The 124501-nt window shown below is 42.2% G+C and overlaps 15 protein-coding genes across 15 annotated transcripts; 10 read left to right on the plus strand and 5 right to left on the minus strand.

The window, feature by feature from the left end:
- Positions 1–14738: 14738 nt before the first annotated feature.
- Positions 14739–15383, plus strand: GGS23DRAFT_601545 (TFIID-18kDa-domain-containing protein; the record flags this gene model as incomplete). The annotated part of the gene is made up of 2 exons (XM_051519208.1): positions 14739–14799; positions 14941–15383. The coding sequence occupies 2 exons, from the start codon at positions 14739–14741 to the stop codon at positions 15381–15383; spliced, it is 504 nt and encodes a 167-aa protein (XP_051367092.1).
- A 992-nt stretch (positions 15384–16375) lies between these two features.
- GGS23DRAFT_472361 (uncharacterized protein) lies at positions 16376–18513 on the plus strand. The gene has a single exon (XM_051514241.1). The coding sequence runs from the start codon at positions 16640–16642 to the stop codon at positions 18083–18085; it is 1446 nt and encodes a 481-aa protein (XP_051367093.1). The 5' UTR covers positions 16376–16639; the 3' UTR covers positions 18086–18513.
- Positions 18335–20629, plus strand: GGS23DRAFT_472439 (TBP-interacting protein). Its single transcript, XM_051514242.1, has 4 exons — positions 18335–18872; positions 18958–19725; positions 19801–20132; positions 20199–20629. The coding sequence occupies exons 1-4, from the start codon at positions 18729–18731 to the stop codon at positions 20329–20331; spliced, it is 1377 nt and encodes a 458-aa protein (XP_051367094.1). The 5' UTR covers positions 18335–18728; the 3' UTR covers positions 20332–20629.
- A 1880-nt stretch (positions 20630–22509) lies between these two features.
- GGS23DRAFT_608268 (uncharacterized protein) lies at positions 22510–25200 on the plus strand (the record flags this gene model as incomplete). The annotated part of the gene is made up of 2 exons (XM_051520178.1): positions 22510–22816; positions 23198–25200. 2 exons carry the CDS (start codon positions 22510–22512, stop codon positions 25198–25200), a joined length of 2310 nt encoding a protein of 769 aa, XP_051367095.1.
- A 999-nt stretch (positions 25201–26199) lies between these two features.
- GGS23DRAFT_590434 (CAP-Gly domain-containing protein) lies at positions 26200–30432 on the plus strand. The gene is made up of 2 exons (XM_051517693.1): positions 26200–26731; positions 26796–30432. The coding sequence occupies exons 1-2, from the start codon at positions 26330–26332 to the stop codon at positions 30405–30407; spliced, it is 4014 nt and encodes a 1337-aa protein (XP_051367096.1). The 5' UTR covers positions 26200–26329; the 3' UTR covers positions 30408–30432.
- On the minus strand, positions 30433–31949 carry GGS23DRAFT_590436 (signal recognition particle, SRP19 subunit). Its single transcript, XM_051517694.1, has one exon. The coding sequence runs from the start codon at positions 31654–31656 to the stop codon at positions 30763–30765; it is 894 nt and encodes a 297-aa protein (XP_051367097.1). The 5' UTR covers positions 31657–31949; the 3' UTR covers positions 30433–30762.
- Positions 31950–33180: 1231 nt separating this feature from the next.
- Positions 33181–35277, plus strand: GGS23DRAFT_472712 (benzoate 4-monooxygenase cytochrome P450). The gene is made up of 3 exons (XM_051514245.1): positions 33181–33429; positions 33486–34742; positions 34853–35277. Exons 1-3 carry the CDS (start codon positions 33301–33303, stop codon positions 35045–35047), a joined length of 1581 nt encoding a protein of 526 aa, XP_051367098.1. The 5' UTR covers positions 33181–33300; the 3' UTR covers positions 35048–35277.
- Positions 35278–36665: 1388 nt separating this feature from the next.
- Positions 36666–38066, minus strand: GGS23DRAFT_472604 (CDP-alcohol phosphatidyltransferase-domain-containing protein). Its single transcript, XM_051514244.1, has 3 exons — positions 37722–38066; positions 37270–37646; positions 36666–37197 (listed from the first exon to the last, which is right to left on the minus strand). Exons 1-3 carry the CDS (start codon positions 37927–37929, stop codon positions 36805–36807), a joined length of 978 nt encoding a protein of 325 aa, XP_051367099.1. The 5' UTR covers positions 37930–38066; the 3' UTR covers positions 36666–36804.
- A 4872-nt stretch (positions 38067–42938) lies between these two features.
- GGS23DRAFT_608273 (Orotidine 5'-phosphate decarboxylase) lies at positions 42939–47362 on the plus strand (the record flags this gene model as incomplete). The annotated part of the gene is made up of 5 exons (XM_051520179.1): positions 42939–44077; positions 44116–44117; positions 44644–44645; positions 45112–45849; positions 45911–47362. 5 exons carry the CDS (start codon positions 42939–42941, stop codon positions 47360–47362), a joined length of 3333 nt encoding a protein of 1110 aa, XP_051367100.1.
- Positions 47363–48686: 1324 nt separating this feature from the next.
- GGS23DRAFT_472795 (carbohydrate esterase family 1 protein) lies at positions 48687–49957 on the plus strand. The gene is made up of 2 exons (XM_051514246.1): positions 48687–48991; positions 49063–49957. The coding sequence occupies exons 1-2, from the start codon at positions 48882–48884 to the stop codon at positions 49832–49834; spliced, it is 882 nt and encodes a 293-aa protein (XP_051367101.1). The 5' UTR covers positions 48687–48881; the 3' UTR covers positions 49835–49957.
- A 262-nt stretch (positions 49958–50219) lies between these two features.
- Positions 50220–51918, minus strand: GGS23DRAFT_608276 (uncharacterized protein; the record flags this gene model as incomplete). The annotated part of the gene is made up of 3 exons (XM_051520180.1): positions 50220–50707; positions 50844–51705; positions 51781–51918. 3 exons carry the CDS (start codon positions 51916–51918, stop codon positions 50220–50222), a joined length of 1488 nt encoding a protein of 495 aa, XP_051367102.1.
- A 617-nt stretch (positions 51919–52535) lies between these two features.
- Positions 52536–54570, plus strand: GGS23DRAFT_473201 (origin recognition complex subunit 5 C-terminus-domain-containing protein). Its single transcript, XM_051514248.1, has 2 exons — positions 52536–53261; positions 53328–54570. The coding sequence occupies exons 1-2, from the start codon at positions 52743–52745 to the stop codon at positions 54375–54377; spliced, it is 1569 nt and encodes a 522-aa protein (XP_051367103.1). The 5' UTR covers positions 52536–52742; the 3' UTR covers positions 54378–54570.
- Positions 54283–58003, minus strand: GGS23DRAFT_590458 (glycoside hydrolase superfamily). The gene is made up of 7 exons (XM_051517695.1): positions 57200–58003; positions 57009–57133; positions 56831–56930; positions 56658–56770; positions 55911–56602; positions 55520–55855; positions 54283–55462 (listed from the first exon to the last, which is right to left on the minus strand). Exons 1-7 carry the CDS (start codon positions 57273–57275, stop codon positions 54763–54765), a joined length of 2142 nt encoding a protein of 713 aa, XP_051367104.1. The 5' UTR covers positions 57276–58003; the 3' UTR covers positions 54283–54762.
- A 56065-nt stretch (positions 58004–114068) lies between these two features.
- GGS23DRAFT_601561 (P-loop containing nucleoside triphosphate hydrolase protein) lies at positions 114069–115900 on the plus strand (the record flags this gene model as incomplete). Its single annotated transcript, XM_051519209.1, has 2 exons — positions 114069–114703; positions 114760–115900. The coding sequence occupies 2 exons, from the start codon at positions 114069–114071 to the stop codon at positions 115898–115900; spliced, it is 1776 nt and encodes a 591-aa protein (XP_051367105.1).
- Positions 115901–116689: 789 nt separating this feature from the next.
- GGS23DRAFT_608280 (cytochrome c oxidase polypeptide V) lies at positions 116690–117484 on the minus strand (the record flags this gene model as incomplete). The annotated part of the gene is made up of 3 exons (XM_051520181.1): positions 116690–116773; positions 116852–117045; positions 117253–117484. 3 exons carry the CDS (start codon positions 117482–117484, stop codon positions 116690–116692), a joined length of 510 nt encoding a protein of 169 aa, XP_051367106.1.
- Positions 117485–124501: the final 7017 nt, after the last annotated feature.

Below are 124501 nucleotides of genomic sequence, written 5' to 3' on the forward strand. Positions count from 1 at the left end.
GCTAAATTAACTCGTTAGGCTATTTCGTAGGCTAGGTTAGGCTTCGCGCCGCCTTTATTTAATTTAGGCTTATAGCCGAACGCTATTAAACGCCGACGGCGGTTCTAGAAAGCTAGGAAGTACTAGCATTACCGTTTTTTAGATCGAAACCCGGAGGTTAGGCCTTAAGGCTAAGATCGTCGATTATTAGCGGATTAAGGGCGCTACGGCGGTAAATATTAACCTCTTTTTCGACCGATTAAAAGCTCTTAAATTATTAGCCATCCCTCCGAGCGCTTTTTAACGCCGACGAAATAGGTATCGTATAAGGCGTTACCGGTAACTACTAGGTAATTCCTAAAGCTAATACCTATATAGTACTTAAGAAAGGCGTCGAAAAAGGGTAATGGATTACTACTTTAAGTAGGCTTCGGCGGAAAGCCTTTCCTTCCTTAGTACTTTTTAAGGATATCGACGTATAGGCTTAGTAGTTTCCTAACGATTCTTACGACCTTTAGGAGAATTAACGGTTCTAGGCGTTACTAAAGATAAACTAATAATAATATCGCGTTAATTAGCTCTAAGGTATCTTTATTCCTTATATTCGGGCCCGTTTCGGTAATAAATAAGTCGTTTTAATTTACGACGGCTATAAATCGCATACCTACGACGCCTTTCTTACGTATTATCTTTAAAATAAAATATAGCTCGTCTTTTATTAGCCTTTTATAGTTACGTCGTATAGGTTTTAAATGTCGGGATATTCGGGTTATTAAAAAAACGGCTTAAAAGCCTCCTTAGGAAAAGCTAAAGTACGAATCTAAACCTATGCCTTATTAAGATCGATATATTAAAGGCATACCGATAGCTAAGGTCGATATAATAACTTCTCGAACTTAAAGAAGCTTATAAAACCTTTAGGATTTATCCTAGAAACCGCGAGAAGCCGTTATCGTCGAGATTCGTGTTATAAAGGACGAGGGTATTCCTAGATCTCGGCCGAGACGGTCGGAGGTATCGGAAGCTATCGAAAGGCCGAAAATACCTAATTTCTTAACGTTATTAGCTCTAAAGTACGTTAATATACCCTTAAACGGCTAGCGTTACGAAATATTACTTAACGGTTTATCCTTATTAGTTCTAAGGCTAGGGCCGTATCTTAGCGGTTATTTATTCGGAAAACTAGCGATGCCTTCGACCGGTAGGCTAATAGGATCGCGACTCTCGAAATATAGCTTTAATATAAGATCGCTAAAAACGATAGGGCCATTATTAAACGCGTAAGAAGGTATACGTAGCGCTAGGGAAGCGCTTCGTCCGTATAGCGGATATACGGCGGGTAAAAAGGTCGTTAAAAGGTAGGATAGTATATAAGGACGAGGCAAGCGACGAGAGGTACTAAGAGGCTAAAACGGCGCTAGGAACGCCTAAAAACGAGTATCGTAAGCGAGGATTATATCGAGGTTATAACGCCGGAATTAAAGGGTTTTAATTAATTTTAATAATATAAATAGCTTTAATTATTAACGTAATAATTACTAGGTAATGCTTAATTTAAGGTAAGGGATAGCTCGTAAAAGGATAGCCTAACTTAGCCGTCGGGTAATATTACGTATTAATATAAGTAAATACGTACCGGTACGGGAGTTATAAACTATATAAATTAAATTATATAGCCGTATTAATCCGTCGTATTAATACGGTATTCCGATTATATTAGCTAGGTCGTATTAATACGAAGCCCGTACTAGTACTAAAGGATCTCGTACCGGTACGACCTCGGATTAGTTCGGACCGGGATTAATACGGGCTTAGACTATAAACTAGTACGATATACGGATAATACGGGTTTAAACCGTAAATTAATACGATATTCGAATTAATACGACCTTAGATTAATATAGGCTTAGATTAATACGACCTTAAATTAATATAGGCTTAAATTAATACGAGATTCCTTTAGTATTAATACGGGCTTCGTATTAATACGACCCTAGGCTAATATAAGCTTAGACTACGGATTAATACGATACGGATTAGTATAAACTAAGTACTAGTACGGTAATCGACGAGGAAGAGGCGATGCTATCGTAATAATTAGGCGTCGTACGTAATAGCGTATTATTTATTACGGAACTAAAGAGGTTATATAACGGAAAGTATCTACGAATATACGTAAGGTTACGAGAAATAATTAAAATTAACTATGGATTTTAATTCGAATACGGCTTTCTATCGATTTCTTATCTTACCTAACGTTAATTTATCTACTTATTTTAATTATCGTATAAACGAAAACGCACTATAAACCTTAACGACGCTACGTTTCTACGGGCGCGAAAATACTAAACCAGTAAGATACTACTATATTAAACTAGTTAGCTACTAAAAGACGGAAAGATATAATACTAAGCTCGAGCCTAAGCCCGAGCTCTACCGACGTGATATTAATTATATAATCTAATTCTTAATACGCTTACGAATATATAATTAATCTTTTAATTAATGTAGTTAAAACTTAGTACGAAGGATTATATACTCTCGCGGATTTTAGCTTTATTCTAAGGACGGCCTAGGTATTTTAAACTAGGTATTAATCCTTACCGAGGATAAGAATAAGTAATTATAATTTACCCTAACTATATAAGCGTAAATTAAGCTACGAAAAGTTATTATTTACGGTACCGGTAGTAACGTATGGAATAGGTCGATAAAGTAAGATATAATATTAACGAAGGAATAAGATATTAATTAACTCCTATCTAAAGAAATATTACCGGGTAATTATATACTATATATACCCTTATATATTCCTAGCATAAGATATTAAACCATCCTCCCTAATATAGTTATATAAAAGCACCATAGTATAATATATATTATAATATTATAATAATATTAGTAGCACTATAAAGCATATAGAAATAGATATATAAATAATATAATACTTATAAGCGAGACTTATATATTACGTATCTATTAATTCGTTAATAGTTATTTAATATAGAAGAAGCCGACCCGAGGAACTAATTCGCGCTTAAAAGAACTAGTACGACGGAATACGTTAATCCGAGTATTAGATATATTAAACTAAGACTTTACCGTTCCTAGGTATTATAAGCCGCGTTTCTTTCCGACCCCTTACCGTTATTTCTTAACTATAATTTACTAGGGGATACCTTAAATATATCCGCCGCGATAAGCTAACGAATAAGACCTAATATATAAAATATTACCTTATATTTTAAGAGGGAATAACGTAAGTTTTTAACGGGATATAATAAGATAAGCCATAAGGTAAACGCTATTTATCTCCTAGGACTCTCCGTAGGATTATTACCTTAAGGTCCGCTAACGGACGTACTAATTAAACTAATATACTAAAGATTAATAAGTAGAAATATTACGAGGTATAAGAAAAGCATTATCGATTACCGATTATATTATTTATCCTTACTTTATTTATCGTATACTTTCCGTTTCTTATAACCCTAGCGTTAAACGATAATTAAGACCTTAAAATCTAGGCGACTTAGTACTTTAGATTATAATATTAACTTCTTTATTTACCGTAGCTTCTAAAGATAGTTACTAAGCTTAAGCTTTACTTCGCCTTTTATTAATTCTAGCCTTAACCTCGTAACTACTAATATATAATATACGGGGATTCTATTCGGATTAATTACTTAAGCTTCCGTTTAACTCGGCTAGGGGGTCTTACGATATTATTTCTAGCAGGAGGAAAATTCTTATCTAGCTTAGGCTAAAATATCTCGTAGTTCCTATTCGTTTTATCTTAATAACTAAAGTAATATTTAGGTTAAATAAGTAGGCGTATTCGATAATCTTACTTTATAATAATCTAGTTCGTCGTTTACGTATAACCTTAAGTCGATTACTTATCTTAACTTCGCGTTCTAGTACTCTTAATTTTTAAAAAGTAGGAGGCTAGGTAATAAACGGAAGTATAAAATATACCGGATAGTTTTTAAACGGCGGCTTTATAGAATCTTTATTACGATATTATATATTTAATACGACGTATATATAAAGATATACGCGCGTATAGGCTTACTTTTATATACGCGCCGTATTTCTTATATCTAACCTAATATACTTATATCGGCGCTTAGTTAGCCGCCGCGTCTTAAAAAGGCCGTTTCTAGTAATAATGTCCTAAAAAAGAAAGGGTATAAACTCCGGCTCGCTCTTTACTTATTATATTTATAATTATACTTAGCCCCGTAAAGAGGTAACTAAAGTAACGTAAACGCTTTCTTCTCGAGGTAAGCTAACTAATTAAAAGGGAGGGATACTTCTAACTTAACGTACCTTATATATTCCGTATCCGAAAGCTAAGCGTTAGTAAATCTCGGCGTTCGGTATTATAAAACTTATAGATATATTATTTATCTTCTTACCTAAAATACGAACTAATAATAACTTCTATCTTTTTAGTATAACCTACGAGGTCTAGCGAGGCTACGAAAGTATTATATATAGTAATAACCTAAATCCATAAGAAAAATCTTAATATAATTATTACTATTCTTCTTAATTTAAAGTACGCTTTAATTACCTTTATTATTATATCGAATATAAACTAACCTACCGAAACTACCGTAGCTCCCGAGTTCCTCTCGTTTTAAAGAACGGATTATATCGACTTAAATAATTTAGATCTTTTTTTCTTTTAAGGTATCTAATACGATATGGATTTCTAATTACTACTTAATTTCTTCCTTAGCGCCTTTAGTATAGAAATATTAACTTTAACTAAGGATTATCTATCGAATATATTTAACCCGTTTAACCCGTCCGATCCTAACCTCGTATTAGATTTATCGCTTTTAAGTAATCCGTTAATCGATACTTCCGATTATTTAGCCCTATAGCTCTTAAATTATTACGTTTAATTCCTCGATACCTAAGTCCGATCCTTAAATACCCGTATCTAAGCCCTCGAGGTATTATATCGATAGGCTTATAATATAATAAAAGAATTTATAAAGTAGTTTAAGAAGATAGAAAAGCATTACTAGGAAATAAGTAAAGCTATAGCGAAACTATTTAGAATAATTTATACTATCCTAGAAAATAATAAAACGATAAACGGACCGACGGAACGGAAATAAATATAGGTCTTATAAGGTAACGGATTTTATTTCGAAAGGTACGGTATTATATTATTATATTATTCCTTAATACGATACCTAAATACGCTTAGCCCTTACTTTCTTTCCGTCGAAGGTTTAAAGGATAAAAGATATAATTCGGAATACTTTCTTAGCTTTATTAAGTAAAGTTAAGGTTATTAATAGTTTTTTTCTAGTAATTCGTATATCTTATCGTAAGATTTACGACTCCGCTTCGAGATCGTATAATTAAATTACGTCTTCGGTATATTATATATCTTCGAGTCGGAATAAAATATCGTAGATTAAGGAGTCCGTATTTACTATAACGAATAAATACGTTAAAAGCGGGTAAGGTTTAGAAAAAGAGAGGTCTTATTTACGATTAAACGAGGATAGAATAATGGTTTTAAGTCGGTTAAGGAATAATATAGTAAAGATAATATATAAAGCCTTAAGCCTATTTATAACTATAATAAAAAGAAGTAATTATAAATAAAATAGCTATAAACGTCTTAAGGCGAAATAAATACTGCGTTTATTTTCGTTCCGGAAGTAAGAAAATAATAATAATAAACCTAAACGTTAATAAAACTAATACTATATAAAGGAACTAACCGTATTAAATAACCGCTCTCGAGCTCTCGAGCGCCTACCTATCGTAAATATAATAAGATTAAGACTATAACCTCCGCTAAAACCGAGGGAACGGAAGTATATAGGCCTCGCGTTTAGTTTAGAAAACCCGTATTCCGTAATACCGGGATTTTCTTAGAGCTAGTTTAAAATAAGGACTAGCTTAGAAATACCGTAGGAAAACTTTAAGGCTATATTACGAAAATAAACCTCGCCGCGGGTCGCGTTTTTTAGTTCCTTTTATAAATATTCGGATCTCTCGTAAGCTAGCTATAAATTTTTACCGAAACTTAATCGTAGTTAAACTTCGGCGTTTAATCGTAGCTATAAAACCCGAAGTTATTCGGAAAGGTAGTCGTTCTAGGCCTAGAGCTCGTTAATCTACGACGTAAAGCTCCTAGGTTCGGGATAAACGAAGCCTTACTACCGATTAATAAAAATAAACGAATTAAATACGGGATATACCTACGAATATATTCTAACTAAAAAAGTTTTAAGGCGATTCCGGTATATTCCGAACTATTTCGAAGGTAACGTTAATATTATCGTATAGGTCTTTATACGTTCGGATAAAATAATCGCTAAGATTTTTAAAAAAGAGATATTATATTTCCGGTAGTACCTTTTACGAATATTTATCTTCGCGAGTCGTATATAATCTTACTTACGACGGATTAAGGCGGAAACCGAGCTTTGTTTTTAGTTATCGTATTAATATTTTATAAAGCTCGAGCGGAAATAAGGCTTTAATTACCGATATATTAAGAGAATATTATCCGATATTTAATACGTTACCTACCGCGCTTTATATTACTTAGCTTCTTTAATATTACTATAATTTTCATAGGAATTAATAATATAATTTTATTAGTTATTAGATTATTTTAAAGCGTTTTTTCTATCGTCGTTTTACTTTTTTATTACTAGCGGTAATTATTTATTATTTAGTATCTAATATTTAGTATTTAATATTTAGTTTCGGACGCTAGCCGGAATTAGATATAGATATCGTTCGATTATTATTTCTTTCGGACCGCTTATACGGCTATTTTAATATAATACTCGAAGATAAATTAGGTTTTTTTATCCCGGCTTTTTATTTTTATCTTCCTTATAAGGCTACTGCTTTCGAACTCGGCGCTTACTACTTTCTTAAGTCTTTTCTCGGTTACCTTAAAAAGCCTTAACGGAATACGATATATATTATATATATAATAATTAAACGAATATACGTTAAGTAATTCGCTATAACGTTTATTTAGATATCGTATTAGTTAAGTTATACTATAAAAGCGGACGTACTTTTTCTATCCGTCCGGGGAATAAAATTAATATAGGCGCCTCGTAGTAGCGAGACGCGAGTTCTATAGATAGAAGGGGTAGTATCCCGGTAAGAACGTACCTTCGATTCTTTCTTATATTAACTCTACGGGATAAGGATCTTATTTTAAGTAACGGCGGTAATATTACTCCTAGGCTACGGGATCCGAAAATTATTCGTTATAAAAGAAATAAAACTCGGTAAACGGAAAGTTCTTCTTCTTATATTCGTATACGTACGATTATAACCTAAACTTTTAATAATATAACGTAATAAACCGGACGCGTAGACTTACGGCTTAAATATCCGGTAGGAGTAATAGCTCGGACCGAGCTTTAAGCGGTTTACTTCGGTCTTACTATCGTAAAGATCGATTAAGGCGTTAAGCGCCGCTTTCTCGGTCGGGCTTCGAATAAGCGTATCCGTAAGTAAAAGGTAAGCTAATCGTCGACGGAACGATAGGATCGGCCGTAAGTAAGAAAACGGATAATTTATTTTCTTATAAGCGTATATCTAGGATCCGACTTAGGCTTACGTAAATATTTCCTTCTAGTACTTACTTAAGGCCTTCCGCTTTATCGCTTTTAAGTTTTTCCTTAGCTTACGGGTTAGGTAAGCGAGGATATCGTTAGATTCGTTCGAAAATAATTCTTTCTCTTCCGACTTACGGCCGCGTTTAATAGCTAATAACGCCGAGATCCGAGCTACGGCCTTTCGGTATTCCTTCGTTTAGCTTAGCTCCTATTACTTCGTAGCCGGTAAAGATTACTATAACGCCGGCTCCTATTTAACTTCGAAATTACGGAAGAGCTTACCGATATTAACGCCTCGAGCCTATATACTTAGATACGCCGCTTAGTTATTAATTCTAAGGTTTTTATTTAAATAATATTATTAATAAATCTAGTTATTCTCGTAACCCGCGAGCCTTTACTTTTAAATATCCGAGTATATAGGGTTTAAATCTAGGTTAATAAACGCGATAATTCCTCCCGCGAGTCCGAATTATCCTCGTTATAAAAGAAAATATACTAACGTTAATAAGGCCTTTTACCCGATAATAATAAAGGCTTAGTAGATCTAAAAAGCCGGCTTTAATCTCGGCCGATCTTAGCTTCTTATCGAAGGTATTCGCCGTTAAAATCTTTCCGCTAGGATTTAAAAAGATCGGTTAGTATAGGACGTTCCGGTATTAATAAATAAGGATCTAAGACTAACCGGGGCCGACTTTTAAGTCTAGGAGTTAGGAAAGGCCCTCGGTTCCGCGGTAGTTTCGTAAGGCCTCCTTCGAATAAAAGATAACCAGGAAGAATAATATAGGGTTTATATAAAACGGTTACCGTATAAAAATACTACCTTCGTAGATATTTAGGGTTAGTTTAGATAAATAATTAACGTCGATACGATACGTTTAAATAATTTAAAGGCTACTTTATATATAGTTTACTAGATAAGGGATAATATTCTTTTAAGAACTTAATCGATTATAACGAAAATTCCGATTTACTAAGTTCGTTTTAAAAGAGAATAAAAGTAGCGTTTTAATCGGCTTATAAGCTTTATTTTACGAGTAGTTTAATACCGGGATACGTATCTTATAATAAAAACCGACTTCGCTCCTATCCCGGACGGAAGACTCGAGATAGTTTAAAACGCGGGCGGCGGTATATACGGTAAAGGAAAGATACCTCTATATATTTACGCGTAGGTACGGCCGAGCGAAGATCTTTTAATCGAAGCTTTAAAGATATTCTTCTACCTAGATAAACGCGGCTATTATCGCGTATTTCCTCGGCTCCTTATCCGGTATAATATTAAAAGCCTTCCCTATCTCCCCTCTTAATATTATTAGCTACGAGAAGGAAGTTAGTAGCGGTATTATCGGCCGGAGTTATATAAGAGTATAAATATATATAATTATTTTAATATATCCTAACGGTATCGTACCTCGTTTTCTTTAATATCTAGCGGTAAACTTCTTTTAATACGATTTAATTCCTTACTACGAAAGGGATTTATCGGATTCCTTTCCTAACCTTATAACGTACCTTAAACGTAAAATAAACTCTTTTAAATCTTAAAGGTTTTCGATTATTCGCGGTCCGAACTCGCGAATACTAGATATAGTTAAAATAAAGTAAGAGATACGGCTTATTTTAAAAACTTATAAATTATCTTAATTCTAAAGCTAACGAGCGTAGTCCTTCTTTATATATAGCTCTACGTTCTTAAGGATTAATTTATTATTTATTATACTAAGGTCGATCGTTAAACCTCCTTACTTTTTCATATAATTTCTCTTCTACGGCCCTCGTTTATGTTTTATTTTCGTAGAATTTATCATAAGAAAACCGTTTCTCCGCATAGCCTAAAATTTAAAATTAAAGTATAAAGGTAAAGGTAAAGGTAAAAGAGTTAAAGAATAAGTCGTTTAATAAGAGCTAAAGCGAGGTCCCGTTTATATCCTAACCGACTTTTTTAGCCTTCTATTTATAGCACTATCTTATTAATTAATTACGTAAGTATAACGCCTACGGTACTTTTTCTCTTAAGTAGATTAAAACTAGCTTCGTATTATCGGTAGATATCCTTTTATATTATTTTAACGTTTACCGAGTATAGATATTATATCTATAAAGGAAAGAACGAGAATTATTTTATTAAGGCGTTATTAGATAAGGAATAAGAAGTAAAAACAATAAAAATAAATATACGTAATTTATTTATCTTTTATTTATACTCTTATTCTTTATTATGGTTTATAGTAATAAGTATAAAGGGGATTAGCTATAATAATTCCTCCTAGTTTTTCTTAAGTAAGAAATCGTAAGCCGATAGCTTTTAAATATTTAATGTTATTATTATAATAATAAATAAATTAATGGCTTCGTATAACTACTTATCCGGATACGTTAGGCTAATCGCCGTCGTTTCGGTCCTTTCTTTATTCATAAGCTTTATTATTACCTTACTTAACGATATTAAAAGCTTAGTTATATTACCCGATCGCCTATAATTTTTAATGTCGTAGATTTTTACCTCGCCTACGAAACTTATAAGAAGGTTCGTATACGATAGCTTTTTATAAACTAAGCTATAGCTAAGGAGAAATTCAAAACCCGTAAGAACCTTACGGAATATTAGCCGGGATTAGGTCTATATAAGCGCTAAAATATCTACCTAATATAGAATAAAACCGAGCTAAGGTTTTATCGGGTAAATAAAAGACCGGTAAAAGTATAGAAGAGATATAAGTATAAATTCCGAAATTAGGAAGTAGCTTATATCCGGGTATACGTATATCTCGATATTCTTAACTAGGTTAGAGTAATAAAATTAACGGATATTCTGGATATATTTCTTCGCGTTACGTCCGGAAATGGTACGGATTATAAAGCTTAGGTTCGCTATATTACGAGAAGTAATAACCCCGAATAAATAGTTATATCTTATACGATACCTTCTTTCGTAATAACTTTACGGCGATTCCTTTAATACGGAAATAAGAGTAACGTTATTATTACGGTTCGTATGTTTAACGGAAAATCGGCGATAAGTCGACGCCGGTTTAGCTTCGGTAAAACCCTTATTCTTATAAGCGTCTTAATTAATTATGCGTTATTACCGGGGCGTTTTACGATAAGGTAACGTAAGCTTGGGAACGTTTAACTTTAGCTTATTATCCGATTAAGCGTTATCGAGGAAGAAAGTATACCGGTTAATAGTCGATATTTCGGATTAAGAATAAACGATAATAATTATATAAATACCTAACTCGAGTCGAGGTATAGTTTTATATTAGTACTTCTTTTTTAACGGAATAGAAAGAAATAAAGATAAGTATAAAAATAAACCGTAGTTAAAAGTAGCCGCTTTTAGCCTATGTTTAGTTTCGGAACCGTAGGACTATCCGCGATTTACGCTTCTCGTAAGAAACTAAAGGAAATTATATAGCTCCTAGTAAAAAGGCTCCCGTAGGGTATACGAAATTTAGGATACGTAACTCGTAATGGTATATTTTAATCTAAAGGCTCGGTTATAGTAGCTAAACGCCGAAATATCGTTAAAATTCCGAGGAACTATTAAGATCTCCTTAGATTATTTCCTCTTCGATTTAAAGGGGGAATCGAACATTAAAAAAACTAACCGCCTTATCGAGATCTTTAAGCGAAAAGGATACGATCGTTTAAATAATAACTATATTATTCCCGGAAATATTACTATCGACTTACTTTCCGTATTACTATAGTAATTTAACTTAAGCCCGGTTAATTTATATAGCCCCGAATTACTTATCCTTTATCTTCCTACGGGTACGTATGTTAGTTATTTTTATAGGAAGTATCGCGTAAAAGCGCTTCGGCGATCGAAAAGCTTATTACCTTAATAAATAGTTAAGCTATACGTAGGTAGGTTATACTATCCCGGACTAGAAGCTAAGTCGGTATTAATTCCCCTTTAAGACCTTTCGCTAAAGGCTATCCGGTTTTTAGCCGAGGATTTCGTAAATAAAGGATAGTTTTCCGACGGATATATAGTTATAAAGATTTATAATTACCTTTTAAATTCGATCGACGGGAATAAATGGTAAACGAGGTTAAGTAAAAGTAAACCCGAAATATTAAGGAAATTACTTAAGTACGAATAACTTAAACCTACTCTCGGGTATATATTAGAAATCCCGGGCTTACGTTCTAAGCTTTAGTTAGTTATTTAAAAGAAGATTATAACTAAAAACGTAATAAAGGTACGTCTTATTTTAAAGCTATCTAAAGACGCCTTTTCCTTAAGGATATAAACGTTCGGCTATTAACTCGCGACTTCCTAAGAAGTTATCCATTATTTTAAACGTATATACGATATATAGTACTATATAATAGGGTCTAAAGTTACGCTCGAATTTATAAACGACGATATAGTTCGGGAACTCGAACTCCGCGCCCTAGGTATATCGTATTATAACGATCGTTATATATCTAATGTAGTACGGACGAATATAATATTTTAAGGCGTTATAAATAAGCGCGATAAGGAAAGCATTTTATAAAGAGCTTTATAAATCGACTATTTAATCCTAATACTTTATATATTATAATAAGATTTTAAATACCTACGATAATATACTAGTATTATAAGGTAGTTAATCTTAAGGAAGAACCGACTCCTTATTACGGTTTAAACGATAATTTCTAACGCATATAAAGCCGACGCGAGATTAAGTTATACGACTAACTTTTTAAAGAGTATAAAGTCCCTTTACCTTATTATTATATAAGACCTCGTAAAGCTCTCGGGTAAAAACCCTTTAAAAGAAGATAATAAAGAGGACCTAAAAATCCGTTTATATAATTAAAAAGCCTAGTATTAATTAATACGCCGAGCCTAAGAGTTAGGGTTTAACTTTAACGAAATCTCTCGTCTCTTTCGCTTAAACCCGGACCGAGAAATAACTAAGAAAACGTTAATAAATGCTCGACCGCTATAATACTTCGATTATAAATAGAACTTAAACGCTTTTATAGCTATTATGGTTCGATATTTTAATAAAGCGCGGCCTATTATATCTAAAGGCGCCTATTTAATACTTACTACTTCGTATCCGGGAGAGTTAATTAAAAAACGATATAATCGTTAATATTCGAAAGCTTATTCTAACGACCGGTTATATATTATATAGGATAACTTTATTAAATGTATATAAAAAAATGTCGATATTTCTTCCTTATTTATCCGGAGGTCCGTTTTTTAAGCGTTTTAAGGCTTACGTAATAAGTAGGATACCGATTAATACGACGTTTACGGCCGGAGCGATAATATATAAAATTAGTAAATCTTAGATATAAATAAAGACTTTAATCGGAATATTAATACGTAAAACGAGAATATAGGTATAAGTAAGGAAGATTAAGATCTAGGAGACTTTAATTACGCGGGCGGGATTTCCGCGCTAGTTCCTCGTTAAAACTACGAAATAAGAGATTAACTAATACCTCGGTAGCGAAACCTAACGTTTAAAGTCTAACGCTAACGAGATAAGAAAGAAAAGACTAAGGCTATTTCTTAAATAACGTTAGCGATAAATAAAAGCTCGGCCTTAATTACTTTTATTTCGGATCCCCCTCGGCTTAAGCTAAACGATAATAGCTAGCTAAACCCGGTATAAGATAATCGAACGATAAAAATTCTTATCCAAAAAAACGGAAATTAGGATAGATTTCGGGACTACCGGCGTTCTTTTATTATCGAAGGCTTAAGGGAGATATAGCGTAATAATTCAGGCCCGGGAGAAGTATGGTTTTTATTTACTAAAGATAGTCGAGGTATTACTTTAAAGGATTACCTTAACTACGAGGATAATATCGTATATTTAAATACCGATATAAGTAGTTTTCTAGTAAAGGAAACGTTATAGATAATATAATAATAATTATCGGCTTCTATTTAATAGCGTCCTAATCTAGTAATCCTATATTATAATAAATTATAAGAAAGCTATAACTAAGATAATAAGTAGTCTTTAAGTCTATCGTAGCGATTAGTACTTATACGGGAAGGATTATTCGTATATAGTTTTCTAGAGTAGTTTAATATCTCGCATAACTTTTTACCTTACGTATTATAGTAGTACGGTAAGACATACCTTCTTAATATATTACGTAATACGTTACGATAGGCCTTATGCCTATATAGAATAACTATAGCTCCCGTAAATACGGACGATACTATAATTATTACCTAACTAGATTATTAACTTTACTATTTTTGCCTTAATTTAAGATTCGTTTTTATTATTAGATTCTTCGTCTTCCGATTAATATATTTATCTTAATAACGAGCGCTTAAGTTACTTCGTCGTACCGTAATAGCCGAATAAGTAACTTTTACGTTTAGCCCCTTTCCTTCCCTTACCTCTTTTACCTTCGGGCTAGCGACTACTATATCTTTATAACCAAAGGATATACCTAAGATACGATAACTATATTAGATTCCTCGTCTCTCGATTAGTAAAGTAATATTAATTTTATCTATCTTAAACCATCGTACGTATTATAGTTACCGATAAAGTATACTTTTAAGTAAGCTATCCGGGACTTTAATATCGCGTACGCTTTACTCCTTTTTAATATAAAAATTAATTAGTAGCTACTTTAGGTCTAAAGTATATAAAATTAAACCAAATGGTACGAATATAATAAGGCTTCGTACGTTACTTTATTTCGTTAACGGTTAAAGCTTAACCGTTTTAAGGACCGTTTCCTTCTATATAAATATTATATAAATGTAACTCCTTAGTTACTTAACTAATTATAGACTAAGCCGAGCCTAAGCAAAAGCGGCGATTACGCTAAGCCTAATTTGGTTACGGTATAGAATGTGGTATAACCTAGAACCTCTGCTCTGGGATCCACCCCCGCAGGAGGCAGCACCTAAACTAGTATAATGAGCGCCAAACCTGTTTCGAAACCGCGACGCCGCTGGCTCTTTCCGACGTCTACTGAGCTCAACATCGGCCTTCCACCACCACACCCAAACTTGCGACTCCACGTATTCATATCCGCCCGCGAAAGCCTATGCATTTTGATCCTGGCCAGTTCTAACCAGCGAACATATTACAAACCTCGGCCGATTATCCTGGCACTGGCCTCCTGCTACCATCTGCCGTCGCGATGGAGCCTCGAGCTCGTGCTGGTAAGAACGTCGGGAAGGAGACTTTCAATCCTAAAGAGGGTGCGTCCTCCTCCTCATATCTGCTGCTGGCTACTCATGTCATATCGTTGGCTCTGTAGCTACGCAACTAGCTACGGGTAGATAGCTAGTTGGCAAAAGTCACCTGCGTCTCACATTCTAATTGATCGCGTCGACAACTAGTTTCCGCCCTGCTGTATGCATATGGCGACGTGCAGCACCCGCTGCCAGAGACGGTCCGCGTGCTGGACGAGATGGTTACCGAGTTCCTGGAGGGCGTGTGCTTCGAGGCTAGCCGGCACGCCCAGGTAGCGGGCCGCCAGAAGCTCAAGTTCGACGATTTCGAGTTCGCCCTCCGCCGCAACCCGCAGTATCTCGGCAAGGTCAAGAGCATGATCGAGAAGCGCCAGAAAATTAAGGAGATGCGGCGAACTTTCGATCAGGAGGACGACGCCCTCGCTAAGGAGCACGGCATCGACACCTCCGCCCCCGGTCCCGCCGCCGGCACCGCCGAGGAGGATGACCTGCTCGGACTCGACGACGAGGACGAGGACCTCGAGGTTGCGCCCACCGTCACGTCCTCTAAGGGGACTGGCGGGAAGAAGAGGAAGGGTGCGCCGAAGTAGAAGAAGGATTGCCTGTGGATAGGTGGGAGGGTGGAGGCAGATGCTGCCCTCCAGCGCAGCACGGCGCGACGACGTATACACCGTCCTGCCATAGGCAGCGACAGCAGTAAGGAATATTCATGTTTCAGCATAGCCACGGAGTTTACGCTGGATAGGGGATACCAGGTTGCATTTCTGATCGCCGCGAATCAATACAGACCGGACGTCCCGGCTTCGCATAGGGCTAATATACGCACACCCACTATTCGGTATTTCGGGTGATTTTCTGCCAATTCATCGAGCTATCCGACCTAACGAGGCGCGCCCCCCCCCCCGATCCAGGTGAAACTTCTGCACCCGAAGCTGCCTCCCATTTTCCCTATCCATAGTTTCGCCACCATCCTTTTCATCGACGTCGATTGGAGCCCGGGGGGAGGCCTGGGATATTACACCCTCGGGAATAACCCATCGAGCACACTCCGTGGCGTAATATATGCCGGTAGCGGGGAGGATTGCGACCCTACCCAACCTTGCCCTCCACTAGAGACACGCAAACCCACGCAAACCCAACCATGTCTTCGTCCCTTAAGACCCCCCGGCGCGCTTCCGACCTTGGGAGGGGGGTCGCGCAGGGTAGCGCCGATTCGCCAGGCATTGCCGCGATATCGGGGGCGATAAGGGCTCCAGCGCCAAATAAAATGGAGAGACCTCGCCCAGCGGTAACAATGACACTCACGATGTTCCGATAGCCGCACGGGACCGGTATAGATCGGATGGATCCACGCCTACGCAACCTTGAGGTTGCTGCCCGCCATCCTATGTGTGCGATGTGCTCCCCATGATGCGCACATATTTCCCTAGTCCTTCTGCCTGCGACGGCACCGGTGTAGGCGGGAAGGTGGCGTATGTATTGGCTACCCGGATATGCCTACTAGGCATGCGGGCAGTGGTTGTTGCATTTGGTAAAGGGCGTTAGCCCCCGACAAGGGGAAGGCTACTATTAACCCCCGGCCCGCTCCCCCCCGCTTCGTCAGGGAACATTATTTTTTCAACAGATGCTCAGCCGAATTACGTGCGGTATCTCTTCTCCCTCATCATCGTTGGGGGTGGAATCAGAGACATACTATATGTCGCTGTTGCCACTTCTCCCCATACGGTCAATATTACCTTACTGGTTTGAAATTAGCTACGGGCACATTGTTGCGTGGGTCCTATCTCCCAGAATTCACAGAGGCCCATTGTCGATGGGTTACTTCTGAGCGCCGTCAAACGTGATCATGCCCTCCCCAGTCGCCGAAACCGCCCAGATCCCGAGTGCTAAAGCTGCCTCGGGTGACCGAGACGGGGAAACATACGATCTCGCTGATATCCCTCCTAAGGGCGATAGATTCGGGTCAGACACATCTACATTCGTCGAGGGTGATGCCGATCCAGCGAATCCGTATTCGGCCCCGGTGGCCGCTGGCAGCGTAAGGGGCAACCTGTCTTCTGGAAGACTACGCCACACGGGCATCCGAGCGTTCTGTAGATCGGCCTGGAAGAAGAACGAGGCGCCACTCCTGCTGTTGTTGGCCCAATTCTTTGGGGCGCTGATGAACCTCATCGCTCGCTTGCTCGAGGTGGGCGAGGGCGCGATACACCCTATGCGACTCCTCTTCGTACGCATGTCGATGACGGTGATCGGCGCTTCGTTGTACATATGGTGGCGGAGGATACCGCACGGGGTTCTGGGACACAAAGATGTCCGCTGGCTACTAGTTTTGAGGGGAGTGTGCGGCTTCTTCGGGATCTACGGGATGTGGTACTCGGCCAAGTATCTAACGCTTGCCGATGCTACCGTCATCACCTTCCTCGCCCCGAACATCGCCGGGTATATGTGCCATATACTTCTTCACGACTCCTTTACTCGGGTGGAGCAGCTTGCGTCGTTCGCGGCTTTGGGGGGTGTCGTGCTTATCACGCGGCCCGTGTCTCTCCTCTCGGGCAGTACATCCTCCTCCACATCCAGCATGGCCGTGGATGTGGTTCAAAATACAACAACCGCACTAGAAGAAGCCTCGCTACATGTTGGCTTCGAAGAGCATATCCCCACGAATTCGGAGCGGCTGGGTGCCGTGAGTTTCGCGCTCCTAGGAGTCTTAGGCGGCGCCGGGGCCATCACATCGCTGCGATGGATCGGGAAGCGGGCGTACCCGCTGATATCGGTCAACTATTTCAGTGCGTGGTGCGTGGTGGTGTCGACGACGACGCTCGCACTAGCTCCGGCGCTCGACTACGGGCAACCCGACCTGCGGGTAGACCTAGGTGGGATCACAGCGTGGCAGTGGCTCCTGCTCGTGCTGATTATGTCGTGCGGCCTGATCATGCAGGTGCTCACGGCGACCGGTCTGGCACGCGAGCGCAGCAACCGTGCTACGGCCATGATGTACACGCACATGCTATTCGCGGCGTTTTTCGACCGCTGGATATTTGGCCATACCATGGGTTGGATGAGCCTTACGGGCTGCGGGCTGATCATCGGAAGCGCGTTATGGGTGGCGCTGACGAAGGAGAACAAGGGGAAGGAAAGGAACCGTGACGACAGTGGGGAGGCGTGCAGTAGTGCAAGAGTTGCTGCTGCGCCTAGTGCTTCTGCCGATGCCGTCGCTATGGAGATCGAGAGTGCGCCGGTTCTTAGCGGCGACGAAGATACGAATAGAGGAGATGAGGAAGAGGAGAGCTGAAGACTGGAACAGCCCCGGGATTGGCCCCCATTCGCCCCATCTGTAGGTATATAGGGGGAGCTGACCGGGAGGCCGGGACAGATTAAGGCACGATTTCCGGGGTATTTAGGAGCGTAGAAGGACGATGTACGGGTTTATGTTAGAGGCGGCGGCGTTACATAGCATGAATAGGTATGACGATGAAACCATTGGATTCCCAAGAAGCTACCTACCTCGTAGCCCGGCTGTAAAATAGAGAGAAATTGAGACGTACAGTGTCAACATGGGTAACTGCACTGTCTCCTCATTCTCGCGGTACGTACCGACAGCAAGTCGCGACCCCGAAAAGTTTCGCGACTTAGGTGGTTACTCAGGCTTTTTTTAGAGCTCCAAAGTCCTCATAGCTTTCTCCCTCTGATAAGCTCACAATACATCCCATCCACACATACCTACGTCCTTTTCTGATGCCATATCCATCTTCGACGCCGCCACGGAATTCGATACGCGCCCGCCCGCGTCGCGTAAATTGGTAGAGATTGTCCACCAACCTCTGCCGCTTCTTCATCCATCGTAGCCGATTCGGAGCGTCGAAATCGCTGCTGAGACGCGGTCGTCGAATTCTTTCTACCCACCGCTTAGCGACGCGACCCATCCCTTCGCCACGATGGTGCAAATCAGCGAGGTCAAGGGCAACAACCGCGAAAATCGCACCGCTGCCCACACTCATATCAAAGGGCTCGGCCTCAAGTCCGATGGCACGGCTGAGAAGCAGGCCAGCGGCTTTGTAGGCCAACAGCAGGCCCGAGAGGTAAGCGGAGACCAAGCACTGCGCAGCCTAGATTAGCGGTGGATGGCTAACGGGATGTACGTGTTTTGCAACCTTCTCATTATAGGCCGCTGGTATCGTTGTCGACCTCATTCGCGCGCAGAAGATGGCCGGTCGGGGCGTATTGCTGGCTGGCGGACCTGGGACGGGGAAGACGGCGCTTGCGCTCGCGCTCAGCCACGAACTCGGCACAAAGATCCCCTTCTGCCCCATCGTCGGCAGCGAGATTTACTCCTCCGAGGTGAAGAAGACCGAGGTCCTTATGGAGAACTTCCGAAGAGCGATCGGACTGAAAGTGCGGGAGACGAAGGAGGTATACGAAGGCGAGGTGACAGAGCTCACGCCCGAGGAAGCCGAGAACCCGCTCGGCGGCTACGGCAAAACTATCAGCACCCTCCTGATAGGACTAAAGAGCGCGAGGGGCCAGAAGAAGCTGAGACTGGACCCGAGCATATATGAGGCTATCCAAAAAGAGAGAGTCACGGTTGGAGACGTCGTCTACATCGAGGCCAACACCGGCGCTTGTAAACGGGTCGGACGATCGGATGCTTATGCCACCGAGTTCGACCTCGAGGCAGAGGAGTACGTCCCTATCCCGAAGGGTGAGGTGCACAAGAAGAAGGAGATAGTGCAAGATGTCACGCTCCACGACTTAGACGTCGCCAACGCCAGACCACAAGGCGGTCAGGATATCATGAGCATGATGGGCCAGCTCATGAAGCCCAAGATGACGGAGATTACGGACAAGCTGCGAGATGAGATCAACAAGGTTGTTAGCAAGTATATCGACCAGGGCGTAGCTGAACTCGTCCCCGGCGTTCTGTTCATTGATGAAGTAAGTGAGCGAGAACAGCTCTAACCTTCCTTCAATTGGCGATGCCAGACTACTAAATTTTGTATCCCATAATAGGCGCACATGCTTGATATCGAGTGCTTTACCTATCTCAACCGAGCTCTCGAGTCGGCAATTTCGCCAATCGTGGTCCTCGCATCGAACCGAGGCATGTGTGCAATCCGCGGCACGGACGGCATCGTCGCCGCTCATGGGATCCCCCCGGATTTTCTGGCTCGGCTCCTTATCATTCCCACCACCTCTTATGACGCCGACGAGATCAAGAGGATTGTGCGCATCCGGGCAACGACGGAGGGTGTCCAGATCACCGACGCGGCCGTCGACAAGATATCGGAGCATGGCGTGCGCATCAGCCTCCGGTACTGCCTCCAGTTATTAACCCCGGCAAGGTAAATCTTTCACGCGATTCCCTCTGTTTTATGTGCGCAGACAATCCGGTTACTCACCAAAAGCAGCATTCTTGCTCGAGTCAACGGCCGCAGCCAGATCGATGTCAAAGACGTGGCCGAGTGCGAAGAGCTGTTCCTCGACGCACGGCGCAGCGCCGACTTATTAGGTGGTGAGACAGGACGTGGCTATATCTCATGAAGCATGGCCGTGTCTTAGAGAGACGGCCGGCGGGAACCCTTGAGACAACGAACGGGACTCGTTACGAACCCTCATCTCATTTCGCAAGCCTGCGGCTCCAAAGCCGCGCGGGCGCGGGCGCGCTGTTCTCTAACCAGAGTTAAAAGGGCATTGGGTAGGGAAAATTACCATCGCGGAGGGGTTTCGGAGTTCTCTTGAATGTGGGGTTTAAGTATGTAATGCCGGTTGCTCTTCAATAAACACAGCCAACCAAACCGCGCAGTTGGTTGGATGGGATGGCTTGCCAGTCGGTTGGTTGGTTTCGTACATCCGAATCACCGCACTAACAAACCCCCTCCCCAGCCAGAACAGAGATCAGACCGAAAACACGCATCGAAAGTAAGACATTGCAAAACAACTACTTTTTTATTTTCTTCGAGAAGAAACTGAAATTCTGGGCTTTGGCTGGGAATGAGAGAGTACATTATCTATGGGCACCACGTGACGAACGGTAACTAAACCAATTTCGGCTTGTTATTCATTGTCTTTGTTACTGGCATTGATGCATTGATGGCTGGCAACGGGGGGAAGAGAAAGGGTGGAGGGTTTTCTTATTGGGAGCAAAAGAGAAGACATGTGCGTATACATCCTCTCACCCCTCCCCCCTCTCATCTCTCTCTCTCTCTCTCTCTGTCTATCTCTCCGCATCTCTGTATTTCCATATCTATGCCTCTTTCCCTTCCTCTCTCTCTGCCTGTTCTAGTTAGGGGATGGTGTAGCATTCCTAGGGCCTACGTGGTGTATATGTATGCATGTATGTATGTGGGTTTACGCGTACATTCGTATGTATGAAGGTGTAGCCTTGAGTCTGGGGCTTATTGCTACCTCAAATCACATCCTCATGGTTAGCAACAGGGCGAGCATATGTGACGAAACCTACCGGCTCTCCTGTCTGTTGGAGAGAGGGGGTGCGCCGGGAGCGAAGAAAACAAAGGCTAGGTCACAACTCACTTTCATGGCTAGTCTATTGACTACGGGACCATTGATCTTGGGACACTTACTTTACCCACTTGTCACTTTGTCTACTTGTCATTTTTATGTCTTTCATCGCCTGTCTCCTGTCTCAATGTCGTCAGGGAATGGAACCCGGCCCAGGCCCTGCAATGGACTTTCCAACCAGCTGCGAACGGCATGATGTGCGCCTGTGGTTGATGCTGCCAGTTAGGCTAAGACCTAACCAGTTAGCTGCTTGGTTGGGTTGATCGTTGCAAACGCCAGACAAAGGAAACGGAGAAGGGAGACGAAGAGAGAGAGGGGGGGGGGGGCGAGGAGGGAAAGGCCCCTCGAAAAGGTAGGCAGGGTGAGAACGAGAGCGAGAGAAGGATAAGTCGGGGTTCTCATATGCAACGGCTTGGGCATCTTCAGTATACTCCCGAGACACCGTCCCCAAGGAAATGCATAACTTGGCTCTCTTCCCTCCTCTACCTTTTCTCATGCACACTCTCCTGTCTCCTATCCACGTTGGGCACACACCCTCCCGATAATAGTATAATGATCAATGCCGGTCTCGCATAGTGTCTGGAAGCATCAGTGGCGTCGTCGCCGTCATAAGGTCATTGATTCATTGACTAGCAGTGCCGCCACCCTCCTCTCTAATCATCGCTCTCTAGGATCATTGTCTCTTGGTTAGTCTTGCGGATGGAAAGAGATAGCTAACAAAGAGGACAATCCAACAAGCCCTTGGTTTGTTGCCTGCGCCATTTATTCTTGTCTCACGTCTCTCTCCTTCAAAGATCAATACCATCACATACACTCCCATACAACACCCACGCTCGAGGCCCTGCTACGAGCGAGTTAGCCGGCGACATCGTATCATCGCTATAGTCGTCGTCCCTTCCCCCGGCCCAAATCTCTTCTCACGCCCGATGTCTAAGCACTAGAGGTGCTACTAGGGGCGTCGCCGTAGTAGCTGTGCGTACGCTGCCGAGCAGTATCTTACTGTTTGGACCCCGAGTTGCTTCGCCTATTGACGTTCCTCTGTTTGCTGAGGAAATGTCCGGATCTGGTGGCAGTCTTTCTCCCGCTCCCGCTCCCCCCCCTCCTCCTCCTTCTACCACTTCTTCAAATGGCCGCTCCTCCCTTCCGATCGTAGGGCCGATAGGAGCCCTAACAAGGAGTCGGAGCCGGAGCCAAGCTACGATGACAACAAATCCTCGGGATGTTGAAGAGGCAACGGCGCCGGCGGCACCAGTAGTAACGCCGAGAAATCCCCTTCCGCCAACGCCGGATTCTTATCGCCTCGGCGACGCATCCTCTTCTGCTACCACGCCAACTAGACCGTCTCGTAAACGGGTCCATTCGATCGACGTGGAAGAGGCCAACCAGATCCGGATGCGAGACCTTCGACTCTACACTCCCAGCACCGCCAGATCGACTACGACCGAGGGGCCGAGAGAGTTTATATGCCTCTGTACGAAGGCGCCTAAGGTTCCAAGACCACGCAACGGTACGTGGGGCTATCTATCTCTTAATCCCTGGACACTCCTGGGGCATCCTTTATGATCCTGGACTGGATGTCATCTAACTTGAGTCATCATCCCGCACCTACACGCTGCGTTCCCCCCCTTCCTTCTCTCTCCATCTCCCTAAGCACTTCGTCCTCCCTACAGAATTAGATAGAGCCCTAGAGGCATCTCCCCCGTCTTGAGGCAGGAAACTCGGACGGAAGTCTTTTTCTTTGTCTCATGAGTTACGGTTTCTAATGTATTACAATCCCGCCCGAGTTGTCGGCCCCTCTGTCGCTTTTTTTTCCACAGTGCCCTTTGGCAAGATCTGGGCGCACGTTGCGGATGAAGGCTAACTCTTATCATTTCCTCCGTTGCCGTAGCATTCATCCTCTATCGACAACATTATCAAGGCCAAGTCGCAGCCAGGCATCCCGGACTTGCCAATCCAGAGATTTCCAAACTTATAGGCGAACAGTGGAGGGAGCAACCTGAGGAGGTAAAGAATAGCTGGAAGCGGCTCGCTGAAGAGGAGAAGATCCGTCATCAGCGTCAGTATCCTGACTATAGGTACCAACCTCGGCGAGGAGGTAAGACAACTAGTGGGAGACCCATCGCTGCAGCTGGCGAGGATTCTGGGCATTGCCCTAAGTGTGGCGGTCGGTATATCGCAACGCCGAGGACGCCTTCAACACCATTCAGCGCCGCGGCCCCCCTACTGTCAGATCCTGGCTCGTATATGTATCCCTACACTACGCCCAACCCGCGGGTCATTGAGACGGACCACCTACGACGTGGGTCTGCCTCGACCGCGACGTCAGTTGACGCACATGGTCGAAGGTATACGCAGGGGCCGCCGCAACACGTCGGCGAAGAGTCCCCCGCGACGTCTTCAGCGGCGGCGTCACCCGGGGGCACTGTGAAGCGACGGCGCTTCCACGGGCCTGATATTTACGTGCCTGGCCCACCTACAGGAGGCTATATCACGGCCGATTCTCATTACCACCCGCCTTCCTCAACGGCTGGCCCGCCGCCTCATGTGGGATACATCACGGCCGGTCCACATCCTGCAAGATATATCACGGCTGATTCTCGATACTACCCGCCCGCCACAATGGTTAGCCAGCCGCCTACAGGCCTAGTGACGACCGAATTTCGATACCACTCGCCCCCCTTACCGGCCGGCCAACAGGTCTCGGCTACTGGATACGGATCAAGTCCTCTCAGAGCGGCTGTCCCATACAACATGCCTAGTTATACCAGTCATCCATACACGCGATCACATCCGCAGCCGCAGCCGCCGCCGCCGCCGCCGCCGGTAGCAGCAGCTCCGCGACCTTCAACGTCATACCAACCTGTCCCCACATCGGTTCGTTCTAGCTCTGGGTTTGATGAATCACTTAGATTACCTCCACTGCAGACTCAAATCACAAGCGTACCTGGGGAAAACTCGGAGGCAGGCAGTGCGCGCACTATCTCTGACACTAGTACTCCTGGCCGCGGTGTTGGCTTGGGCATCTCTCGTGGCCCTAGCGGAACACCAGGACCACCACCAAGCCAACAAGCCAGGTCGATGATTCTGCATAGGCTCAACGTGTTGCACTCGATTAGCCCACCACTGAAGCCCCCCAGCCCCGGAGGGCCACCGTTCGAAACGCGGGGACCCCTTATTGCCATCGAGGGCTCGATCCCATCTTTGCGCAAGACGGTAGCTTCTTTGGTGGAAAAGGTTCTCTCCGTCTCAGACGAATATGTCGTGAAGACATGGGTCGATGGGACTCCGGCTCAGTCAGTCGCGGGTGAGGCAAGCGGAAAGGGTAGCGACGATAATGAAAACCGAAAAGAGGTAGAGGCAGGTCTCGGGAAGCCAGCAGAAGTCGCCAATCCGCTGGCAGGCTATCTAGTCAGAATGCTACGATGGCATAGGACCTCAGAAGAGCTGGTGAAATATATCACGAGCCGCCCGCGACGCGGTACTGAGAACGGCGAGGGTGGAAAAGATACCGAGTCCGGTGGAGGCTCGCCCTCGAGCCCGGATGCCAGACTCCCGGTCGCGGTCATGGCAGACGGGTACAGCTTGACCGTATCAGATAGATACGTGGACATGTTGCGCGTCGACGACACGTATCATCCGGAAGACCACTGGCAGTGGATCGCAACACTGTGGCGCGGCATCGTCGGAGCGGATCTAACCATCTACGTCGTCAAGGCGGAGGAGACGGATGTCCAAGGCCATAACTGCGTCAATTTTGTCAACCAGGCAGTCGCGATAGTGCATCTGGTGGAGGGCAGAGGGATGGACGAGAGGGTAGAGCGGCGCCTCGGCTTTGAGTTGATCGAGTGGATGCGTGCAGGGAGCTTCAAGGCCGGGTTCGAGATACGTTGATAGGATTTGTCTAGCCTTCTTCTCCAGCCATTCCCGCCCTTCTCTGCCGAGGGGAGGGGCCATATAAGCATAGAATTGGAAGGAAGAGGAGAGATCAAAGGGAGAACGTCTTTTGTCGGGGTCTACAATGTTAAGATTGATTAGGTATAATGCAGAAGATCACTTGGCGATTCGATCTTTTACGCCTTAACTACTATGGGCCTGCTGTACGGCGTGTGGGCATGCTGTTAACTTCCTTTCTTCTTTTGTTAAAGAGAGTAAGGTAGGTAGTAAGGTAAGAAGACAGAGAGCTATGGTAGTTGCATAGATCGTGAGTACAGTACATGTCCGGAGGCAGCGTAGAGGCAGATATCCTCCCAAGTGAAAAGTCTAGCTAGCCGTAGAAGACAGAGGTAAATATATTATATTCCTATTGAAAAATAGAATCAAGTAAAATTTCTCTATATATTATATGATTCTAAGTACTATTACGATGAAAACGTCGTCAAGTTAACATAGTATATTATATATATATAATTAGTATTAGATTAAAAATGAGAGGTGAATTAATAATATATGTATAATATTATAAAATATTAATTAAAAATAAATAATAAAGTAAAATAAACCTTTTAAGATAAAATAAAAATAAAAATAAATAATAAAAGTTTATAAGATATATTTATTATGTGTTAATCTTTATTAATGTTATATTACCTAACTTAATATACCTAATGTCTTACCCAGCATCCCGGTATGATGGCAGGTGCATTTGCATATGTCTCAAGAGGGGACCTAGTGTATAGACTATACTACGAGAGGTACCTCGGAACTATCCCTGCGGGGAGTACCGACGATCACGGTACGCAACATACAACAGACGCGCTTGTGTGTATATGCACTTATTCAATGTCGAAGGGCCACTACTTTACGCATAATACTCTAATGCATCTAACGCCCATATGCACATCACCTGTACATAGAGGTGGATGGATGGATCCCAATGCATCTTACTGCACCTGCATTTTGCATTCGCGTACCGATCCCAAACCAAAACGCGTTCAACCCGTTCCTCACCTTGGCCAACGCCATCTCCTCCCCCTCCTCCCCTTCGTCATGCGCTAGCTATCAATCGCAAAACCTGCCCAGTATGACGGAGATAGCAGTGGGACAGACGATCCGCCTCAGCGACGGCCGCAATGCCACCGTTCGCTTTGTTGGCCAGACCCATTTCGCCGTCGGAGACTGGGTCGGCGTCGAGCTCGAAGACGACAGCGGAAAGAATGACGGCTCTGTCCAGGGCGAGCGCTACTTCGAATGCGCCTTGGGCAGGGGCATGTTCGTCCGGCCCAGCACCGTCATCATTCTACAGCCCGCCCCGCCCCCGAAACCCCCTGCCGGCCCTATTCGAAGAGGATCGCGAGCAAGCACCGCCGCCGCAGGTTCGGTACGGCCAACCTCCATGACAGATGTCTCCATGGGGAAGCGGATGAGCATCAACGCACCGAGCCCCAGTCCTGTGCCTCGCCCGAGGCCTGCCAGCATAGGGAGGGTATGTATAGCGTCATTCAGTACAGCCAGGCCGGTCGCTCCCCATTCTGACCTTGGCCTCGTAGTCTCCCACCAAGTCTCCCACGAAGCAGCTCGGGGCCGGCGCGCCTATTATCGCGAACTCGAGGACCGGAACTCCGTCGAATGCCCGCGTCCCGTCTGTCGGAGCGAGGGTGCGGCCCTCCGTAGGTGGTTCGAGAACCTCCATGGGTCCACCGGCGCTGCCATCTGCCGGACCTAGGAGACAGCTGTCAACCTCATCCGCGAGTGCAAGAGCCGTAGCCGGTGCTACCCGGCCCGCTGCGCCACGGGTCCCGACCGCGCCCGCCCGTGGATCCACCCGTACCTCCACGGGGAGAGTGCGGTCGGGGGACTCCCTGTCGGGCAATTCCGGTGGCAACAGATCGGACCTTGGGTCTCCGCTTAAGAGCGACGGGGAGCTGACGATTAGTCCTGTGAGCTCTAGGACCAGGGCACTGGAGAAACTCACCTCTGCAGGGCCGTCCTCGTCGACGTCCTCGAAAGCACCAACGGGCGCAACGCCGCGGGCGGCTGGGGGCACAGGACCTAATCGACCGGCGGCTAATAACGCTATTGGTCGGGAGAATGAAGACCTCAAGGCAAAGCTCAAAGTTCTCGAGCGAAAGCGACTGGAAGACCGGGAGAAGATGAAGGACATGGAAAGGCTCCAAGAGCAGCTCGACAAATTCGAAAATGTCAACAAGAAGATAGAGAGCAAGGTTCAGACCACAGTGCAAGAGAATATTGGCCTACGGAGGCAACTGAAGGAAGCTGAGGAGCGGCTGGAGCAGATCGAGGCCCTGCAAGCAGAACACGAGAGCGTAATGGAACTGGCGACTTTGGACCGAGAAATGGCCGAGGAAACTGCCGAGGTGTACAAGGCCGAGCTTGAAGCCTTGAAACAGAAAGTGGAGGAGCTTGAGCTCGAGGTGGAAATCCTACGTGAGGAAAATGCCGAATACTCGAAGGGCATGTCTCCCGAGGAAAGGGCAAGCGCCGGGTGGCTCCAGATGGAGCGACACAACGAACGGCTACGCGAGGCGCTGATCAGATTGCGAGATCTTACCCAACAGCAAGATGAGGAGTCGAGGGCGCAGATCAAGTCCCTGGAGAAGGATCTCGAAGAGTTCGACGCCGTCAGGGAGCAGTACCAGATCTCCAAGGAGAAATTACTCGAGTCGGAGACCCGGGCTGAGGACCTTCGGCAGCAGCTCGATGATAATCTCGGCGCTGAGGCCATGATCGAGCAGCTCAGTTACGAAAAGTTGGCTCAGTCGGAGCAGATAAACGAGTTGAAGGCGGTGATAGATGACCTCGAAGCGCTGAAAGAAATCAACGACGAACTCGAAATCAACCACGTCCAGAACGAGAAGGAGATGCAGGAGGAATTGGATTTCAAAGATAGCATCATCACTGAGCAGGCTAGACGAGCTGCCGAGAAAGACGAGGCCATCGGAGATATGGAGTATACGCTCTCCCGATTCCGAGAGCTTGTCACGAATCTCCAGACCGATCTCGAGGACATGCGTGCCTCTCACGCCGTCAACGAGGCTGAATCCGAACAGCTCAATAGCAAATCGAGGGCAATGATGGATCTCAACCAGAAGCTCCAGATCTCGGCTGCGAAGACACAGGTCAAGACTATCGATCTAGAGCTGCAGCGCATGGACGCGCAGGAAGCGCAGCAGCACCTCCAGATCGTCAAGTTGTTCTTGCCCGACAGTTTCAACGTCGACAGAAATTCCGTCCTAGCCCTGCTACGGTTCAGCCGGTTAGCCTTCAAGGCAAACCTGCTACATGGCTTTGTCAAGGAACGCGTCAATGGGCAAGCACACCCTGGACACGAAGACGACGTGTTCGCAGGCTGCGACGCACTGGATAAGCTAACCTGGGTGTCTTCAATGTGCGACCGCTTCGTCAATGCCATCAGCCACTGTTCACTGGAGCAATTTGCGAAGTACGAAGGAGCCCTGTACGAGCTAGAACCTGTCGAGAGGGCCCTGAATGCCTGGATCGACGGTCTGCGGCGCGACGAGCTGAAGGAGAAACAATGTGCGAGCGAGCTACAACGCACCATCGCTGTTATGACCCATCTAGGCGAGGTTCACATCTCGGAGGGACTGGAGAGCTTCGCGGATGAGGTGCAGATGAAGGCGGTTCTGATGCAAAGCCACCTCGAGTCCGCTGCTGCAGCTTTCAACATCATCAAGGATATGGTTCAGAGAGTTGTGCCTGCCAACGGCGACGAGGACGAGCTTGCCCAGCATTTTGCCAAGAAGTCTGAGGCTGTCATCAGTCAGACCCGCAGCGCCAAAGTCGTAGTCAGCAAAGCCGTGAGGTCGTTGGAAGATCTCAGGGCGAGATCTTTAGCTTTGACTCCTGACACCTTGGAAGTTTTTGAGCAATATGAGGCAGCTAGTCAAGAACTCGCAGCGATGTCTCGACAGATCGGCGTGGACCTTCACAAACTGCTAAGTGAAGAAGGTCGCGCAGAGCCGTTCACCTACCCCGAAGTGCAGAATGCGGTCCATCAGACTGTCTTGACAGCTTTCTCGTCCGCAGAATCAGACCTATTCGCAACCTACCTTTCGAAACTTCGGGTCCTTACCAGCCAGATCACCGATCTTGCCGCAGTTTGTGCCGACCTGTCGCAGACGCAGGAGTTCGAGCGGAGCCCGGCGCCATGGATCCTCCGAGCCCAAGAACTCAAGGCTCTTAAGACGATACCGGTTGATGCCGAGGAAGAGCTGCGTCAGCTTAAGGAGCACTACAATGAGGCTCGTCGTACCGTTGCGTTACGTGACGAGAACCTTAGCACGGCCACTCTCCGTATCGAGACGCTCGAGGCCCGCATGCGCGACGCGAACACGAAAGCATCTCGCATTACCGATCTCGAAGCACAGATAGTCGATGCTCAGGACCTCGTGAGCAGCCTCAAGAAGGACATCGAGCAGCAGGACCGCGAAGCCAAGACCCTCGAGGCCGATCGCGACAAGTGGAAGAAGATTGCCGGCGACAGCAGGGCCTTCGGCACCGCCGCCGACGCCGCCGGGGCGAAGGCCGGCCAAGAGCGCGCGGTTGCTACTGCGCGCGAGATGGACGCTCTCAAGGACGACATTGCCAGCTTGCAGGCGGCGGTTCGGTACCTGAGAGAGGACAACTACCGCGCGCGCGTGAAGGAGCAAGCCCGGTACGACTGGCTCGCCGAACCACTGAAGAAGCCCGTTCCCACGGGCGAACAGCGGAAGGCCCTCGTCTCGGCCGAGGCCAAGGACGCGCTAGGCGAGCTGCTGAAGATCGCGACGTCGGCTAAGGTGTACGACCTCAACTCGCTACCCAAGGACAAGATGGCTTGGCGGCCGGCCAAGGTCACGCCGCAGTACCACGCCGCGAAGCAGGCAGAAGACTACGCGGTGTGGCGGAGCTGGCAAGACTCTATCGTCCAGAAGACGAGGGTGGTTCTCAGCGGGGCCCAGCCAGCGAAGAAGGAGTACGACCACGCCAAGGCGATGCGGAAGGCCGCCGCCGCGCGGCTCCATATCCGCCTCCCGGACTTTGACGGAAAGGTGATTCCGGGCGTGCGCGGCGCGGAGGTGCACATCGTAGGGTCCAGGGAGTGGGAAGGGTTGCAGGGACGGCTCACCGCGGCTATATAGCCCGTGTAAATCACGTAAAGGGAGGGGGAGAGATAGGAGGGAGGGGTCTTTTACGAATTATCAGGGGTGGATGTGTGTGTGTGAGAGATACCCTTTATTCTACCTTGTACGACTACGGTCTTTTGACGATATGTAGCATATGACAAAAACCAAAGTCAAATGTTAACATATATTATGAGTTCACCACCTGGACTCCCTGGATGTATTTACATATCAACTGTACCTACGAAGCCTCTCCCATCGGATAGAGTGGACCATTCCCGGTTTTCCTATAATCCCCATAGGCACGCCGATTTGATGCTTGGTGTTCCCGACCTTCCATTTTCCGCTCTCGTACTTTTTTTGCTTCATCCCTTCATGCCCTTGCTTTGCCCTTCTTTCCTTTCTTACTACCGCTACCGCTCTCATTGCCCGGGCCCGGCCCGGCACCGCCGGAGCTACCGCCGAGCCCGCCGAGCCCCTGACCGAGCATGCTCATCATGTCAGCGGGGCTGCCGCCGCCGGCGCCCTGCATCTCGCGCATCATGTCCTTGAAGGCGTTCTCGCTGACGCCGCCGCCGGTCATGGCGGCGCTGTAGGCGGGCAGCAGGTCGCCCATCTTCCAGCCGCGGGGCACGACGGGGCGCGGCCAAGGATCGCTATCGGCCGGGGCGTTGAGGCCGGGGACGCGGACGCGGCGCAGGGCGTCGCTGTGGTCGGTGGTGGGGTGTGCTTGTAGGTACTTGGCGATGAGGATATAGAGGTGGTGCTTGTTCTTGACGTCGGACGAAGCGGGGGCGGGCACGGGAGTAGAGGAGGAGGACTTGCCGGGCAGCTTGATGCGGACGCGGCCCGGGTTGGCCCAGTCCTTGGGGTGGACGCGGTGGGCCTCGAAGACGGGCGACAGGCGCAGCGAGGCGCAGGCGCTCGCGATGTCGCGGGCGAGGGGGTTGTGGACGGCGAGAGACTTGGAAACGCGGCGGCCCTCGGCGCGGGAGCGCGAGGCGTCGAAGTACACCGGGTACAGCATCTGGTAGTCCTTGATGTCGCTGGCCTGGATCTGCTGCGGTTGGGGGAGCATGGTGGGGTGGACGAGGGGCGCGGAGGACGGGGGCGGGGTGGTGGATGACAGCGAGGCAGCGGGTGGGCGGGCAGAGGGGGGCGGGTTTATGGATCGGAGAATTTCGGATTCGGCGAAGTCATCGATGTCGCCCTCGCTCGGATCAGAGAGGTCGCTGTCGGATACTTCTTCTACCCGTGGGTGGGACATGGTTTGGTTCTGAAGGAGGCGTGCTAGATCCCGTCCCTCTATCTAGATGGTTCTTTGTCTGCTCGGATATACCTAGGTAAGTGTAGGCAGGTAAAGTGTTTGCCGGTGTGTATATTCGGCCCCGGCAGGATTGCGTGCCGAGAGATTGGTGAGGCGGTGGGAATTTGAAATTGTTCAGCTCGATTTCGTAGCTTTGGAGTCGTGGTTGAGGTTTTGTGCTTCCGAGATGACTGTCAGAATCGGGTACCTAAGGTACCGCCGGTGGTGCTCATATCATCATGTACCTAAGTATCATACAGGGGGAGGGGGTTCTATCAACACGATCAAGGACCGTTTCTACACCTAGGTATTAGTATTACAGATATACTATTAATAGAACCTCTCTTTTTATATTATAGTAATTTTATTAATTGAAGTAAGTATTTATTATATTATTAATATCATATAAACTTAATATATATTATAATATTAATATAGTATATGTTACAGAGCAGTTGAACTAGCCTATATAAGCCTACATACTGCAAAGCGTAAATGTAAACGTCTACGTTTTATGTAATAATATAAATAATGATTACTTTATTTTAAAATGAAGGTTTATTTTTTATACTATTAATATAGATAATAGTAATAACATATTATTTTAAATTTAATTTACTTAAATGTAATTATAGAAATACGTTTATCAAATCATGATTCTTTTTAAAGGTAAAACAGCCCTTAACATGGTATCGACAGACTCTTATCCTCCTATATAGTAGGTAGGTATTCAGTTAGCGTGGTTCAATGCGCCCGCGAGGGGAGGTCCTTGCGAAAGTACATTGTGGAGGATGGACCCGTCCTCCCTCCCCGGGCCGGTCCGGAAGTAGAGGCGGCCGGCCCGGATATCCAGATTAGGTAACTCTATGAGTTCCCTATTGTATCAACAACAACAACAACCCCCCTTCCCCCCCCCAATCATAGGTATACGCACCACCCAGTCACCAGATCCTCTACGCCATCCGTATTTAACAGAGACAGGTCATGGGAATATTCCGATGCTGCGTTACGAATTCCTAGCATCTAAGGAGTTTACCTACCTTAGCTTTCCGCTGTCTCCTTTCGGTGCGCGCGCGAAGATGGGTGCCCGGAAACAACCCATCCGATTACGCGCCGTACCCTGCGATAGGCTTGATAGTTTGCCCTCATTATCAACTTTCGAAACAGAGGGTAGGCATTCAGCCGCCCCGTGGACACCCTTTTGGATTGTGGACTGGTCGAGTAGAAACTTCGTCTACGTCGGTGACTTGGATAGCGACGATGCCTCTCCGGCGAGCACTCCGATGCGTCCCGTCTCTTACCGATTTACCCCCGATTCGATACTGCTCAAGTGCCGATATCACGGGAAATCGATAGACAGGTAGCGTTGGACAATTTATGGTAATGACATCGCTGCAACACTTGGGTTGGAGAATGTAACTATCATGGTGATTGCCATCCCTCCACCTGCGCCGAAGGATATTTGCCTCGCCGTCGCACCCCGCACCCGTCGGCGATTAGGACACAATCTCTTGGGGGGGATGGACTCACTCGCTACGGATGAGTATAGGCTGAGAGGTATTTATAACACACCCCGTTGCTGCTGTTGTTGGGGTGTGGAGAGAGATGGCGTGGTGCGACGATTCTATCAGCGGCGTAGAGCAGAAAAGCGCAATGTCGGCAGATGTCTCACATCCTGTGGCGGTGCTACAGAATACAACTCGAGCAGAGATTCTAGCATTCATCATACTTCTGGTAAGATCAACCCCGCGAGATGGTACGAGCTCACACCGGCTGAACCACATGGAAAGCTCCTGGCCCTCGGAATTACCAAGGTCATTTACAATGTCTTCTTCCATCCATTGGCCGCGGTGCCGGGCCCTAAGCTATTCGCGATCTCAGCCATCCCCATCAGCTGGTCCCGGGTCCGTGGCACCTCTCCTTATAAGTTCGCCGAGCTCCACGAGGAGTATGGCCCCGTCGTGCGAGTTAGCCCAAACGAGGTCTCTTGCGCTGGCACCACCGCTTTCAAAGACGTCTACGGCCCTCGCTACGGGAAAGGGGGACCGCTGCCCCGCGACACGCGGACCGCGACCCTCAAGGAGATGTTTGGGGCAGTGGGCATGTTTCAGGCCAGCGTACAAGAACATGCGCGCATACGTCGTCAACTCAGCCCTGCTTTCTCCGAGAAGGCCTCACGGGAACAGGAGCCCCTGGTGAGGGGGTATATCAACTCCATGCTCCAAAAGTTGCGCGACGCCTCGGAGCGGGGGGAAGCCGTGGACATAGAGAAGTATACTATGTGGGCAACATTTGACATCCAAGGTGACCTAGTATTCGGGGAGGATGTGTTCGGGTGCATTAGGGAAGAGCGCTACCACCCCTGGATCAATATTAGCATGACCTTCTTTACTGGCAGTGTCTACACCCACGCTCTAAACGACATCTCACCGTGGGCCTTGTGGATCTGGCAGCGATTTCTGACCCCCAAGAGCCTCGTCGACGCGCAGAGTTACCATATAAAAACTACGCTAGACCTCGTAGATAAGAGGATGGCTGCCGGGAAGACCAACCACCCGGATTACATGTCATTTATCGCCGGCGAAAGCAAGGCTGGAGAGATGCTCACCAAGGAGCAGATGTACGCCAACGCCCAAATGCTGGTCATGGCAGGTTCGGAAACGGTTGCGACGACTTCCGCGACCACCCTTTTCCTCCTCCTAACGCACCCAAAGAAGATGGATCGCGTGAAGCGGGAGATTCGATCTGCCTTCGATTCGGATCAGAGCGTCACTGCTGCTTCTGTGGCTCAACTGCCGTATCTCATGGCTGTGATCGACGAGTCTATGAGGGTATGGCCCCCAGTTGCGACGTCGTTCAACCCTCGACAGGTACCATCGGGGGGTTGCACTGTCGACGGATACTTCATCCCCGAGGGACTCTTCGTCGGTATCCATAACCACGCCATCGGCCGTCTAGAGGGCTATTTCAGAGGCGCGAAGGAGTTTGTCCCCGAGCGGTGGCTAGGCGACGAACGGTATAGCAGTGATGCTAGAGGGCTTTTCCAGGTATGTTCGAGCATCTCAAGCCCAGCCAATCGAGCGTAATATATATCAAGGCCAATAACGTGGTCGTAACCGACCCGCGAAAAGTATATACCGATAATGTGTGACGATAGCCATTCAGCTCCGGACCAATGAACTGCATTGGCCTCACGATGGGTCGTATGGAGACCAGGGTTATTCTGGCGAGGCTTATATACAACTTCGATATTGAGCTGATGCCCGAGTGCAGCAGCTGGCTCGAGAATCAGAAGAACTACATCGCATGGCACAAGCCCCCTTTGCTGGTAAAACTAACACGGGTGGACTAGCGGGGCAGCCAGCAAGCATGACAGTCGATCGCAGAGCACTGTCACTAAGCGTATGTTTTGTGGGAAGGCTGACGGCATGACTTTCCGAATCGCTGAGGGGAGGACAGTTCGTTTCCCATGTCTACGTTAATAAGAGTAAAAATATGGAGTTCGAGCCAACAGTCGTCCCTTATCGTTGAGGACCCGTATGCTGTACTCGAGAGCAGCTGTGAGGCGTGATCTACCGCTCACCGTCAGCAACGAGCGGCACCGTTGAGGAGGGTCGATGGGAACCTAGCCTTGCAGCCCATTCAGCGACATTTATCGACTCCCAACATGCACCCCCCACTAGTCTTTGTCACTTCAAGGTCTTGAACGCCTATTGTTAATAACGCATGCAAGAGGTCATTTGACGCAACCGGCACGGCGCCCTCTCCCGGGAGCTGGAACCTCCTCGCCCGCCAAGCAGCCAGCCAGTTGATGTCAGACGTGCAGAACACGACAGCGCCGGTTCGTCGATGTATTCAGCCTGATTGGCTCATGCCTATCCCAGGGAGGTGTCCGGATTATATCATGTGTCACACACACCTACCCACACACACACACACACATACATATATATATATACCTACAGTCTCACATACGCCTCGTTGCTGCCGGTCAGGGATCATAAATCGGGTGGGGTTGGCAACGATAGGAGATAAGCTGCCCTGCGGGGAGCGAATGAGCCAGCCGCCAGTTGCGTATTGTCCCCGGACATGTGTGTATGTACGTCTCCCTTAGTGTGTCTGGCGAAAAGGCGCGGGTTTCCTGGTGTATACACCTAGATATCTGCGTACGGACATCCGCGCGTTGTGAGCTCTGTAGGTGGGGGGGACGTACCCGGAGGTACGATGCTTAGATCTGTCTTCGAGCAAGACAGGGTCGTATCGGCTAGAAAATTGGTAAGAGACCACGTCTGGTTCGGATATCCTAGATGTCCGTACGTGGGTAGCCAAATAGCGTAGGGCCGATGGGCAGCACTCGGTACAATAACATGCACAACCATTCCGAATCGGTAGTGTCATACCGGCCCCTACTCCATCCTAACCATGGGGCCCGGCGTCTATCATCATCTATCCACCGCTGTTGGCGTACCCGTATGTGTATATATGTAGCGAGTTCTTACTCGCTTAGGATAGCGTGGGGAAAATAAATAACTAGGCAGGCCGATGCTTTCGGGCACTGGACTAGATACTCGCTATCGTAAAGTGATCTTATCTGGTCGCTGCCGCAGCGGCGGGGAGAGTGATGTGGGCTTCCCCCTTCTCTAAACGAAGGTCTACCCACCAGGGGCCCCCTACAATATGCAACAATGTGCTAGTTATGTTCGGTGTTTCGTTCGTGGAAGTCCTCTTCCCGTGCCTTTGCGTCCTTGTCAGCGAGTTCATCCGGGCTCGCTATCAGGATTACCAATGTAGGTATAACGAAGACGAGACCCTCGGGAACCCGCTCTCATAGGTCGTCGTATCTGTTGCTTAACACCCCCTGTCCTCCCTTGCCATGTTCGCGTCCTTGACTCGGGTAAGCTAAGACGTGTCGACTCAGTTCAGCCTCTTTCTACACCTTCCGTGTCTGATACCATGCAACCCGCTTGACGCGAGCCTTTCCTGACCATCCGATGCTTAGTGTCCCTTCCGCGAAACACGACTTCTCTCGTACAGACCGATACCGTAGTTTGTCCCGTCTGAACCGTTGACGGCGCTCTCGTCTCCTACGATCGTTACGGGTCATCAGTTTTAGGTATTCTTCCGGCTCTTCTTCGGGAGGCCGGCTTCTCTTCTCGACTTGACATCTCCTTCGGCTAGCCACTTGCTCGCCTTGACAAGCTGAACGACGTTGAGGAACTGCTTCAGAGCCATGATAGGGGCGCTAACCCCAGCCATGATCCAAGGCCAAGTCGAGTCCATCTTGTTGGCACGCGCCATCTCGAGGGCGCCAGCGCTGTAAGGATTGGTGAACAACTGGCGGAGCACTGAGCTGTTAACCTGCGCGCCGGTCTGGATAGCAGCGGCTCTGGTTTCACCCAGTGGCTTGAGGAGCTGGGGCGACAAGAGCGGAGAGGAGAAGGACAGTAAATACAGAGCGATGAAGAAGAGCTCGTTGAGGGCACAGCATACGAAAAGGACGACCTGGATATGGTGAGCGCGATGCGGGGCGATACTCGGGTTCGAAATACCCGAAGAGAAAGAAGACGGACTTACTTTGTTAGTGTAGTAGAGGTTTAAGACCCAACTCCTCGACTTATCCACATTCTTGTGGCTGGTATCTGAGCCGCCCATGGCTAAGGTTGCGTACATGTGCATGTAGTGGCTCGCAAAATCCACCGAAATCAAGCCTTGGAACACGATGGCCCATCTGGGGAAGGCCGAAGAAAGGAATACGAGCAGGCACGAGGTAGTGCATCGATCCGTCACCATGTCTAGAACGGCACCGAACCTAGTTGACTGTTGGAAATAGCGAGCCGCGTAGCCGTCGAGGGCATCGAGAAGGCACGAGATACTGTAAAGGATGGAACATGTCCGTGGGTGTAAGGGCATGTAATAAAGAGAGGCGATCGCTAAGACGATGCGAGAATAGCCTACGCGACATATTAGTACTCTATGCCGCCGACCGTGTAGACGGAGGGGCGGCACGGCGCAAAGCAAGCACACACCGATGATATTGGGCCAGAACAGGAAGATGTTCTCGTGAGGAGTAAACTCGACTCCGGAACGAGAAGAGAGGATAGCTTGGCCGTTGCCGTTGCTCTTGTCGTCCCCGGCGCCTTGGGGGCTAGATTTCGCGTAACTATCAACCGCTTCTGCGGTCCCGGCTGCCTCTGGTGCCAGAGCGGCCTGCCGCCTGGTTTTCCTCTCGGACATGATGGGGGCCTCCTTATCCAGTGCTCAGTAGATAGATGCAGGATACAACAGTTAAGTTGGCGGGGCTGTGGCTGGCACCAGTGGGGGATTGCAGGTCGGCGGCTAGTCGAGCGGCAGTAGATATAGCTATATACTGGGAGGGGGGCGATATTAAGGTGGTGAGATATGATGGTAACCCTCCAGGATAGGTAAATGTCCAGAGACGAGAAGGGGAGGCAGCTTCAAGTGAAGAGAAGAATGGGGATGCGAAGCAGATGCTCGAAGGCGGAGTGTGTTAGCGAAAAGAGGGAATGACGAAAGATATCGAGACAGGCGGACGGATGTGAATATCGTAGGATCTGATGACGGACCGTTCGGTTGGCCCGGGAAGAATGGGGAGAAGAAGATTGAAGGCTCTGGGCAGCCAGGGATTGAGATAATGAGATAATGCTGCGTTAGCACGAGTTAGCTGGAGTACGTAAGGTAGGCACCGAAGGGAGTATGAGGAGGTACCTAATTCTAAGGCTGGCCTTGGGAGGTATTACGCACCTAGGTACCTAGGCAGGCAGATAAGTACCCGGCCTCACCTAAGCGACGTACCTGTAGGTGTAGGCATAGGTACCTAAGGTAGGTAGGACGGTGGGAGATGCCTTAGGTACTTGTACCTACCTCAGGAGGTACCTGTAGAGGAGGTACATAGGTACTCTGTAGATACCTACAGGTACCTACCTACCTACTATAACGGGAGAGGGGGGGGGGGGTCTATCGACAATATGTCTAAAATAAGACCCGAATTATTCTGCGAAGCAGAATAATTCGGGCTTATTTTTAGCGTTTACGCTAAAAATAATAACCTATCCGGAGGATAGAGAGATATGGGAAGTATACTTAGTTTATTTAATAACCATTTTTACGTTTACGAACTTTACTTATAATAAAAAACATAGAAAACGTAAGAAATTATATATAATTTTTAACGGGATTAAAATCTAAGATTAAGAAAGATTAAGAAAGATTAAGAAAGATCAAGAAAGATCAAGAAAGATCAGGAAAGATCAGGAAAGATCAGGAAAGATCAGGAAAGATCAGGAAAGATCAGGAAAGGTTACTGCAAAACAGGTCAGGAAAGGTCAGGAAAGGTCACTGCAAAACAGGTCAGGAAAGGTCAGGAAAGGTCACTGCAAAACAGGTCAGGAAAAGTCAGGAAAGGTCACTGCAAAACAGGTCAGGAAAGGTCAGGAAAGGTCACTGCAAAACAGGTCAGGAAAGGTCAGGAAAAGTCACTGCAAAACAGGTCAAGAAAGGTCAGGAAAAGTCAGGAAAGGTCACGGCAAAATAGGTCAGGAAAGGTCAGGAAATAAGGGTAGAAAACGCGTCAGAAAAGGTCAGGAAATAGGGGTAGAAAACGCGTCAGTAAATATACGTAAGGATTTCAAATTATAAGACTCCATTTATCCCGCCGTTTTTATTAGGTGTACGTATTTTTAGGGACCCATAGCGCGTTTTTTAGCCAGTAAAAATAGAGTTTCCCCCAAATGACCCCTTTACAGGGTTATTTACAGGGTTATTTACAGGGTTATTTACAGGGTTATTTACAAGGCTATTTACAGGGCTATTTAACCCCGCAATTAATCAGCATGGCAGGGGGTTATGCGTATTATAACTATCCTCCGGATAGGATAATACTAACATGGTATGGAAGTAGTCTTTAAATAAGGTAATAATGATAAGCGCTTTCTATAAGTATAAGATACTTATAGTAAGGGTTATAGTACGGATTTTATTATATTTTAATATAAGTATTATAATGTAGTTAGTTTAATAAGATAAATATTTATTACCTTTTTAATATCTTATCGATTCGGACATATATTCTAGCTTGATATTATATAAAACAGCCATTCTATTTTTAGAAAGAGCTACTAGATTAATATGGTATTTATATTGTACCTATGTCGCATCCTTAGTTTAATTCGCTTTAGTATCGCGATGGAAATACTTTTAGCTATAGTGATCCTTTCTAGGGAGGGTAATAGTATGTGACATAGTGTCGATAGACCCCCATCCCCCGTATGGTACCTACCTACCTCCTCTAGATACATGATGTACCTTTAGTACCCGGGCGGTAATGCAGAGAAGCTACCTAACCTAACCTACCTACATAGAACCTTAGGCAACCCGATAGCAGGGACGCGCGTGCCCTAGATATGCAAGGTACTAGCACTACAGCCCACCCAAACAGGACGAGCAACAAAGCATCGGGGCACATCCTTTTAGGTGATTAATAACCAGCCAGTGTACCCGGTGTATATCGGCATGTCCCTCCCCGGTGTTGTCGGACGAGTGGGCCGGTCCCTGAATGAGGCGAGGCAGGCTAGAGATCCCGAGTCCGCCACGGGGCCTCCTCAGGGTTCACCCGGGGACATGGGTTGCTTCCGGTGGCAGTTCCGGTCTTCAAAAGAAACATGCCTGACGTTTCGGGTAGTGTTTACGGCGGAGCGGCAGTCAGACCCCCACTTCACCACAGCCCTCTCTCTCAATTGACAGGTTCCTCCTGACCTTGGGCACAGGCACCGTATACACGCACGCCACGTTACCTAGGTAGGTACCCAAGGCACTTAAGTATACGTACTGACGGTAGTGCTAGGCACCTGGTATGTAAGGTTGTTCCGGTGAAGTCTTATTACAGGGCCCCGAAAACTATATAATGCATGCACGGGTATGGATGCCAGGGCCACCCATGAAGTCTGAAGCATTCAGCTGCGTGGAATAGAGATGTCTATTTCCGTCTCCGTTAAACGATATACTCATACTTACCTAACACAGTAGCATCATACGATAGGACCTGAATGAGCCTTTCGAGTGCTTAAGGAGGTACCCGTAGCATGCTTATACGTTACCTCTAGGTACCTCCCTACTTACTTACTACCTACCTTGGGTACCTACCTACCTCCTAGGTAGGTATGTATCTAAGTACATATAAGTAGGCACATACCTGCCTCCCCCTACAAGCTATACTCGAGGTAGGCATGTACTTAGGTAAGTGCCTGGCTAGGTAGGTACTTAAATGCATGCTGCATTGAAACGATCACGTACATTAAAAGGCAGGCAGAAGTAAGGGAAAGGGGGGGAGACTTTCCCGAGGGACTACGAGTAAACAGGTACATGATAAGTACATACCTGTCACGCTACCTTAGGTAACGTAACCATCCGCATTTTTTTCCCTCTCCCTTCTCGCTTGCCTGTAGGGTAGGTACCTCTCTTACTCTAGGTACTAGCCGCTACGTACATGGTTATTATTTCCAGCAGGACTGGGCCGATTTATGAAGGCGTCGATGCGACTCTGTTGCTTGCCCTCTCCGGTCCCTTGTTTTTTTCCCCTCGAGGTACCAGTATGAAGTACCTTAGGTACCTGGTAATGTCGGACAGGAGGTACCTACCTAGGTAGGTACCTTTTTTTGTATCGCCCTGCTTTGACCTTCGTAGGACACCCTCAAATTCCTTAGGACCTCACTTGCCTCAGGTGCCTTAGGTAGATCATCTGGCCGGTATTGATCCCCTTCTCCTTATCGATACAGAGCGTGCTCGCATATGCCAACCCGACGGGACGAATTTGATTCAGCAGGACCGCGTTCCTAGGAGCCGAAGAATCGCATAACTTCCATCCCTCTACCCCACCTAGCCGTGGTCTCCTACGACTTACTGCTGATTTACCACTGCCATTATTATAGCGTATTTATATATGCCTCGGATTCGATTCATCCCGTGGCCCTGTCGTTGCTAGTCGATATCGCTACGCGCTCCGTCCGTCTCGATAGCCGGGCTAGCCTCGACAGGAGGGCGAACGCCAATTCCACCGACGCCGTCGTTGGCTCCTCGACCCCATCCCCCTATTTTTCTTTTTCTTTTGCGTCCTCCTTCCCCTCCTCGCCCGCCGTTTGCTTCGCCCAACCCGACAAGGGACTGGTCTGTTTTGGCGGGCTTGAATCTGCGGGTTGGTTCCCAGCTGTCTCCGATCTTGATCGCATTCGGACCCGAATCCACTCTCTTTCTCTCTTTTTTTCCCCTTTTCTCTCTGCGTCTCTCTCTCTGCGTCTCTCTCCCTCTCCCTCTCCCTCTCTATTTCTCTCGCTCTCTCTGTTCCATTCCGGTCGCAAACAACCCAAGGAGACAAATAGGCCCGAAACCCCCTTGGTCCCTCGGGCTTGACAGAGGAGAACGAACGGCATAGGCGCCAGAACTGTCGGTCAGTCCCTAGAGTGCCAGAGCGGTCTACCAAGTAGTGTTAGAGGACGGGTCGCCTTACGTTTTCGCTTTCCTGGTAAGCTCCGTCTCTCTCTCCTCTCTATCCCTCCCTCTGCTCTGTCCCTCTGTACGACCGTGTCTCGTCCCTCTCCATCCCTTCCCTTCCTGCCTCCCTCGCTTACTACCTGCCTCCTATATATATATATATGCTACCCTGAGGGGGATTGGTTTGACATATAAGATATAGGTACGAGTATACACACATATATATATATTAATATAAAATCACACGCGCGCGCACACACGCACATACACATACACATATACACACACGCACACACACACGCGCACACACACACACACACACATACACACATACACACACACACACATACACACATATATATATATTAGCATACCTATACATATATTTGTGTATTTATCTGCATATATATAGAATCGCGACTGGGGGCGTCCTGGACCGTGGAATTCCTACTCGATTCTCCCTTGACCTCCCGACTCTCATCCTATCAGATCTGCATTCCCCCTCCCCATACCTATTGTAAATTGACATCATTCAGCTCCACCACGCCCAGGGTTCTCGCCCGACCGTCGACCGCCCCTGACACATCCTCTCGTCGGTAGAGCCTGATCGGGTCACCACGTTTGTCGGCCAACCTACAATTATCCGCGATAGCGTTTCTGGAGTGGTATAAGTCTCAGCCCGTGATCTCGAAGAAGAGAAAGCCGGCGACTTAGGAAACTCCACGGATAAGTCGGTGACCATGTGTGCAGCTCCGGAACGCCACCCGACCTTCAGGGCGAGCTTCGCCGAGAGAGCCAACCACGTCCCTCATCCGTTGTCGAATTACCTCCTCCGATTGATGGAACTCAAGAAGTCAAACCTGTGTTTGAGTGCCGACGTTACTTCCGCCCGCGAACTAATCGCCCTGGCCGATCAGATTGGCCCCTCCATCGTCATACTCAAGACGCACTACGACCTCGTTGCTGGATGGGACTATCATCCGCAGACGGGCACCGGCGCCAAGCTAGGCGCTATCGCTAGAAAACATGGCTTCCTCATCTTTGAGGACAGGAAATTCGGCGACATTGGTAGCACTGTCCAGTCGCAGTATACAGCCGGTACCGCCCGCATCATCGACTGGGCCCATATCGTCAATGTTAACATGATCCCGGGCAAAGCGGCAGTTACGGCGCTTCTCGAGGCAGCCGCGCGATGGCGGTCGCGTGTCAACTACGAGGTGAGGACGTCCGTCTCCGTCGGCACGCCAGTCTCGGATTCGTTCGACGAGAATGGGGAGGAGGGGGAGGATCAACCGGCTCCCTCATCTAAGGAACCGCCTCCGTCGACGAGCTACCGCGGAACCGACCACAGTGGCAGGAAGGGCAGCATCGTATCCATCACCACCTTAACACAATCTTTCGAACCCGTGGACTCGCCGCGCTTTGCCACGGCCATCGCCGAGGGGGACGAGCTCGTATACGCGGGCATCGAGGAACCTCCATGGGAGCGGGGCCTCCTGATTCTAGCTCAGATGTCGAGCGCCGGGAATTTCATGAACAAGGAGTACACACAAGCCTGCGTCGAGGCTGCGAGGGAACACAAAGGTTTCGTGATGGGGTTTGTTTCCCAGGAAGCGCTAAACACCGAGCCGACGGACACCTTCATCTCCATGACACCGGGCTGTCAGCTGCCTCCCGAGGGGGACGAGGAGAATGGGGCGGTTGCAGGCGACGACCTGGGGCAGCAGTACAACACTCCGGCAAGGCTCGTTGGTGACTGCGGTAGCGACATAATCATCGTCGGGCGGGGTATCCTCAAAGCAGCTTCTCCGCAAGCCGAAGCCGAGCGGTATCGAAGGAAAGCATGGAAGGCATACCTCAAGCGGATAGGGCAACAGACGTGAGGACTGATAAGAGCCCTCCATTGCTATATTACAGGGGTACATGAAACAAGAACGATCCTCGTGGTCCTGCGGTGCCCGGAGTTTTTTTTCTTCCCAAAGTTCTCTTTCGGCTTGTACGGGATAAGTCAGTCAGCATTCTGTGGTGGGAGGGGTTGGTGGGATAGACATCGGAAAGGGCCTCGAAAGAAGCCGTGCCAGCCGTGCTGAATGGTAGGGATAAAGTGCATGCATTGAGCCAATCCTATAGGCAGTCGGCCGTGACAACTACGTTCGGGAAGACTTCGCGTGTGTTTCTCACAAGCGGCCGTTCTATATACGGCGATGCATAGATACCTATGGAGATTCGCAGCCTCTTCTACAACGATTAATTAACTATAGCCACCTACCTACCTACCTAGGTACCTACATCTACCTAACCTAACCATACATGACCCCCCCTCCAGACACTGCTGTGTTAGAGGAGAGGTACCTACTAGGTTAGGTACCCAGGTAACCAACCGTACCCACCTGTATTATACCCAGTACAAGGCAAAGCTTACCATGTAGGTACCTAAGGTACTAGAGGTAGGTAGGTACTAGGTATAGGTCATTTAATTGCATGCAGCGGAATTACACCGACTTTGTCGAAGGACGCAACGTCAACCAGCCAGCCCACTTTACTTTGGTATTATATGCCTACATTGCATCCATGCATGTATGCGGCATACCTACCTGGATATGTGCATTCGTTTATTTCTTCTCTCACCAACTTTCCCCCTCTCAGCCTCTGATCGTACCGAAGATTCCTGCCCTGTAAACCCTCTGCCTCGACCACGCCTTGTGCCATGTCCGCCGTCGAAGTGGCAGAGGACGTTACCCAGGTCCAGACGGACCAGAAAGCAAATCATGGCGTCTACGATAAAGCGCCGCCCCGGAAGCGCAGAAGGATCGTCATAAGTTGTACCGAGTGCCACAGGAGGAAACAGAAGGTGATACGGTGGCGCACTTGTGTCGGTTTCCTTCGGACTAGCTGCTAATGCCTCCTACCCAGTGCGATCGGAAGATGCCCTGTACGAATTGTGTGTCGCGGAACAAGGCGGCCGCTTGCCGATATGAGGCTGGGGCGCCGCCTGCGAAGCCTGGCGGGAAAGGATTCCCCCCGAACGGCAGTGACCACGCGCCCGACACCGTCGAGACCGTACCTATCAAGACGGCAGACTTCGGCTACACCCCGAACAGCACGTCCACCCTTGGCATACTGCGCAAGATCGAGGGGGATGGCGAGCCTCTAGAGGGGATGCCGTCGGATAATTTCGATGGGGATCATTACGGGATCCGGGAGCGCTACAAGGCACTGGTCCGTCAGCTGCCGGCCAGGACCTACGTCGAAAAGCTGGCCGATATCTACTTGCGCGACATCAATTGGCAATACTTCAGCATCGACGAGCCCATATTTCGGGAGCTGATGGACAGGTGGTATAACACGCCGTTCAACGTCCTGTCCAACTCGGGCCCGCAAGCCCTGGATCCCATGCTGAGGGCCTTCCCGGCCTTGCTGTTCCAGATGCTAGCCTCTGCCCTCCTATACCTCCCAGAAGGGGTCGGGGAGACCTTCGAGTCGTTGAAGTACACAGGCAATATGACCTTCGACGACTTAGCCTTTGACTACAGCGAGTCGGGCATCTCTATCTCGTCGATCCTAGGTAAGCGTCAGATGTCCATCATCACTGTGCTGGCCGGCTGGGTGCGTGCTTGTTTTCTCAAGTATACCGGCATGGTTACCGAAGCTGTGAGCGCGCCCGCCCCTCCTTCTGCCTTTGTTTCTCCCGTCCTTCTGACTTTCTGGCGAGTGGCATCAAATTGGCACATGCATCCGGGATGCGCAGGAGATCGGCCTACACCGCGACCAGATGGATCCTCAGCCAGGTCCAGACGATTCGACCGAGGATGCTTTGGAGAAGATGTGGATGGCTCAGAGCCGGCGGAGGATCTGGATGATCCTCCTCGGCTGGGATCTACATACCGGCGCCGTCCTCGGTAGGCCCACAAGCGTAGATTATCGTCTAATGAGTCGGAGTCTCCCAGTCGACTCGATCATCCCCAAGGACCGAAAAAGGTCGCCCATAGTACCGCGCGGCGAGGACGACCCTCCAACACCCTTAACGCGAGCGATGTGGTCCTGGGAGTGCCTGAAGTCTCTACGAGACATCCTTAATCTGGAGAAGGAGGGACCCTTTCCCAAGGACTTTTCCAAGGTCGAAAATATACATCGGGACCTGCTCAACCTCCGAGCCCGAATTCCGGCACCCTTTAGACTGGAAACCCCGGACACGCGGTTTGATAACCTCCCGGGGTGCTGGTGGCTGCCCTACACACGACCGATCTTGCCGCAGCTGGTGTCATTTAACATCATGGCGCTGCACCGTCCGTATGTTTTCACGCGCGCCATCAGCCGCCGTGAGGCGCTCCAGGCCAGTTTAGATATGCTGGAAGCGCAGAAGCTGTACTTCGCTATGCTGAAACCACATCAGCACAGGACCTTTACCCTATTCTTCGGCACATTTGACGCGACTATCATGATCGCATCCATCTACATCCTGTTCCCGAAGGAGCACCTAGAGTTGCTACCAAAGGTGAAACAACATTTCGAGTGGGCGATCGAGCGCTTCGAGATGATGGCCGTGCGGAATCGACTCGCTCAAGCCGCATTAGGTGTGCTGCACGCCATTAATATCCGTTTCAAGAAATCCGTCGGCTGCAATTACCAAGCCATGTCAGGCGCCAGCGAAGCATGCAGCACTTGTACGAGCGGTAGCGGCACGGCTGGGAGTTCTTCCGACATTCAGACGCCCAACTCAGTGTCCGAACACTCGTCTTCCTCCTCCCAGAGTCTCGGCCTGTTGAATGCCGGCACCTCATCGACGCTAGCTACGATACCCGAGAGGGGCGCGAGCGTTAGCTCAGGCGCGGGCCTAACGCCGGCTTCAGGGTCCGACAACAACGTATTTGCCAACGCAGACTGGTCGCTGCCGACCGATTTCGACTTCAGCACCATCATGCCCATATACCCGATGGGTGACGTAGCGTACAACGATCTAGTTGCTGTTCCGGGGGACGGGACCTCGATGACGTGGTCGCCCGAGACCTTTACCGGCACGGCCGCCGTCCCGATGGGCAATGGCCTCCCGGCTAACCACGCATTAACGGGTGCCGCGGGAGAGGAGCAGACGCTGTGGCAATTCGGCGGCGAATTCGGAAACGACACACTATGGAACATATTGAACCAGTTCCCCACTTACTAAGCGGGCAGGTAGGTGGATACTAGGCATCACCCGCATCCGACTAAGAGAGGGGTTGTATACATACACGCGGGTTACGGATAGCGAGCGAGACGGATGTAGGCGTTGGGCGCCGCCAAATCGTGGGGGGTGATCGTAAGTAAACCCGCCCGGGGAGCGTCGGGAGCCGATAGCACCAAGGTGCGGGAACGGGAGGAATCCCCAGGGTTAACGGCGCCAGCAGGAAAGGGGGCGTCCCGTCCACAGGACGACAATATGCCGGATGTACTCATATGTGACGGCGTGCGTATAAGGGAGAACACCCGGGTAGCCTAGGGCGGTCGGCCTACCTAGCCTATCTCCACCTAGGGTAGTGAGTGGTTTCTTGGACCATAGCACTACCGCGTGCTGCGTACCTCTAGTAGGTACATATTTGGTGTAGAATCAGCTCGAGCTCAACCCCGGAGGTAGGCGCCCGAGTTACTCCCGTCGACTTGTCCCTTATTGCTACATCTATGTGCGTACGTGTATACACACACCCTGCATCCCAAGTAGCCTGCAGGCCACCTGGCCCGATGCCGTTTCATGCGTTCAACGCATACCTCGGGCCTACCTGCGGCTAGGTACGTGGATGAGCGGGTGCGTATACGTATGAGGGTGTTGGGCGCCTAGTTACGCACTGGGGTCGTCAGGAAGAAGTAATCGCACACCGTTGTCCGTTATATACTGTACAGAGCCTCTCTATGGGCAAATAGGAACGCCTCTCTCCACGGGTCAAGACCATTTCGAGAGACAGCGGGTGGTGTGGATGGGCAGATTCCCTACACCCTAGTCGGCGTGTCCGGGATAAAGTAATCTCGCATATAAGGGGAAGAGGAGATGTGCTAGTCACCGTGATTCAGCAATGTAGACACATGCTTTTTAGCCGGTAGACCTGGCGGGCACCCCCATCCCCGTCTAGCCATATGAGTGTAGGGCGGAGAGACGGATGCTGATCTCCCTAGAAGCGTCTACGGGAAGAATTACCGTAATAAAGTCTGCCTACTAAAAGTTCCCGGTATTGGCGGGGACACGTTTACCCGGAAATAGATGGTATTCTGCCCGTACAAAAGCCAGCAGCTTCTTTAGCTAGCTATTTCCCTCGGACGGATCGACATCTCAAATTGCCCCTAACGCCACAGTCCAGCCACGCCTCTTCCCAACGCTCCCCTCACCCCATCACCACTTTCGCTCACGGAGGGCAATAAAACGAATTAATAGCGGTACGCAGATCCAGGTTCTATTGGGGTTCCCCGGGCTGAGTGGGAAAGGAGTGCCGGTGTGTGCGCGCGCGGGGGGGGAGGGGGGAGGGGGGGGGTTGCCGGCTTTTCGTGTCTATCGTCGTGGGCGTTGTGATACTTCTATACATATATATACGTGACAATCTGCCGCACTCAGGCAGTTGAAGGGGGAGGAGGTAGAGGGCCGATTCGAAACCAATACCTCGCCCACAGTTCCTAGACCTGCGTTATCCTACCTCGCCGAGCCTGCCTTTAGAGTCGATATGCTATTCTCTACCCTCGTCTCGACAACCCTCCTAGCCGCGACGGCTTGGGGCGCGTTATTGACCCAGGTCCAAAATTACAACAATAATGCGACATCTAGGGCACAGATGTGAGACCAATCTCTCCTTCCTTTAGCAACCAGATCCCCGAGCCCCCCCCCCCCCCTAACACATAGGATAGGTACGTATATAGGCCCGACAACGTCGTAGAGAACGCACCTCTGGTCGTCGTGATCCACTCATGCCAGTCCTCGGCGCAATCCTATTTCCAGAATAGCGCGATCCCATGGAAGCAAGGGTCCGACAAAAAGGGCTATATCACTATCTGGCCGAGTTCGCCCAATAGCGGCACATGCTGGGACGTGTCATCGAAGCGGTCACTGACACACCTCGGCGGCGGTGACAGCCAGGCTATCGCTAATATGATACTGTATGCTCTGTCCGAGTATAATGCCGACTCGGAGCGCGTCTACGTTACCGGCGGCAGCTCCGGCGCCATGATGTCCAACGTGCTCGCCGCCACGTACCCCGAGCTTATCAAAGCCGTGTCGCTGTATAGTGGTGTAGCTGCCGGCTGCTTCGTCAGCTCCTCCGGCGGCGTCGCCCAGTGGAACAACTCTTGTAGCGGCGGCCAGTCGCGCGCCACTCCCCAGAAGTGGAAGCAGGTCGTCCTCGACATGTACCCGGGCTACGACGGCCCGCGCCCTAAGATGCAGATATGGCACGGCAGCGTGGACGGCACGCTCGCACCCCAGAATTACCAAGAGGAAATCAAGCAGTGGACAGCCGTCTTTAATATGACCCAGGAACCCACGAGTTCCGTCCAGAATTTCCCCAAGCAAGGATATACCACCAGTAACTATGGAGATTCGGTCCAAGGCATCTATGCTCAGGGCGTGGGCCACAGCGTACCGGCGAACCTGGCGGCAAGCGAGGAATGGTTTGGTCTGTAACACAATGATGGCCTATTGCCGGCTCAATGTGCGATCGGGTTAACGACTAGGTAGTAACCCGCGGTGATATCGGAACCGCCAACGTCAGAATGTATGTAGACCAGGATAAACGTTTTGTGTCATACATACCAAGAAATGTCGTTATCAAAGAGCCTCGAATCTAGCCCCGTCAACCCCCTGCGAATGACTATGGAGGCTGGGTTCATCTAATTTTTCTAGATGGTCTTCCACGCCTGTAAGATGTCATGACGAAAGCTGAGCCGGCCTGCTGCCTATACCACGGCTGTCCATTGGGAGACATAGCCGGCCAGCGGGAGGCCGATATTGAAGGCGGCGACTGCTTCTCTGCTTTTGTCAGCGACGAGCGCTTAATGGCAAGCATGTTTTATGACGGGCCAGATACTGGCTTTGCAACGTCGGGAGAGAATTCGGCAGACTGTCCAAGTGACGACATATCGAACCCGACGTCACCGCGCTCAATGCTCTCCACGGACGCCTTCCGCCTCCACTGGTTACGGTAGGCCCTGACTTCGGATCCCGAGTTGTTGACTAACTTGAGATCTGTATCTAGTCTAGGATCCCGATTCTTCTCGTAGAGATCTAGTTCGCCCGGAGACCAATTACGATTATTTATGATCGTCTGTGCGATTTCAACCTTGTCGGTCATCTTGAGAACCGATTGGGGCACGCGCAAAAGATGTGACCATTCGTCACCAATCTCTCTGCATACCTGGCTGATTTGGTCGTCTGAGATGTCTCGCATCCACCACACTTCCCTTATCAGTTTCGTAAAGCAGAGATAGTAAGCCAATATGACCAGGGCCCGAGGTCGATGTTCTTTTGCCAGCGGAATGAAACTCTTCGGTATAAATGCTATTAAAAAGATCAGCGTGTGCCCTTTCTGATCCCGGCTCATAGGCTTGAAACTCGGAGGCCTCCAAGGCAGGCAGAGGGCTAGTACCGCGATGGTCTGAAGAAGGATACCCAGTATTCAATGTTTAGTACGTACTAAAAAATGTGATAACGCGGAGGTCTAAGATGGGATTGAACCCATGCTCTCTCATCTCCTGATAGAGCGAGCCAAGGTACTTGAGCATGTCGTAATATGTTTGTTCGTGTCCGTAGTCCGCGTCTCCAGGCCGGATCGATGCGATCATGAACAGAAGGTTGTTGGGGATATAGCCGGTGGCCTTCTCCAGATCGACCGGCGGCCGGTAGAAGAGAACCGCCATCCCTGACTCCTGGAGGGCGGCCGGTGAGACGATCTCAAAAATCAAGCCGATTCCGCGCCAGACTTGCATCCAGTCAATAATGTACAGGGATTTCCCTTCCGGGTCCCGAAATGCTTGGCTGCTCACGACGACGATCAGGAGTGAGCATGCTATTAGAGCGGGGTAGTCGGCCGGATTCGCGGCCTCGATGGCATTCCGGTAGCCTTCGAACGCCCTGGCACAGTAATTGGCCGTGCGGTGAGCCTGAATAGGTTGATTCATGCTGCGAAGATGCAACGACGACACTGCCATCAAGCAGTCCATCAGGAACGGGGACCGGAAAGCATGCTCTACGACCTTTACTTGTAGCACATGGTCGACGGCGGCGGAGCGACCGGTCTGGATGGAGAAGTAGTGAAAGCCCCAGGTGGTGTAGAACCACAGCATTTTCATATCTAGAGCATCGACCAATTGACGAGGCCGAAAAAGAGGTTCTGCGACGACGGTACCAGCGTCGCTGCTAGGGGATAAGCCAGGAGAACGCCCCGGAGATGAAGAATTGGGGGTGGAGGGCGAAGACGGTGTTACGGCGGTGCCTGGATATACGCAGGTTTCCTTTCGAAGCCTGCATGCTCTACACGTCGGCCTCCCCTCGTCGCACTTGAGTAGCCGTGTTAGCTTTCATGGGATTATAATAATAGTAATAAGCCCTGTTTAACATTTGCGCCCGCTTACTTTCACTTTACGCCTCTTACACTGCGAACATCCAGCACGCGATTTCTTATGGGGCCGTTTGGCATGATAGGGCCTGTTGGTCGACTCGAAGTTATCGTCAGCATTGATGCCTAAGGACCCCCAACGCGGACGATCCATTTCGCCGATCTAGATAGTCCTTAGTCGTGTCGAGTTAACCGATGTTGGCTACCGAGGAGTCATGGTCAGTTTACTAGAGGGGATCGTATTTGAACGGAAACAGTGGGCTGTAAAGATTTAGGAGCGGTACGTGTTTTGTTATGTAGTCGGATCCGCGTGTATTACTAGGAGCGAGTAGGTTGGTGTGATAGGCATTGGAACGTAATAAAGAAACGAAGATGACGATTCCAACTGAGACAAGACGGCGCTGCTGCATCGACCTCCTGCCAGCTAGCTAAGCAGAGATAAGCTGGGTGCTAGAATTAGGTAATCACACAATCACAATGAGAAATTCACTTAAACGCTCTTAGCATCGTAACTATATAAAGCGCTGTCGCCTTTCCTTTTCAAACTCATACGTGCGTTTATAATTATTAATATTTATTTCATTTATTTCAATAAAATCTTAATACTTAATTAAATAATGAGTTTTTAAAAAAGTAAAATATTAAATATTAATTACTAATAATAAACTTATTATAATAATAATAATAGCTTTTTTATGTAACCTTTTTTTTAATATTTTTATTAAGTAACATAGATAAATCTTATAAGTTTAATGCTTTAATAATTCATCATATATCAATTCCCTGCTTAGATTCAGATTCAGAACTACGTATACTCTACTTATATTGCCTACCTCCATGTTAGATAATGTGCGTCTCCTTCTATTCCATATACCTAACTTTACGGTCTCGCTACCTCATGTTGGTAGAAACGACAACAGATACGACGCGTGTTGGCCAATTGGCACTGAGGGTATATAGTCCACTGACGGGCTGCCAATGGCATCGCTCTTCAAGCTACCGGATGAGCTCCTCGCAACTCTTGTCGAGACCTTCCCCTGTCGCGATGCCCAGATTCGAGCATTCGCAACGCTCCTCTATCCCTGCGCCGCGCCATGCCGGAACCTGATAGTATATGGTCCCGAGGCCACAGGCAAGAGTGCCATCACGGCACGCCTGCTTGGGTTGCTACGCGACAGGCACTCGCGTCGTACCGATAGTGATGACGATCGGAATGGTGGCCTTGTCAACCACGCCATCATCAAGTCTGCCGAGTGCGTGACAGCCCGACACCTGTTCGAACGGATTGTCGGCTCTGTAGGTGACGCGCTGCAATGGAGGGGGGGGGCCGTTGGCCGCTGCGAGACTCTTGCCGCGCTCACGGTTGAGCTGGCCAAGATGCTTAAGTATGTTAAGCGGGAAGAGGGCTGGAGGTTCGTGTTAGTCTTCGACGGAATCGACCGCCAGCGAGAGGCGCCACCCACGCTACTAGCCGCCCTTGCTCGATTGCCCGAAATTGTGCGTTTTTATGTGTCCGGTTCTCGTGGACCTCAGAGTGCTGATTGCTAATTTCATCGACGCCAGATGCCTAACTTAACTACCGTTTTTATCCTAACCACACCCTCACCGTCCCTCTTACGCGTATCCTCTGCGCCGCAGCTCTACTTCCCGCCCTACACAAAATCCGAATACGTTACAATCCTCTCTCACTCCTCGCGATGCCGGCCGCCGACGGCGCTCCCGAACACGACACCCCAGGAGACAGCGGACCTGTGGGCGCGCTTCGCGGCCGCCGTCCACGACGCGCTCGCTAAACCCGCGTCCAGCACGCTGCCCGGGCTGGAGCGTGCCTGCGCCGCGCTGTGGCCTCGGTTTACAGCACCCGTGGCTGCGGGCACACATCGCGCGCGAGAGTTCACCAAGCTCCTTGTCGCCGCACGGGCTTATTTCCAGGATGAGAGTATGCTTGAGCCCGGCATCGCTCTCGCCCCGCCCAACACGAAGTCTTCCACCTCGGGAGCCGCGGGTACGGCCATGGCCACCGACATCGCCAAAAAGAGGGGAGTAATGGCCAGTAACAGCACGACAGACCTGGCGGCCCTGCTACCCCGGACGGCGCGCCTCCTACTCATCGCTGCGTACCTCGCGTCGCACAACGCGCCGCGGCACGACCAAACGCTCTTCAGCACGTGGCACCATCAGGGGCGCCGTGGCCGTCGCGGCGGGGCCCACCACCACGCCTCGAAGAAGTCGAGGCACAGGAAGATCGCGCGTAAGCTGCTAGGCCCGAGTGCATTCGTCCTCGAGCGCATGGTTGCCATATACGCGGCAACGCGACGCGAGTGGATTCCTGGTCCCGGCGCCGATGTCGACATGACGGACGAGAGCCAGGCGGGGAGAGGTAGCGGCTCCAGCGCCGGAAGCGTGGACGGAGACGTCGGCATGGCGATCGCGACACTGACTAGCTTGCGATTGCTAGTTCGCGTCGGGGCGGGGAGCGTGGGAGCGGTAGGGATAGGGGGTGGAGACACTATGGACCGTGGCGGGAAGTGGAGGGTGGGCGTGGGGTGGGAGGTTGTCCGCAGCGTGGGGAGGAGTATAGGAGTTGAGGTTGAGGAGTGGCTTGTTGAGTAGATAGCATAGGAGAACTAATGGGGTAGGCGGAGGCGTGGAATAGAGAGTTCTAGGCTACTAGGGGTCGATATCTAAATGTGTATTACCCATGCACGTGTATATAGAGAGTGGCGTTTTGAAACGCGGCCTAGGAGTAGAGAAATGAAGAGAACATCCGACCATCGTGATATCACGAATACTTGGTATATAAGTGTACTCAGCATTCTTGCATATATAGCAGGGGCCAGCCCGATTGTTTTCTTCTTACCGTCCCTGAGACGTCTCTCAACCCAACAACGCTCGGAGGCCATTGATCCCTCTCTTTCTTTTTTCTAACTTCTGCAATGACCTCGGGGGTGCAGCTGAAACATCAATTAATTCATCCCTACTCTAGAGCCAGTACCTGTTATGTCTCGTTAGACTCGAGCAACCCCACGGAGAGTAAACTGCACGTGAAGGGTGGGCAAAGACTTACCAGCGCAGTGCGGCTAGGAATGTACACGTGCGTCCAATTCTTGCGGCCGTTCCACGCCATTGGAGTGGTAAAGAACCGTACGTCTGGATCAACGCGTGCAAAGCCACCAACCTCTTTCGCGTCCGTGTCCAAAACAACTTTATACGTGCCCGCGACTTCGACGCCGATACGGTAGTCGGCGAAGCTCTTAGAGGGGTGGAAGTTAAATATGAACACCACACCGGCGCGCTCGAATACGATGGTTTTGTCATTCTCGTTCTTGAGGCTAATGTGAGCTTGGGCCGCGTGTAACCAGCCGTAGTGATCCTCGGCGGCATTCATACGCCGGTCGAATTCATTGAGATCCTTGTAACGGAGCAGGTTGTCCTCAGTAAGGTTGAGCTGGCGCCGCGCGTACCAGAACGAGTTCTGATTGCCCTCACGCGGAAAGTCGAGCCACTCAGGATGCCCGAACTCGTTGCCCTCGAAGTTAAGATAACCCTCGCCGCCCAGCCCGTGTGTGAGCAGGCGTATCATCTTGTGCAGTGCTATTCCCCGCGATATAACAGGTGTAAGCGGCGAGAGCACCGACATATTGGTGTAGAGTTCGGCATCGCAGAGATGCATGAGCAGGGTCTTATCGCCCACGAGACTGATTTCCGCCAACGTCAGCGTTGTATTGCCTAGTTATTCTCGATGCTCTACTTACGCTTGGTCGTGGCTCTCACAGTAGGCGATTGTCTTTTCGCCGTGGCGCCTGTTGGTGAGAGTCCAACAGATATTAGCCATGTCCCAATCCTCGTCCTTCTTCTCCTTGAGGATTTTAATCCACATATCTGGGATAGCCATCGCCAGTCGGTAGTCGAATCCGACGCCGCCAAGGGACAGCGGTAAGCAGAGCGCAGGCATTCCAGAGACATCTTCCGCAATGGTGATAGTCTCGGGGTAGAGGTCGTGAAGCATTTCGTTCGCGATCATTAGGTAGACTACGGCCTCCTCGTCAACCTCGGAGCCGAAATATTCATGATATCCACCGGAGAAACCACTAAGATTCGGCAGTTAGCGACGAGGTGTACGACCCATATCACGGGAAAGCTTACGTCCCAATACCGTGGTGGGTGTAGAGCATGCTGGTGACTCCGTCGAAGCGAAAGCCATCAAATTGGTACTCGTCCATCCAGAACCTCAAATTGCTGAGCAAAAATCGCATGACCTCGTGGTGTCCGTAGTTGAATAGTCGACTATCCCACAGGTCATGCCTTCCCCTCCCGCCTCCGTGAAAGTAGAGATGGTCGGTACCGTCGAATTCATTCAGTCCGTCGAGCACATTCTTGGAAGCGTGGCTATGGACGACATCTAAGAGAACCACCAAGCCCAGGCCATGGGCGGTATCGATAAGTTCCTTAAGATCCTCGGGCGTACCATATCGGCTGCTTGCAGCAAAGAAATTGTTCACTTGGTAGCCGAAGCTAGCGTAGTAGGCGTGTTCCATGATAGCCATGAGTTGGATGACGTTATATCCGAGGTCCTTTATCCGAGGCAACATGGTCCTGGTGAACTCCTTGAAAGTTGTGACCCGCAGCTCCGGCGAGGAAATACCTACGTGCGCCTCGTATACGCGGGCACTCAGGGGTTTCTTGGGTCGGGAATTCTTGAAGGTGTACCTCTCTGACTCGGGAGGGTTCCAGAAGCGTGCATCGTAGGCAGGCGACACAGAGAGATCCTGGGTGACATACGTGATCCAGGCGGGCAAGCGGTCAATTCGCTCGTTGTTCGGCGTCGTCATAGAAATCTACAATCAGATGCTTAGCAATTTGTAGGTTCTCGGCCTCGAAACGGCGGTTTACCTTGATCTTGGAATTGTGAGAGATGGCTGGCTGCCCGTCCTTGGCAGGCAGGACGATTTCCCAGACACCAAACTCTCCCCTCTTCATAGGGTGGGCGCCCCTATTCCACCCGTCTGGCAGCATTTTCGTTAGCGAGATGACCTGCAACACATTCCAGTAAGGCTGGCTCTTACTAAAGTCGCCGATCAAGAAAGCCTCGGTGACGCCCGGGGCCCATTCTCGATAGACAATATCATTATTCTTGTTGACGTTCAGGCCGAAAGTCTCGGCGCCCTAAATTTTCGGGGTCGAGTAAGCCATCTAGTTGATGGGACGTGAGCAGTGTGGCTCAGACTGTGAAGATCAACCAACCCTTGAAAACTTCTCGAGCCCTCCCTCGGTGTCTTGGATCGTCTTGATCCACTCCTGGGCTTTGGCATATCGGCGCCTTAGAACGCCTTCGAACGGCGACAGCCACGGGTCTAATTTAAGGACGCCTGCATGCTTACGGTCAGCCAGCCGCTATCTCTCAATGTTCGTGGGGGACAGGAGGAGGGTCGCACCAGTGCCGTCGTTGGGTACCGCCGGCGCGGAAACGGCGCCGAGACCGCTGGCGGAACTGCTGACTACGGCAGTCATGGTTGTTTCTCGCTGGATGGCGGGGCAGGCCGGCTACCTCTCGAAATCCAACCCAATTCAGGAGGGGAGGGGAAATGAAAAGTGTTAGTGGATCGACCCGAGGTACTAGAGATGGGAGGGTCTTGGATTATGATACAGAGCCGGCCGGCACAGCTGCTCTGAAGAGAAGGGTGGGTGGACAGGGAGAGAGAGGTAGGCAAGAGATAAGATGGGCAGGTTGGAGATGGCCCCAACTCTCCGATAAATAAGCTATGGTTGAGAGGAGCTAGCTCTTTTCTTCTGGTATGATGCTGGTATGGAGGGGTATAGGGGGAGGAGGGAAGGGAAAACGGAGGGAAATGATGAATGGGGGACGTCGGTACGGGCACTACTTAAAGCCCCATGCCTCCTATCGCACCCGTCTTTCATGTCTGCCTTATTTGCGTATTCGAGATGGCATGAGGATGGGCGCGCTGCCCAACTACCCGGGCAGATGAGGAGAAGAAGAGAAAATCTTGACAGCTTCGGGCGTTAGGCTAGGCGGGACCAATGGATGTGTATGACGTCGAGGGGCGACGAGAACACAGATAGATCCCCTCTCCCGGCCCGACCAAACTTAGGTATCTACGTACATTCTGCGGCAAGCCTAACTTGGCACCTCCCCCGCCTCGCAGCCGCCAGTCGTTTCGCCTCCTCGCAGCGTGGTTGATAGGTACCTAACCCCGAATCAAGGTAACATTTAACACGAGTAACTAAAGGAAACGAATGGAAGACTACGTTACGTATATAATATAGACTCTACGAATATCTTATAATATAATAAAGACTTACGAACGTACCGGTAACCTTCCAAAATATAATAATAACAGTATTATGAAAATACCTCGATATATTCGTCTTCGTATATTTAAACGATATTCTTATGTAATAGGCTATGCCTATTATAGAGCCTTGGCTAGTGCCAGGGCATAGTACGTAATTAGGCCTTTAGCACCTACGGAGGATAAGGCCAGCTGTTATAGGTACGGCCTATACGGCGTACCTTTTTCTCCCTTTTCTCCTCGTTTAGCTTTAGTTTATTAATATACGGCTTTTACCTAGCGAATAGCTCGTAAAACCGTAATAAAAGGCTAAACTAACCTTCTTTTATAAATCGTTTTACGGATTAGTATTGAAACGAATAGAGTCAGTAGTAGGAACGGCGAAGCAACCCCTAGAGAGGCGGTGCTAAGTTAATAGTCGGAAAGGCGGTATTAGTCTTTAAATATATACGCCGGTAGTACCTGCGAAAGAGGACCGACAAGAGAGGCAACGGTTCAGTAGCATATTAGCGAACGGGATTAGCAGTAGGAAAAAACGATACCAATACCTATAGCGAAGTTAATAGTCGGAAAAGCGGTATTAATTTTAGACATACGCGCCGGGTAGCACTTACGAGAGAGAACCGATAAGATAAGTAACGAACTAGAAGATTAATATCTTAATACGCAGGATTAATAGTAGGAAAGGCGATGCCAGCTTCTAAGAAAGAGGTAGCCAGCTAAGTCAGCAGTAGGAAAGGCGGTATTAGCTTTTAAATATACGCGCCGATAGTAACTACGAACGAGGACCGACAGAAGATAACTAAGAAACGACCGATAACCTGAGAAAATATAGATTTAGATGGTAATTTCGAGGTAAAGAACGACGAAATCGACGGCTAAAAAAGGTAGAAAAAGGTAGAAAAACTTTTTCCCAAAGAAAGATAGTAGAGCGCTAAAGCATAACGTTTAATAAAGTTAAGAGCGCCCGAAACGTAATATAAAAGAGGAACGGCGTTAAAATAATAAGAAATACGATAAGGTTTCAGCTAAAATAATAATACTTCGATAAAGGCGTTAAAAGCGTTAGTAATAAACGGGGGAACGCTCCTTAATACGCCTTTAGACAGAGCCCGAAGGACTCTGCTAACGAACAAATAGGCCTCTAGCCTTTAAACAAAAGGATAAATAATAGTTTTTAAACGGGTAGAAACTGCGTACTATTAATACATCCTCCGGCGGAGCCTCGCGGCTCCGCTAATAATACGGAAAGATAAACCCCTAGCCTTTAAATGAAAGAAAAGGCCCTAAGCCTTTTAATAGTAAACGAAAAGGCGCGCTTTAACGCGCTTTTAAGCGGAGCCTTAGTTTCGCTAACGGAAAATAAATGATTGTTTTTAAACGAATCGAACGGCGTACTCTAATACGTCTTCCGGTAGATCCGACGGGATCCGCTAACCAAAGATAAACAAAGGTTTTTAAACGGCGGTAAACGAACCGACAACCCCGTAGCTACGGTAACTAAGCTAGACTTAATAAACGCCCTATATACGACTTCGTACGTAAGGCTTTAAAGCTCTATAGTTTAATAAGAGAATCGGGACGGTAACCCCTAGAGAGTAATAATACCCTGAGGAACGAAGATAATAACCCAGGAAACGAATAACGTAACCCGGGAGACAAACGGTAGTCTTAAGAGAGTAGTAATACCATAGAAAGAGAAAGGAAGCCCTAGAAAGTAGTAATACCCCGGGGAACGACGATAATAACCCGGGAGGCGAATAACGTAACCCGGGAAACGGACGGAATACCCGGGAACGCGGAGAGCCCCCGGGTAAGTAGAGACGGCGGCCCTAAAGGAATAGTATACCGGGGAGCCAGATAATACCCGGAGCGCCGGCAATACCTTATGAGGAGGAGAATAAGGAGGAAGGAGTTCTCGGGGAAATAGCTACCGGAAAGGCGTACCCGGTAGGCGAAGAAACCCGGGAGACCTACGGAGGGAAAGGAAGAGATCCCAGGGTATAATACAACCCCCGGGAAGGAGAAAGGAAGCCCTAACCGGAGGGCATCAATACCCGGGGGACGAACGGAAGAGGAGGAGACCCAGGGGGGCACTAATACCTTAAGAGGCGGAGGTAGTAACCCGGGGAGCGAGTAGCGTACCCCGGGGGACGGAGGTAGTACCTAAGGATACGATACGTATCTTAAGGCGTAGAAGAAAATAGGTTAGGTTATTAAGGCTAAATACTAGAAGAAAGGGTAGTAAGGCGTACTTTTTTTTTTCTAGAAAGGGACCTTATATAATAAGCTATATTCATTATAAGGCCCTGGCTAGTACTAGGGTATAATACGTAATTAGGCTTATAATACTTACGGAAGATAAGGCTAGCTATTATAGGTACGGCTTATACGGCGTACCTTTTTCTTCTTTTTTTCTTCGTTTAGCTCTAATTCATTAATATACGGCTTTCACCTAGCGAATAACCTATAAAACCATAACACCTTATATATACAGAAACTTACGAAGAATATATTGAACAGGAGCAGCGTGTGCACGTTGTGATGGAGGCACGAACGGCTACCCAACTGCCAACAACTGGCCTAGTGCCGATCGAACCTAGATTATAGCTGTAAACAGCTGTAATCGGTTGATCGGCTAGCTAAAAACGGCAGGTGCGAGAAGGGATTAGAAAGGGAAGGCAACGAGGATGGCGAGAAAAGGTATGGTAAGAAACGAGTGAATAGAGCTGTAACTAGTAATGGCTATTAAATAGGAGTAGCGTAGGTACGCTGATGGAGGTACGAAATAAGGACTACCTAACTGCTAATAACTAGCCTAGTACCGATTAACCTAAGATTATAGCTATAAATAGCTATAATCGGTTAATTAACTAGCTGAAAACGGTAGCTAGGAAAGGAGAAACTAGAATGATAAGGCAAGGAGGATGGCTAGAAAGACATAGCAAAAGGAGTAAATAGCTATAAGGTCGTAATGCCTATAGGTCTAAGTTTCACTAATGAAAATATAAATACGCGACCTATATAAATATATATCGAAAAGGCTATGTAGTCTAGATCTATAGTATTACTATAGCCTTCCTAGTTTAATTAATCTATAAAGAGTAATTAAACTACTAATAATAATAAGTACGGTAGCTCTCGTTCCTATTTAACTTAATCCTAATCCCGATTAACTTTAATTAATTAAAAGCTAGCTAGTTTAATTAAAAGCTAATAGGATAAGTTAGGTAGGTTAACTAGGAACGATTGCAATAGTAATAAGTAAGTAGTAGGGTAGGTAACTATAACCGTACCTAACTATACCTAAACCTAAACCTAATTAATCCCGAACCTATTTAATCGCTACTAACTAGGAGCTAAGCTAGTTTAATTAACTATTAATAGGAAATAATAAGAAAGATTAGGAAAGATCCGATAATAACTAGGCTATTATAGTAGTACGGTAAGACATGCCCTCTTAATGTATCACGTGGCACGCTACGATAGACCTTATGCCTATATAGAGTAACTACAGCTCCCGTAAGTACGGGACATGCCATACTTATCATTTAATTCATTACCTTATTAGATTACTATCTTTATTATTTTTACCTTAATTAAAGATTCGTTTTTGCTATTAGATTCGTCGTTCTCCGATTAATATATCTATCCTAGTTATAGGCGCTTAAGTTACTTCGTCGTACCGCTATAACCGAATAAGCGACTTTTGCGTTTTACCCCTTTTCTCCCCTTACCTCTTATGCCTTCGGGCTAGCGACTACTACATCTCTACGACTAAGGGGCATAGCTAAGATACGATAACTACATTAGATTCCTTGCCTCTCGGTTAATATAGCGATATTAGTTTCATCCGTCTTAGACCATCGTACGTACTATAGTCTTCGATAGAGTATACCTTCGAGTGAACCTATCCGGGTCTCTAGCATCGCGTACGCTCTGCTCCTCCTCACTATTAAAGCTATAACTTATAAGCTAACCTAATTGACTTATTCTTAATTAACCCTAATTAATTAAGAGAGAGCTAGCTCTATTAGGGCTATTAAGAAATAATAAGAATTAATCAGAAAATAGGAACTATAACGGGTAGGTAAAATAAGCGTAGCTCCTGAAAGAAATGAAAAAAATAATTCTATGAAAAATCTAATATAACGTAATCCCGTCCTTCGTGTTTATAGCTATTGCCGATGCTTTTTAATTAATTCTTGATCTTATAAACTAATTAATATATCCTATTCATACCCGACTATAACTCGTTTCTAGTTATTATTCGTATAACAGTTTCTATATTCGTTTAGTAGTATCTACCGGGCTTCCCTTAACCCTCGATCTCTCCCTTATACGTGGTTCTAAGGGCTCTCTAGGCTCTTCCTACTAACTATATATCGGTAAGGGTAACAAGAGGGGTCTCTGGGTATTAACCTAACTATTTTATAACTATTCTCCTAGGCTATCTTATTTAATATCGTATCTATCTCGTATTGCAGTATCGTTTATATGGGTCTTTTACGTTAATCGGTAGGTTCTCCGATTAGGTTCGTAGGTATAAGGTCTATCAGTATCTTCGTATAGTAATTAAGGGCATCGTAATACCTATCAGTTAGAGAGGAGAAACCTCCTTAAGTACCGTAACTAGCTAGTAGGAATAAAATAAGGGTAATCAGAGCTATCGATAAGCCTCTTATAATTAAAATAAATTAATTAATAATGAACGAATGCCTTTAAGTACGTACGAGGTTGTGAAAAGGGCGGGTAGCAGTAACGGTATTAGATTAACTAAGAGCGAAAAACTGCTATCTAGGTACTGGTTAAAAAACGAAGGCGAAACTGGGTAAAAACGGGCATAGCTCCTTTAAAAGAGATAATTAAGAAACGAGGATAAGATAGATTTATTAATCAGCGAACGAGCTTTTAGGTAAGCTAATTAAAAGCTAATAGGAGGGCGTAGGTTATTAAGATAGTCGCTATAGTTATCTACCCTCCTTATTAATTCTAGTACATGACTTAAAAAGCTAAGGCTAAAAGCTACGAAAACGGCTCTAGAGCTACGAAAATAGCTCTTAATTAGCTAAAAGATAGGGAATCTTTTAATCGACGAATCTTAAACCTATTAACTATAAAAACGGTCGCAAAAGGTCGCTCCTAAGATGAGGTAAGGTTCGAGTTACTAGGTAGTCGCCATTAAATAGAAGTAGCGTAGGTACGCTATAATGAAGGCACGAAACGGCTACCTAACTACTAATAATTAGCCTAGTACCGATTAACTTAAGATTATAGCTATAAATAGCTATAATTGGTTAATCGGCTAGCTAAAAACGGTAGCTAGTATAGTGGTACGGTAAGACATGCCCTCTTAATATATCACGTAATACGCTACGATAAGCCTTATGCCTATATAAAATAACCACAGCTCCCGTAAGTACGGGCTATGCTATGCTTATTATCGAGTTTACTACCTAGCTAAATTAATATCTTTATTATTTTTACCTTAATTAAAGATTTATTTTTATTATTAGATTCGTTATTTTCCGATTAATATATCTATCTTAGTTATAGGCGCCTAAGTTACTTTGTCGTACCGCTATAACCGAATAAGTAACTTTTACATTTTACCCCTTTTCTCCCCTTACCTCTTATACCTTCAGGTTAGCGACTACTATATCTCTACGACTAAGGGGTATAGCTAAGATATAATAACTATATTAGATTCCTCGTCTTTCGATTAATATAGTAATATTAGTTTTATTCGTCTTAAACTATCGTACGAGCTATAGTCTTCGATAAAATATACTTTTGAGTAAACCTATCCGGGATTCTAGTATCGCGTACGCTCTACTCCTCCTTAGTAGTAACTACCCTATAACTTTTCGACCCCTTAACCTTTAATTTACGGAGTTTCTATTACGCTACTAGGATTTAGAGGATACCGATCGCCGTCGGCGCCGCCATATAACCCGCGAAGTAGTCCGCGTTTTACGTTAAACGAAGTATCCCGCCTTATAGTTATTCATCTATTATAAAGAGATACGTATAAGCCCGGGAACTTTTACTACGATATTATTACCGTAAGGATATTACTTAACCCTTAATACTTATAATATTATTAAGTTATCGATATTACGATATAATATAACGATTAAACCGCGTTTATATTAATTAAAATAACCCTTATATGATTATTTATTTACTATATAGAAGTATTCGTAAAGCCTAAGAAACTTTCGTCGTAATACTACCGCTATTAGGGATAATACCTAGCCCTCGATATTAATCGCTTCCCCGAACCACTAATAGCATGGTATATCTCACGCGAGTAAATAACGCTTATAGCGATTAGGATAGCCTTCTTATGGTTATTTATTTATTATATAGAGAACATACGAACGCCTTAACATAAATTACGATAACCTATACGACCCGCTACTCCCTTACTAATATTAAAGGCGGATAAAAGCTAATAGTAAGTATACCTTAACCGAACTTACGATAGTTTCTTTTTTCCTTTAAACCTATTAATCGATATAAATTAAATATATAAATACTAATAACTTATCATACTAGAGGCATTTTAAAATACTTAAACGTAGCGATTCGATAATATAATATACGATATAATATAAATATTAACATTAATAATATAAATAAAATTAATGTACTAATAATTATTAATAATTAATAATTTTAAAGAGAATTAGGAATTAATATTAATAAAACTACGTAGATATAAAGGATTAAAGAAACGGAACTAAAGTTAAGTTAATAAGTATATCTATATATAAGCTAGCCTTATATTACTAACTAATAACTAGTATGACGAGAAGTATTAACGTAGGCGTAAAGCGACGCTTAGCGGTAATACCGCTAATATTATTAAATAACCTCCACTAGATCGAAACCGGCCTATAGCTATAACCGATATCGTATCTAACGCGATCCTTTATTTAGAATTTATTCCCTATACGTATTACCTTAACGAAGGTTATACGTTAGGAGTTCTAGACCTTAATAAAAGTAATTATCGTCGACTTATTTATAATAGTTAAACTTTTAGTCTAGGGAATACGCCTTATACTTTAATTAAGTATTAACCGATTAAAAAAGCTCGTATAATACCCGGACCTTATCGATTAAGATAATATAATAAATAATAACATACCTATGCTAGAAAAAAAGTATTAGGATATAAATAATAGCTATCTTACCTTTACCTTTATATTAGATAATAAGACCCCTACTACCTCCCTTTCTACTTTATACCTCGTACCGATAAATTAAACGGAGTCCGTAGCTAAGAAACGGAATAAATCGCTATCGGGATCCGAAGTAATAAAGATTAAACTATTAATAAAACCCTTAAGAATCGATATTAGCTCTCCGCTCTTATATCCGCCCGAAAAGGAGGAGGACGACGATAAAACTCCTACTTAGCTACCCCTTATTCGTAGCTCTATACTTATCCCGCTAATCCTTATAGTATTATCTTAAAATAATAATAACAGGGCCTCTACTAGCTAGAATATACCGGTAGCTACCCCGATTATCGTAATGCTAGCCATTAGATTTCTAAATACTATCGATTACCTTAGGCTTAAGTTTAATAAACGTAACGTAATTTAGTAACTAAAGAAAATAAATCGCTTATTTAATCGCTACCGTATAAGCGACGACGATAAGATTAAGGAGATCGGCGAATAAATTACGACTAAAATTATTAAAGAGCGTATTAACGACGTTATAAAGGATTAAATGATCTAAAGAGTTATCGTTATAGCCTTAAAGTACCGTTTTAGGATTACCGATAAACTAAGCTAAGCTAACGTTAAACGAAAACTCGTAGCGCTAAAACGAGGTAACGTAATTTACGATCTTAAGGTAATCTTTACTTATCTTATAAATTATAAACGTCTTTCTAAGCTCGTAAACGATAACGGAAAACTTCCTAAGAAAATAACATACCTAATTAATAAACTTTTAATGTCTTTAATTATAAATTTCTATAAGACGGAAAATTATAATTATAATAAGATCGGAGATATCGATTACCGGATTCTTTATACCTAGCTTTATAAGTAGGCGGAACGTCGTATAGTAGTATAAATTACCGATAGAAACCAAGCCGTAGAACGACGATAGTATAAAACGGTAACTTTTGAAGAACCCGAGAAGCCTATAATATAGATAGTTTAACGATTAACGACTCCTAGCTTCTAGATATCTCTACTATCGCCTTCCTCGTAGCCTAAACCCTCTTACGGCTATCTAAGTACTAGTTAAAAAGCTAATATATAGGTCCTCTACGACCGATTTAACGCTTTAAAAATAAGAATAACTTCGTAAAACTACCGTTAGGAGAGTAGCTCTTATAGACCTAAGGATATATACGGCGCCGATTAATAATATTAATAAGAAAACCCGTTCTTAGTAAACGCGGTTCGGAACCTAAGTCTTTATAATCTATAAACTAACGAAAGAATCTTAATAAGCTTTAAACGTAGTATTATATTAAACTACCGAGGTATACGTAGTAGGATTTTATTAACTTAATCGAATAACTATAAGGAATTCGAGTATTAGTTTTATAGTACTTTCGATCGGCTTTATAACTATATCCGCTACCCGCTACTAACGGATATAACGTAGAATCGGTTCTGCTATAGGAGTAAAGAGCGATTATATTACTTCGAAAACGGAAACCCGGATAAGTTAGAGTTAATATTAATCCTAGGATCGATTATTACTTAAGTTAAACGTAAAGAAGAACCGATCGCTTATTATATTTTATTTTACTTATATTAAAGTAAGGATTTTCTAGAGTAAATACGTTGGATAGTATATTACTATTTAGCCGGGAAGCTAAAGTTTATATCCCTCGACCTACGATACTTTAAGAACGAAGAAGTAGTACTAAAGTAGGAAGAGATACTGAACAGGAGCAGCGTAGGCACGCTGACGGAGGCACGAAATAAGGGCTGCCTAACTGCCAATAACTGGCCTAGTACCGATTAACCCAAGATTACAGCTATAAACAGCTATAATCGGTTAATCGGCCAGCTAAAAATGGCAGCTAGGAAAGGAAAAGAGGAAGGGACTAGAGAAGAGTAATAAGGAGGATAGCTAGAAAGGCATGGCAAGAAACGAGTAAATGGCTGTAACTAGTAATGGCTATAGGTCTAAGTCTAACTAATGAAAATATGAATACGCGACTTATATAAATAGATATCGAAAAGGCTACGTAGCCTAGATCCACCGCACTACTATAGCCTCCCTAGTTTAATTAATCCGTAAGGAGTAATTAAACTCCTAATAGTAATAGGTACGGTGGCTCTCGTTCTTGTTAAACCTAATTAACCTAATCCTGATTAACCCTAATTAACTAAAAGCTAGCCAGTTTAATTAAAGGCTAATGAGATAAGTTAAGAAGAAATAGGTCTTTAACTAGGAGCGATTGTAATAGTAATAAGTAGGTAGTGGGGTAAGTAACTACAACCGTACCTAACTATGCCTAATCCTAATTAATCCTGAATCTATTTAATCATTACTAATTAGGAGCTAAGCGCGTGTTATAAAAAAGGGGGTGGTAGCGGTAACGGAGTTAGATTAACTAAGAGAAAAAAACTACTATCTAGGCACTATTAAAAACAGAGGCAAAACTAGATAAAACCGGATATAGCTCCTTTAAAGGAGATAATTAAGAAACGAGGATAAGGGTTCCTACTAATCGGCGAACGAGCTTTCAGGTAAGCTAATTAAAAGCTAATAGGAGGGCGTAGGTATTGATAGTCGCTATGGTTATCTGCCCTTCTCTGTTAATCCAACTACTTAAAAAGGCAGACTAAAAGCCACGAAAACGGCTCTGGAGCTACGAAAATAGCTCCTAATTAGTTAAAAAAATAGGGAATCTTCTGATCGTCGTATCTTAAACCTATTAATTATAAAACGGTCGATTAAAAGGTCGCTCCTAAGGCTGAGGTAAGGACGAGTTACTAGGTAGTCGCTACTGAATAGGAGCAGCGTAGGCACGCTAACAGAGGCACGAAATAAGGACTACCTAACTACTAATAACTAGCCCAGTACCGATTAACCAAGATTATAGCTATAAATAGCTATAATTGGTTAATCGGCTAGCTAAAACGGTAGCTAGGAAAGGAAAGAGAGATGGAGACTAAAAACGGGTAAAGGAGAATGGCTAGAAAGGCATAGCAAAAAATGAGTAACTAGCTAATGGCTATAATAGCTATAGGTCTAAGTCTAACTAATGAAAATATGAGTACGCGACTCATATAAATAGATATCGAAAAGGCTACGTGGCCTAGATCTACCGCACCACTACAATACCAAAAGCTATATTTAAGATTAACGTTATTTAAATAATCGAACGTAAATATAACTACGAACTATACGAGATTAAGATCCTAGATTATAATTAAACGAAGGGTCTTATTAACGACGAAAGTATCTGCTATTATAAGGGTACTATTAAAATGAATTTAGTCGAAGTTAACGTAGTTAAGTAAGCTAGAGGTCCTAACGGCGAGTATATTAAGAGAGAAGTACCCGATTAAGAAGATATAGAAGTCCTATCATTATAACCGAAACGTAGACCGGCTAAAGCCGGGAAGAATATTACTTCGAATACGAACGACTAAGCTAGGAAAACGAAGACTATTAACGAATTATTAAGAGAGTTTTAACTGGATAAGATTAATAAGAATAACAGGAAACGATTCGAAGTTTCGTAGGACGATTTAATTAAGTTTATGCTCAGATTTTCGGAATAAGTAATTAAGTACTAAACAGGAGCAGCGTGGGTACGCTATAATGGAGGCACGAGAAAAGGACTACCTAACCGCCAATAACTGGCCTAGTACCGATCAACCAAGATTATAGCTATAAATAGCTATAATTGATTAATTGGCTAGCTGAAAACGGCAGCTGGGAAAGGAAAAGGGAATGACTAGAGACGGGTAAAGGAGGATGGCTAAAAAGGCATAGCAAGAAACGAGTAAATAGCTATAGGTCGTAATATCTATAGGTCTAAGTCTAACTAATGAAAATATAAGTACGCGACCCATATAAATATATATCGAAAAGGCTACGTGGCCTAGATCCACCGTACTACTATAGCCTCCTTAGTTCAATTAATCCGCAAGGAGTAATTAAACTCCTAATAATAATAGGTACGGTAGCTCTCGTTCCTGTTGAATCTAATCAACCTAATCCCGATTAACCCTAATTAACTAAAAGCTAGCTAGTTTAATTAAAGGCTAATAAAATAAGTTAGGAAATAGGGCTAACTAGGAACGATTGTAATAGTAATAAGTAGGTGGTAGGGTGGGTGACTATAACCGTACCTAATACTAAACCTGATTCCTAATTAATCCCGAACCTATTTAATCGCTATTAATTAGGAGCTAAGCCAGTTTAATTAACGATTAATAGGAAATAGGAAAGATCTAATAATAAGAATAACTAGGCTAGCGGAGCTATAACTATAACTAACTTAATTAACCTATTCCTAATTAACCTTAATTAACTAGGAGCGAGCCAGGTCCATTAGGGCCATTAAGAAATAATAGGGATTAATAGTTAGGAAATAGGAACTATAACGGGTAGGTAAAATAAACGTAGCTTCCGTAAGAAACAAAGAAATAATCCTATGAAAAATCTAATGCAACGTAATCCCGTCCTTTTCGTTTATAGCTATCTTTTGCCGATCCTTTTCAACTGATTCCTAATCCTATAAACTAACTAATATATCCTATTCATGCCCGACTATGACTCGTTTCTGGCTGTTATTCGTATAACCGTTCTTATATTCGTCCGGCAGCATCTACCGGGCTTCCCTTGACCCTCGACCCCTCCCCTGTACGTGGTTCTAGGGGCTCTCTAGGCTCTTCCTACTAACTATTATAGTGGTACGGTGGATCTAGGCTACGTAGCCTTTTCGATGTGTATTTATATGGGTCGCGTACTTATATTTTCATTAGTTAGACTTAGACCTATAGACATCACAGCCATTCACTCGTTTCTTGCCATGCCTTTCTAGCTATCCTCGTTACTCCCTTTCTAGTCCCCTTTCCCAGCTGCCGTTTTTAGCTGGCCGATCAACCGATTACAGCTGTTTACAGCTGTGATCTTGGTTAATCGGCACTGGGCCAGTTGTTGGCAGTTGGGCAATCCTTGTTTCGTGCCTCCATCACAGCGTGCCCACGCTGCTCCTGTTCACTATATATCGGTAAGGGCGATAAGAGGGATCTCTGGGTATTATTATTCCTATAGCTATTTCTAGGCTGTCTTATTTAATATCTTATCTGTCTCGTATCGCGGTATCGTCTATAGGTCTATCGCGCTAATCGGTAGGTTCCCCGATCAGGTTCGTAAGTATAAGGTCTATCGGTATCTTCGTATAGTAATTAAGGGCATCGTAGCACCTATCGGTTAGGGAGAAACCTCCCTAGGTGCCGTATCTAGCTAGAAGGGATAAAACAAGGGCGATTAAAGCTATCGGTAAGCCTCTTGTAATTGAAATAAACTAATCGGTAAAGAACGGATGCCTTTAAACGTATGCGAGGTTGTTATTGTAAAAGGGGGGGGGTAGCGGTAACGGTATCAGATCAACTAAGGGCGAAAACGGCCATCTAGGCACTTAAAAAACGACGGAGGCAAAACCAAACGAAAACGGGCATAGCTTCTTCAAAAGAAATAATTAAGAAACGAGGATAAGATAGATCTACTAATCGGCGAACGAGCTTTTAGGTAAGCTAATTAAAAGCTAATGGGAGGGCGTAGGTTATTTAGATGGTCGCGATGATTATTTGCCCTCCCGTTAATCCTAACCTAAAAAAGGCTTAATCCGAAAGCTACGAAAAACGGCTCTGGAGCTACGAAAATAGCTTCTAATTAACTAAAAATCATGGAATCTCCTAATCGACGAATCCTGAACCTAATAACTATAAAAGCGGTCGTAAAAGGTCACTCCTAAGGCTAAGGTAAGGACGAGCTACTAGGTAGTCGCTACTAAATAAGAGCAGCGTAGGCACGCTATAATAGAGGCACGAAACAAGGACTGCCTAACTACTAATAACTGGCCTAGTGCCGATCAACCTAAGATCACAGCTATAAATAGCTATAATCGGTTGATCGGCTAGCTGAAAACGGCAGCTGGGAAAGGAAAAAAAGGAAGGGAGACTAGAAACGGGCAACGAAGATGGCTAGAAAGGCATGGCAAGAAACGAGTGAATAGCTATAGGTCGTGATATCTACAGGTCTAAGTCTAACTAATGAAAATATGAGTGCGCGACCCATATAAATACGCATCGAAAAGGCTACGTGGCCTAGATCCACTGCACCACTACAGTATGTCTAATTATATCGTTAATACGTTTCCTTTCCTCCCTCTCTTTTTCCTCTTTAAGCATTTCATTTTAAAAACCCTTCTCTTAGAATTATTATATTCTTATTAATCTTTAGCCTGCCTTTCTTATTATTAATTTAAATTCTTATTTTTACCTTTAACTTATTATTTTTTTCCCCTTCCCCTTAATTCTTTTTTTTTTTTTTTTACGATATCTTTCCTCTACTCCGCCGGCGTTTCCCTTTCCTTCTTCCTTCCTTCCGTTTATAGAAACGTACGTCGTACCAATTTAACCGACTTAATTAAACTCCTATAGGGGATTTACGGTAGCGAAGATAACTAGAGTAATATAAAGGAGTATTAGCTTAGTACTTTAAACGATTACGACTCGGGAAGGGGCTATATCGAGCTAAGATCCGATATAGCCTAGGCTTTCCGACTATCTATTAATCGGCCCTAAATCATAAACTAATAGTAATAAGAATAAACGAAGGTAGCCCTAATTAATTCTTTCGTTTACGTCGCCCGTTACGCCTACCTTATTAACGAGGATATCCGTATCCTTTATATTATAATAAATTACGACCTCGAAGGTAGGAAGGCGGCTTTCGAAGTAAACCCGTATTAAACGATAAGCTATTAATCGGTAGGATCGTTTAACTTCCTAACCCGTTAATACCTCCTCGATAACCCCGCTTTTGCTTTAATTTTTACGATCTATACGGATCTAATAAACCTCTAACGAGTTATTATTAATTCCGAGAAGTTTTCCTAAGCTTACTTCGCCGTAACGCTATACCTTCCTAAGCTCCGGAAACTATATAGCTTTAATATAATTAAGAACGGCGCCTTCGATCGGGCGGCGTACGTATTCGGTTAATTATAGCGAACCTAAGAAAACGATAGCCTCGAGCCTATTATAACCCCTTAATCCGTTTATTACGTCGCGTTAATAAACTAATAAGATAACTATAATTACGGTTTTTAAAGCGGCATTTTACCATATCTTATCTTTAAATAACCGATCGAAGTCGCCCGCTAAGCCTAAGAAAATAAGGAGCTTAATTTCCTTAATATAATAAGGGAATACGCCGAGGTAATAAAGTAATTTTATAGCGTTCGGATTTTAAAAAGGGAGGTTAGTATCGTTAAGCGTTTCCGGTAAGCCGTAAATTATTAGAAGCGAATCGACCTTATTAACGTTATAGCCTCGGTTTAAAGTACGTCGATCGGCGAATTCCTTAGCTATAAATCCTTCGTCTGGTTTATCGCGTAAGCTAAGGTCTACCGTTCTTCCATAGCCTTAGTACTTAATTTCCCCCGCTCCTTCGTATTAACAGACGTAAACCTCCGTTACGATAACCTCGTTAAGGTTACGACCCGTCCTCTCCTTTTCCCCGGCTTAGTAAGGATTAGAGCTTTCTAGTCTAGGGAAACCTTTATACCGTATAGGTAGAAGGAAGATACCTAGTCGACCTTTAGAACGCGCCCGCTCCCTTATTATTCCCTTAATTAAGAGTAATAAACCGAGATTAAGAAGAAGGTAACCGAAATAAAGAAAAAGTATACTAATCGGATTAGATCGGTAAGGATAAACTAAGCTAAGTTAGCTATAAAGTAATAAAAAGGCCTTTTTATTATATTAAACGATAAATTAAAGGCTCGGCTTTAGTAATTAAATAATAGCCGGTAAAATAAAGTTTTACGATAGTTATTAAAGGAAGATATTAATCGGGATATACCGTACTATCCTTTTTAATTTAATTATTCCTTATAATATAATTAAATTAAGAAGGCTATAATAATACGGTAAGATATATCCTCTTAATATATTACGTAATGCGTTACGATAAGCCTTATACCTATATAAAGTAACCATAGATTACGTAAGTACGGGTTATATTATACTTATTATCGAATTTACTACCTAGTTAGATTATTATCTTTATTATTTTTACCTTAATTAAATATTTATTTTTATTATTAGATTTGTCGTTCTCCGATTAGTATATTTATCTTAGTTATAGGCGCTTAAGTTACTTCATTATACTGCTATAACCGAATAAGTAACTTTTACGTTTTATTCCTTTTCTCTTATTACCTCTTATGCCTTCGGGCTAGCGATTACTATATCTCTACGACTAAGGGGCATAGCTAAGATATAATAACTACATTAGATTCCTCGTCTCTCGATTAGTATAGTAATACTAATTTCATCCGTTTTAGACCATCGTACGTACTATAGTCTTCAATAGAGTATACTTTCGAGTAAACCTATCCGGGCCTCTAGCATCGCGTAGGCTCTGCTCCTTCTTAACAGGAAACGCCTTTATAATCAAACTCCTAACGCTCGCGTAATATTAATACTACCTTTTTCCTTCGAAAATCGCGTAGCTTATTTCCCTAAGTATCTTTAAACCCGGGTCGGTCGTAATTATCGAAAGCTATTATAATTACTATTAGCGGCTCGCGTTTAGGATTAACGCCTTACGTTTAATTTATATCGTAAATAAAGGCTTAAGAGTTATTTATAAGCCGTATTTCGGATGAAATATTATGTAATCATATTACTCGAGCGCTTATATAAAGCGATAGCTTAGAAAAAAGGTTACCGATTAAGTCGCTAAACGCGTTTAACGCTCCTTGGCAGTAATAAAAAACGTACGTTTAAATAACTAGCGAATTAAACGTTACGAAATAATTAAAATTATATTAAAGTACTTCTTTACGCGTAAAACATATACGTACCGCTTTTTTAAAGCCGAAACGATCTGACTTAATTAATATCGCAGCTATTCTTGTAGATAATGAACAGGAGCAGCGTGGGCACGCTGACGGAGGCACGAAAAGGGCTACCCAACTGCCAACAACTGGCCCAGTGCCGATCAACCAAAGATCACAGCTGTAAACAGCTGTAATCGGTTAATCGGCCAGCTGAAAACGGCAGCTGGGAAAGGGGACTGGAAAAGGCAACGAGGATGGCTAGAAAGGCATGGCAAGAAACGAGTGAATGGCTGTAGGTCCTGATGTCTATAGGTCTAAGTCTAGCTGATGAAAATATGAGTGCGCGACCCATATAAATATACATCGAAAAGGCTACGTAGCCTAGATCCACCGCACCACTACAATAAGAGCTAGAACGATTCGTCGGAAACTTACATTAAGCGTAATTCGTTTAACGCTTTTCGAAAAGGCGCTTAGTCCTCGCTTACCTAGCGCTAAACTACCGATAGAAATACCGACTTCGAAAAAGCTTTATATGTATTATAACCGACGAGTTCATTTACCGAAAGATACATCGAATTAAAAATATAAATAGGCTTTAATAATATTAAGGGTAATTAAAAAGAATCGCCGATTAAGATTATATTTACGCTATTAAAAACCTGCGAATTATGTGGAAATATTTACCGTAAACGGCGATTAATAAACCTAAGTATACGTAGCTTTAATATATTCTTTTCGTCGATAATTAAATAATGAAGGTTAATAAGGCGTCGTTATACCTTAGCGAAAGCGTTATTAAAAAGCGGCTTAAAGTTACGTTTTATAAGTAAATAAAGGAAAGAATATATCGTCCTCCCGTAAATATTATTATTCGTAGCGTTAGTTAGGATAATAAAGGCTACCGAGTTCTAAGTAAAAGCCTAGCAAACGTAGGAGGTTAAAATCTTACTTAGATACGATTTTTTTAATACCGTTACTACCGTTGATTTAAAATAAAAGCTAGTCTTAGTTAGGACTTTATACGTAGCCGAGAACGATATTATAAATTAGTTTTTATTCCGGATTTAACGTATTATAGACATCTAAGGAAACGATTTCTTACTCCAGCGTATCCGTAGTACTTATTATCTCGCGTTAATAAGTAAAATCGTAAAAGTAAGGGTACTTATATCGAGTTATATATATAGCTTCATCGTAATTTACGTTGATATCTTTATTCCTAAGTACGTTAAATATTTTCTATGTAAGTGTTTAGTTCGGGAGTAGACGCGTTAATTTAACCTAGTCCTTTTCGTTTAAAGCCTATTCTTTTTCCTTTAGGAGCTCGAACTTTTCTTCGTTGGGTCCGGAAAGGTTGCCGTAATAGTTATTCTCGTATTAATAGGTTACTTAATATCGCGTATACGCTAATATATGCGTTAGAAATTAAATACTATTAATTAAACGTAACTCGTTCTTATTAATATACAGATAATTTAATATAAGTTTAACGCAGTAAAACGACTCTAGCTCGTTAAGGCCTTTATTTACGTGATAGATAAGGTAATAATTAAGTATACGTTCTTTTACGTTGCGTTAGAAAGGGCGTTAATCGTAAGCGTATAGCTTATTAAAATTCTAGATCGATACGAAGTAAAAGAAGCTTAATTTAATAACCTTTAATACTTTTAAATCACGCTAGAGATACTTCTTATAAGCATTACGCTTATTAAAAACGTCGCTAAAGCCGAGCTCGAGGCTATAATCCTATTCCGTTAAGGGCTAGTAATTTACGTTACGTATAATACGCGAATTAACTTAAAAGGGTAGCCTATATAATATATAGTAGACCTCCTACGTAGAGTAATTTCGTTTCCCGATTAGTTTATTTATTAACTTCGATGTAAAAGAAAGAAAAGAATTTACGTTAGAGACCTTTAGTAGGATCTACTTAGTAAGGATATTATAACTATCGGTTTTAATTTCTATTACGTAAAACGTAGACGCCTACATTCACGCTTTACGGTATATAGGCTTATATAGGCTGGTTTAATTACTACGTAACACACTCCTTAGTTTTTAAACACCTCTAGTAGGTGGGTTAATAACTACTACGTCCGACCGCCTCTTTTTTAGGGGCCCCTCGTGGAGAATTAAACCCCCTACCTCTTGACGCGACGCCTTACTACTAGTTCTAGTCTAGCTCTGGGGCTCCGCGTAAGAGGCTACGCTTACTGCGCCGTATACGCGCAATTAAAGGAACCGAACCACTAAGCCACAGTACCTTGGAGCGCTAACCGGGCTTATAACTATTACGTAGCTAGCGAGAGCTAAGCTTAGGTTAATAGGTTATTCGTAAAAGGAGTAATAAAATACGAGTAAAAAGGTATATATTAACTAACTAGAAAAGAAGGAAAGCTACTAAAGAGTATAAAGTAATCTATAGGTATTGAACAGGAGCAGCGTGGGCACGCTGACGGAGGTACGAAATAAGGGCTATCTAGCTGCCAATAACTGGCCTAGTGCCGATTAACTAAGATTACAGCTGTAAACAGCTGTAATCGGTTGATCGGCTAGCTGAAAACGGCAGCTGGGAAAAGGGGACTGAAAAGGCAAAGACGAGGATGGCTAGAAAGGTACGGCAAGAAACGAGTGAATAGCTATAGGTCCTAATGTTTATAGGTCTAAGTCTAGCTGATGAAAATATGAGTGCGCGACCTATATAAATATACATCGAAAAGGCTACGTGGCCTAGATCTACCGCACTACTATAGCCTCCCTAGTTTAATTGATCCGCAAGGAGCAATTAAACTCCTAATACAACAGGTACGGTGGCTCTCGTTTCCTGTTAATCCTAAATAACCTAATCAACCTGATCCCGATTAACCCTAATTAACTAAAAGCTAGCTAGTTTAATTAAAGGCCAATAGGATAAGTCAGGAAGAAATAGGGTGATCCTGATAACTAGGAACGATTGCAATAGCAATAAGTGGGTGGTGGGGTAGGTAACTGACTGCAACCGTGCCTGACTATGCCTGAACCTGAATAATCCCGAACCTGTTTAATCGTTGCTAACTAGGAGCTAAGCTAGTTTAATTAACGATCGATAGGAAATAGGAAAGATCTGATAATAAGAACTAGGCTGGCGGAGCTATAACCTGTAAACTGACCTAATCAACCTATTCCTAATTAACCCTGATTAACTGGGAGCGAGCCAGGTCCATTAAGGCTATTAAGAAATAATAGGGATCCGTTAGGAAAACAGGAACTGCAACGGGTAGGTAAAATAAGCGTAGCTCCCGTAAGAAACGAAAGAAATAATCCCTATACGATGTAACGTAATCCCGTCCTTCTCGTCCATAACTATCTTTTGCCGATCCTTTTCAACTGATTCCTGATCCTATAAACTAACTGATATATCCTATTTAATGCCCGTTTCTATGACTCGTTTCTGGTAACCGTTCTAACTATTGTTCGTCTGGTAGCATCTACCGGGCTTCCCTTAACCCTCGATCCTTTCCCTATACGTGGTTCTAGGGGCTCTGGCTCTTCCTACCAACCACATATCGGTAAGGGCGATAAGAGAGGTCTCCGGGTATTAACCTATAACTATTCTGTAACTATTTCTGGGCCGTCTTTTTTAATATCCTATTTAATTCGTTCGTATCGGTATCGTCTGTAGGTCTATCGCGTTAATCGGTAGGTTCCCCGATCAGGTTCGTGGGTATAAGGTATGTCGGTATCTTCTTAGTAATTAAGGGCATCGTGGTACCTATCGGTTAGGGAGAAACCTCCCTAGGTACCGTAATTAGCTAGCAGGGATAAAACAAGGGCGATCGGATTTATCGGCAAGCCTCTTGTAATTAAAATAAACCGATCGGAAAGGACTAACTGCCTTTAAGCGCGTACGAGGTTGTAAAAAGGGGTAGTGGCGGTAACGGAGTTAGATTAACTAAGAAAACGGCCATCTAGGTACTAAAAAACGAAGACGAAACCAGATAAAAACGGGCATAGCTCCTTTAAAAGAGACAATTGAGAAACGAGGATAAAGGTTCCTGCTGATCGGCGGACGAGCTTTTAGGTAAGCTAATTAAAAGCTGATGGGAGGGCGTAGTTATTAATGGTCGCTATGGTTGTTTGCCCTCCCTATTAATCCTAACCTAAAAAGCTAAGGCTAAAAGCCACGAAAACGGCTCTGGAGCCACGAAAATAGCTCCTGATTAACTGAAAGATAGGGAATCTCCTGATCGTCGTATCCTGAACCTGATAACTATAAAAACGGGCGTAAAAGGTTACTCCTAAGACTGATGAGGTTGCGGCTCGGGCTACTAGGTGGTCGCCACTGAACAGGAGTAGCGTAGGCACGCTATAATGGAGGCACGAAATAAGGACTACCTAACTACCAATAACTAGCCCAGTGCCGATTAACCTAAGATTATAGCTATAAATAGCTATAATCGGTTAATCGGTTAGCTAAAAACGGTAGCTGGGAAAGGGGGACTGGAAAGGCAAAGACGAGGATGGCTAGAAAGGCACGGTAAGAAACGAATAAATGGCTATAGGTTCTGATGTCTATAAGTCTAAGTCTGGCTAATGAAAATATGAGTGCGCGACCTATATAAATATATATCGAAAAGGCTACGTGGCCTAGATCCACCGTACTACTACAGTATATATAGTAATACTCGACTAACTTAAGTAAGCTAAGTAGTTCCTACTAATAGTATATACCTACGTAATATACCCCTTAGTTAAGCTTACGATAATAAGGTTAATTATAATCCTTTACTCGCGATAATAACCTAAGGGGGTTATTCCTTAGTTTCGCTATACCTCGTTAAGGTTAATCGACTACTAGGTACCTTATCTCGGGCTTTCCTATGTCCCTTTATCCGTATATACTCCGGTTTATTACTAATAATATTTTCTCCTAAGTTATATACTCTTCGTATCCTTTACTTAATACTTTATAGTTTATTATAAATGAAAATAATTACTCGCGTAATTACTCGTATAATTATCCGTATAATTACTCGCTTTCGATTAAGCGGTAGTTAGCTATATAGGTAATATAGTAATAGTTACTCTAGTATTAATACTAAGATTTAATCTCCTTTATTACTATTACGCGCGCTCGCGCGCGTTACTTATACTAACCGATTCTATCGTTTCTCTTACGAAAGCGGTTAAATATAAATATATCTAGGATTTCTCGCTCTCGAATTAAACGTATCTTTCTTTTTCCCTTTCTTCCTTAGGTTATCCGTCGTAAGTATATATACTTAATTATAATTAAGTAATTCCATTAATTACGCGATCGTAAGTTAATATAACTAATAAAGCTTTATTAATTTATTATCGTAAGGTAAGTTTACTTCCTTTATAATTTACGTAAAACGTAGCTCGCGTATTATACGAATCGTAATATATTTTTATTAAGCGACCGTAAGATAATAACTTAACTTATTACGATAAAGGTTATTATTTATAACTAATATATTATTCTTAATATTAAAGTATCCTAGGATAATAAAGTAATCGTTAATTACTTTATATTAATAAATAAAAGATTATTCGAAATAATCCGTTTATTACTTACTCGCTATTTACCGGTAGTAGTATAATACCGTAATTAACGATCTTTTAATATATCCGATACTTAAAAGCTTCGTAAAATTATATTAACGCTTTAAGATACCGTAGCCTCGTTAAAGTAAAAGATATTCGGCTTTTCCGCCGCGGGCTTCTAGCTTACCTCTCGTATTCGTACGGAAAGTAACGCTAAAGCTTCGGCCGGTAATCCCGCTCGCCGCGGAAGGATACCCTTTATTCCCGGGTCCGGGGCCTTAATTATCGCTTAATTCCTTAAGGACCCCTTTATCGACGAAAGTAACGTCGATATAATTATACCTAGCTCTTTAACGTAACGTACCTAAGCTTTCGTTACTCGCGTTTCTTAAGATATCGTATCCCGAGTTATTAAGCTTTCTATCGACGAATCTTCCGATAAATAATCCTCCGAGGAAGACTTCCCTTTCTTATACGAAAGAAAAGTCGAAAAAAGCTACCGCTTAATTATATTAATTACTCGTAAGGTTCTTCCGCGTAAAACCCGAGCTTAAATTCGCGTACGTTAAGTTACGTTTTTTAATAATATCGTTATTACTTACGTAACTTAAGCGATCGTTATTATTATTATTCCGATCCGTAATAATATCGTAAAACGAGAACGAGGATAGAAACGAATCCGTAGCGCTTCCTCGGCTTCTAAAACTACTACCGCTTTCGCTATTTTCTTTAACCCGACCGCTCCGGCGGTTCCGTTTAATATTCCTATAACGTTAATTACTCTAGCTCTTATTACTTCCGTTATAGGAATTACTTCGGCCTTTTATAATCGAAAGTACGGAGCTCGACGCGTAATTCCTTATTTAACTTATATACGTAATACGGCTTAAAATAAGTTTACTAAAGAATACTTCGATTCTTTTTAAAGTACGGGCCGTTATTACCGTTATTTATCCGGCTACGCCTACGTATTCCTATAGGTATTCTTACCTCCGTACGTCGAAGTCTAAAGCTAATATTATATAGTACCGACGCTCTTATCTTACCGGCTACTTACTTTATCGTCGCCCGTATCGAATCCTCGGTTAATATATAAGCTTTATTTTACGTTAATTAATATTCGCTAACGTTACTTATAAGCCTTTAAGCTCGTTACGATAATAAAGAAACTTTTAACCCTTTATTAAAACGGAAAGTAAATACCTACGGTATCCGAAACCGCTAAGTCGCGCCGAAAAGCGGCTAATTCCGATTAGTTTACTTAATTAGGCGTAAGTCCTTTCGTTACCGGCCTATCGATTACCGTAGCCGTACCCGTCCTTAGCTTTATACCTACTAGCCCTTTTATTATTCCGGCTAACGTAAGTAACGTTTCCGCCGCCTTATCGACCGTAATACCTAGCGCGTCTTCGTCGGCCGCCGCTTCCGAGTAAGAGTTAGACGTAAAGATAAAAGACGTTAGGGGAAAAGAAATAAAAGAATAATCTTCCGAGGACGAAGAGTAATCTTCTAAGGAAATAATATCTAAGGTCGTTCGCGATTACGCGCCTATCTTTTTCGAGTAATACCTATACGAAGTATTATACCGATAAGCCGACCGCTTATACGAGGAGATTATTGAATACTAAAACGAATCCGCTAATACTTACGTATTCCGTTAGTCCGGCCTTACTCGGAACTTCCGTAGCTAAGTTTTTTCGTCTTAGAGTAATATTTATATATTAAGATCTAGGAATAATACGAGTTCTGTATTTAATAATAAGGAGAACTATCTTTATATAATAGTAATATTTTATATTTATATATTAGCTAATTAAAGAAAGAATTTACGTATCGTTAATACTTACGGCGATTCTTTAAGTATTATTATAATTATTTTTCCGCGAGTATCCTATAGGTTAAGTAATACTTTAAAGTACTCGAACGATTAACGTAATAAAGCTTTTGTAAATCCGTTTATTAGTATTTAATTAGTAAGGAGGTAAATTACTTTAAAGGTATCCTTTTAATATTTCTAGCGTAGCTATATATTTTATATATCTATATAACGTAGCTTAGTATTAATCCTTTCTTTCTTCCCTATTACTAGTCTTATCGTTTATTAATTATCGCTATATACCCTCTAAGGTTCTCCTAGCTCTAAGGTAATATCCCTAAAGAAACGTTTAAGAGCTATCGTTTCCTTAGCTATATACTCTAAAGCGAATAATTTAGCTTTAGTCGTCGATATCGATACTATATCTTAGCGAGCGGCTTTCTATATAATCGGGCCTTTAAATAAAGATATTACGTATCCTTAAAACGACTTTCTTAATTCGGAATCGTTTATAAACGAAGCGTTACTATTAATTAAGAATACCTAAACGTTATTACTCTTACCCCTATACCTAATACTAAGGAAGCGCGTAGCATATAGGTATTTAATCGTTTAGTTAATCGCTTTAAAGTACTAAGGTCCTAGATTAATTAGGAAATGGAATAATTAAAACGCTACGAAAGCGACGTTTAGGCGTATTATAATTACGCTATAATATAATAACCCTACTTTCTCCTAGTATTTCTTAACTTATTATTTCGAAGTAACGCCTATATACTTTACTAGCTCGGTAATTAATAGTAATATTATTAGAAATTAATTATTATCCGCTAGTTTAAAGCGTTTAATAATCTTCTCGATATAAGCGTCGTATATTAAGGTTATAGTTCGTACTTTGCGATTACGTATTACCTTAATTCCTAAATATTACTTTATCGGTCTAAGCTCTTTCGTTTCGTAGGTATTGTAGTAGTGCGGTAAGACATGCCCTCTTGATGCATTACGTGATACGCTACGATAGGCCTTATGCCTATATAGAGTAACTATAGTACCCGTAAGTACGGGATATGCTATAGTTATTATTTAATTTATTACCTAGCTAGATTACTATCTTTACTATTTTTACCTTAATTAAAGATTCGTTTTTATTATTAGATTCGCCGTTCTCCGATTAATATATCTATCTTAGTTATAAGCGCTTAAGTTACTTCGTCGTACCGCTATAACCGAATAAGTAACTTTTGCGTTTTACCCCTTTTCTTCCCTTATCTCTTGTACCTTCGGGCTAGCGACTACTACATCTCTACGACCAAGGGATATAGCTAAGATACGATAACGATATTAGATTCCTTGCCTCTCGATTAGTATAGCGATATTAGTTTTATCTATCTTAGACCATCGTACGTACTATAGTCTTCGATAAAGTGCACTTTCGAGTGAACCTATCCGGGTCTCTAGCATCGCGTACGCTCTGCTCCTCCTTACTATTATATCTCCACGACTAAGGGGTATAGCTAAGATACGATAACTATATTAAATTCCTTACCTTTCGATTAATATAGCGATATTAGTTTTATTTATCTTGGACTATCGTACGTATTATAGTCTTCGGTAGAGTATACTTTCAAGTAAATATATCCGGGTTTTTAGTATCGCGTACGCTTTATTCCTCCTTAGTAGCGACTACCCTATGATTTTTTCGACCCCTTAACCTTAGTTTACGGAGTTTTTATTACGTTATTAGGATTTAGAGGATACCGATCGCCGTCGGCGCCGCTATTTAACCTACGAAGTAGTCCGTATTTTACGTTAAATAAAGTATCCCGCCTTATGGTTATTTATTTACTATAGGGAGATACGTATAAGCCTAGGAACTTTTACGATATTATAGTTATTAGGATACTACCTAGCCCTTAATACTTATAACGCTAATAAGCTATCGATATTACGATTTAATACGACGAATAAATAGCGCTTATAGCGATTAGCGTAAACCTCGTATAACCTTTTACCTGCTTATAGGGAGGTATCCGTAAGCCTAGGAAACCTTTTGTCGTAATATTAGCGCTATTAAGAATGGTACTTAGTTCTCGATACTAACCGCTCCTTCGAACCGCTAATAGTATAGTATATCTTATACGAGTAAATAAAGCTTATAACGATTAGGGTAGCCCTCTTATAGTTATTTACTTATTATATAGAGGACGTACGAGCGCCTTAATATAAATTACGATAACTTATACGACCCGCTACTCCTTTATTAATACTAAAGGCGGATAAAGGCTAATAGTAATTATGCCTTAACCGACCTTACGATAGCTTCTTTTTCCCTTTAAACCTATTAATCGATATAGATTAAATATATAGATATTAATAATTTATTATGCTAGAGGTATTTTAGGATACCTAGGCGTAGCGATTCGACGATATAGTATACGATATGATATAGATATTTATATTAATAGTATAGATAGAATTAATAGACTAATAATTATTAGTAACCGATAGTTCTAAAGAGAACTAGGAATTAATATTAATAGGATTACGTAGATATAAAGGATTAGGGAAACGGAATTAGAGTCGAGTTAATAGGTATACCTATATATAGGCTAGGCTTATATTGCTAACTAATAATTAATATGGCGAGAAGTATTAATATAGGCGTAAAACGGCGCCTCGCGGTAATACCGTTAATACTATTAAATAGCTTCCGTTAGATCGAGACCGGCTTATGGCTATAACCGGTATCGTATCTAACGCGATTCTTTACTCGGGATCTATTCTTTATACGTATTACCTTAACGAAGGTTATACGTTAGAAGTTCTAGACTTTAATAAGAGGGATTATCGTCGATTTATTTATAATAATTAAACTATTAGTTTATAAAATACGTATCGTATTTTAATTAGGCGTTAGTCGATTAGAGAAGCTCGTATAATACCCGGACCCTATCGATCGGGATAGTATAATAAATAATAATATACTTATACTAAAGGAAAAGTATTAGGATATAGATAATAGTTATTATACCTTTACTTCTATGTTAGATAATAAGACCTTTATTATTCCTTTTTCTACTTTATACCTCGTATCGTTAGATTAAACGGAGTTTATAGCTAAGAAACGGAATAAATCGTTATCGGGACCTAAAGTAACGAAGATTAAACTACTAATAAAAACCTTAAGAGTCGATATTAGCTCTTCGCCTCTATATCCGCCCGAAGAGGAGAAGGACGATGATAAAACTCTTACTTAGCTACCCCTTACCCGCGGCTCTATATTTATCCCGTTAATTCCTATGGTATTATTTTAGAATAATAATAACGGGGCCTTTAGTAGTTAGAATATACCGGTAGCTACCCCGATTATCGTATTATTAGCCATTAGATTCCTTAACCCTACCGATTATCTTAGGCTTAAGTTTAATAAATATAACGTAATTTAATAGCTAGAAAGGATAAATCGATTATTTAACCGCTACCGTATAAGCGACGACGATAAGATTAAGGAGATCGGCGAATAGATTGCGATTAAGATTATTAAGGAGCGTATTAATAACGTTACGAAGGATTAAACGATCTAAAGAGTTATCGTTATAGCCCTAAAGTACCGTTTTAAAATTACCGATGGACTAGGCTAAGCTAACGTTAAACGAAAATTCGTATAGCTAAAACGAAGTAACGTAATTAACGATTCTAAAGCGATTTTTACGTATCTTATAAATTATAAACGTCTCTTTAAGCTCGTAAGCGATAACGGAAAGCTTCCTTAGAAAGTAGGATACCTAACCGATAGATTCTAGATATTTCTAATTATAAAGTTCTATAAAACGAGAAACTATAACTATAATAAGATCGGAGATATCGATTACCGGATTTTTTATACCTAGCTTTATAAGTAAGCGGAACGTCGTATAGTGGTATAAATTACCGATAGGACCTAAGCCGAGAAGCGACGATAGTAAAAGACGGTAACTTTCGAGGAGCTTAAGAAGCTTATAATATAGATAGTTTAACGATTAACGACTCTTAACCTTTAGATACTTCTACCGCCGCCTTTCTCGTAACCTAAACCCTTTTATAGCTACTTAAGTACTAGTTAGGAAGCTAATATATAGGCCCTTTACGACCGATTTAACGCTTTAGAGATAAAAATAACTTCGTAGAACTACCGTTAGGAGAGTAGTTCTTATAGCTTTAAGGATACGTACGGCGCCGATTAATAATATTAATAAGAAAACCCGTTCCTAGTAAACGCGGTTCGAAACCTAAGTCTTTATAACTTATAAATTAGCGGGAGGACCTTAGTAGGCTCTAGACGTAATATTATATTAGACTACCGAGGCATACGTAATAGGATTTTATTAACTTAAACGAATAACTATAAGGAATTCGAATACTAGTTTTATAATACTTTCGATCGGCTTTATAACTATAGCCGTTACTCGTTACTAATGGATATAACGTAGAATCGGTTCTACTATAGGAATAATAAGCGATTATATTACTTCGAGAACGGAAACCCGGATAAGTTAAAGTTAATATTAATCCTAGGATCGATTATTACCTAAGCTAAGCGTAAAGGAGAACCGATCGCTTATTATATCTTATTTTACGTATATTAAAATAGGGAATCTCTAGAGTAGGTACGTAGGATAGTATATTATTATTTAGCCGGAAAGCTAAAGCTTATATCCTTTAACCTACGATACTTTAAGAACGAAGAAGTAATATTAAAGTAAGAAGAGATACTAAGAGCTATATTAGAGATTAACGTTATTTAGATAGTCGAACGTAAATATAGCTACGAATTATACGAAATAAGGATCTTAGGTTATAATTAAATTAAGGGTTTTCTCGACGACGAAGGTATTTATTATTATAAGGGTATTATTAAGACGGACTTAGTCGAAGTTAACGTAATAAAGCGAGCTAAAGGTTTTAACGGCGAATATATCGAAAGAAAAGTACCCGATTAGGAGGATATAAAAGTCCTATTATTATAACTTAGGCGTAGACCGACTAAAGCCGGTAAGAACGCTATTTCGAATACGAACGACCTAGTTAGGAAGGCGAAGATTATTAACGAGTTATTAAGAGAGTTTTAACTAGATAAGATTAATAAGAATAATAAGAAACGCTTAAAGGTTTCGTAGGACGACTTAATTAAGTTAATGCCCGGGTTTTCGGAATAAGGAGTTAAGTACCTTACGATACGCGTTATAGAGATCAACGAAGGTTAGCTTAAGGTTATTAAGATTATAAAGGAATAGGTATAAAAAAATCGGGAAGAAAGCGTTAAAATACCTAGCGTACCGTAAACTACCGCTTCGTTTACTAACCCTTCGAATAGAATAACGGTAAATTCTATTATCGCGAAGGATACTAAAAACTATATCCGGCTTCTTCCTAAGTTAGTAATTAACGTAAGACCTAACGGAAACGAAGCTCTCGTATCTACGGTAATCGATATAAGGACGTAGTTTAATATAATCGTAAAAAGCTACGTAAAGAAGTAGCGTCTTTTTATAACCGGTACTAAGGCGATATAGCGAGGTTTTAGATCCTTTATAGAGATCCTATGTATAGAAATAATCGACGGTTTTCTTTAATTTACCGATTATTACCTTCGCTTACCGATCTACGTCGTTAAAGATAGGTTCGTTAGTTATTCCTTATTACTTAGTATAAACTTTATTTTTTAGTTCCGTATAAAACTCGAATTCGACGGAAGTACCTTTATAGGAACCGTTAACTTTAACTCGGCCCGGATAATAATTCCTTTCGTTATTAACTTAAGAAGCGATACGTTACTAAGCCTTATATTCGGCGATTAGGAAAACTAGATGCTATTAATACCCTAGGCCGCTTTAATAACGTATATAAGCCTAAAAACGCGTTCTTAGCCGAGTATTTAAAGACCGACGCTAGCCTTTAAGTTAAAATTAATTATGCCCGCTTTTATAACGACGATATAAAGGTAATACCTATCTCCGAATCTAAGGATTTATCGGCTTTCGAACTTAGTTTAGATAAGGGAAATAAGGCGATCGTTAGATTAAGCGACGAAGAATTCCTTTACGTCTTTAATAAAGCCGTTACGAAGGTAATTCGATATACGACGTAAGAATCGAAATAATATAGGCGAGACTTAGCCTTTATTTCAGAATTAGCTTATTAAGTTAAACGTACGTTTTTAGTTAATATTATATATAAACCTAAGTCGCGTAAAATTTAGCCCGTAGATAACGTACCGTCGGACGGTTAGATACCGCTAGGAATATTCGATTAAAAGGATTAAGTAATAAGGAAGGTTAAGTCGAAGTACGAACCGCTAAAGGTATTATAGCGCGATAAATTCTATAAGAATATTATATTAAGATTCGCTAGTAACCCCCGAGGTATTAGATTGATAATAAAAAGGCTTAACGTTATTAAAGTAGGTTTATTAGATACGGAGTTAACCGATTAAGAGAAAGACGTACTTATTAAGATCCTATATCGAAAAGAGATAGCCTTAGCCTAGGATTTCTTTAAAATCAAGAAAATACGACCTAAGGTTTACTCCGATTATAAGATTAGGACGGTATTATATAACGCTTAATAAGCTAAGGGTATCCTTATTTTAGTATCCCTTAAGGAACGAATAATCGAAGTCTTACGTATACGACTAAAGAACGGAATCCTAGAAGAGAATTACGGTTTTTATCGAAATACGTAATTCGTAATCGAGAAGAAAGATAGTAGTTTACGACTTATTAACTCTACGATAAAACTTAACGCCTAGATTATTTACGATACCTTCTTACCCTAAGATAGAGATTTCTTTACCTAAGAATTCGTTATATATTTTATCCTTATAGTCGTCGACTTTTTCTTTAGGTACGACTAAGTAACGCTAGCGGAAACGAACCGTAACCTAACTACGTTTGTTATTCTTATTAGCCTTTTACGTATAACGACTTTATTATAAGGCGCGACGAACTTAATTACCGCTTTCTTCCGAGCCGTTATACGAATTCTTTATAATTTAGTTCTTATTAAGTACGAGTCCTTCTTCGACGACGTTAGTATTAAAGGGCTAGTATCGAGATACGATAATTAAAAGGCTTTTCCGGGAATACGACGCTTTATCCTAAAGTACTTAGAAAATATCGACGCCGTTTTCCTTAACTTCGAATTAGCCGGTATTATTATTAGCGCCGTTAAATCTACTTAGTATAAAGGTAATGCGGTAATCGTCGGATATTTATACGGTATAAACGATAGGAAGCCCGCGGAAGCGAAGATAGTTAAGATCTTCAAGTAGAAGTTATATAAGAATATAAACAAAGTAAGGTCTTTTATCGGTATTACGGTTTTCTTTAGGATATAGATCGATTATTACGCTATAATCGTTAAATCCTTCTTAGTATTAATACGTAAGGAAGTATACTTTATTTAAGGTATCGATTAATAATATGCTATAGATTCGCTTAAGATTATTCTTATTAACGTATCGGTATTAATTATTTTAAATTATATTATCGAATAATTAATTCGAGTAAAAGTCGACGTATTAAGAGACGGTTAAGGCTACGTATTAGGTTAGGATAACGATAAAAGTAACTTTAAACCCTCGAGATACGAGTTAGGATCTAAAGAAAGACGGAGTTAAATTACGACGCTACGAAACGAGAGTATTTAGGAATCGTTAAGTCCTTACGACGGCTTCGAAACTACCTTTACGGTATTTACTTCGTACTTAAAACCGACGCTAAAGTATTAATCGCTTAACTTAACGACGGATTCTTTAGTTTCCTAGATACTATCCTTATTAGGTAGATAACTTATATTAAGATATTTAGCTTCGATATTTAATATATATCCGATAAGAGATATTCCGCTACGGATGGTTTTTTACGTAAACCTAACGGCTTAAACGATAACGACGACGATTAATAGGAAGGCGATATAAAAGACTTTATTAATATATAGCTTAATATAGTATACGTAAATATAGTCGTATTATTTAACGTCGTCGAGTAATCTAGCGATAAAGCCCTATCGTTATAACCGCCGGAAGAATAATTAATAAAGTCGTAGGAAATAGTAACGTTTCTTATGCGATTTTAATTACTTAGCCGATTAAAAGATAACCGATTAGTAAGGTATTAAAAGCAATAAACCCGGTTTAAGAAGGAAGCGCTTAAATACGTCGTTTCGGAAGGTATCCTATAGAGGAAGCCCGAGAAATATAAAGGTATACGACGAGTTATCGATTAGGAGAAACTACGTAAAGCTATAATTAAGGATTACTACGAGGATTTCGGCTATAGGGAACGTATTTCGACTTACGATCGGATAGTTAAACTATATTATTAGCGCGGTATATTCGAATACGTCGCCTAAAAGATTAAATCGTATTTTAGATATTAAAAAGGAAATAATACCCGGAAAGTCGATTCCGCTTTATATAACGAGCTAGTTAACGTTTTTACTTACTAGGTAATGTAGTGGTGCGGTGGATCTAGGCCACGTAGCCTTTTCGATGTATATTTATATAGGTCGCGTACTTATATTTTCATTAGTTAGACTTAGACCTATAGATATCACGACCTATAGCCATTTATTCGTTTCCTGCCATGCCTTTCTAGCCATCCTCGTCTTTACCTTTCTAGTTACCCCTTTCCCAGCTACCGTTTCAGCTGCCCGATTAATAGATTATAGCTATTTATAGCTATAATCTTGGTTAATCGGCACTAGGCCAGTTGTTGGCAGTTGGGTAGCCTTTTCGTACCTCCGTCAGCGTGCCTACGCTACTCCTGTTCAGTAGCAACCACCTAGTAGCTCGTCCTTACCTTAGCCTTAGGAGTAACCTTTTGCGACCGTTTTTGCAGTCATTAGGTTTAGGATACGTCGATTAGGAGATCCCCAGAGCCTCGTTTAATTAGGAGCTATTTTCGTGGCTCCAGAGCCGTTTTCGTGGCTTTCGGATTAAGCCTTTTTAGGTCAGGCATTAGGATCAACAGGAAGGGCAGACAACCATAGCGACCATTAACAACCACGCCCTCCCATCAGCTTTTAATCAGCTTACCTAAAAGCTCGTTCTCCGATCAGCAGGAATCCCTGTTCTCGTTTCTCAGTTGTCTCTTTTGAAGAAGCTGTGCCCGTTTTACCCGGTTTCGCCTTCGTTTTTCACCAGTACCTAGATGGCAGTTTTTCGCCCTCAGTTGATCTAACCAAGTTACCGCTACTACCCCTTTTTACAACACGCGCTTGAAGGTAGTTAGTCCTTTCCGATCGGTTTATTTTAATTGCAAGAGGCTTGCCGATAGCTCCGATTGCCCTTGTTTTATCCCTTCTAGTTAGTTACGGCACCTAGGGAGGTTTCTCCTCCTTAACCGATAGGTACTACGATGCCCTTATAATAAGATACCGACATACCTTATACCCACGAACCTGATCGGGACCTACCGATTAACGCGATAGACCTATAGACGATACCGCGATATACGAATTAAATAGGATATTGAATAAGAAAGCCTAGAAAAAACAGTCATAAGTTATAGTCGGAAACAGCCATGATAATGCCCGGAGACCCCTCTTATCGCCCTTACCGATATGTAGTTGGTAGGAAGAGCCCAGAGAGCCCCTAGAACTACGTACAGGGGAGGGATCGAGGGTCAAGGGAAGTCCGGTAGATACTACCGGACGAATAACAGTTAGATACGAGTCAAACGGAAACAGTCGGGCATAAACAGGATATATCAATCAGTTTATAGGATCAGGAATTAGTTGAAAAGGATCGGTAAAAGACAGCTATGGACGAGAAGGACGGAGATTACGTTGTATCGTATGGAATTGTTTCTTTATTTCTCACGGGAGCTACGCTTGTTTTACCTGCCCGTTGTAGTTCCTGTTTCCTGACTGTTAATCCCTGTTATTTCTTAATGGCCCTGATGGACCTGGCTCGCTCCTAGTTAATCAGGGTTAATTAGGAATAGGTTAATTAGGTTAGATTATAGGTTATAGCTCCGCCAGCCTAGTTATTATCGGATCTTTCCTATTGTTTCCTATTAATCGTTAATTAAACTAGCTTAGCTCCTAGTTGGTAGCGATTAAATAGGTTCGGGATTAATTAGGTTTAAGATCAGGCACGGCTGCAGTTAGTCACCCACCCTACCACCCACTTGTTACTATTGCAATCGTTCCCAGTTATCAGGATTACCCTGTTTCTTCCTGACTTATCCTGTTAGCCTTTGATTAAACTAGCTAGCTTTCAGTTAATTAGGGTTAATCGGGATCAGGATCAGGTTGAATAGGAACGAGAGCCACCGTACTGTAGTGGTGCGGTGGATCTAGGCCACGTAGCCTTTTCGATGTATATTTATATGGGTCGCGTACTCATATTTTCATCAGCCAGACTTAGACCTGTAGACATCACAGCCTACAGCCATTCACTCGTTTCTTGCCATGCCTTTCTAGCCTTCCTCCTCGTCTTTGCCTTTCCAGTCTTCCTTTCCCAGCTGCCGTTTTCAGCTGGCCGATCAACCGATTACAGCTGTTTACAGCTGTGATCTTGGTTGATCGGCACTGGGCCAGTTGTTGGCAGTTGGATAGCCCTCGTTTCGTGCCTCCGTCAGCGTGCCCACGCTGCTCCTGTTCAGTACCTGTTATTATTAGGAGTTCAATTGCTCCTTACGGATCAATTGAACTAGGGAGGCTATAGTAGTACGGTAGATCTAGGCCACGTAGCCTTTTCGATGTATATTTATATGGGTCGCGTACTTATATTTTCATTAGTTAAACTTAGACCTATAGATATCACGACCTATAGCCATTTACTTATTTCCTGCCATGCCTTTCTAGCCATCCTCGTCTTTACCTTTTTAGTTATCCCTTTCCTAGCTACCGTTTTAGCTGGCCGATTAATAGATTATAGCTATTTATAGCTGTGATCTTAGTTAATCGGTACTGGGCTAGTTATTGGCAGTTAGGTAGCCTTTTCGTGCCTCCGTTAGCGTGCCTACGCTGCTCCTGTTCAGTAATAAACGTATAATATATATTAATAAATAACGGATTTATCGTAATAATCGAAGTACGAGACGAATTATTCGGTTTTTTCGAAGCCCGAGTCATTAGAAAAATAGATTTTAAAACGATCGCTAAGTTCCTTTAGGATTAGATATTTCTATAGTACGGCGTATCCCTAGTAATTAAATATAATGATAGTTCCGAGAATAAAAAGAAGGTCCGTAAAGTAATAGAATTAATCGGTATTAGAATTAAAATCGGTATTACTTATTTCCCGTAATCCTAGTATATAATCGAGGTTAGGTATAAAATAATTCGCGAAGGCCTTATAAAAGGTATAAACGGTAACGATCGGGAATAAACGAATTTATTAGGCGTAATTATATAAGTAAATAAAACTTCGACGCGTTTATACGGAATGTCGCTATACGAATTAATATATAAGCGTAAGGCTATTATCTCGATAAAAACCGTTATCCCGACTTAGCGTATTATAAATTAAAAGAATATCCCGGACCGAGAATCGCTTTTAGTTATACGTATACGATTAATCGAGAGACGCTAGAAAGATATATTAGCCGTAGCTAAGGTTCTAGCGGTTAAATATAAGGAAATTACCCGGTACTAGGACGAAAAAAACGCTTACCGGATACGAAAAGAGCCCTTAAAAGCCGACGACCTCGTACTATTATACGATACGCTACGATATATAAATAAGTCGATAGTCGTAAAACTAAAGTACTATTAAAAGGAACCGTACTTAATCGCCGAAGATTTAGGTTATAGTCGTTATAAGCTTAAAGAACTAGATAAAGTTACGTTATTATACCTAGTTTTAAGCCATAAACTACGGAAATTTATTTAAAATATTAACGAGTTTTAAGAGCTAAAGAATCCGAAGGAAGACGAATAAATTATACGTTTACTGCCGATTAAATATAAGAACTAAGAATCGACGATTATTAACAACCCCTAAGCTAAAGGAGGCCTAGAGCCTATGCCCTCGGTAATCGACGACGAAAAAGAAGAATAATTAACTCCGAACGATAAGGTATAAATCGTAATAAAAATACTAAATAAGAAGCTTAAAGGATACGAAGTTATACTTAACGATAAACCCGGATTAAGAAGATCGATCCGATTTAATAAATAACCCTTTTATTATAATACGATAAGGCTATAGTACTTTAAAATAACCTATCTATACCGATCGAAGAATAATAAAACCTAGGAGCTTAATATATAGTTACTTTCTTAAGTAAGGAAGGAAAGAAGTTATTTCCATATGGTTATTAAACCGATAGCTTATATACGAAATTAATACCTTAAATTATAACATTAATAAATACGCCCTTCTTATCTTTTACCTTAAAAGAAAGTATATTTCCATAGATTATTAACGCCGATTAACGCGTTCTTATACTTAGATAAGTTATCCTTTACGTTTATCGTTAGGAACCCGGGATATTAATATCCTAGTATTACGTAATTATTATATTTTAATATAGGTATATTTTAATATTTAAAGGGAAAGTAAGGAAAGTAATTTATATTAATAAAAGTAAAAGAAAAAGGAAAGAAAAGGAATACGCGTTTAAAAATAAGCTATAAGTAACGTATACCCGCCGATTAATACCTCTCTTTTTCTCTTTACCTTCTTACTTTATTCTTTACTTATTAATTATTAAGAAAACTAAAAACTTACTTATTCCTCGACCTTCGGAAAGTAGCGATTTTCGAGTTTATTATAAATAGTAACTCCTTTTTTATTACCCGTATTATAAGCGGGTATACGGCCTAGCTTAGATCCTTTATTAGAGAGGGGTTACGATTTATCCTTACCCGTAGGTAGATAAACCGTTCGTTTCGAAATTTATAACGTATTCCGTTAATAAAGAAGAGGTAGATACCGTAGGAATACCTAAAGACGTAATCGGGAGCTAGGGATCGGTAGGAAAAGAAGAGCTATATACCTACGTATTTAGCGGTATCGGAGGAGGCGAGCCGGCGCTCGTAGTACTAGTAAGGTACTTCGTTAGATACTTTATATTATTAAACGAATAAATTAACGACGTAACGAAGATCCGTCGTTAGTCGACGGAAATATTCGCTAATTAATTCCTTATTATTAATTTCTATAAATAACGTTCGACGGCGAAAGAACTAAACGTAACGGGCGAGGGATATAACGTAGCTTTAGAGGTAGGTAATTTCTTAAAAGTCCTTGCTTATAACTTCCTATACGATATACCGGCCGGCCGCCGGCCTACCTAGAAAATAAAACCGGACGTTACGAATTATTTTACCATTAATTAATATAGCCTTCGATTAATAGATCTTATTAATATTAAGAGTTATATATCTAGCGTTATTAATTTATTACCCGAATCCTTTCGATACCTCGGAGCTACCGGCCGATGATTATTTTCGGGCTTTAGTTTAACGGACGGAAGTACGGGATATACGGTACCTATTAAGGCTTAGGGATTAGCCGATTAACGTTTTAAAATTCCTCGATAGAGGATAAGCGGCGGAAGGATTCGTTAGGCTATATATTTATTAGGTTTACCGGCGGCGGGATCGACTTAGCCCGTTAATACGTTACGGCTTTCTTCTTATCCTTCTTAGCCTTCTTAAACGCCCCGGTAATCTCTTCGTCGGTAATCCCCGTAGCCTTAAGCTACTCGAATAGCTTAAAGGCGGACGCCCGGTTTAATTTAAGGAGTTACTTTTAGATAATAAGGTTTATTATATATATATATATAAGAAAAAGAGAAATAAGAACGACGAAATTATAAATCTAGAATTAAGAAAAGTCGAAAAACGAATTAAAACGAAAATAAAGGACCTAGGAAGAGGAAGAAAGGAAATAAATCGGAATCGTAGAATAGCGAGGAATAAGAAGGAAGGCCGGGCGAGAACGAGAGAGTCGAATACGTTACCTAGGTCGTAAGTACCGTATTTAAAAGAGTTTCGATAGTACCTACCCTAGCTTACGTTTAATTACGAGTTTACGAACGTACGTATTTATTACTTTATTAAGAATATATAGTAGGAAGTTATAAGCTAACGCGTCTTTTATTATAGCTTTATATATATACGAAGGGAACGCGCTTTCCTAAAACGTTAACCGTAAAGGTATATCTAATTATATCGTCGATACGTTTCCCTTCCTTCCTCTCTTTTTCCTCTTTAGGTATCTTATTTCGAAACTCCCCTCCCTATAATTATTATATTCTTATTAATCTCTAACCTACCTTTCTTATTATTAATTTAAATTCTTACTTTTACCTTTAACTTATTATCTTTTTCCCCCTTCCTTTAATTCTTTTTATTTATTTTTACGATGTTTTTTCCCCGCTCCGCCGGAATTCCTCTTTCCTTCTTCCTTCCTTCCGTTTATAGAGACGTACGTCGCGCCGATCTAACTAATTTAATTAAATTCCTACGGGAGATTTACGATAATAAAGATAACTAAAGTAATATAGAGGAGTATTAACTTAATACTTTAGATAACTATAATTCGGGGAAGGGTCCGATCGAATTAGGATCCGATATAACCTAGGCCTTCCGGCTATCCGTTAATCGATCCCGAACCATAAACTAATAACTATAGGAATAAACGAAGGTAGCCTTAATTAACTCTTTCGTATACCTCGTCCGTTACGACTACCTTACTAACGAAGATATCCGCGCCTTTTATATTATAATTAACTACGACCTTAAAGGCCGAAAGACGGCCTTCGAAATAAACCCGTATTAAACGATAGGCTACCGATCGGTAGAATCGTTTAACTTCCTAACCCGTTAATACCTTCTCGATAACCTTATCTTTACTTTAGTTTTTACGATCTATACGGATTTAATAGACCCCGAACGAGTTATTACTAACCCCTTAAAGTTTTCCTAAGCTTATTTCGCCGTAGCATTATACCTTCTTAAGCCCTAGAAATTATTTAGCTTTAATATAGTTAAGGACGGCGCCTTCGATCGGGCGGCGTATGCGTTTAATTAACTACGGCGAGTATAAAAAGACGATAATCTCTAGCCTAATATAATCTTTTAGTTTACTTATTACGTTACGTTAATAAACTAATAAAATAACTTTAGCTACGGTTTTTAAAGCGGTATTCTATTATATCTTATCTTTAAACGACCGATCGAAATCGTACGTTAGGCCTAAGAAAATAAGGGGCTTAATTTCCTTAATACTATAAGAAAATACGCCGAAGTAGTAGAGTAATTTTATAGCGTTCGAGTTTTAAAGAGAGGTATAGGTATCGTTAAGCGTCTTCGGTAAGCCGTAAATTATTAAAAGCGAATTAACCTTATTAACGTTATAATATCCGCTTAAAGTACGCCGATTAACGAATTCCCTAGCCGTAAATCCTCCGTTCGGTTTATCGCATAAGCCGAAGTCCGCCGTTCCTTTATAGCCTTAGTACCTAATCCCTTTTATTCCTTCGTATCGATAGATACCGACCTACGTTACGACGACCTCGTTAAAGTTACGACCCGCTTTCTTCCTTCCCCCGGCCTAGTAAGGATTAAAGCTTTCTAGTCCGGGGAGACCTCTATATCTTATAGGTAGAGGAAAGATACCTAATTAATCCTCGGGACGTACCCGCTACCTTGTTATCCCTTTAATTAAGAAGGCTAAAACGAAACTAAGAAAAAGGTAGCCGAAATAAAGAAGGAGAACGCCGATCGGGTTAGATCGGCGAAGATAAACTAAGCTAAGTTAACTATAAAGTAATAAAAGGGCTTCTTTATAATATTAAACGAAAAGCTAAAGGTACGACGATAGTAATTAAATAGTAGCCGGTAGAATAGAGTTTCGTAGTAGTTTTTAAAGGGAGATATTAATCGAAATATACCGTATTACTCCTTTTAGTTTAATTATTCCTTACGGTATAATTAAACTAAGGAAGCTATAGTAATACGGTAAGACATATCCTTTTAATATATTACGTAATACGTTACGATAGGCCTTATACCTATATAGAGTAACTATAGTATCCGTAAGTATAAGATATGCTATACTTATTATTTAATTCATTACCTAATTAAATTACTATCTTTATTATTTTTACCTTAATTTAAGATTCGTTTTTACCATTAGATTCGTCGTTCTTCGATTAATATATTTATTTTAATTATAAGCGCTTAAGTTACTTCGTCGTACCGCTATAGCCGAATAAGTGACTTTTACGTTTTACCCCTTTTCTCCCCTTATATCTTATGCCTTCGGACTAGCGACTACTATATCTCTACGACTAAGAGGCATAGCTAAGATACGATAACTACATTAGATTCCTTGCCTTTCGATTAATATAGCGATATTAGTTTCATCTATCTTGGACTATCGTACGTACTATAGTCTTCGGTAGAATATACTTTCGAATGAATATATCCGGGTCTCTAGCATCGCGTACGCTCTGCTCCTCCTTAGTATCCTTTAATCTTTAAGCTACCTTCTATATTATCGTCTCTAAGCTTTTATAGTTTATATGTTACGTAGCTAGCGAGAGCTAAGCTTAGGTTGATAGGTTGTTCGTAAAGGGAGCAATGGAATAAGGATAAGAAGGTATATATTAACTAACTAGAAAAGAAGGAAAGCTACTAAAGAGTATGAAGCGATCTATAGGTATATATAGTAGTACTTAACTAACTTAGGTAAGCTAGGTAAATTCCTACTAGGGGTATATACCTACGTAACATATCCCCTAGTTAAGCTTACGATAATAAGGTTAACTATAGTCCTTTACTTACGATAATAACCCAAGGGGTTATTCCTTAATCTCGCTATACCTCGTTAAAGTTAATCGACTACTAGGTACCCTATCTCGGGCTCCCTTATATCCCCTTATCCGTATATACTTCGGTTTATTACTAGTAGTATTTTCTCCTAAGTTATATACTCTTCGTACCTCCTACTTAATACTCTATAGTTTATTATAAATGAAAATAATTACTCGTATAATTATTCGTATAATTACTCGCTTTCGATTAAGCGGTAGTTAGTTATATATATAATATAATAATAATCGCTTTAATATTAATATTAGGATTTAATTTCCTTTATTATTATCGCGCGCGCTTACGCGCGTTACCTATGCTAACCGATTCTACCGTTTTTCTTACGAAAGCGGTTAAGTATAAATATATTTAGGATTTCTCGCTCTCGAATTAAGCGTGCCTCTTTTTTTTCCTTTCTTCCTTAGGTTATCCGTCGTAGGTATATAAACCTAACTATAATTAAGTAATTCTATTAATTACGCGATCGTAAGTTTATATAACTAATAAAACTTTATTAATTTATTATCGTAAGATAAGTCTACTTTTTTTATAGTTTACGTAAAACGTAACTCGCGTATTATACGAATCGTAATATACTTTTATTAAGCGACCGTAAGATAATAACTTAACTTATCGCGGTAAGGGTTATTATTTATAATTAATATATTATTCTTAATATTAAACTATCTTAAGATAATAAAGCGACCGTTAATTACTTTATATTAATAAATAAGAAGTTATTCGAGAAATCCGTTTATTACTTATTCGTTATTTACCGGTAGTAATATAATACCGTAATTAACGATCTCTTAATATATTTAATACTTAAAAGCTTCGTAAAATAATACTAACGCTTTAAGGTACCGTAGCCTCGTTAGAGTAAAGGATATTCGGCTTTTCCGCCGCGAGTTCTTAGTTTATCTTCCGTATTCGTACGGGAAGTAACGTTAGAGCTTCGGCCGGTAGCCCCGCTCGCCGCGGAGGGATACCTTTTACTCCCGGGTCCGGGGCTTTAGTTATCGCTTAATTCCTTAAGGACCTCTTTATCGACGAAAGCGGCGTCGATATAATCGTACCTAACTCCTTAGCGTAACGCCTCTAAGCCTTAATTACTTACGCTTCTTAAAGTATTATATCCCGAGTTATTAAGGTCTCTACCGACGAATCCTTTAAAGAGGAATCCTCCGAGGAAGACTTCCCTTCCTTATACGAAGGAATAATCGAAGAAAGCGATCGCTTAATTATATTAATTATTCGTAAGGTTTCCTTACGTAAAATCCGAACTTAAACTTACGTATATTAAATTACGTTCTTTAGTAATATTATTATCGTTTACGTAACTTAAGCGACCGTTATTATTATTATTCCGATCCGTAGTAATATCGTAAGACGAGAACGAGGATAAGAACGAGGCCGTAGCGCTTTCTCGGTTTCCGAAATTACTACCGCTTCCGTTACTTTCTTTAGCCCGACCGCTCCGGCGGTTCTATTTAATACTCCCGTAACGCCGGTTACTTTAGCTTTTATTACTTCCGTTATAAGAATTACTTCGGTCTTTCGTAATCGAAAATACGGAGCTCGACGCGTAATCCTTTACCTAACCTATATACGTAATACGGCTTGGAATAAGTTTACTAAGGAATACTTCGATTTTCTTTAAAATACGAGCCGCTATTACCGCTACTTATCCGGTTACGCTTACGTATCCTTATAGGTACTCTTATTTTCGTACGTCGAGGTCTAGAGCTAATATTATATAAGGCCGACGTTCTTATCCTACCGGCTACCTACCTTATCGTCGCCCGTATCGAATCCTTAGTTAATATATAAGCTTTATTTTACGTTAATTAATATTCGTTAACGTTACTTATAAATCCTTAAGCTCGTTACGATAATAAAGGAGTTTCTTACGCTTTATTAAAACGGAAAGTAAATATCCGTAATATCTAAAACCGTTAAGTTACGCCGAAGAACGGTTAATTCTAATTAGTTTATTTAGTTAAGCGTAAGCCCTTCCGTTACCGGCTTATCGATTACCGTAGCCGTATCCGTCCTTAGCTTTATACTTACTAGCCCTTTTATTATTTCGGTTATCGCGAGTAACGTTTCCGCCGCCTTATTAACCGTAATACTTAACGCGGCCTCGTCGGCCGTCGCTTCCGAATAAGAATTAGACGTAGAGATAAAAGACGTTAAAGAAAAGAAAGAAGGAAAGGAAACTTCCGAGAACGAGAAGTAATCTTCTAAGGAAATAGTATTTAAGATCGCTCGCGATTACGCGCCTATCTCTTTCGAGTAATACTTATACGAAGTATTATACCGATAGACCGACCGTTTATACGAGGAAATTATTAAATATTAAAACGAACCGGTTAATGCTTACGTATCCCGTTAGTTTAGCCTTATTTACTATTCCCGTAATTAAGTTCTTTATCTTAAAGTAACCTTTCCTTATTAAGATCTAGGAATAATACGAGTTCGGTATTTAACGGTAAGAAGAGCTATTTCTATATAGCGGTAATACTTTATATTTATATATTAACTAATTAAGGAAAGAATTTACGTACCGGTAATACTTACGGCGATTCTTTAAGTATTATCGTAATTATTTTTCCGCGAATATTCTATAGGTTAAATAATACTTTAAAGTATTCGAACGACTAACGTAATAAAGCTTTCGTAAGTCCGTTTATTAGCATTTAGTTAATAAAAAGGTAAATTATTTCGAAGGTACCTTTTTAATACTCCTAGCGTAACTATATATTCTATATATCTATATAACGTAGCCTAGTATTAATCCTTTCTTTTTTCCTTATTACTAATCTTATCGTTTATTAGTTATCGCTATATATCCTTTAAGGTTCTCCTAGCTTTAGGGTAATATCCCCAAAGAAACGTTTAAGAGCTATCGTTTCCTTAACCGTATACTTTAAAGCGAATAGTTTAGCTTTAATAATCGATATTAATACTATATCCTAGCGAACGGCTTTCCATATAATCGGACCTTTAAATAAGGATATTACGTATCCTTAAGACGACTTTCTTAACTCGGAATCGTTTATAAACGAAGCGTTACTATTAATTAAGAATACCTAAGCGTTATTATTCTTACCTTTATACCTAATACTAAGGAAGCGAGTAGTATATAGGTATTTAATCGTTTAATTAATCGCTTTAAAGTATTAAGGTCTTAGATTAATTAGGAAGTAGGATAGTTAAAACGTTACGAAAGCGACGTTTAGGCGTATTATAATTACGCTATAGAGTAGTAACCTTACTTTCTCTTAGTATTCCTTAATTTATTATTTCGAAGTAACGCTTATATACTTTACTAGCTCGGTAATTAATAATAATATTATCGGAAATTAATTATTATCCGCTAATTTAAAGCGTTTAATAATCTTTTCGATATAAGCGTCGTATATTAAGGTTATAATTCGTATTTTACGATTACGTATTACCTTAATCCCTAAATACTACTTTACCGGTTTAAGTACTTTCGTTTTATAAGTTTTCTTTAATCCTTAAGCTACCTTTTATATTATCGCCTTTAAGCTTTTATAGTTTATAATTAATATATCGTTTACGTATATTAATACGAAGACTTCTCGTCCTTTTATATAAAATAAGTACGGCTTCTCTAAAGAGCTCTAGAGTTCTAGGCGGTTAAGGGTACTTTCGATTTCCTTAAACCAAAGTAGGGGTAAATCTCTAAACCCGTATATTACTCTTATAACGAGGGCGTATTTTCCTTCTTCCTTAAACCCGTTTAGTAACTCTATAGGTATAAGGTCGCTTTCCGGTTTTATAGCGTTAAGAAACGCGTTTTTAATATTATATTAATTAACTTCGAGGTCGAATTAAGCTACGATAATTATTATTATACGGAACGATTTCGTTACTAACGTAGTTACGTAAGTATTCTCGAGTAACTCTTTAAGCTATAAATCTTTTCGCGTTATTAAACGCGACTTATAAGTAATAAGGAAATTATCTTCGTCGAATTTATAATCGAAGACTTATATTAATAAAATTAGCTTTATTCTTATCCGTTCGCGATTAATAATACGCTATACTTTAATACGTAGGAAGGCTTTAATCTTAAATTTAGCGTTTTCTTTAAATCGCTTTCTTAATGAATACTTATTTAGGTTTTTTTATATCTTTAATAGTTTAAGTAAATCGTTACGATAAATTCTTATCTTATTAAACGATACGCCTAATCGCTCGGCCTTCGTTTAATTAACGGCTATTACGAAAACTAAGTATAACGTAATATATTTATCGTAGCTTTTTACTTACTACCCTTTTAATTAATTAAGCTAGAAGGTTATTATAAAGTCGAGCTAGCGATATTTTAAAAGGTTACTTTTAGCCGTTAGGTTATCCGATATTACGTAAACTTTAGTACTTAAGCTACTGAATAGGAGCAGCGTGGGTACGCTGACAGAGGCACGAAAACGGCTACCCAACTGCTAACAACTGGCCTAGTGCCGATTAACTAAGATTACAGCTGTAAACAGCTGTAATCGGTTGATCGGCCAGCTGAAAACGGCAGCTGGGAAAGGAGACTGGAAAGGGGTAAGGAGGATAGCTAGAAAGGCATGGCAAGAAACGAGTAAATGGCTGTAGGTCCTGATGTCTATAGGTCTAAGTCTAACTAATGAAAATATGAGTACGCGACCCATATAAATACACATCGAAAAGGCTACGTGGCCTAGATCCACCGCACCACTACACTACTTATTATATCATTCCTTTCCGGGCTTTCTTCTCTTTTCCTTTTATTATAACGGATAATAAGAGGATAGACCTTTCTCTTACGTTACTTACGCTAAGTAGTTTACGGAAATAGGCTATATTACTCCTCTTCTTCGAAAAAAGTACGAGTTTCTTTAGTTAATTATTCTAAAGGTTATTCCTAAGTATTTATTCCGTCGGCGAAGTATACTCGCTACTCCGAACTTTTAGTACTTTTATTAATAGCCGTATTTAACTCTAGTTATTTTATACTCCTTATCGAAGTATTCTTATTTTCCGTAGCTTCCGCGGGTACGATTAAAGTAAGTTTTAAACTCGGGAGCCCGTAGGATATATCCGCTTCTTTATTTAATTTCTCTTAGGTTTCCGCTTCGAGTTACTCTTATATCTCTTGCTCGATTAATTCGAATAATTCTATTATCTCTTACGGTTACTCGTCTTTAAACCTAGCTTTTTCGTATTTTAAATTATCGGAATCTATCTTTAGTTCTTCTTTTAAAGGCTACCCCTTTCCCGAGCTAGGACCGGCGGACTAAGTCGTATCTAAATCCTCGTTACCCGAGGTAAGCTCGCTACCCCCGAGGGGAGTTAGCTCGTTACTTAGCTTTTAATAAAATAATACGAGCGAATCCTATAGGTTTAATATTTCGATAATTAATTAAGTAACGTTATTATTTATACGTATCGAGAGATTTATTCGATTAATTTCTTCCTATTCGAGTTATTAAGCTTTTAACTTATTTATTTAGCTATAAAACGTCTCTTCGTTAAAAACTATATTCCTAATTAGGATTATTCTACCTAGCTTAGGAACTTAAATTCGGTATAGGTTATTAGTATAATATCCTATTAAATACCCGATATAAGCTCGTAGGTTTACCTTAAACCTTCTCTTATTAAGATCTTAAGTACGTTTTTTTATTAAGGGATACGCGCGATATCCGTATATATAAATACCGTTCTAGTCCGGTCGTAGGTCGCTCGTTAGTTCCCTTATTACCTCTAGAGTATACTATCTAAAGTACTATTTAAACTAGGTATTTAAGAGCTCGTAAGGTATATGAAGATTATAAGCTTAGCTAGGGCTAATATTAATTAGATATGTTACGGCTTTAACGGTTTCCGGCTATAGTTTCTTTAGTAGCCTTACTTTAATCCTTATCTTAATCGACTTAACGATAATAATCTATCTAGCTTTCTTACTCCTACCGGTTAATTCCTTAGTATTAGCTAGCGGGAGTTCGAGGTTAATGCCCTTTTTTATTACCTAGATTTTATATCTAGATATACCTTTAATACTTATTACTAAACGCTCGTTATCGTAACGTATTTTATAGATTAAGAGTCGGAATTACTTCCGAACCTATCTTTTAAAGAGTCGAAGAGTTCTTATTATTAGTAAACGTTACTTATTTTCTAAGGTCTTAACTTATAATATTCCGCTAAATTTATTCTTAATTACGATAAGTTATTTAAACCCGTCGTAACCTTCCGGGTAGTTAAATAAATCCTAATATACCTTTTAAAAAGAACGTAGTAAGCGATATATTAATAAACGACGCGAGATTAGTCTTTTATTTATCGCTTAACTATAATACTCGTATTTAATTATAGGCATACCATTAATTTTAACGTTCCGGGTATTTTTAACGAAGGCTTTAAACGTCTTAGGACTAAGATACCTTACTCGCTAATACTAAAGTACCTCGGAGTCTTCTTTCGGTTTAATAGTATCTCTCGATCTTCTTTACCGGACGTTTCTCTCCGGGAAATAAAGTATTATTACGATCGACGTTACATTACGAGGAATATTCGATAGTATTATAAATGGTATTACGGGTAGGACTTACGAGTAAGAAGAGAATTATTTAAATTCGAAAAAGACTAGGTTAAAGCGTCGCTTTAGCTTCCTTACTATAGTACTTTTCTCGAGGGTTTTATTTCTTAAAGTATAATTTAAACCGTAAAACTAAATACCTATACTACGAAGTTTCGCCTTAGAGATAATATTAACGTAGAAATCTTTAATAAGTACGACGTCCTTAAGCTTTAAATTAAAGGTAGGTTTATTAAATTAATTTAAGATATACTTCTCGATAATCCTACGACCTATATTAGTAATAGGAAAGCTTATAATACTAGCTTCGACCGTCTATCTATCTCTAGCGGAAACGAACGACCCCTTTACTAAAAGGTTACGATTATTAATAAGGTAGATAGCTTTATAGTTATTAAAGACGGTACTCTCCGATAATAAGTATCGGACTAGGTTTATTATAAAGTAGATCCTAATTTAAGTAAATAGGTATATAATACGTAGGTCGATTATTATTACGTTAATATTAACTAGCTAAGTAATAGCGTTATTTCCTCCCCCGTTCCCGAAGTAATTATTAGGTATATTATTTACGGGAACGTCCTACTCCTAGCGGTTAATTTAGTTTCGGAGCTTAACGTACTTAAGTAAGTCGTATCTAGCCTTAATTTTTCGTATAATATTAACCGGAATCGGCTTTAGGTTACGTATAATCTAACTAGTAACGGGCTTCTAAAGGATTCTATAAGAATAAGCTACCTATATATATGGTTTACCTCTAAACTTATAAGGATATTCGTAGCTCGTTACTTTTCCTTAGCCGCTATTATTACTTAATTTCGCTCTTAATATCGGTCTTTAGTAAGTTATTATAAAAATTCTATAACCTAATTTACCTTTCTACTTATTCTCGGTAGCGAAAGCGTTAAATACGATACCTAGTTACTTAAGGATCTTTAGTTACTCGCCGAGTTTATTAGCTTTAATAAAAGCGATTAATACCCGTATAACTTAGTCGATTACGATCTTAGCCTTAATTACTTCGAGGAAATCCTTTACTCCTATAACGCCCTTAATTTCGTTAATATAATAAGCGCGAATACGAAGGAAGGTATATTACCATATAACGTAGAACTACTCGGAATTATAAGTACTTACCTTTATTCTTTAGAATACCTTACGGTATTTTCGCCTAACGAGCGTTTTAATAGCGGCTTCGGTAGGAGTAATCTACTTACGGAAGATCTTTACGAGGTTTTAAATAATCGGGTTAAGGTCTAGGAATTATATCTCTATATTAGCTACCTTAAGAAAACCTACGGAAATAAATACGAGAATCTAGCCATAGAGAACCTTATATTACTTATTAGTAGCTACGACCTAAGCCTCGATCGTTATCTACTAAGAAACGAACTTATTATACGTTACCGTTTATTACTTTCGAATTCGTACCTTAGGCCTTAATAGTTAATCTCCTCGGTCTTCGGTTAGGTTCGACGCTTACTCGTAAACCGCTTTCTTATAGTTTTCTTTAAGGAGTTCGTTCTCTTAAGTAATATACTCCTTAAGAATACCTACTACGACTCGAGTAGCGTTAAACTTAACTCCATCTAAATTAACGTCCTTCTAAATACCGAACTAAGTAGCTATCGACTTAAGCGTAAGGAACTAACGTAGCTACTTATCATAAGCTCGTAAATAAACGTTAATAGGAATCTTATCTAGGAAAAATTCGGACGTATTAATCGTTATAGGGAAATAAATAAGCGACTATCTAATACTAAATACGAGAGTAAAGTACCGGTATAGAAATAAGAAAGGAGTATAATCGTAAGATCTAAGAGATAGATAAATGTATTACTTACTTACGCTAGAATAACCTAAGTAATAATAGCTCCTTAGAAGTGCCCCGGGCTCATAACTATTACGTAAAACGTAGACGCCTACATTCACGCTTTGCGGTATGTAGGCTTATACAGGCTGGTTTAATTACTACGTAACAATTTCCGCTTTAAAGTAATACTTTATTACGTAATTTATAATAGCTTCTACGCTAGTATAAGGCGAAATATTAATATTTATTAGCTAAGTAAAGGTAATTATTCGATTATATTAGTTTAATTATTCATCGTTACGTTACGTTTTAAATAACTACTAGGTTTTATACGGCCGTATAATAATTTCGGCGTAAGCGCAGTACGGCCGCGGGAAAAGAAATCGGTATTCTAAAGGTAATAAAACGCTATTACCTTATTCCGCTTTTCGCGCTTTACGCTTATTAATACGGAAGTAATATACGAGGAAGTTTTTATAACGTTAATAATAATTAATAATCTAAGAGAACTAACGAAACGACGGCTACGCGTTTAAAGGCCGTAATATAAGCGGATTACTTTTATCTTAATTTAAGCGTCGGCGCGGCTCTAGGTTAACCGTAAAGGCGTAGTAGCTCTAAATGCGAACGTAGTTTTAGCGTTATTCAAAAAAGGTTATATTAAGTAACAGACTACCTTTAAATTAAAATAACCTATAGTAATACGTATTCCTACGCCCTTAAAATTCGTATCGATATTAATAATCACGTAAGCTAAATTTCTTAACTAAAACGATATTACGAAAGAATTAATTCTGATCGTAAAAATGCTACGCGGTAATATAGGGATTAGTTTTTAATAGCTCGCGGGATAAGCGTATACGTTAGATTTTAAAGGAGGAAAGCTATTCCTAAAAGCGTAACATATATTAAAAAAGGCTCCGTTAGTAAAGATTAACAAGGCTTAAGGTAAGAAAAGCGTTAGGAATCCCGAGGTACTTAGTAAAAGTAACGTATTTACGTTTTCGTTTACACTAAAAAGGCCGCGTATCCTTTAAATAAATTATAACGCGCGTAATATTCTTTCATAACGCATTAGCTTCGGTACTCTTAAGGTTTTTTAACGCTTACTTAAAATCTTATCGCGTAATCTATTGTTACTAGGTGTAATAGGCTATGCCTATAGTAGGGCCCTGGCTAGTGCTAGGGCATAGCACGTAATCAGGCCCTCAGTACCTACGGAGGATAAGGCCAGCTATTATAGGTACGGCCCATACGGCGTACCTTTTTCTCCTTTTTCTCCTCGTCTAGCTTTAGTTTATTAACATACGGCTTTTACCTAGCGAACAGCTCTTAAAACCGTAACAAAAAGCTAGACCAACCTTCTTTTATCGTTTTACGGAAGCAGTAACATCTTAGCGAGCGGGATCAGTAGTAGGAAAGGCGATGCCAGTACTTACGCCGGCTAAGTCAGCAGTTGGAAAGGCGGTATCAGCTTTTGGATACACGCGCCGGCAGTACCTACGAAAGAAGACCGACGAAAGGTAACGATAGCGGCAGACTAGTATATCTTAACGAGCGGGATTAGTAGTAGGAAAGGCGATGCCGTATAGCAAAGTCAGTAGTTAGAAAGGCGGTATTAGCTTTTGGATATACGCGCCGGTAATAGCCTACGAACGAGGACCGATAAGATAACCTAAGAAACGACCGATAACCCCGAGAAAACGCAGATTTAGACGGTAATTTCGAGATAAAAGAACGACGAAATCGACGAAATCTACGGCTAAAAACGGCGGAAAATTTTTTCCAGAGAAAGATAGTAGAGCGCTAGAGCATAGCGCTTATCGACGAGTTAAGAACGCCCGAGGCGTAACATAAGGAAGGAACGGCGTTAGAATGGCGACGAAACGATAGGTTAAGCTAGGATAACAGTACTTTGATAAGGGCACCAGAGGTACTAGCGGTTTTCGGAAAGACTACCGGTCTCTTAGTAGCATCGACAAAGGCGCTAGCGGCGCTAGCAGTAGACGGGAGGGCGCGCCCTAGCACGCCCTTAGGCGGAGCCCTTAGCTCCGCTAGCGGACGATAAACGATAGTCTTTAAACGAGTCGGACGGCGTATTCTAATACGTCCTTTAGCGGATCCGACGGGATCCGCTAGCGGAAGATAGACGATGGTTTTTAAACGAGTAGGGACGGCGTATTATTAATACGTCTTCCGGCGGAGCCTCGCCGCTTTATTAATAGTACGGAAGGATAGGCCCCTAGCCTTTAAACGGTAGGAGAGGCCGTAGGCCTTTTAACGGTAATAAATAGAAAGGCGCGCTTTAGCGCGCTTTTAAGCGAACCCCTTTAGGCTTTATTAATAAACGAAAGATAAATAAGGGTTTTTAAACGGCGGTAAACGGACCGACGATCCCGTAGCTACGGAAGTTAAGCTAGACCTAATAAGCGCTTATAAGCGACTTCTTATACGGGGCTTTAAAGCTTTACGGTTTAATAAAAAGATCGGGATTAATAACCCTCGGGAAGTAGTAATATCCTAAGAAACGAAGATAATAACCCGGGAAGCGGATAACGTAACCCGGGAAACGGAAACGGCGGAGGAGGAAATCCCGGGAAAGAATAAGACCCGGGGAAAGAGCGCTAGGGAGCTAGAGGCGCCCGGCGTAGTACCCCGGAAAACGAAAGGCCCTAGGAAAGAAACGGCGGACGAGGAGGAGACCCCGGGATATAGTATAACCGCCGGAAAAGAAAGGAAGGAGGCCATACCCGGGAGGCATTAATACCCCGGGAAACGTACGAACGAAAGAAGGCCTAGGAATATACTAATACCTTAAGCGGCGGAGTTAATAACCCGGGGAGCGAGTAATATATCCCGGAGGACGGAGGTAATACCTAAGGATACGATACGTATCCTAAGGCGCGGGAAGAAAACGGGTTAGGTTATTAGAGCTAGACGCCGAAGAAAAGGGCGGTAAGGCGTACTTTTTTTTTTTCCAGGAAGGGACCTTATATAATAAGCTATGCCTATAGTAAGGCCTTAGCTAATACTAGGGCATAATACGTAATTAGGCCCTTAGTACCTACGGAAGATAAGGCCAGCTATTATAGGTACGGTTTATACGGCGTACCTTTTTCTCTTTTTTCTCCTCGTCTAGCTTTAGTTTATTAACATACGGCTTTTACCTAGCGAATAGCTCTTAAAACCATAACACTGGGCGACTTTTTTCTTTATGAAATATTTACTTATTACTATCGCTTATTAACGTATAAGTATATTAAACGCGATAAAGCGAAAAGTAAGATATTACGCGAATCGATTATCGCGTTAACGTATAACGTACTATACTTAATCGTTGAAATCGATCTTATACTACCTTAAATATATAAATTTAGCTTCTTTACGCGGAAATAAAGTAGGAAACGTTAGTAAAAATAACGTAGTTAAATGTATAAACTCGTTAATAAGGGTTTAGCGAATAAAAAGTATAGATAAATAATAGGTACCTATAAGTTTAACGGAATAACCTTTAAAAATAAGCGCTTCCTTTAATTCTAACTCTAAACACTTTATCTTAATTTACTTTAACGTAACGTTTAGTATAATGGATTTATCGTATTAAGCCTCTAACCCTTCTAGGTCGCCCTCCGTAAGTAGGTTAATCTAAAGCGCTTAATCGTTATCGACGAAGTTTTAAATATTAAGCTACTTAAAAATATTACCGTCGTTAAGTAGCTCTTTTAACGTAGCGCGATTTTATTTAAAGTCTTTATAACCTAGGTAGTATAGTAGTGCGGTAAGACATGCTCTCTTAATACATCACGTAATACGCTACGATAGGCCTTATGCCTATATAGAGTAACCATAGCTCCCGTAAGTACGGGCTATACTATACTTATTATCGAGTTTATTACCTAGCTAGATTACTATCTTTATTATTTTTACCTTAATTAAAGATTCGTTTTTATTATTAGATTCGTCGTTTTCTAATTAGTATATCTATCTTAGTTATAGGTACTTAAGTTACTTCGTCGTATCGCTATAGCCGAATAAGTAACTTTTGCGTTTTACCCCCTTTCTCCCCTTACTTCCTATACCTTCGGGCTAGCGATTACTATATCTCTACGACCAAGGGGTATAGCTAAGATATAATAACTACATTAGATTCCTTATTTCTCGATTAGTATAGTAGTATTAGTTTTATCTATCTTGGACTATCGTAAGAGCTATAGTCGTCGATAGAGTATACTTTCGAGTGAACCTATCCGGGCCTCTAGTATCGCGTACGCTCTGCTCCTCCTTAGTAGTTATATTTTAAATACTTAATCTATATTTCGATAACGCGTTAACGTATTTTAAATTTAATTCGAAAGTAGGTTATCTACTCGGGATTTTACGCTAACTCGTATAGGTATAATAAAACGATATTAAGATATTAAGGGAAGAGGAAAAGATAGTCGTATATTATATTAACGTTACGTATAAAGTATACGACGTAGCCGCGATATTTATACTATTAACCGCGGATTATAAGTATATTTATTATTATATAAACCTATGTAATAAGTAATTCTTCGATTATTATTAGCTTTAGTAATAAATTAAAAGAAGAAAGGATACTAAAGTTAAAATAATTACTTACGTTAAAAAAGAAGAGCTTATTTACGCGCTTCTTTTAATCTTTTTTATAATAATACTTATAAATACTCGCGGTATTTAAATTTATATTAAATTTATATTTCTTATAACAATTATAATATTTACGTCATTCTTACTTTAACGTTAATTAAAACTATATTAAAATCGCATAATCAGTATCGTTAATTACGCTAACGTTAAGGTCTTTCTCCTACCGTAACGGCTTAATTATAAACGAACTTTAACGATTAAAAACATTATTAAGTTCTTAAAAGCGAGCGATATTTAAGGGAAAGGTCTAATTAAAAGGTCGGCTTAGGCGCGGTTACTCTCGCGTTAGTTTTAACGTAAGAGGTTCTAACGTAAGGGGCCGTAAAGGTCGGCTTCGACGTACTTATACTTACTTTAGCGTTAGTTCTAACGTAAACGCGCGTAAAGGTCGGCTTAAACGAACTAACTCTCGCGCTTATTTTAACGTAAGCGTACGTAAAAGTCGGCTTCGACGAACTAACTCTCGCGTAGGTACTCGAGGAAGTCGCCCTTGGAACGTTAGTTCTAGCGCTATCGTTAAATCCGTTAATTATAATTATATTATTAACAAAGAAAGTAAAGAAATAAGAAAAGGATTATCGTTATTACGTCGAATTACCTTATACCGTCTTCGAGTTTACTATCGTAATACGTTACTTACGCATAAAGCTACCTCTTTAACGCTTAAACTATATCTAAAGTTACGTAGTAATAAAATATAATCGATAATAAGTAATATTTAATCGCAAAGCTAGTTAAAGCGTCTTAAGCATAGGATCGGATCGGGAATCCTATATAAAATTAACGATAAAGTATAAACTATTAATATAGAATATTAACTTAAATAAAACGGCGTATACTTTTACGGCAAGAGAAATAGTTTTTTATAGATATAACGTAATTTCGTAAATTAATAAATTATTCGATAACTTAAATTCTTCCGTAAGTACGACATTTTTTAACTTAAAGCGACTTTATTTTAATTAAACTAGGGATAAATGATAAGGATAGATTATAAAATATGGAAAAGAATAGGAATTATATAAATAAAAATAGAAACATATAAATAAACGCGTTAGTAAATATACGTAAGGATCTTAGAAGGTAATAGGGATACGCTAAATAAGAAAAACTCTATTTATCCCGCTGTTTTTATTAGGTGTACGTATTTTTAAGGACCTATAGCGCGTTTTTTAGCTAATAAAAACAGAGTTTCCCCTAAATGATACCCCTTTATAGGGTTATTTATAGGGTTAATTATAAGGTTATTTACAGACTTATTCATAGGGCTATTTACAGGGATATTTAATCTCGTAATTAATTAGCATGACAGGTGGTTATGCATATTATAACTATCCTCCAGATAGGATAATAAAAAGAGCTAAATATAAAAGTTATTTGATTAGTTATAATAATGAAATTAAGTTATTAATTTATCTGTAATTCAGATAAATATATTAATATAAAAAGAACAACTTTAATAAGAAAGATAAATTATAAATTGAAGTGAAAATAATCGAGTTAGTAATTTTACTTTTAATTATTTATAATATAATCTATTTTTATAGAAGTTATATTTATTTTATATAAACATATAGCTCATTATAGTATATTATATAATATACTAGGAGAGTATATCTTCCTATTTAGAGGATAGTTATACTAATTCATTATATGAAGTAATACACAGTAACAATTTATGTTTTTTATATATTATAATTTAAACTATGTTACGTAGCTGGTGAAAGCAACGTATGACTTACTAGGTTATACGTAAAGAGAGCAATGGAATGCGGGTAAGAAGGTGTGTATTGACTGACTAGAAAGAAAGAAATCTACTAGAGAGTATAGAGCAATCTATAGGTACATGTAAAAGTGCTTACCCAGCTTAGGTAAGCTGAGTGGTTGATACTAGGTGCGAGTACCTACGTAACAAACTATTTATTTCAATTATTTAAATTATACTAAAAAGGAGCTCATTATTATAACTATATATAACTAAGCTTATATACTTATACTTTAGTATTAACTAGACTTTTATTATAAATATAACTTAATATATAAAATAAAAATAAAATACTGGATTTTAAATAAATTAAATTAAAGTATTTTAATGTATTTATAAATTTATCTATTCTTAATTTTTTAATAAACTCTTTTTATTTATTTTAATTAATTACATTACTACTCTCACTATCTTTAGTAATACGTAAATATATTAATATTTACATCTATGTTATTGCGTAACCTATGCTGCACATGGTAATAACATAGGGCACTTACCTTTGACGGTACGTAAGATGCTGTATCATAAGCTACGCTACGGCATCTCGTAGGTATATCGAACATGTCCGATACAGGACCTTGGAGCATTACAACCTCAGTAATCCGACACGCTCCTGGTCCCTAGGTCAACCCGTTTATCATCAACCATACTGTAGATGACAGATCAACAACAACTCCGTATACCTCGTCCTCCTCTCTGCTTCAACCCTTCCGGTTATAGTCAGATCGACTCTGCCTATGTACAGTGCTATCCGTCCAGCGTAAGCTACTGGGGGCAGAGGAGTCTCGTGTCTTACCCATCTATGCGGGCTATTGTGGTATCAGTGGAACTTGTAGAATCGACTTGAGGGTGTGTTAACAATGAGGTCCTTACCCAAGAGATGTAGAATGCCACCATTGCTCCACCCCTCGTTCTCGAGACACCATCGTCGAGTCCTGACGACCTCCACCGCCTTTCGGTATGCCGCGAGACGCACCATAGATCTCAATTCCCCGTTTACGAATTCCTATGATCCTAACGAGGAGGGCCGGGGGCCTATGTTCTCCAAGAACACGTTTGGCGTCCCGCAATTCTATCCTCGAGACCTTAAGAAGCGGGTCGATGAGTATGTGGTCGGACAGGATCGAGCCAAGAAGACGATATCCTCCGTCATATTTAACCACTACCAGAATATGCGGCGACGCCACCACCAAGAAGTACAGGAACAGAAGCGAGAGGAAAGGCTTATGCGGCAGGCCATTGCCCGCGATCGAATTGCGAGAGAGAGGGAATCCCATCCTGCTGAAGGTTGGCACTTCCCAATATCCAAGTTTCATCGATACCGCGCTGACGACGACTTCGAAGACGAATTCCCCGGCCGTAACGATTCGATGCAGCATATACATCAGACATGGCAGCACTCTGAACAGAGGGCTGACTTTGACACATCTGAAGACACTACCCGAGCCCCTACGGTCAAGATCGACAAGAGCAATCTGCTACTCATAGGCCCAACTGGTGTTGGGAAGACATACATCCTCGAGTACGTGCTTACCTACTATTCAACTTCGTGAGCGCGCCCTAACCCAGCTCTGGCAGGACACTAAGCAAGAAGATCAATGTTCCATTTACGATATGCGATTGCAACTCCTTTACCCAAGCCGGCTATATCGGCCAAGATGTTGAGACCTGTATCGAGCGGTTATTGATCGAGTCCAATTACGATATATCGGCCACCGAGCAGGGCATTGTCGTCCTTGACGAATTCGATAAGATTGCCAAGCGCGAGACTATGAATGGAAGAGATGTCGGTGGCGAAGGTGTGCAGCAGGCACTGCTGAAACTAGTTGAGGGAACCAAGGTCACCATCAGCGTCAAGGATAACCGCTCATCATCCTCTCGTTCGGCCACCCCGATTACCTCGAACTACGCCAACCCAGGATCCTCGTCCTCGGGGCCTCAACCTACACCTCCATCGGGCAAGGTCGACCAGTACACCATTGACACCAGCAACATATTATTTGTGATGTGTGGTGCCTTCGTCGGTCTCGACAAGGTGGTATTAAATCGAGTAGCTAAATCATCGATGGGCTTTGGCTCCGAGATTCGGAGTCGATCAACATCTGGCAAATCAGACCTGCCACCAGAATTATTCAATCACCTCCCGCACCGGTCCCCGAACGATGAAGACACCTCCGCTCTAACGGCGCTCGACCTCGCGACGCCAGAGGATCTGCAAAAATTCGGGTTCATCCCAGAACTGATCGGGCGTGTGCACAACATAGTGGCACTCTCGCCACTCTCGCGATCTGATCTGCTACGCATTCTAACTGAGCCGCGCAACTCACTTGTGGCTCAGTACACGGCTCTATTTCAAACGTATCCATCGAGCCTATGCTTTACGCAGAAGGCGCTGGAGGCGGTTGCAGAGCGAGCTGAGAAGGCGCAGACGGGGGCGCGGGGGCTCAAGATGGAGATAGAACGAGTGCTGGCGGAGGCTATGTTCGATGCACCTACGCCTTACGTGCTCGTGACAGAGAAGGCGGTTCGCGGCGAAGAGAAAGTCGGGTACTGGGGGAAAGACGGACGGCTCGAGGTCGAGGCACGGATACGCGAAGAGGATGGTCTAGACGGCGACGCTGACACCGACTTAGGACGACGGCAGCAGGGCTTTGGCGATGGAAGACAGATTCTGAGGAGCCTAGGGCAGTACCGGGAGGCGGGACAGAGCGGTGCTTGAGAGGGACGACGAATGGAGCTTACGGTTGCGGGTTTCGGGGCCTTCAGCGTACAGCTACGCCAATACCCCCCCGTTGTCTATGTATCTCAAGGGCTCAATGGTGAAACGAGCCGAGAAACTAACTTAGGAGGGCTCCCCTCCTCTCCTTTGTTTGTGGCTGGTGGGCTCAAGGGGTTTCGTATACCACTTGGCAAGGACGTCATTTGGCTCCTCGGCACGATGGTCTTTTTCTCTCTCCTACACTCAGGCAGGTTGTGTCCGGCGTTTCGTAAGATTCTCAAGTCGGGAATCTTGTGTTGAATATACGACATCCAAGAGAGAAAAACAACACCATTCATGAGCATATATGAGTAGGATGTACACCTCAAGCTCGCTCGCTTGGCAAGCGATTCATACACACAGAAGAGGTATACGCCCGGGCCTACCATTCTACCCGACATAGAGACGGTCCCTCAGTCCAAATTCTAGACATTTAAGAATTTCTGCGTTATGCGTATGACACAAACCTCTACTCATCCACTGTGTTGCGGATGCTGCCTTGGTTTTGGTGCTGCCACTACTGCTCTTCGGCAAGTCCGCTGTAGTTGCCGAGTGGTTACATGCCCAGATAGCCATCGAAACGCGACCATGCTATTCCTCTGCGGTCGTATTTCTTCCCGTCCCTTTTCGTGTTGAACGGGGCGGTCGCCTACGTCATCCAATCGAACCCGTCCTTACATACAAACGAACAGAAACGAGGTGGCAATATAGAGAAATGGTCTTCCGCGATTTGGCCGGCCGGTGGCAGCTCTAGTGTTTGGGCGCTGATTGAACCATACCCTTGCCGGAGTACCCATCAGACGAGAGGCCAGTAAGAGGCTCGGCTCGTTGGTTCTGTCACGTGTACCGTATTAGCTCGATAGATATCATCAAGAGCAGGGCTCGGGGATGGAGAAAAACGAGTTTGCTCACCTTAAGGAACTCGTTCGAGGCTTCCTGCCATTCCCGAGTCATGGTGCTTGGTGCCGGACCAGCAAATGAGCGTATCGTAGCAAACAAGGCGAAACTGACAAGCATGCCGACGGCCGTGTAGATGGCGACCTTGCGCCCCTCGTCGGCCGGAGGCATAGCGCGGGGGCCGTGAGGACCGAAGGCAATCCAGTACGCTACAGACGCAGTGTTAATTAATTGGTGATGCCTTCGAACAAGCGACGTGTGAGTTGCTGGATTCGGTAGCGGGGCCCTATCCTAACTTTAGGGAGGTCTCGTAGGATGTTTGAGTAAATAGTGTCTTGCAACGTCCGGAGATGTAGCTCGAGGGTCGCAACAGCGGGTGATATCTGAGGCGTTCTTGGAACGGAGGTGCCACATACCGGCCTTCTTTTCCTGTACCGTAAGCTCGGTCCAGCTCTCCTTCATGCGGTCCCGCAAAGCCATCCACAACTCAGCCTGCTCGGTTTGGGGCATACCCTCCCATCGCTTCTCGATGTTGGCTAGCGTCGGCCTCGAGATGGCATGTGTCGAGGCGGCAGCACGGGGCGCCGTGATCATGGTTGATCGGACGGTAGTAGCCCGGAGACCGCGAAGTAGAGATGTGCGCATCATCGCGATTTATGAGTCTAGCAAGGAAAATAGACGCAGGCAAGGTAGAGCGGAGACGGGACCAACCCAGAGGCGATTGAAGAGGCGAAGTATGTACGAGGGCCGCTTTGGACGGCGGGTACCCTGGGCGATGGGTGCTGCTGTTATTGAAGATGCCGAATCCAATTGAGGACTTTGCTCTTTTTTTTGGGCACAACCGGAGACCCGATGAATGAATTGAGTAAGGAATTGGTGGGCGGGCAGCTTAATCGTCGTACGACTGATGTGGGGCTGATTGGAGGAGTAGATTATGTGCCTCAGGCAGCTCTACAGCTGCAATAGATCCCGAGCAACAGCCATGTATATGCCTAGTTGAAAGTACCTACCTAACTTAGCAATGGTTTTACATAAATGAAAGGTACGTTAATAAACGGGCGGGTAAGAACATAGTGTATAATATACTGAGATACGTCTAACTGGTATATTATAGATACTTAATATATATTAAACTTTAGAATACGTCGAAGTACTCTATACTTCTTTACGTTTTCATACTGAAAACCTAGAACCTCTCCGAAGGCTAGAGAAAAAGATATAAGTAAGAATCGACGCTTATTTAAACTACGAAAAGGGATTAGTAATTAACTCTTAGTTAAATAATGATAAACTAACCTTGATTGATTTATATATAGATAAGATTAAAATAAGTAGAAAATAAATACGTTAATAGGTAAATAGGGATTATGTTACGTATGCTATAGTTTTATTAAATGTATCTCTTTTAAGCATGTCGTAAGAGCTTTTAACTAATTAAAACGTATATACGAACTTTTAGCTAATAAAAATAAAGTTTTCTTTAAATTTATAAAGCCATTTACAGGGCTATTTATAAAGCTATTTATAAGTTTATATATCCTTATAATAAATTGTTTATTTACTCTAGTAATTAATATAGTAGTACGGTAAGATATACTCTCTTAATATATCACATAACACGTTACGATAGTGTAGTGGTACGGTAAGACATGCCCTCTTGATGCATTACGTAACATACTACGATAGGCCTTATGCCTATATAGAGTAACTATAGCTCCCGTAAGTACGGGATATACTATGTTTATTATCGAGTTCATTACCTAACTAAATTACTATCTTTATTATTTTTACCTTAATTAAAGATTCGTTTTTATTATTAGATTCGTCGTTTTCTAATTAATATATTTATTTTAGTTATAAGCGCTTAAGTTACTTCGTCGTATCGCTATAGCCGAATAAGTAACTTTTACGTTTTACCTCTTTTCTCTCTTTATATTTTATACCTTCGGGCTAACGACTACTATATCTCTACGACTAAGGGGCATAGCTAAGATACGATAACTATATTAGATTCCTTGCCTCTCGATTAATATAGCGATACTAATTTTATCCGTCTTAGATTATCGTACGTACTATAGTCTTTAATAAAATATACTTTCGAGTAAACCTATCCGGGTCTTTAGTATCGCGTACGCTCTATTCTTCCTTAGTAGCGATTACCCTATAACTTTTTCGACCCCTTAACCTTTAGTTTACGGAATTTTTATTACGTTATTAAGATTTAAAGGATATCGATCGCCGTCGGCGCCGTTATTTAACCCGCGAAGTAGCCCGCGTTTTACGTTAAATAAAGTATCCCGCCTTATAGTTATTTATTTACTATAGGAAGGTACGTATAAGCCCGGGAACCTTTATTACGATATTATAACCGCTAGGATACTACTTAGCCCTTAATACTTATAACGTTAATAAGCTATCGATATTACGATATAATACGACGACTAAACCGCGTTTATACCGATTAGGATATTCCTCGTATCGTTATTTACCTACCTATACGGAGGAACCCGTAAAACCCGGGAGAACTTTCGTCGTAATATAACCGCTACTAGGAATAACACTTAGCCTTCGATACTAACCGCTTCCTCGAACCGCTAATAGCATAATATATCTCGTACGAGTAAATAAAGCTCGTAGCGATTAAGGCAGCCCCCTTATAGTTATCTACTTACTATATAAAAGACGTATAAACGCCTTAGTATAAATTACGATAACCTATACGACCCGCTACTCCCTTATTAATACTAAAAGCGGATAAAGGCTAATAATAATTATGCCTTTAACCGATTTTACGATAGCTTCTTTTCCCTCTAAACCTATTAATCGATATAAATTAAATATATAGATATTAATAACTCATTATACTAGAGGTATTTTAGGATACCTAAGCGTAGCGACTCGACGATATAAAATACGATATAATATAAATATTTATATTAATAATATAAATAAGATTAATAAACTAATAATTATTAATAACCGATAGTTTTAAAGAGAATTAAGAATTAATATTAATAGGACTACGTAAATATAAAGGATTAAAGAAACGGAACTAAAGTCGAATTAATAGATATACCTATATATAAGCTAGCCTTATATTACTAACTAATAATTAATATAACGAGAAGTATTAATATAGGTATAAAACGACGCCTAGCGGTAATACCGTTAATATTATTAAATAGCTCTCGTTAGATCGAAACCGGCTTATAGCTATAACCGGTATCGTATCTAGCGCGATCCTTTACTCGGGATTTATTCCTTATACATATTACCTTAACGAAGGTTATACGTTAGGAGTTCTGGACCTTAATAAGAGGAATTATCGTCGACTTATTTATAATAATTAAATTATTAATCTAAGGAATATATATCGTACTTTAATTAGGCGTTAGCCGACTAGAGAAGCTCGTATAATACCCGGACCCTATCGATCGGAATAATATAATAAATAATAATATACTTATACTAAAGGAAAAGTATTAGGATATAAATAATAACTATTATACCTTTACCCTTATGTTAAATAATAAGACCCTTACTATCTCCCTTTTTACTTTATACCTTATACCGTTAGATTAAACGGAATCTATAACTAAGAAACGGAATAAATCGCTATTAAGACCCGAAGTAATAAAAACTAAACTATTAATAAAGACCTTAAGAATCGATATTAATTCTCCGCCCCTATATCCGCCCGAAAAGGAAAAGAACGACGATAAAACTCTTACTTAACTACCTCTTAACCGCGGCTCTATACTTATCCCGCTAATCCCTATAGTATTATTTTAAAATAATAATAACGGGGCCTTTAGTAGTTAGAATATACCGGTAACTATCCCGATTATCGTAATACTAGCCATTAGATTCCCTAACCCTACCGATTATCTTAGGCTTAAGTTTAACGAATATAACGTAATCTAATAACTAAAAAAGGTAAATCGATTATTTAACCGCTACCGTATAAACGATAACGATAAGATTAAGGAAATCGGTAAATAAACTACGATTAAAACTATTAAGAAGCGTATTAACGACGTTACGAAGGATTAAACGATCTAAAGAATTATCGTTATAGCCTTAAAGTACCGCTTTAAAATTACCGATAAACTAAGCTAAACTAACGTTAAACGTAAACTCGTATAGCTAAAACGAAGCAACGTAATTAACGATCCTAAGGCGATCTTTACGTATCTTATAAACTATAAACGTCTTTCTAAACTCGTAAACGATAACGGAAAGCTTTCCTAAAAAGTAAGATACTTAACCGATAAATTCCGGATATCCTTAATTATAAAGTTCTATAAGACGGGAAACTATAACTATAATAAGATCGGAAATATCGATTACCGGATTCTTTATACCTAGCTTTATAAGTAAGCGGAACGTCGTATAGTAATATAAATTACCGATAGGACCTAAGCCGAAGAACGACGATAATAAAAAATGGTAACTTTCGAAAAACCCGAGAAGCTTATAATATAGATAATTTAACGATTAACGACTCTTAGCCTTTAGATGCCTTTACTACCGCCTCCCTCGTAGCCTAAACCCTTTTACAGCTACCTAAGTACTAGTTAGGAAGCTAGTATATAGGCCTTTTACGACCGATTTAACGCTTTAAAAATAAAGATAACTTCGTAAAACTACCGTTAGGAAAGTAGCTCTTATAGCCTTAAGGATACGTACGGCGCCGATTAATAATATTAATAGGAAAACCCGTTCCTAGTAAACGCGATTCGGAACCTAAGTCTTTATAACCTATAAATTAATAGGAGAACCCTAGTAAGCTTTAGACGTAATATCATATTAAACTACCGAAGCATACGTAATAAGATTCTATTAACCTAAATAAATAACTATAAGGAATTCGAATATTAGTTTTATAATACTTTCGATCGGCTTTATAACTATAACCGCTACCCGTTATTAATAAATATAACGTAAAATCGGTTCTACTATAGGAATAATAAGCGACTATACTACCTCGAGAACGGAAACCCGGATAAGTTAAAATTAACGCTAATCCTAGGATCGATTATTACCTAAGCTAAGCGTAAAAAAGAACCGATCGCTTATTATATCTTATTTTACGTATATTAAAGTAAGGAATCTATAGAATAAGTACGTAGGATAGCATATTACTACTTAGCCGAAAAGCTAAAGCTTATACCCCTTAACCTACGATACTTTAAGAACGAGGAAGTAATATTAAAGCAGAAAGAGATATTAAGAACTATATCGGAAATTAACGTTATTTAAATAATCGAACGTAAATATAACTACGAATTATACGAGACGGAGATCTTAGGTTATAATTAGATTAAGGGTTTTATCGACGACGAAGGTATTTATTATTATAAGGGTATTATTAAAACGAACCTAGTCGAAGTTAACGTAATTAAGTAAGTTAAAGGTTCTAACGGCGAATATATTAAAAGAGAAGTACCTGATTAAGAGGATATAAAAGTCCTATCGTTATAACCTAAACGTAGACCGACTAAAGCCGGTAAGAACGCTACTTCGAATACGAACGACCTAGCTAGGAAAGCGAAGACTATTAACGAATTATTAAAAGAGTTTTAACTAGATAAAATTAATAAGAATAATAGGAAACGTTTCGAGGTTTCGTAGGACGACTTAATTAAGTTTATACCCGGATTTTCGGAATAGGTAGTAAAGTACCTTACGATACGCGCTATAGAAATTAACGAAGGTTAACCTAAGGTTATTAAGATTATAAAGGAATAAGTATAAAAAGATCGGGAAGAAAGCGTTAAGATACCTAGCGTACCGTAAATTACCGCCCCGTTTATTAACCCTTCGAATAAAATAGCAGTAAATTCTATTATCGCGAAGGATATTAAAAACTATATCTAACCTCTCCCTAAGCTAATAATTAACGTAAAACCTAACGGGAACGAAGCTCTCGTATCTACGGTAATCGATATAGGGACGTAGTTTAATATAATCGTAAAAAGCTACGTAAAGAAGTAGCGTTTCCCTATAACCGGTATTAAGGCGACATAGCGAGGTTTTAGATCCTCTATAAAGACCCTATATATAGGAATAATCGACGGTTTTATTTAGCTTACCGATTATTACCTTCGCTTACCGATCTACGTCGTTAAAGATAGGTTCGTTAATTATCCCCTATTACTTAGTATAAACTTTATCTTCTAGTCCCGCATAAAACTCGAATTCGACGGAAATACCTTCATAAGAACCGTTAACTTTAGCTCGGCCCGGATAATAATCCCTCTCGTTATTAACTTAAAAAGCGATACGCTATTAAGCTTTATATTCGGCGATTAAGAAAACTAAATACTATTAATACCCTAGGCCGCTTTAATAGCGTATATAAGTCTAAAAACGCGTTCCTAACCGAGTACCTAGAAACCGACGCTAGCCTCTAAGCTAAAATTAATTATACCCGCCTTTATAACGACGATATAAAGGTAATACCTATCTCCGAAGCTAAGAACTCGTTAGCCCTCGAACTTAGTTTAAATAAAGAAGATAAGGCGATCGTTAAATTAAGCGACGAAGAATTCCTCTACGTCTTTAGTAAAGCCGTTACGAAGGTAATTCGATATACGACGTAAGAATCGAAATAATATAAGCGAGACCTAGTTCTTATTTCGGAATTAACTTACTAAGCTAAACGTACGTTTTTAATTAATACTATATATAAACTTAAGTCGCGTAAAGTTTAGCCCGTAAATAACGTACCGTTAAACGGATAAATACCGCTAGGAATATTCGATTAAAAGGATTAAGTAATAGAGAAGGTTAAGTCGAAGTACGAGCTATTAAATATATTATAACGTAATAAACCCTATAAGAATATTATACTAAGATTCGTTAGTAACTCCCGAGGTATTAGATTAATAACGAAAAGATTTAACGTTATTAAAATAGGTTTATTAGATACGGAACTAACCGATTAAGAGAAAGACGTACTTATTAAGATCTTATACCGAAGAGAAATAGCCCTAGCCTAGGATTTCTTTAAAATCGGGAAAATCCGACCTAAGGTTTACTCCGACTATGAGATTAAAACGGTACTATATACCGCCTAGTAGGCTAAGGATATCCTTATCCTAGTACCCCTTAAAGAACGAATAATCGAAGTCTTACGTATACGACTAAAGAACGGAATCCTAGAAGAGAGTTACGGTCCTTATCGAAATACGTAATTCGTAGTCGAAAAGAAAGATAATAATTTACGACTTATTAACTCTACGATAAAACTTAACGCCTAAATTATTCGCGACGCCTTCCTATCCCGAGATAGAGATTCCTTTACCTAAGAATTCGTTATATATTTAATCCTTATAATCGTCGACTTTTTCTTTAGGTACGACTAAGTTACGCTAACGGAAACGAATTATAACCTAATTACGTTCGTTACTCTTATTAGCCTTTTACGTATAACGACTTTACTATAAGGCGCGACGAACTTAGTTACCGCTTTTCTCCGAGCCGTTATACGAATTCTTTACGATTTAGTTCCTATTAAGTACGAGCTTTTCTTCGACGACGTTAATATTAAAGGGCTAATATCGAGATACGATAATTAGAAGGCTTTTCCGGGAATACGACGCTTTATCTTAAAGTACTTAGAGAATATCGACGCCGTTTTCCTAAACTTCGAATTAACCG

Source organism: Durotheca rogersii (genome assembly GCF_024521655.1).
Source record: "Durotheca rogersii strain YMJ 92031201 chromosome Unknown GGS23scaffold_62, whole genome shotgun sequence".
NCBI lineage: Eukaryota > Fungi > Ascomycota > Sordariomycetes > Xylariales > Xylariaceae > Durotheca > Durotheca rogersii.

Excerpts from the sequence above, each read along its gene's own strand:
- GGS23DRAFT_590434 (XM_051517693.1), top strand. The coding sequence starts at position 26,330 with ATGACGGAGATAGCAGTGGGACAGACGATCCGCCTCAGCGACGGCCGC. Across the intron at positions 26,732-26,795 it reads GGCCTGCCAGCATAGGGAGG|TCTCCCACCAAGTCTCCCAC; the intron begins GTATGTATAGCG and ends TTGGCCTCGTAG.
- GGS23DRAFT_472604 (XM_051514244.1), bottom strand. The coding sequence starts at position 37,929 with ATGTCCGAGAGGAAAACCAGGCGGCAGGCCGCTCTGGCACCAGAGGCA. Across the intron at positions 37,647-37,721 it reads GTTCTGGCCCAATATCATCG|GCTATTCTCGCATCGTCTTA; the intron begins GTGTGTGCTTGC and ends TATGTCGCGTAG. Across the intron at positions 37,198-37,269 it reads ACCTCTACTACACTAACAAA|GTCGTCCTTTTCGTATGCTG; the intron begins GTAAGTCCGTCT and ends CACCATATCCAG.
- GGS23DRAFT_473201 (XM_051514248.1), top strand. The coding sequence starts at position 52,743 with ATGGCATCGCTCTTCAAGCTACCGGATGAGCTCCTCGCAACTCTTGTC. Across the intron at positions 53,262-53,327 it reads TTGCTCGATTGCCCGAAATT|ATGCCTAACTTAACTACCGT; the intron begins GTGCGTTTTTAT and ends CATCGACGCCAG.
- GGS23DRAFT_472795 (XM_051514246.1), top strand. The coding sequence starts at position 48,882 with ATGCTATTCTCTACCCTCGTCTCGACAACCCTCCTAGCCGCGACGGCT. Across the intron at positions 48,992-49,062 it reads GCGACATCTAGGGCACAGAT|GTACGTATATAGGCCCGACA; the intron begins GTGAGACCAATC and ends CACATAGGATAG.
- GGS23DRAFT_590436 (XM_051517694.1), bottom strand. The coding sequence starts at position 31,656 with ATGTCCCACCCACGGGTAGAAGAAGTATCCGACAGCGACCTCTCTGAT.
- GGS23DRAFT_590458 (XM_051517695.1), bottom strand. The coding sequence starts at position 57,275 with ATGACTGCCGTAGTCAGCAGTTCCGCCAGCGGTCTCGGCGCCGTTTCC. Across the intron at positions 57,134-57,199 it reads GGTACCCAACGACGGCACTG|GCGTCCTTAAATTAGACCCG; the intron begins GTGCGACCCTCC and ends GTAAGCATGCAG. Across the intron at positions 56,931-57,008 it reads GGCTCGAGAAGTTTTCAAGG|GGCGCCGAGACTTTCGGCCT; the intron begins GTTGGTTGATCT and ends CCGAAAATTTAG.
- GGS23DRAFT_472439 (XM_051514242.1), top strand. The coding sequence starts at position 18,729 with ATGGTGCAAATCAGCGAGGTCAAGGGCAACAACCGCGAAAATCGCACC. Across the intron at positions 18,873-18,957 it reads GCCAACAGCAGGCCCGAGAG|GCCGCTGGTATCGTTGTCGA; the intron begins GTAAGCGGAGAC and ends TTCTCATTATAG. Across the intron at positions 19,726-19,800 it reads GCGTTCTGTTCATTGATGAA|GCGCACATGCTTGATATCGA; the intron begins GTAAGTGAGCGA and ends ATCCCATAATAG.
- GGS23DRAFT_472361 (XM_051514241.1), top strand. The coding sequence starts at position 16,640 with ATGCCCTCCCCAGTCGCCGAAACCGCCCAGATCCCGAGTGCTAAAGCT.
- GGS23DRAFT_472712 (XM_051514245.1), top strand. The coding sequence starts at position 33,301 with ATGGCGTGGTGCGACGATTCTATCAGCGGCGTAGAGCAGAAAAGCGCA. Across the intron at positions 33,430-33,485 it reads TAGCATTCATCATACTTCTG|CTCCTGGCCCTCGGAATTAC; the intron begins GTAAGATCAACC and ends CCACATGGAAAG. Across the intron at positions 34,743-34,852 it reads ATGCTAGAGGGCTTTTCCAG|CCATTCAGCTCCGGACCAAT; the intron begins GTATGTTCGAGC and ends GTGTGACGATAG.